Below are 137,879 nucleotides of genomic sequence, written 5' to 3' on the forward strand. Positions count from 1 at the left end.
AGCAGGGGGAGGGGCAGAGGCAGAGGGAGACCCCATGCTCCATGCTGAGCAGGGAGCCCAACACAGGGCTTGATCCTAGGACCCTGGATCATAGATCATGACCTGAGCAGAAGGCGGACAGTTAACGACGGAGCCCCGCAGGCACCCTAACTATATATACATAAGCAAGACAGACAGACACCCTCTTAGGCGTGAGCCTTGTGTAATCAGTCACTCGGCATGGCACGTGAGTGCCTACTGGGCGCCAGCACACAGAGATGAGGCCAACAGCGTCACCTGCTCACCCTCGGTGCCTCTGCGGGTGACTGTTGCCCACAGAACAGAGCCTAGCTCGGGCCACGTTACAGGCCCGCTCGGGTCCTGCCTCCCTCTCCAGCCTTATCTACTAGTCCTCCATGCACGCTGAACTGCATAGTTGTTGTTGTTTTTTTTAATATTTTTATTTATTTGAGACAAACAGTTGGGGTAGGGGCAGAGTAGAAGCAGACTTGCACAGAGCAGACAGCCCAAAACAAGACTTGATCCCAGGACCCCAAGATCATGGTCCGAGAGGAAGGCAGACAGACGCTCGATGGACTGAGCCACCCGGGTGCCCTAAACTGCACATTCTCGACTCTTCTCTGTCCCCCAGTGGCCATGTTGATCCTCTCTGCCTATGCGGCTGCCTGCAATGCCCTTCCCAACCATCTTCACCAACAAACTCCTCTTGTTCCTTCCCATACGGCTGATGTCTCCTCCAGGGAGCCCTCTCGGACTGCCCTCGCTCCAGCCCCACAGCCCCCAAGCACCTCCTTGACTGTTTTGTTCTGGCCTGTTCCCCCCAAAGATCTTGAAGGCCAGAGCCATGCCAGAGCCCTCTCAGGGCTGTTCCTGGGTTTGGTCTGAGGCTCCCGGCGGGGGTGCTCAAGGAGTTCGGAGCGGTCCATGCAGAGCTGAGGGACCAGCTCCAGATCCCCTTTCTCCGGGAGCATCAGTAAGATCGCTGGGCCCTTGGCCATCCCTGACATCTCCTAACCCAGGGGCCCTGGGCCAGTCGGCAGGAGCTGAAGCCAGTTCTGAAGGAACACAGCTTGGCCAAATGTTTACAGACCTAGAGGAGGACCTCGTTCTGGAAATGGGGCCCAGGAGGGAGCCTTGGCCCCAGACTCGCCTCCCGTCATGCCAGGCAGGGCCCAGAATGGGAGAACTCTCAGATGTTCCTGGCATCCTTTCTCCAAGGAAGCGGGCAGGCGGGGGAAGGCCGAGGGCCCAGACATGATCTTTGCCTCCCCCACGTTCCACGAAGGACCGTCCTTCCATCAGCCTGACGGCTGGGTCGGGGGACTGGACCTCGCTGAGCCTGCCCCACCCCCAGCCCTTACTGCCGCAGACAGAAACCAGTCAGGATCTTGCTGGCCAGAAATAACAGCCCCGTCCCGGAGAGAAGAGACCGAGGGGATGGGCGTGGGCGGGCAGAGGGAAGGGGGAAAGGCTGGTTCATCACCCTGCTGTGAGGCCACAAGGTGCCACCCTCACCACCCAGCCCTGCGGACCCCAGCCTATGCCCATCCTGGTGGAGGGTTTGGGGCTAAGAGGAATCGTCTTAATGCACGGGGCAGAGCAGGGAGCGTGAGGATCCCCTTTCCTGCCTCCTGGCCCCTGGGCCCTGGCCAGGGCTGTGTGCCTTGTTCCCTCTTCTGCAGAAATGGATGGGACCAGCCTCCTTGCGAGATTGTGGCGACTGCATGGGCCAGCCCCTGAGCTGTCCTGAGCCCCAGGCTACAGGCAGGAAGGAGGCAGGCTCCGGGAGCTAGAGAGGCTGCTTTTTTTTTTTTTTTTTTTTTTTTTTTTTTTTAATAGGGCTTTTCCTGTACGCCCTATGCAATATCCACAGACCAGGTACCCCTCCCCCACACAGACCCATGCACACACCCCTTCCTGGCTCCTCTGCCTCTCCCCAATTCCCTGGAGACCCTGGACTTGGTGCTGCCCCATCCCAAGCTTGCTTTGTTAGATGCTCTCTGGCAGCCTCGGGCTGTCCCCCTTCGTGGTAGGAACAGGAACATTTGCTGGGCAACGGAGTTCTCCAGAAAAGAGAAAGGAGGGGCCGGCTCCCATGGAACAGGAACATTTGCTGGGCAACGGAGTTCTCCAGAAAGAGAAAGGAGGGGCCGGCTCCCATGGAAGCCTGCCCTAGGGACAGTAATCAGATCCTAGCCGGTGGTGGGTGCGTTTGCAGATGCTCTTGCCTGGGAGTTGGGGAAGAAGATGAGGACCCATTCCTTCATGGGGGATCAGCAAGGGGTCCCCCAGGGCCTGAGGCAGATGTGTTGTCAGTAATTGAATGAATCTTCCCAGCTGACCAAGCACAGGCAAGGAAGCCGGTAGCCTGCCCAGCCGCGCTGGGGTGAGGGAATGCTTCCCTTGCCTCTGTAGCAATATTCAGCTTCTTGTTTAAATACTAAATTGGAATGCCCTCCATCTGAGGGCCTAACAGAGACGGAGGATGAGTGAGTAAAAAGTGTTCCTGAAAGTCTGGCTTCATGGTTCACCTACTCCGAGATCTCTTCTAGTCCTGAAAGGTTCCCCAGTAATGGGTCCGTGATTAAAGGAGCGAGACTGATACAAAGCGAAAGTCAAGCAAAGCTTTATTTTACGCCAAGCACCAAGAATCAAACCGACCCTTCGGGCCGTGCCTCTTACAGAGAGTGCGACCTCTCCCTACCTTACAGACTAGCTTTAAAGGGCAAAGGCGCTGTGGTTGGGCCTGGCCATGCATAGGTAGCCAATGAAATTGTAACAGAGAAAGCTGCACAGTCATGCTAGGTCATACACAGGTGGCCAATTGAATTACAATTTACCCTAGTAGATACTTGAACGAGCCTATCACCTTGGTCAGAATTGGCGTCCAAAAGGCGGGACCCACACTCCTTGGTAGCTAGGGAGACAGTATGTGCCCCCACTGATTGGATACCTCCACCTGGCCTGACCCACCCTTGTATTTGGGCTTTGTTACCTGGAACTGGTTTCCTGGGCTTGCTTTTAAGTAAGTCCCTGAGGGGGGGGCGGGCACAGTCAGTTTAAGTTTTACTGCATAGACCACAAAATCACTGTTGAACCCAAGATGGAATCCCTCTGGCTAAATAGGCCCTTACAGTCCCAACAGGGGCCAGCCCAGTGCAAGGCATGCTGGGAATTCGGCTGTATGGTGCGGGCTTGAGACTAGACACAGGTTTCGGGAACTGACAACCTGCCGTGGACTCAAGGGTGATCCAGGCTGTGGTGGAGGGAGCACACACTTTCCTGGGCCGGGGGCCATAGTAGGAAGAAACCAAAGTCATCACGTGTATTGGTGGGGGGGGGTCATAGCCTTGTGCCACCACCAACACAGATCAGAACCCAGCACCCCCCCCCCCCGCCCTACCAAGTTCTGAGGAGAGAAACAAGACCAGAAAGGGGGCCACCGGCTGCTAGAAACAACTCCGGGTGATTGAAACCACAAGGCATTTATCGCCCCATGTGATGCATTGGTTAAGAAACCCAGGAAGCTGTTACAATGATAAGATTCCAAAAGACAGTTGCATGCAGAAGGCAGAAGATGGTTCCTGCCTCAGGTCACAGTCCCCAGGTGAGTACTCCGCGGCCCTGGGGCCACCCAGCCCCACCCCCACCCCACTCCACCCCACCCACCGCCGCCCCAATCTGGGGCATAAAAGGGTGCAGCTGCTGCCATTTTCCCTCCAGCTGGAAGGAGGGAAGACAATGCCCAAGGCCAACGGCTCTAATCCCAAAATTTGCATACATCACTCCTGCTCGCATCCCATTGGCCAGGACTTAATCACTTGGCCACACCCAGCTGCCAAGGCTAGTCTGAAGCCCGGGAGCACACACCCAGCTAAAACTCAGCTCGTCCTACTCCTAAACAGATTGAGAGGGGGAGGGACAAAGAGAAACTGTCTGCAGTGTCTGTCACACACAAACAGCAGGCTGGTGGCACAGTGCTTCGACGGCTAGCCAAGTCAGCCCATCAATAGCTTAGTATCTTTGAGGATCTTGTGAATTGATTTTTGGTCTCGAGCTTGTCCCCTCATGGCTTCAAGATTGTTGCCACTGCTCCAAGCCTCACACCCTTAGGCGCTAATGCAAAAAGGCAGAGAAGAGAATGTTCCTCTCTTGTGTCCGTGAAAACTTTCTCAGAACCCCTCTCCTCCAGCTGATTTCCCCTAATTCTCATTGGCCACATAAGCAGTGTATGCCCATTCCTACCCCAGATACTAGCAAACGGAGTCCAAAGGCTCAGGACAGAGCAGGGGAGCATAAAGATCCCTCTTCCCTGCCTCCTGGCCCCTGTGCCCTGGCCGGGGCTGCGCCTTGTCACCTTTTTTGCAGAAATGGATGGGACCGAGGACTGGCTTAGACCCACTGACATTTACCCCCAAGGCCTGGGAAGGGTGCCCTACTTCCCTTCTGACACAAGGCCACCTGAGGGCCGAACAAAATCAGCGTTCCCTTTGCAAAAGAAGAGGGGGAGGTATGGCTGTCGGGAAAGAGTCTCTGCGGGAACTGGTACTTCCTGCCCACCCGCTCTGCGCCAAGCCCCACGGTAGACACCTTCCTGCACCCAATTTCATTCACCTCACCCCTGGGAGGAGGACACCAGCTGCAATTTATGTATGAGGGATGGAGACTCGGAGAGGTTACAGGACCTGCCTCAGGGCACACAGCCAGGCTGAGCTGCAGTTCCAGCCCCCGTGGGAGGATGAGCCAACCAGAGAAGCTCAGAGGAGACTTGAACATGTGGAACTCTAGATCCAGGCCCCTCCCAATGCCCGATAGCCCCGCAGAAGTCCGGTGACAGGGCCTTCTTAGTTCCAAGACCAGCAAAATTAGATCTCGCGAAATATTTTGTGGTGATGTAAACCCGGGGAGACTCCGGGTTTAATTCTACATTGTAACTGAATGAATGCACACTTCACAGTATCCTAAGGCTCTTTGCAAAATCGTTTTTTTGTATCTGTTTTATTAGGTGCCATGCACAGTTTTACTCTTTTGGTGTCTCACTCATTCCATGGCTGGTTGAGACCATTGGAAGATTCATTAATCATAAAGGAAATTAATCTGTTGGGGTCCATTTCCACAGTAAACAGTGACAACAAAGTAAATGTGGCTTAAATGGGTAAGAGGTTACTTTCTCGCTTGCAAAGAAACCCAAGGTGGGCAGTGCAGGGCTGGTGTGGCCACGCCACAGAGTCCATGAGCCAGGCTTGAGGTTCCACTACCCACAGCACATGGGTTCTGCCTTACAGCCCAAGATAAGTATTCCAGCTGGAAGGAATAAGGAAGATGGAAACTTCCATCTGCCCATTAGAGGGAGTCCCCCAGAATGGCAGGTGACATTTATACCCCATAGTATTTTCAAGAACTTAGTCCTAGGACAACTTAGCTGCAAAGGACAAGTTGTCCTACGATGCCATTCCTTTCCAGCCTTGGCACCCACGGGGCTGGGATGGCCCTGCAGGGTTGTCCTGAGTTGGGGTGAGGGGCCGGGTCTTCACAGCCCATGCTGATTAGTCATTGGAGGCAGGCTGGCTGCAGAAGACACGACCTTGGACAAGGCTACTTTTTTTTTTTTTTTTTTTTAGCCCAAAAAGGCTAAGAACTGAGGACCAAGTTTCAGCTGCTCTCCTAGCAGCTGCAGAATGAATTCTTCATTCCAGGAGGGGAACCAGGGCATCTCCTCACAACATCCATCCCAGTCCTATAAGATTCCACTATGGGATGCTCAGAGACAGGCGGAATAATCCATGGTGTTAGAAGTCAGGATTGTGGCGGCACTTGGAGGGGGTTTTGGGCTCTGGTTACTATTTCTTCATCGGGTGCTGGCTGCATGGGGGTGTCACTCTGTGACCCTCCAGGGATCGTACACTTACGATTTGTGTGCTTTCGTGAAATAGCAAGACAGGCTGGGGGGGAGGGGAGAGGGTTGCAGAGGCTGTTGCGCCACACAGTGCACCGGACAGCGTGAGGGGCTGGGGTGCCGCCTGGCTACAGGCTCCGGAAATGGGAAGATGAGCTGACAAGAAGCTCAGATGAGACTTGAACATGAGGGGCCCCTGGAGATGTGGCTCTGGCTCCACGACGGCCCAGACTGAGTCAATGCAAGGCCAGGGCCAGTGATGCCTTAGAAAGGATAAGCTGGCCCCAGGCGAGGGTGCCAAATAAGGAGCCTGGGGGGCAAAAGACCGGTTTTAGGGGGATGCCTACCCCCATAGAGTAGGTCCTGGAGAAGCAGCTGGAGGAGGTGGAGAGAGGACCGGAAGCCAGCAGAGTCCAAGAATTCAGCTTTGGGTGGGGAAGGGGGAGTCACTCTGGAGCTCACCGAGGCCCCCCCAGAGCTAATAGCTGGGGCTCTCCCACTCCCCCCCACCAGCATGCCCCGCACTCTCCCTTTGGGCACAGGCAGGGAGCTGGCTGCACCTGCCCATTTATGAAGAGGGTTGGCAGCAGTCAGGGAGGCCTTGCAGGAATCCCAGGCAGAGGAGGTGCTGGCGGACATGCTGGAGACTTGGCCGGGTCCCTGCCTGCCCAGCCCATGCTCTAAGAGCAGAGGACGGGCAGGGAGCCAAGGCGGGCCCGGCCAGATGCAGCCCGTGCCAGGCTGCGTGGTATGGAGGACGGAGCTGGGCCGAGGGGCAGCAGTGGGCTAGGCGCCCAGATCAGCCAGGAGCAGAAGGACTAGGCTGGCCCCTGGGATTTGGGGCCTGGGGGATATTCATCCCAAATAGTACCTTAAGAAGTTGAAAGAGTCCGTCGGGGGTGTGCAAATCATAGTGCATAGAGACCCCTTGGAAGGCTGCTTTGCAGGGCAGTAGAAACAATTATGTTCCTGGGCTGCAAACCTCCTATGAGACTTGAGAAAATCACATCCTCTATGAGCCTCAGTTTCTTCATCTGCAAAGTGGGGGCCAGAAACCGAGGAGCCTTTAAGCAGCTTCTGGCTCTAAAATCCCCAAACTGGGCGCCTGGGTGGCTCAGTGGGTTAAGCCTCTGCCTTCGGCTCAGGTCGTGATCTCAGGGTCCTGGAATCGAGTCCCGCGTCAGGCTCTCTGCTCAGCAGGGAGCCTGCTTCCTCCTCTCTCTGCCTGCCTCTCTGTCTACTTGTGATCTCTCTCTGTCAAACAAATAAATAAAATCTTTTAAAATAAATAAATAAATAAATAAATAAAAGAAAACAAAAATCCCCAAACCGATGAGAAACTTCAAGGGTTCTCAGGGGCTAGAGCTGGGATGTGGTTACAGGCCCCTGTTGAGACCTCTATGGGACAGGGGCCTCTGACCCAGCTGCCTAGATGCGGGGGTGGGATTGCCTGTATCAGTGCCTGGGAGGAAGTTTCTGGATCCAGCCTACAGAATCGTTATAGAGCTTCAATGCCAGGAGACCACATGCCTCAAAGCCTAGAGGCAGTGAAGTCCCGAGGGCTGTCCCCAGATGGCAGACAGAGTGCAAGGGAGTGTACTGAACGCTGCCCCACCCAGCTCTCGGGGATAGGATTGTGACTGTGATCTTGCCAAAGAGCAGACAGGTGCCCAAGAGGGTTGGTGTATTCCCAGTCACACAGCTGGCTCCTGCCCACCCCAGAACAGCTCAATCTTTTTAAAAAGATTTTATTTATTTTTCTTTGCAAGAGAGAGAGCATGAGCAGGGCAGAGGGACCAAGGGAGAAGCAGATTCCCTGCAGAGCGAGGAGCCAGATGCGGGATTCGATCCCAGGGCCCTGGGATCATGACCTGAGTCAAAGGCAGATGCTTAACCAACTGAGTCACCCAGGCACCCCTGGAACAGCTCAATCTTGAGTACAGCCTCCAGCCTGGCCCTATGCCCCCTCTCTGTCCCCCTGTGCACCCCAGCCCTTCGTGCACAGAGCACTTTCATCTTCCCTCCAGGCTACCAGAGCATCAAGGACAAAATCTTCTCCTTTTCATGGGTGCAGGATCTTACGTTTCACAAAGTGTCCACTCCTCCTGTTAGGCAAGGATTGTCCCCACTCTTACCGAGGAGACACCCATGCCCTGAGAAGGCCTCACCCAGAGTCCACAGCTAGTGGGAGGCAGGGCCAGGACCCAGTCTGGGTCTGTCCAATCCCGAGCCCGGGAATCATGCGGTTCTGACGTCCTCCAAGGAAACCCAAGAAGTTCCAACTCAATAATAGGGGGAATGCAGAAAGGGTTACAGGACCTGCAGCTACAGTCCACTGTCAGGTCAATCCCATCAGGTAAACCACAGGGCTTTCAGAGCCAAGAGATTGACCCTCTAAGGGGGAATGTAGGCGGAACTCGAAGCTCCCTCCCCTGTTGGCAAACATTGCCAGCACCCCACCCCCACCCCCGTTTGGCTTGAGCAGAATGCCTCGACAGCCCTCAGGGCACCGCAGCTGGGCTGCTGCACCTGCCGTCTGTCCCTACTCCTCCAGCAGCTCCCAGGGGTGCAGAGCCTCTGAGTCTCCCTTGGCCAGAGAGGGAGGAGGAGGCAGAAAGCACGAAAGTCACTTCTCCAAAGAACATACACAAACGGCCCACTAAGCACATGAAAAGATGCTCAACACCATTCAGGAAGGAAAGGTGAAAGCCATAGCAAGACCCCACTTCACATGCACTAGGATGGCCATTGTCAAAAAGACAAGTGTCGGGAAAGGAGTCAGAAATTGGACATCACTGGGGGCATCTAAGATGGTGCAGCCGCTTCAGAAAACAGCTAGAAAGTTCCTCCAAAAGTTAAACACGGAGTTATCACGTGACCCAGAAGTTGCCTTCGGCCGTGTATACCCGAGAGAACTGGAAGCGTGCAGCCACACGGAACCGTGACAGTGAACAACCAGAGCGCATCTGTTCATCACAGCCGAAAGGGGGGGACGACCCAAATGTCCATTAACTCATGATTGCTTTTTTTTTTCTTTCTAAGTTTATTTATTTATTTGACAGACAGATCACAAGTAGGCAGAGAGGCAGGCAGAGAGAGAGGGGGAAGCAGGCTCCCTGCCAAGCAGAGAGCCCGATGTGGGACTCTATCCCAGGACCCTGAGATCATGACCAGAGCCAAAGGCAGAGGCCTAACCCACTGAGCCACCCAGGCGCCCCCTCACGGCTGCTTTTATCCATACTACGGCTTCTTTTCTCAGGAACCAGGCACATCCTGTAGTGCCCATGAGCCTGGCGAACACGCTCCCTAAAAGAAGCCAGACACATACCACCTGATTCCATTGATAGGAAATGTCCAGGATAGGCAAACCCATGGAAACAGAAAATAGATGAGTGGCTGCCAGGGACTGGGGGGCGGGGGAGAAGCGGGACGAGGGAAAGGACTGCTCATAGGGTACAGTTTCTTTCTGGAATGACAAAAATGTTGGAAAATGGGTGAGGGACACCCAGTTCTGTGCGTATGCTAAAACAAAACCACGGGGCAAATGTTACAGTATCTCAATAATGTTGTTGTTGTTTTAAATAGGTAATACATGCTTTTTGGGGAGGGTTCAGAGGGTAGGAGCCCGGCCTGACTTGGCAGTCTGCCCTTCCAAAGTCAGTGGAAACACTGTTCTGCCCCACCCCCACCACCGTGGAAAAAATTCCCCATTCCAGGGTTCGGGGATGGGAATCAAAAATTCCATGAGCAATGATTGGGTGTGGTCGTGATGTCTGGTCATGATTATGGCACATGTCGGCCTGGGGGTCAGCGCATACGCTGTATCCACCGAGACAGGTCCCTAACTTCTAAGCGTTGCCTCCCACAGGCAGACAGAACTTGGCTTTTCAGCGGGCCCTGCCCCATTCTGATGGACCAGCTGTTTCTGGGTGGCAGGGCATCTCAGAGGCAATGGCTTCATGAAGACCTACCCCGCCCTTGGAGCGTCCCCCGCCCCCGCTCCCCGCCCCCATCCCGGTTGTGGATGGAGTCCACGCAGCCTTGCTCTCCAGGATAGCAGAGCAGGGCTGAGGCAGGCAGAGGCAGTTTTGACCCCAGCTTGATCTAAAGGCCCCACCGAGGTGGGATTCCCCCTCCGAGCCAGAAGACTCAGGTGGGATCCCCTTCTGAGCTAAGAGACTGGGGAAGAGGGCTTCTTCCTGGAACCTCAGAGCCTGGGGAAACAACAGGGCTGGACTCATAGCCCCAAGATGGGGCAAGATGGAATTCAAAATGAAGTTTAAATGATAATGAGCCAAAACTGTGTGAGTATGCCTGGCACAACTGAATGTGACACTTACCCAGAGTGTGAGAGGGTAAGACTTGTGCGTGTTTTATCGCAGTTAATTTTTTGCAGCGATAACCCACAGGAGATGGGAAGTGCGCAATGAGATCAGGAAGCCCTATGGCAAAGCCTTGAACTTGAACCCCATCCAACAGACCTGTGTCAATGCTGACTGTGCTTAAGAGACAGAAACCCCCAACCTAAAATTCTTCAAATCACAGCGAAACTGCAGTGCCTTTCTTACTTCGCCACCCACTGTTTTAATAGCAGCACGAAACTTTTTAAACGACAGACTTTCTTAGTCACAAAAGACCACTGCCGGCTCCGGCGAGTAACTATTTAAGAGGGAAAATCATGACAATGACGGCAGTGGCCACTCACACTTTCCGAGCACTTGTTCTCAACTTCGTTATCCTCACACTCACCCTTGGCAGAAGGGGCTTTTCTTTTCAGGCCCCTGGCACAGGGCCTGAACTCATAACACCAAAACTGAGACCAAAGCTAAGATCAAGAGTCAGATACTCAACCGACTGAGCCTCCCAGGGGCTCCTAAAGAAGAAGTGATATTGACTCCACTTTGCAAGATCTCCAAGCATCGTCCAACTCAAGATATGCCATGTGGGTCAATGTCATTTGGTTGTTGGCCTGTAATCAATTTTGTTTCTATGTTTGGCCAGTCTGACTCCTGGCTCCTCTGGCAAGACATCTCAGGCATAGCCCCTTGGATAGGGATATCCCATCTGAGAGAGGCCCCGGGCATGGGGGCTGTCCCCCTGGAACCAGCTACGGGGCTCCCTGCTCTGAGACCTGTGTCCTTGCCAAAGCTGCCCTGTCACCCTCTCCTCCTTCTGGGTTCTCCCTGAGCCTTGCCATGGCTGGGGCTCCAGACCCTCCTGCCTGGCAATGCTTCCTTCCTCTCAGTTCTGTTTTTGTCTCCCCCAACTCCTGAGTCTCCCCATCCTGATCCCTGTCCCAGGGAAGTCCCCACATGCCCCAAGAGGCTCAATCAAGTGAATATCTTTTCACCAGGAAACTCCACATCCTAGCCCTGATGGGGAAACAAAGCTTTTGTTTTTGTTCTTGTTTTTAATCAAAGTAAAAGGAAACACACACACACGCACACACACACAAAACCCCAAATGACTCCATGATGTTTCGTAGAGCAAAGAGCACACACACACACAGCACTTCACAAAATGATTTCTGGCTATTGGAAAATGATCATAAACTGTCCCAGCTTCCCAAAGAGACCAAAAGGAAAATTCATCTCAAACAGCTTCTTACTTTCCACTGGGCTTTCAATGTAGTCCAACTCCTCATTCAAATTGCAGAAGGCCAAAGTAAGATTGAGGGAAAATCGTTCACATGATGAAAAAAAGAAAAGATCAGCATCCAGTCCAGAGCCTAGAAACTACTGGAAGTCCTCAATGCAACCAACACTCTCCCGTCAGAAAGTCACAGAATTTCAGGACACTGAGGGACCACAGACCACAGGCCAGCTGCTTCAAACCCACACAAATAACTCACCTTTCCATCTGAAGACAGCCGGCGAGTTACGATACAATTCCAAATGCAGAAACGAACACTGAAATTAACAATGGCTTAAAGAAGGTAGAATTTTATTTCTCTCTCAGGCAAGAAGCCAAAGGTGGACAGTCAGTGCTTGAGGATTTAGCTGTCCCTCAAAGTCATCCAAACCCCCAGGCTCCTGTTACCTGCTCTGTCCCTGTCCCTCCACACTCAGCTTTCATCTCATGGTCCAAAGCAACTGCTCCAGCTCCTGCCATTGCACCCACACTCCACCAGCAGACTTAACCCAGGGATGGTGGCCATCCCTTCTGCTCTTATCCCACTGGCTAGACCTCACTGCCCATAGTTGCAAGGGGATCTGGAGAAAACAGTCGTTAGGTGGGGTGCCAGGTGCCCAACTAAAAAGTCTATTGCTATTTAAGACAGAAGAATAGTTATTTGGGAGAAACTGGCCATTTCTGCCACAGAGGGTTCCTGTGGGAAAATACAAACCATTCTATGGCACAGTTTTCCAGAATGCGCCATGCTAAAGCATGAAGAATGTTGAAGTTTGTTTTATTTGGAACTTGCTAACATCTTGGGCACAGTTCCACTTTATTGTTAATGCCAAATCCATGTCCCGGGATAAAAATATAATGGTTTTTGGACTTTGCTGCTGGTTCTAAGGCTGAGCTCTGGAGTTTGACTCTGGTTTGATTGCTCAGGTGTGACTCTGGACCCTCTTCCTTAAGCCACACTTAATTTGCTTTAGGCAAATTACTTACCTTCTTGCGATTCAATTTCCTGTCTGTAAAATGGGATTATAATTGTTCCTGCCTCATAAGATTGTTGTGGCATTGCACACGGGGAGGGTGGTACCCGCCACAGTACTAGGCACATAGGAAAAGCTCAAGAAATGCTGTGATTTCCTTTTCTTCTTTTTTCTTTTGTTTTAATAATTTATTTCAGAGAGAGCGAGCGAGCGAGCACAAGTATGAGCAGGGCTGGGGGGAGGTACAGAGGGAGAAGCAGTCTCCCCGATGACTAGGGAGCCCCAAACGGGGTTCAATCCCAGAACCCTGGGATCACGACTTGAGCCAAAGGCTTAACTGACTGAGCAACCAGGTGCCCCTAGCTGGGGCCTTATGCATCCATGGGAGCAGGAACTTGCCATTAGGCTATTTGAGGGTCTTCTGCTTTCACCGGAGGTTAACTCAGTACCCGATATTGGCTTTAATTTTAGTTTTTATGCCACAACACTTAGACCAGTTGTTGCATGGGGTGATAGAGAACCTAGAAAAGGTGTGTAAGGAAGGTGCAGATCCAGTTGAAGGCTGTCCAGGCAGAATGTTGAAAATGCCAGCTGTCTTCTTTTAGCTGCCTGTCATGAAATAGGAGAGGACCTAGGACCTAAAAAAGCAACTGTTTGGGTTTTGAGCAGAATGAAGAGGAAATTCACCAGAGGCAGGGCTTGTTAGTTTCAAACATTTAAGCTATTATGTAATTTCATTTTCTTTTTTTTTTTTTTAACCACAGGGTTGACTTCTTTTGTTATAAAATTAATCTCAGAATGAAAGTTAAAGAAACAAGACAGAACAAAACCTTGGCTCTCTTTGTGCCCAGGACAAACCTTGGAACAGTGCTTATCTGAATTAATCTTTGAACAAATGCAGTTCAGGGCCTCTGTCCTGCCACTGTCCTGCGCCAGATTTGACAAGTTCTTTACCTACAAACAATCTGTCTCCACCAAGAGCTTCATTAAGCAAATCAAGTGACCCCCGCCCCAAGCAGGGTGGGTTCCCCGGGAAGCTGCGAAGAAGGAAAGCTACTAAGAAGGTATTTTCCAGGCAAGTTAATTTTTTCCTGGTCCTACCTCAACAGCCACAGCATGGTTCCCCCGAGAAACTGGACTGCACCATGGTTCCTGCTCACTTTGTAGGATTCCTTGCCCAGTTTTCTTGTTTAATTCACAGAACCCACTTACTACGTTGTAACAAAGATTCTCATTTTTATTTATTTATTTATTTATTTGCCACAGAGAGAGAGCAAGAGAGCACAAGCATGGGGAGAAGCACAGAAGGGGGAGAAGCAGGTTCGCTGCCAAGCAGGGAGTCCCATGCCTGCCTCAATCCCAGGACTCTGAGATCATGACCTGAGCTGAAGGCAGACGCTTAACCAACTGAGCCACCCAGGCACCCCGAGATTCCCATTTTAGAGATGAGACTACTGAGGCCTCAGATAGGTGGTCACACAGAGAAGATGTGAACTATCTCTCTGAGGATAGAACTCATGCTCCTTCAACCACATCAGGGGGTCCTGAGCTTTCTCCCAAAGACCCTGCCCCGTACTACCCACGGGACCCATACAATCCCAGATCTCAGTCGGGGATGAAACTACGTGGCAAATCCCATCCTTTGCTTGTTACAGTGCAGAAACCTGCAGTGCTCATCCATGTCAGTGAGCAGGCTGCAGTGTGGACCCCGGGCCCCAGGCTGACTTAGGCGTGCCAGACCCTCTGTCCGAAGGGGACTTCTGCAGTGTCCACTCAACCACTGTTTATCGTGGGCTACCATACAGCAGCCTCTGCTGCTCCAGAGAGGGGCCTGCCAGGTGGGAATGCCCTGTTCGGATCACACTCAGTGGGCTGATGCCGGGGAGGGAGCCAGTGGCCTGTTTTCTCATCTGTAGAATGGTGGTAATACAACCTGTCTACCTCCGGACTGGTTGGGAGGAATGGGAGGTGTGCACACAGTGCCACAGAGAGCATCTAACAAGCAGCCTCCTTCCCTTACTGTTTGATGAATGGGTGGATGGATTTAATTGCAAAACTGTAAGGCAGACAGGAAAGGCTATAATTAGTTCCATTTTACAGATGAGAAAATTGAAGCTCGGGGGCACTAAAAAGTTTGCCAGAGACCAAATGGGTATAATTATTCTCACTTTATAGACTAAGAAACTGAGGCTCAGGGAGTTAAGTAATGGGCTCAAGGTCAAAGTCGGTGTCAAAGTCAGGTCAGGGGCCCGCCTCTGCGTTCAGTAACACCCAACACCCCCCCCCCGCCCCCCGCGTCTTTGGAATTCTGCAGGATTTCACAGAGGGCCCCGGCCTGCCTCACCACTGCCCAGTTGGGCCTGCAGTCGCCTCAGTGTCCGGCTGAATCCGCCCAGCGCAGGCTGTGCAGCAAGTCCCCTGGGAAATGCTGGCGCAGGAACACCCCTCCCCGCTCTCCAGCTGGGCTCAGCACCAGTGCCCTATCAGATGGAAGGAGATGGGTGTGCCCGGGAAGAAGCAGAGTCTGTTTTGGAAGGAGATAGGAGGAAAGGGACAGAACTTTCCAGAATGTGAAATTGGAGAAGTTAACTGGCACCTATGGGAGGTCTGCGGGGAGACAGCTATTACAAAGGACGAGCATTTATTAAGCACCTTCTTTGTGCCAAGCTCTGTCCTCAGCACTGAGCGCAGGACCTCCTTGAACCCGTCCTGTGGGGAAGTCTAAGGGCTGGGCCCTGCGCCCGCGGCCACGCAGATGCCTGTTGGCCTTCGTTCTAGCGCTTGGTCCCACCCAGGCCGGAAGCCCTGGGGCGCGGGCGAACTAGGTGCTGAGTGCGGCGGGGAGTAAGCCGCGGGCGGAGATGGCCTGGGGAGGGGCTGGGGCAGGAGGGAAAGGAATTTGTGGGGAGCGATGGAGACCGGCGGTTGCCGCCTCCAGGCTGCGCGGCCTCCCCGGGGGTCTGAGGGCGCCCTGGTCGGGAGCGCGGGGCTGGGGGCGCAGCTCTCCGCAGGGCGACCCCAGCCCCTCACCGGGGCCCTGGCCGGTCTCCCCAGCCCCGCCAGCTCTCCACCTCGCAGCCTTTGTTGGAGCCGCGCCTTGTCCACCCTCTGAGCCCCTGCTCGTCCTCCCCGCTGTCTCGGGCAGCCTCTCCGGGCCATCCACCCCTCCCCTGCGCAGAGTTTCTGCTTCGTCCTCCGGCTTCCCCCGCGCCCCACAGCGCGAGGGTCCTGCACCGCCCTCGCGGGGCGGCAGCCTCTCCTCTCCGTCGAGGAGTCTGTAGGGGGGGACAGACGTCGAATGACCAGGAACATCTCCTGGCGCGGTGGACACGCGCACACGCACACAGCGGAGATTCGGACATGCAGTGGAGATGCGCGCACCGACCCGCAGACACGCACGCCCACCCCCGCCGAGTGGCTCTTCGGGGTGGAAGAGACCGCAGGCGGGCAAAACGGCGCCCCCAGCCTTTTCCTGGCCCGGGGCGCCCCCTGGTGGCCGGGGTCTGCCAGCAGGTGCGCACCACGGCTCTGCGCCCCCCACCCTACAGCCGACCTCCGGCGGGGCGGCCTCCCCAAACCGCTAGCGGGGGTGTCCCCTGCTCTGCCCACCCCCCACCTCTCCCCAGATTCCTCGCGGGCTGGGAGGATCGGTGGGGAGTCTGTGAAGAGTGCGCACCTCCTCCAGGAACACCCGGGGCAAAGGAGGGAGAGGTGGGGGGGAGCCTACATTCGGCAGGTACTGAATCCACCACCAAGGCGATCTTTCCGTCCCGGATCCCCCCGCGCCCACACCGGATGGCACGCGCACACCGTGGGCACGCACGCACGTGCCGGGCGCATACTCGGCCCATCGCACGCCGGCAAGCACGCACTCACCTGTGCGCACGACAGTCGTGCGCTCACACACCTGCACGCGCGCACGCGCAGACACACTGCCCTTGCCATGTGCTGCACCCTTTGCTCACTCCACCCGGTTCATCACCAGGCTTGCTGGTGCCCACCCCCATCATCCAAGAAGGGGCACCTTCTGGGTCAGGCCCCTCAACTGCCAACTCACACATAGCCCCCTGGCGCGACAAGCCCTAGGGTAGCCCAGATGGGATAAGCACGCACTGCGGGAAGAGTGAGGTTGTTGAAGTCTGGTGTGGCCACACGGGAACCCAGCGTGAGTGACTGTGATGCTGGAATTTTAGGTCCAGTGACAGGCTGGGAGGAGGGGGAGGTCTCCGCAGACTCTCCCCACTCCACTTACTGAGTAATTCATCTCTCCCTTCCTAATTTGAATGCAACTTTTGTACCCGACTCTCGAATGTTCCATTGATGTCTGTTCTGCATTGGACAGACCCAGTTTTCCCCATATGGGAACAATAATAGGATTTTCTGTGGGGCTGGGAGCCCCTCCCCAGCTCTCTTTCTGTTTCGCTGCGTAGGGGAAACTTGCTCCCTACCTTGAGTACTCTCCTGGTTCTGGGGCTGGCCTGAGAATTAGCTGACACGAGACAGGTTAACAGGAGAGAAGCATACTGATCTGTGGCCTGTTTCTATGTGTACATAGGAATCTTCAGGAGAAAAATGACCCAGAGAAGCCACTGGGTCCAGAAGCTTATATATCTTTTTGCATAAAGAATGAGGTACCAGGTACCTGGGTGGCTCAGTCCTGAAGCATCTGCCTTAGGCTCAGGTCATGGTCGCAGAGTTCTGGGATCCAGCCCCACCTTGGGAGGGGGGGGGGGTCCCTGCTCAGCAGGGAGTCTGAGCAGAGAACCCCATGTGAGGCTGTCTCTCTCTCAAATAAATACATTAAAAAAAAAATCTAAGAATGAGTTACCTTGTAGGGACATGACCAAAGGAAGGGTTTGGGCTGGGGCAGGAAGTCGTGGGACAGGGACTGGGGAGTTTACAGGGAAACTCTGGAAGAGATGGCTTGTTTCAGCAGGTTTGTTCCTACACCTCGGATGTGGCATTGGCGCCCTTCCCCTGATCCCGACCCCCGACACCCCCCCCCCATAAGAATGTTCTCTTCTTGGCGCAGGGAGAGCACCTTCCTCTTAGGAAACGTGATGACCAGCTTTTAGGTAGAAACGGGGAGGGTGGAGAACCCTGGATGCCACCGCAGCTTCTCAAGTGCCTTCAATTCAAAATAACCAATGCGCCCAAGCCGCAGAGTCTGGGGTAGCACGTCCTGAGCTTCCTCATCCGGAAGGGATTTCCCCCAACACTTAGATCGCTGGCTCGGGAGAAGGAGCGAGGCCCACGGGATCGGTGAGTTGCGGCCAGGACCTAGATACTCGGCCAGCACCCATGCCCGCCCTCCTCGCCCCCGCCCCCGGGTCCCCAGAGAGGCTCCTCCCACTCCTCTGTTGGGGGGAGGGTCGGTGCTGAGAAGATTCCCAGCGGCTTGTGCTGCATGGGGAAAGTTTGTCCCTCTCTGGGTTGGTTCCTTTCCTTTTCTTTCTTTTTTCTTTTCTTTTCTTTCTTTCTTTCTTTTTTTTTTTTTTTTAAGATTTTCTTTATTTATTTGACAAAGAGAGAGCACAAGGAGGGGAAGGGGGCAGAGGGAGAGGGAGAAGCAGGTTCACCACAGAGCAAAGAGCCTGATGGAGGACTCTGTCCCAGGACCCTGAGCTCCTGACCTGAACCGAAGGCAGAGGCTTAACCCACTGAGTCACCCGGGCGCCCCTTCTCTTTCTTTTTTAATTAATAAGCTTTATTTTTTGGAGCAGCCTTAGATTTACAGAAAATTGAGTAGACCGTACAAAGTACCCACCTTTCCTGCCCACAGTTCCCCTATTAGAACTTTTAGTGACTATTAGTAGAACCGATACCAGTACATCGCTATGAACTTAAAGTTCGTGGTTCACGTTAGGGTCTGCTGTTTGTGGTGCACAGTTCTGTGGGTTTGGAAAAAACGCATGATGTGGTGTGTCCACAATTACGGTGTGGAGACGTTCTGCCCGGTATGACACTGGGGATACCAGTCACCGCCCTCAAGACCCCCCGCACTCCACCTGCTCATCCTCCTCCCCACTCCCCCAGACCCCGGGCAACCACCGTGCTCTGTGGTGTCTCTACAGTTTTGCCTTTGCCAGAATGCCCTGTAGTTGGCATCATAGCTGTGTAGCCTTCTCAGACTGGCCTCTGACTAAGCAATATGCATTTAAAGTTAGTCCATGCTTTCCCAAGGCTTAATAGCAAAAAAAATTTCTTTAGCACAGAATACTCTTCCACTGTGTGGCGATGCATTGCAATGCCTCTTTACCTCCTGAAGGACGTCTCAGTTGCTTTCGGTTTGGGGCAATTAGGAATAAATCTGCTACAAACATTGATGTGCAGGTTTTTGTGTGGACACTAAGTTTTCGAGTCAGTCAGGTGAATGCCAAGGCCCGTGGGTGCCGGATCAAATGATGAGGCTGTGTTTTGCTTTGTAAGAAACTACCCACATGTCTCCCAAAGTGGGTTGTGCCATCGTGCATTTCCACCAGCCCTGAGCGAGTTTCTCTTGCTGTACGTACGTGTTCACCAGCATCTGAGCTCATTTATTTGAGCTTGTTGGATCTGGGCCATTTTGATTTTAATAGTTGTGTGTGGTATCTCATTGTTGTTTTAATTTGCAGTTGACTAATACGTATGATCTTGGCCATCTTTTCTGATGCTTTTTTTGCCAGTCTGTTTATCTTCTTCTGGGAAGTGTCTGTTTTGATCTTTTGCCCATTTTTAAATGGGGTTGTTCATTTGCTTTCTCACTGTTGAGTGATAAGGTTCTTGGCCTATTTTGGATACATGTTCTTTATCAGATATGCATTTTACAAATAGGTTTTCCCAGTCTCTGACTTATCTTTTCAATCTCTTGATGGCATTCTGCTTTAAGAAGCTCATTGTTGGGGCACCTGGCTGGCTCTTGGTGGAGCATGTGACCCTCCGTCTGGGGACTGTGAGTTCAAGTCCCACACTGGGATAGAACTTACTTAAAAAAATAAAATAAAATAAAAATACAAACAAGCTCATTGTTGCCACCGCCTCTGCCTCACCCCCTGATCCAGCTTCTATAAGTAAGAAGGATTTGTCCTGACTTCCCTGTCTTTCTCTCAGTGGGCTTGAACTTGGGCACGGGGAAAAGGGTACATGTATTGAGCTCCTAAAGCCCTCATACCTATGACCTCAAGTGTTGGAATGAAGATCAAATGGTTTGGTCTTTACAAAGCCCTTGGAACAGAGCCAGAAGCATATTAAGTGCTCAATTAACTTAGATAATTATAATAACAAGTATTCCATCTTTTAATAGCTAATGGAGTCAGTCCTTCCTCATTACGCCTCCTTTACAGAATTTTTCCTAGCTATTTTCACACATTTGCTCTTCTAGAGGAATCATTTAATTAATTTTTAAAATATCCTGTTTGGATTTCATTAGATGCATAAGTAATTTAGGGGAAAAAAAAAAAGACGTTTTAATGATGCTGGGTTTCTCGGCGTGACTGGGTGGCACAGTCAGTTAAGCCTCACTCGAGACCGGCTCAGGGCATGATCTCAGGGTCATGGGATCAAGCCTCACATCGGGCTCGTGCTCAGCATGGAGTCTGCTTGAGATTCTCTCCCTATTCCTGTGTTCCTCCTGTAAATGGATGTATCTTTACATCCAGTAAATGGATGAATCTTAAAAAAAAAAAAAAAAAGATGTTGGGCTTCTCCAAGAATAAAGCTTGTCTTTTGATTCAGATCTTCCCTTTACGCCCCTTTTCTTCACATAGAAATTTACACAATCCTTGCTACCTTTATTTTCTTGTATTTTACTGGGTTTTTTTGTTTTTTGGGTTTTTTTTGTAAATGCTATTGTGAATCAGGTCTTTTCTACAGATACATATCTTCACCAATTACTATATATAGGCTATATATAGGCCATTGATTTTTTTAATAGCCTGTATTTTTTGGAGTACTTTTAGGTTCAAAGAAAAATTGAAGAGGAGATACAGAGATTTCCCATACATTGCCACCCCCCCCCAACATACACAGACTCCCCATCATCAACTTTCCCCACCAGAGTGGGACATTCTTTACAATTGATGAGCCTGCATTGACATGTCATTGTCACCCAGAATCCATCAGGGTTCCCTCTGGGTGTCGAACATTCTATGGGTTTGGACAAAATGCATAATCATGTATATCCACCATTATGGTATCACACAGACCCGTTGCTCTTGGTTTTTAAAGAGTAATTTTTTCAATGGACTCTCTTAGCTTTTCCAAGTAATAATCTAAAAATAGTGGAAATTGGCCTCTGCATTTCTAACAGCTATCCCTCTTATTTATGTGTCCTGTCTAATTGCATGGCTTACCCGCCCCCTCCCAGAGCAGCGGTAAAGTGCAGTGACAAGAAGTCCTTGCCTTGTTCCAGAAGTTAATGGGAACGCATCTCGTGTTTCACTAGAGAATAGAATGCTGGCTTTTGGTGTCATGTATTTATACATATTTTATCATGTTGAAGCATAAAACCCATTCCTATTTTAATAAAGTATTTCTCTAAATTTCGGAATGAATATTGGATTTTATGATGTCGGACCTCCTCGGCATCTATGGAGATGCTCGTTTGGGATTTCTCCTACAGTCAGTTCATTTGGTGAAAGACAGGATTCTCTACAATTCAGCAAACAAGGCTCAGAGAGGGCAAGTCGCTTGCCCAGGGTCACAGAGTGGGCAAGTGGCAGAGCTGGTGTCTCCTCTTGGAGCCCGTGCCCTTTATCCCTGTCCCTCACTGCTGCCTGTTCAGAATCCTTGTGACCTTGTAGCTCCTGGGACACCACCCTGCACCTGGTCTGCACCCTGGTTCCCTGGTTTGCGTAGCCTCTGTGGTCTCCACATCCCCGATCTCCTGCAGGAGCTGCAGGCCTGGCTCAGCAGCCGCCCACGTCTCACCCGTGAACCCAGGTCAACCCATGGGAGACAGGCCTAGGCTGGGCAGAGGTATGGAGCAGGGTCACAGAAGGTAGAAGAAAAAAGGTTTTCCACCAGTCCTGATAGAATGTGGCTGCCTCCTGGCGGAGGCACGGCTTGGCCGAGGTGGGTTTAAAGCAGGCACACTGGGACGCCTGGGTGGCTCGGGTCATGATCCCAGGACCCTGGGATCGAATGCCACATTGGGCTCCTTGCTCAGCCGGGAGCCTGCTTCTCCCTCTCCCCCAACCCATGCATGTTCCCTCTCACTAGCGTTGCTCTCTCTCTCAAATAAATTAAAAAAAAAATCTTTTTAAAAACAGTAGCTTACTGTAATTAAATCCTCAGAGTCATCTTAGCTGGAAGAAGACAGTCTTCTCAGTGCTGAGTGCTTTACAGACCATTCATCCCATTTTACAGATGAGGAAATTGAGGCTGAGGGAGGGAAAGCAGCTTACCCAGGGTTGCTGGGGCGGGGGTGGCGGGGTGGGGGAGGGGTGACAGGTCAAGCCAACCGCAGCATCCGTATTTCAGCGTCCTGCAGATTTTCTGAAACCTCTGAGTGCCCCTGCTACCAGCTGGCCTCACCAGAGCATACAAGTGGTTTGGGGGTGGGGAGGAACCTCCAAGTAGCCTGGGTCTCCTGGGACCGAACTCCATTTTACATACGATAAAACTGAGAATTCAGGCCTGGCCTGAGGTCCGAGAGCAAGGGAGCGGTGGGGGCTAGATTCAGATGGGTCTGCTCGAGGACGCTGCTTCTTGTGGCGACTTGTGCCCATCTGGGAAGGAAGGGCAACACCGGTTTTCTCGCTCTTTCTCCAGTGTTGCCGGCAACTCTCAGATTGTCCACCAGGGGGCGCTGGACAACAAAGCTGGGACCTGAGCTTCGCCCAGATCCCTTCCCCAGCTGCCCAGGACGTCTCCCCGGGGGCCCCAGGATTCCCTCCTGCTGCCTGCCCGCCTGCAGCTCCTCCCCACCCACCCACAAGCCTGGACAGACCTCCAGGTGTCATCTTTGGCTCACCCTCCCCCGTCCCGAGTGTGCGAGGCCACACCTGTGCTAATCAAGGTGGCATTTCTGGACCTGGGCATTATGGCTCTCCCACCTCGCGGGGCCTCCTACCTGGCCAGCTGGGCCCTTGGCCGTGTTCCTGCACCTCTTCCATTTCCAGAATTCCTCCTTTTCCTTCTTTGCTCTAAAACTAGGGCCCAGACAGGGCGAGGGGGCTGGGGGCTCACCCTCACTCAGGGGATCACGAGAGCTGCTCGGCCTTCCCTCCTCCCTGGTGCTCCCCCCATCTCTGACTCTGTAACCCCCTGTTTCTGGACCCAAGACCCCCAGACCTTCAGCTCCTTGAGCACAGCCCATGGAGGCCCCCGTACAGTGTGCTGAGTGCACGAATGGCGCAAGGTCTCCTTGTGGGTCGTGGTGTGGTCCAGACAGGACAGGGCCTCTGGGGGATGGGACCCCAGAGGACCTGTGGTTGGGTCCTCTGCTCCTGCCATTCCCGGGGGGGCTGGAAGTGGACTGTGGGATTTGGCTTTCTGCTAACCAGAGTCCAAAAAAGCTGACCAAGAACCCAGAGAAGCCAGGTCCTAATTCACACAGAGGGCTACCCGTGTGGTCTGGCCAGCCCAGGGGAGCCGCTGTGGGGTGTGGGGGGCCTTCGGCCACAAGCCCGACACTACTGTGTGCAAGGGAGTTGTGGGTTCACCAAGGAGGTCCTTTGCCACTCCCCTAAGTGCACACGCGTCCCACTGGGGTTGGGGGGGCCTGGGGCCGTTTAGTGCTATGTGAACATGGCAATGAACCAAACGGGACTCCCACGGAGAGGAAGTTCCTGCCTTTTCAAGTCTCTTCCCAGCCTTCTGATTAGGAGGATGGCCTTTCCTGGGGGAGTATCCTTTCCAGGGAAGACCAGGAACCCCGGTCCCACCACAGGCCTTGGGGCAACACTATCCAGCTGGAACTTAATCACATTATTTCCATTGTGCTTATCTTCATGGTTACTGACTATTTCTGATAAATGATACTTATTGTCTGCTTGGGATGACAGAGTCCTTTTAAAAGGAAAACAGTGAATCAATTCAAGGGTATGACAGAAGATGGGGCTCAGATCAAACAGACCTCTCGGAATGCTCTGGAAAGCATCGAGTTCAGGGAATGGAGAAGGCACTCCTCTGGCCCTCCCAACCACCCAGTCGCTGCCCTTAGCCGGGGGTATCGTCCCCTTTGCCCGGCTGAGGAGACACAGGTCCTGAGAGGGGAAGTGATCACGACAGAGAAAGGCCCTTGACTGGATGGGGACTCTGCCACTCCCCGCCATCCCCATGCCCCATGCCCACGCCTTGCTTCCTGGAGCCTGGGCTCCTTTACTGGGGCCAGGAATTCATGCCTCGGCTGACAGTGTGGTCCTTGAGAGCCAGCCAGGGTGGCAAAGTCCTTGAGTGTCAGGGATCTGGCCGCAGCTCTTTCTCCCAAGCCCTCACCACTGGTCCATGTGCTCCTTAACCCTGCGAGGTGCTCCCTCATGGAGGAGGGAGTGCGGCCCCACAGACAGGCTGCAGGGTGCATCATCATGTCTACACTGCAGGTGGGGAAACAGATTCCAGCCAAGGAACGCGCCTGAGGTTGTAGAGCCAGCTGGTGGGTAGGTGGTCTGGGCCTTGAACCCAACTCCATCCGAGCCTGGAACCTGTGCCCTTTCCTTTGCCTGCTTCCAACTGTGTCAAGAATCTGAATCCTCCTGGGGCGCCTGGGTGGCTCTGTGGGTTAAAGCCTCTGCCTTCATGGCTCAGGTCATGATCCCAGGGTCCTGGGATCGAGCCCTGCATCGGGCTCTCTGCTCACTGGGGAGCCTGCTTCCTCCTCTCTCTCTCTGCCTGCCTCTCTGCCTACTTGTGACCTCTCTCTGTCAAGTAAATAAATAAAATCTTAAAAAAAAAAAAAAAAAGAATCCGAATCCTCCTGAATCCTAGAGGCCAACTTCTTGGGAACCTCCCAAGAAGAGCCTTCCTCCTCTCCACGCAGGGGCTCCGTCTCCCTGCACCGTACCTGGAGCCCGGGACGCCGTCACATAGCCGAGCTCTCGTGACCTCCATAAGTAGGACCGTGGACGGTCAGTTACTGAGGAAGTTCTTTGAATTAGAGAGCCGCGAGTAACAAGAGGCAAACACGCCTTCAACAATTCGCTTGAGCAAGTGCAAGCCAGTGGACATCCCCTCCCGAGGACCTGGACCCTTCTGGAACCTGGGGCGGCTGCTGGAGATGGGACCGTGCTTCCTGCTGACCCACGCCCACCAGGCAGCACCTGCAACTTCCAGGCATGGCCCCCCCAAAGCAGAATGTGACCCACCAGGGACCCCATGAGCCACGTGCACACAGACTTCCTTCCTGAATGCAGCAGCCCGCTCCTTCACCTCCTTTTTTTAAGCCCCTGGCTTATGTCACACTCTCCTGTGGGGTTCAAGTTTATCTCACGGAAACCACAGCCCTTGTTCTGCTTCGCCCTCCAGTTTCAACAGCTTACATAACACTTAATTCCATCAGGACATAACAATCTCAAGGATAAACAGCCACAACCTGGTCTGGGGATGAACACCCTGGCTCTCGCTCGGGTCGGGTGGCCTTGAGAGAGGCCAAGTGGGGCCACTCCAGCCGCCGTGCGAGCAGGGACAGATGGGGTACCACGGCCGGGAGCAGGTTCTGGCTCTGTTCTGTGTCAGCTGTGGGGACTCTGGGAGCATCTTCATAGCTGGAGTGGGACGGAACCTTCCCTGCTTCCCCCAGGGTCTGTACATAAACAGGTACTCCTGGCAGTCCCCTCTGCTGGTGTCCAGTGCTGGCCCCCTCCCCTTCATACACAGGACACCCACCCACCCAGACTTAGGGCCCCTTAGCCTTCAGCCCCATTTTCTTATTTTTTTAATATTTTATTTATTTATTTGACACACACAGAGAGAGAGAGACATCACAAGTAGGCAGAGAGGCAGGCGGGGGCGGGGGAAGCAGGCTCCCCGCTGAGCAGAGAGCCCCATGCGGGGCTCAATCCCAGGACCCTGAGATCATGACCTGAGCCAAAGGCAGAGTCAGCCCCATTTTCCTCCTGCACCCGGTCACCAAACACCTCTGGGGTGCACGAGATGCCCCATTACGAAACTTCATGGACCCCCATTCTTTTCTTTCAGTCAAGGCTGGGCTTTGGGTGACATGAGAGAGGCACACTCCTCCAGCCCCTCATTGAGAGGGGTGCCCAAAAGCAGGAATCAGGCAAACCACCCCATTAAGAGTGGGCATAGGGTCTGAATGGACATTTCTTTGAAGAAGAGACACAAATGGCCAACAAGCACAAGAAAAGATGCTCAACACCGTTAACCATTGGGCAGGGGCGCCTGGGTGGCTCAGTCGTGAAGCATCTGCCTTTGGCTCAGGTCATGATCCCAGGGTCCTGGGATCAAGCCCTGTTTTGGGGGTCCCTGCTCTGCAGGAAGCCTGCTTCTTCCTGTCCCACTCTCCCTGTTTATGTTCCCCCTCTTGCTGTCTCTCTCTCTCTCTGTCAAACAAATAAATAAAATCTTGTAAAAAATAAAAAATCAGGAGGCAAATGTAAATCAAAACCACACCAAGATACCACCTCCCAGCTACTGGCTGGCTGCCCACAGACAAGCAGTGACAAGTGCTGGCAAGCACGTAGGGAGATTGGAGCCCCCCAATCTTGCTGGTCAGAGTGGGAGAAGGGGTGGCCACCTTGAAAAACAGTTTGGTAGTTCCTCAGTAAGGTAAACATAGAACTACACCACGGCCCAGCAATTCCGCCTCTAGGTCTATCCCCAAGAGAAATGAAAACATATATATACAAAAATCTGCACACAGTTGTGCATAGCAGCATTTTAAGAAAAAAAAAAAGCATTTTATTTATTTATTTGAGAGAGAGTGAGAGGGAACATGAGTGAGATGGAGGGGCAGAGGGAGAGGGACAAGCAGACTCCCTGCTGAGCAGGGAGCCTGATGCGGGACTCGATCCCAGGACCCCAAGAGCATGACCTGAACTGAAGACAGACGCCCAACTGACCAAGCCACCCAGATGCCCCACAGCATTATTCATAATAGCCCCAAAGGGCAAACAACCTAAGTGTCCATAAACAGAAGAATGGATAAACAAAGTGTATATCCATGCACTGGAATGTCGCTCAGCCAGACCTTGGTTTCTAATGCCACGCTCCAGTCAAAAGAGCGGTGGCTCCTCGGAGAAACGGCTGATTCTAGGACTAGAATGGGATCTCTACCAGGTGAGCCCGGAGCACCTTGTCCACGAACCGGGGATGTGCATAAACATACACATGCTGTGTGCTAACGGCGCACGGGCCAACGAAAACTTACTGGTGGCCAAAGACGAAACAATCCGAGTGAAAGAAAGAAAGAGGGAAGGATGATAACCTCAAGTAGGAAAATCCCCTTAAAAATGTAGCCATGAGGGGCGCCTGGGTGGCTCAGTGGGTTAAAGCGTCTGCCTTCAGCTCAGGTCATGGTCCCAGGGTCCTGGAATCGAGCCCCACATCGGGCTCTCTGCTCAGCAGGGATCCTGCTTCCTCCTCTCTCTCTGCCTGCCTCTCTGCCTACTTGTGATCTCTCTCTCTTTGTCAAATAAATAAATTTTAAAAATAGCCATGAGTCCATACTGATACAAATAAACGACTGACTACATAAATGAACGGGGAGAGGGGACAAATCTCCCAGGCAGGATAACTTCTTTCTTTCTTTCTTTTAAGATTGTATTTATTTGGGACGCCTGGGTGGCTCAGTTGGTTGGGCAGCTGCCTTCGGCTCAGGTCATGATCCCAGCGTCCTGGGATCGAGTCCCGCATCGGGCTCCCTGCTCTGCAGGGAAGCCTGCTTCTCCCTCTGACTCTGCCTTACACTCTGTCTGCCTGTACTCGCTCTCGCTCGCTCTCTCTCTGACAAATAAATAAATAAAATCTTTAAAAAAAAAAAAAAAAAAAAAAAAAAAGATTGTATTTATTTATTTGACAGAAATCACAAGTAGGCAGAGAGGCAGGCAGAGAGGGGGCGGGGAAGAAGGCTCCCTGCTGAACAGAGAGCCCGATGCGGGACTTGATCCCAGAACCCTGAGACTATGACCTGAGCTGAAGGCAGCAGCTTAACCCACTGAGCCACCCAGGCGCCCTAGGCATGGTTAATTTCAAATACGTTATGTAGATGCCCCACATTCAGGGAGGTGAGCGGAACTCCTGCTCAAGCTAGGCGGTGCCCAGAAGCCTCCTCCCACGGTTTAGCTGATCTAATTGAATCTCCCAAGAACTCCCTTAGGTGCACCCCATATTGTCTCCATTTTACAGCTGAGGAAACTGAGCCTCAGAGAGGCCAAGTTCTGATGACATGGCTAGTCAAGGGGAAGCTGCAACTCCCCGGGGGAGTCTTGGCCTGTTCCCCGTCTGGCCTATTCCCTACTGTGGGGCCTTGGACCTCACAGGGAATGAGGGGCATAACAGGACTCAGTAAAATTGTCAAAAGGGGGAAAGCGGGAGAGGACGGAAGTAGAGGCTGACCGATCGCATTAGTGACTGAGCAGCATTAGCCACCGCCATGGGGCTGTGTGACTCTGGGCAGCCCCGGGACCTCTCTGAGTCTGTTTCCAGGGTCCCCAGCTGTGAGACAAAGATAGGCTTTCCTGCCTCATCGGTTGATGTGAGGATAAGGTGAGGCCCCTGGTGTGCAGTGGATATGAACCTCGCGCCACACATGTGGGGGTACAAGAAACATTGATTTCTGTTTTCTAGGGACGCCTGGGTGGCTCAGTTGGTTAAGCAGCTGCCTTCAGCTCAGGTCATCATCCCAGCGTCATGGGATCGAGTCCCACATCAGGCTCCTTGTTCCGCAGGGAGCCTGCTTCTCCCTCTGATTTCTGTTTTCTAAAAGGCAGTGCCAGCGTCTAACACAAAGCTGGCAGAAAACACAAGCTTGGCCCTAAGAGTCTCAGGAGTTTCGGGCAGGGGGGACTGGGAAGGGCTGGTCCACAGGTTTTTGCCAGGACGCCCCTCTTCACAAATCAGCATCGACTGGCTGAAATTGGGCAGCTCCCAGAGCCTCCTCCACCCTTTGGGGCCCGGGGACTTTTCTACAGAGACTGCCTGGGTCTGGCTCTGGCAGTGTGGCCCACTCAGGAAGCAGATGCAGTTAGAATCGTCTTGGCCTGTCGTGCAAGAACTAAGCAGACGGGGCAGTGGAAACCCAGCTTGACACGGTGTGGGCACCCACTAAGCCCTGGATCCCAGTGTGGGACAGAGCAGGGAGATCTCCCAGAGGAAGCTCCTGTCTCTAACTCACACACGGCATCCCTATGGGCCTAGCAGGAGTGAGGAGGGTTGGGGGAGGACAGGCCTCTTGGCTCCAGGATCTCCACACCTCCCTTAGCATCCGACCACTTGTCCAGCCCTGAGTCCACCTCTTTGATCAGGGCTGGACACCTTTATCCCTCTGCGGGTTCTCAAGGAGCTCTGTCTGTGCTGGGAGTCCTCTCTCTGCTCCAGACAGGTTGCTGGAAGCAGAAGCCCTGCCTAGCCTTTCCACAGAGGCAGCAAGAACAGGGAAAAGAGAGGAGGAAAATACAGGGAAAACAGAGAGAGAACAGAGCCCAGATCAAGATCTCTGATCCTATCTCTCCACCAAGGCAAAGCGCCTGGCACCCGGGGGCTCCCTTCCTCCTCGGTCTGCATCCAACCACACACTCTAGCAGGTTTTCAGAGCACTTTCCCATCTTCTCCTCGCCCAAGTCACACACAAGTCAGGAATGGAGACTTTTCCAGCTCTAGGACCCAGGGGTGCCCCCCCCCCCAGGGTGACAGGCAGCTCAGTTCAACAGCCCAGTGGTCAGAGGCACTTGGACTGACCCCTCTCCTGGGGACCCTCCTGTGGGCACCTCTCTCCTGTCCTGTGATTCCAGGGGGAGTTACCAAACCCACCCCTCCCCGCTTGACTCCACCTCCCGCTTGACTCCACCCCTGCTTGACTCCACCTCCCGCTTGACTCCACCCCCACTGACTCCACCTCCCGCTTGACTCCACCCCCGCGTGACTCCACCCCCTCTTGACTCTACCTCCTGCTTGACTCCACTTCCCTCCCTAGAATGATTGGCTAAGCAGAGAGGCGCCTGACGCAAATTGAGCCAATCAGAGAGTGCCATCTCCCAAAGATGGACATTCGACAAAACGGACCAATCAGGGTCCTTCCCTGGGATTTCTTTCCTCAAACCAGCCGGGTTTGGGTGCATCCATGTGGGAAGGTGCCCAGGAGAGATGAGGCTCCCTGGAAGGGAGAGACAAAGATGTGCAGGAGAGAAGCCCTGGCCTTGGTCCTCCCCAGCCTTTCCCCAGGCTGTCCCTCCTATGCTCTGGTGACCTGCTCCTTTAGTGAATCCCTTCTGTCCAGCGGGTTTGAATCCCGATTCCGCCCCGCGGCCCATCACAGGCGCTAGAACCGGGAGTCCGAAGCCAGGCCCCACCCACTGGCTCTGTCACCTTTGGTGCGTCGATGAATAGCGCAGGACCTCAGTTTCCCCATCTGAGCCCACACTGGCTTACCGTGCGGGCTGAGTTGTAATAGCAGCCGGCACCCAGGAGGAGCTCAGAAACTCCAGCTTTTCCATCAGGAACGCTCTGGGCTCTACCCACCGAGACCCTCGGAGCCTCTCCCAGAGGTGCCCGTCTGGCATGTCCTTTAGGGCAGCCGCAGTATGGTTGACCTCCTCCTTGGGGAAGGCCGGACACTGACTCTCCTTAGTGACCAGGGCTGTCATAGTCAGGGCTCGGTGTTTTCACACACATGTTACAGCAAGATGGCCCAGTGCCTAAAGCTGGCCTTCCCTAGCAGGCAGTCCAGGACCCAGGGGTGGCTCAGATAGACTCAGAATTGTCTCTTCTCTTAGTGGCTAGCTTTGTTTCGGGGTGCAGCTCACCCCACTTGCACCCCGAGCCGTGCCTGAACCATGCTGGAAAGTGCTCAGGAAGGATGGGGGTTGTGCGCAGTGGCCCAGCTCCTCTTCTCAAGGGTAGCTTCCCTCCCAGGGGCTCCACCTCTCACGCAAACAGCTGTCAGCCAGACCTGTGTCACTGGGGTCAGACAGATCTGCCCAGATTAGCCTGACCTCCCCTGCACCCCGGGTGCCCACAGCTTGGACTGGAGCTGGGAATATCCTGTTTATCCTCAACAACTGGGCTGTGCCAAGGAGACAGTAAGGAACAGCTGTATGGTGGGTTGGTTGAACCATGTCCTCTAAAAAGATAGGTTTGCCCCTCAACCTGGAACCTCAAACTGTGACCTTATTTGGAAATGGGTCTTTGCAAATGTAATTGTTGAAAGATTTCAAGGTACAATCACCCCGGATTTCGGGGGGGCCCTAAATTGAATGACTGGAGAGGATGCAGACGCAGAGAAAGGCCGTGGAAGGTGGAGGCAGGGACCAGAGTGATGTTACCACAAGCCAAGAAACACCAAGGATTGCAGGCCCGGAGAGAGGGGGAGGGAACTTTCTTTCTCAGGGCCTCCAGAGAGAGCCACACCTGATTTCCAACTCCTGGCCCCCTGAACTCTGAAGAGAATGTCCTTCTGTTTAGGGAAGGCAGCCATCCTGCCGTCCTGTGTGACAACCGCCCTAGAAAAGGCCAACCGGCTCCCACAGCGTGCCCACCAGCCATTTGGCTGCGTTCCTAGGAAGCTTTGAACTTGGCTCTGTCTTTGCCCGGGCTATTGCGTGTCTAAGCACATCTCTTTTAGGAAATAACTGGGACAACACAAGGATATATATGCGAGCGTGTCCCCGCGCAGTTTTGTCCAAAGTGGTGAAAAATTAGGAAAGAGCTAGAAAAATTAGGAAAGAGCCGTGAACAGAGCCCGGTCAAATAAATGACCGTCCTCCCTAGCTCCCAGGCAGCTACACGTGGTCCCATGTTCAACATCCAAAGAGCTCATGTAGTCATAGATGGGGGGAAATGTTTCGAAACAGTCTATCTGCACAAAACAGATTCAGTGTAGGAAAAGATCGCTATATTGGACTTCGTTAAAATTAAGAAGTGCTGGTCATCAAAATACAACATTAAGAGGCTTGGGGCGCCTGGGTGGCTCAGTGGGTTAAGGCCTCTGCCTTCGGCTCAGGTCATGATCTCAGGGTCCTGGGATCGAGCCCCGCATCGGGCTCTCTGCTCAGCGGGGAGCCTGCTTCCCTCTCTCTCTGTCTGCCTCTCTGCCTACTTGTGATCTCTCTCTGTCAAATAAATAAATAAAATCTTAAAAAAAAAAAAAAACAACATTAAGAGGCTTATTTCCAAGGCCGGGTGTCCCACGGACGGCTGGGAGACCTTGGGCGAACTGGTTCCGCCTTCCTTGCCCGAGTTTCTCGTGTGCAGAATGAGGAGACTGTCTTCATGAGGTTCGTTCCAGGGAACTCTTCGTGTGGAACCAGCCCCTCCAAAACGTCGCGGTATAAAACAACAAGATTTGTCACTGGCTCACATGTGTGCAATTAGAACACAGCTTGCAGGCGGCGTCTCAGCTCTGCTCAACAGGGGGCGAGAGGATCTGCTTCCAAGATGGTGGGCTCACATGGCTGGCATGTTGGCACACTTGGGGAGGATCTTTGAATCAGCTTCCCCAGAGGCTGCAAATCCAGTAACTGAAGGGCCCCCAGCCCGGAAGCTGATCCGATGAGAGCCGTGGATTTGTTGCAAGAAGCCAGAGATCTTCTGTTGGCAATTAATTCAAATGATGCCAAAACCCAGAACAGATTCTTCCATGGGCTGGATGCCATCCTTGGCCAGCAGTTTGCAACCTTTGTTCCATCAAGATTCTGTCTAGATTCTAGAGGATCCTGTATTTTATAGGTGAGGAAACAGGCCCAGAGAAGGGAGTGATTTGCCCGGGGTCACATGGCAAGAGCCAGATTTTGAAAATCTCTGGTCTAAAGGAAGCAGTATTCTAGGGGGATCGACCCACAGTCCCCTCCCCCCCCCGGATTCACTCCCTGCCCTTCACTGCAAGGCAACCTGAGCCAACAAGGAAGAGGAAAAAACAGATGCCTGATTCCTGGCCCAGGCGGTCATGGGGAGAGCTCAGTTTCAGAAGCAAATAGCCCCAGGTTCAAACTCCAACCCAAACCCCCATCAGCTGTGTGGCAGGTGATCTCTGACAAAGTTCTTCCCTCTCTGAGCCACACCGCCCCCTCCCCATTTAAGATGGGGTATGCCCGGGTAAGGGATGACTTGCTCTCAAGCTTGGGTGGCCCCGTGGTCCACCCACTCCACTGGCTGCGTGGGTTTGGGGCTCCCCAGGCCAGGACTGTCCTTGAATACTCCTCACGGGCTTACCACACAGAGGACCGACCACACCAGCTCCTGTGTCATCATCCTTCCCGTTGCCTACATGAAGATTGTGCCAAAACTGGCGGCTTGGCTTCTAGAACAGGCCTGGTGACCCTGGAGCTGACCTCCTGTTGCCGCAACCCCCTCTACTCCGCCCCTCCCCCCACCCTGCCATCGAAGCACTGGAGCAGGTGACTAGATTCCACCAGTAACGCTTCTGGCCGGGAAGTCGCCCCAGTCCCTGCTGCTTCTCCCACTGCTCCAGAACCCCATAAGCTCTCTCTGTCTCCACATTGCAGATGCCCCAGGAGAGGAATACATGAGCTCCCAACAGATCATTCCAGGGCCTCTCCAGACACTCAGCTAGGGGTGGGGGGAGGCAGGTGATCTGGCAGCTTTGGACTCCCCCAGACCCTTTCCAGGGCCCTGCAGTCCAGCTAGCCCCTCCAAGGCAGGAATGAACTGGGGGACCTAATGTGGCCGGTGATGCCTCCCAGGCACTGCTGTGCAGACCCCCAGCGCGCCCTAGCCCTGTGTCCCTCCTTCCCTGTCCCAGGGCCACACTCTCCTCCTTGGGCCTGGCCCCTGCTGAACTACAGGTGCCCAACCCCATTGCCTCTCAGGCCTTCCCTGCCCCCTCCCACAGTGCCCCAAACTTACCCTCCCCCATGCCAGTCCAGAAGCGCTGCGCCACCTTCCTGAGCTGCTGGGCCTCAGGCCCCATAGGTCCTGCCACCTGAATGTTCTTTTCATCCCCTGACCATTGGCCCGAACCTCCTGACATGTCACTGGCCACCGCAACTGTCCCCGGATGGGTCCTTGACCTTTAGCTTTGCTCACCTCTGCCCAAGCTCCTGCTGCCCCATAGCCAGAGGGAGCTTTTTCTTTCTTTCTTTCTTTCTTTCTTTTTTTTATCTTTAAGTAAGCTCTACACCCAACATAGGGCTTGAACTCACGACCATGAGGTCAAGAATTGCATGCTCTACCAGCTGAGCCAGCCAGGCGCCCCCAGAGGGAGATTTCTAGAACTGTTTGGCCTTGACTCTCCAAACTTAAGCCCCTCCCCCAGGGCTGTCAAATACTTTCAGAAGGACAACACCTCCCGGGCCTGCAGGCCCCAACTTCACCGGCCTCACTTCTTGCATTGGATAACATCTGCCACACGTGTTTTAATTCCCTACCTCTGAGTTTGAAAATTATTGTTTCCCTGAAAACAATTAAAATTAAAATTGAACTGGGTGTCATGCTTTTTTTTTTTTTTTTTTTCCGATTTATTTATTTATTTATTTGACAGGCAGAGAGGCAGGCAGAGAGAGAGGAAGGGAAGCAGGCTCCCTGCCGAGCAGAGAGCCTGATTCAGGGCTCAATCCCAGGACCGCAGGATCATGACCTGAGCCGAAGGCAGAGACAACCCACTGAGCCACCCAGGTGCCCCAGGTGTCATGTATCTTAATTGGCAGACTTTGAGTCAGTTCAAACATCCCAGACATCATGAGGGTTTAGTATTATTTTTAGTGTGTGTTTTAAGTGCTTTATTTGGGACATTCTTATACTCAAATCATTATTCATGGTTTAGCTGAAATTCACATTTAATCAGGCATCCTGTATTTTTATTTGCTAAATCTGACAACCTAGGTCCTGCACAGGTCACAGGGACCAGGGTATTGTCGGGGGTCAGAGAGCCCCAACCTGGACCCTGAAATTCTGCCCCGCAGTCAACCTGAAAGCTTCGTTTCCAAACTCCTACCCTGGTCTGTGGAAGGCGCTGAAAACTGCTGCCCACTTCTCTCCTCATTGTGGGCCTCAGTTTCCTCTTCTATAAAATGAAACTAAAGTTTTCTCCACCCTGTCTCTCAGCCCCTCCCCAGGATCAAACACCTGAGTGGGGTAGGGAATCCTCAGGGACAGCGGACAGCGTGTGCCCAGAAGGCAAACCGGGCTGTGAGGAGTTTCTGTTCTTTGGCTCCTTGGATCTTAAAGAATGATTAGGACAAAGGTCTTTTTTTTTTTTTTCCTTTCTTTCCAAGGCAACTAGGAAACCGGTTAAACCGCCATGATGATCCTTGATTCAGGCAAGGAGCTTCGGCAGATGAGAAAACCAAGGTGGGGGATGAGGACCTTCGGATCGCACGGAAGTTACGGGATTGTCGGCGGACCCCGCAGCGCACACCAAGCGAACCGTCTGTCCCCTGCCCTCTGACCCAAAGGAGACTAAGAGATCTGCCGAGTAAACGCCACCCTGAACCTGGGATTAGAGCCTGAGCCAGAAAAAATAATAGCTGGAAAGGACATTATAGGGGCAGCTGGGGCAGTTGGACTGGGGTCTGGGGACGACGAGGTCACAGTGTTGGGTCCGTGTTCAGTTTCCTGAATTGGATCATGTCACCGTGGTCTGTAAAAGAATGGCGTTGTTCTCAGGAGAAATGCGGTCAAGTGTTCAGAGGTGGAAGGTCACGGATCGGTGACTATAACTCTCCAAGGTGCGGCAAAAGAAAACAGCTGGGCGGGGCGCCGGGGTGGCTCCGTGGGTTAAAGCCTCTGCCTTCAGCTCGGGTCATGATCTCAGGGTCCTGGAATCGAGTCCTGTATCAGGCGCTCTGCTCATCAGGGATCTTCTTCCTCCTCTCTCTCTGCCTACTTGTGATCTCTCTGTCAAATAAATAAATAAAATCTTAAAAAAAAAAAAAACAGCTGGGAAAGAAGGAGGGAGAAAGAGAGGGACAGAGAGGTCAAATGATGACCGTTGGTGACGCTGCTAGTTCATCCCACTGTTCTTTTTTTGGTAAAGATTTTATTTATTTGTGTGTGTGTGTGTGTGTGTGTGTGTTTATTTAGAGAGCATGAGCAGGGGCTGGGGCAGAGGGAGGAGAGAGAGAAAACCTCAGGCAGACTCCCTGAAGAGCAGAGAGCCTGACGCAGGGCTCGATCTCATGACCCCCACATCAGAACCTGAGCCAAAATCAAGAGTAAGCCACCCAGGCGTTCCCTCGTGGTACTATTCTTGCAATTTCTCTGAACACTGGGTATTTTTCCAAGTCTGAGGGCCCCCGAAAAAAAAAAATCAGAAGTAGAAGTGGTTTTGAGGCACTGTGCCCTCCCCGACACCCGCAGCCCAAGGTTTCTCAGAGGAGGACCCTGAAAGGGGAAGGCCTGAGCCTGTCACACCGTGAATGGCAGTTAAACCTACCATCTCGGTTTGAGTCTCAAGGGCAGGAGGGGGCCACCTAGTCAATGTCAACCCTGCTCTTTTCTGTGTGCCCCACATTCTCCCCAACACTATGGTTCCTCTTTAGACCTGCAGAGGTGAGCAGCTCCCACAGAGTCTATCCCTCTCTCTCCAAAGGAACAGAGCCACAGCTCCCTCAAACCGCATTGTCTACCACCCCTGAACGGACATCCCATCTCCCAAGATGCACGCAGGATCAGACAGGAGGGAGACGAGGGGAGCCCAGAGAAAAGGGGACAAGAGTCATAATGGTGGTCCCCTGGAAAGCAATAGGCACTCAGCCATTGTAAGCGTATCTAAAGGAAGGAACTCTTGGGAGTCGAGGCCCAGATTATTAAACTGGGCAAGACAGGTGCACCCGGACAGGTGCACCCAGTCCCTTTTCTGGGCTGGGGCAGCCGGAGGACAGGATTGCTAGGCCTGGGGCCCAAGCCAGCTGGATGGTGTGGCTACAAGGGGTCTCTGGGGATATTGGAGTTGGCACTACCTAGGGCTCAAACAAGTGTCCAGATCATATGGGTGTCCCAGGCAGACAAAAATCTGCCCCTAGTTTTGGCTTCAGCTTCAATTTTTGTCCACTCATGTACCAGGTCTGGCCTCCCCAAACTCATGTGTAGCCACGGACTGTGGTCTCACTGGCAAGCCGGAGCCAACACCCATGTGAGGCCGGGCCTGGCAGGTGAGTCGCTTTCCAGAGACACTTACAGATGTAACTAGGAGTGGAATCTCTTTTTGTGCTTTACATACTGACGTGTGTTACTGAGTTGAGGTGTAAACACAGACAGGATTTATTACAGTGAAAGCAAAACGCTTCAACGATTTGTGTTGATTATGAACACTGTTAATTTTATATACAGAAAAAATGAAGAGGTTCCGAGAGATAAATAAAGAGAAGTGGAGAGTTAATAAAATCCTACGAAAGGCGGTAATAACATGACGACTTCAGGAGGAAGGCTATTTCCTTCTTGAGTCTACAAAGACATCTAATAATTTAAATAATACTACAAGACAGAAAAATAGATTGTCTTAATTCTGATTTTGTGGGACTGTTTGCTGGACTAGCATTTATAGCCTTAGTCTAAATGGTACTTAAGTTTTGTTTGTGTATTGAATGCCAGTTAAGGGATGGATCTTTCGAGGAAAATCCCTGTGTGGGAATTCTTCCTAGCTTGTGAGGATGGCTGACCGAAAGGAGAAAGCCAAGTCAGTCACCTCCAGATTTCACAAGGAGAGCGACCTCCAACATCACATGTCCACATTTGTGATAATCATCGTCATTAAGGGATACGAAGAAAACCAGAAGTGACTGGGGAAAACAAGAGGTCAGGGGTCATCTGCTCCCGGGCCTCAGTGGAAGGCGTCTGTGGACAAGGGCGCTTATCCTAAGAAGGACCTACCCGTGGGAAGTTACTGGCTGCACACTCTGAAGACAAGCTTTCTGATTTGATTACTTCCTTCATAATATTAAAATTGTGTTCAGTAAGGGGGCACCGGCCTGGCTCAGTCAGGGGAGTATGCAACTTTTGATCTCAGGGTCCTGAGTTTGAGCCCCATGCTGGGCATAGATTACTAAAAAAAAAAAAAAAGAAAAAGAAAATTGAGATCAATAAGACAAATTATACCTGACTGATCTGCTGTGACATTCACCCTTAGATCTGTTTCTCTGTCCCTCCCTCCATGCTGTCCCGTTGCCTTTCAAAACCAGCCCTTCTCTCCCCCACATGCCTAAATCCTCCCCACATTTACCCCCGTCGCTGTGCCCTCCACCCAGGTCCCCACACTGCCTCATCCTGGCTTTACATAATCTCATTGTGCCCCCTGGTCCAGCTCCGGGCACAGTGAGCCTCTGGTGTTTGCGACCCGGTGTCTGTTCACCTTGCTTCTACCTCCAGGTTCTGTCCAGCTCCTTCTGCCTGGAAGGCCGAGTTCTTCTCTGCCTGGACAGCATCACATTGCAGGGACATGGGGCCGGCAGCCTGAGCAGTCAGACTAACAGAAGCTCACATCCCACAGAAGCTCACTTCTGAGTCCAAGGCCGTTCCAGGAGGCCAAGGCCAGAGAGCCTCCCTGGAGCCAGCATGGGCTGTTCAGCTCACTCTTCCAACAAGTATTTACTGAGCAGCCACTATACCCCTGGGGACTCCTGATTTTGGCTCAGGTCGTGATGGCAGGATTCTGGGATTGAGCCCCATCAGGCTGTGCGCTCAGCGTGGGGCGGGGCAGGCCAGAGGATCCCGCTTGAGAATTCTCTCCCTCTCCCTTTCTAATAAATAAATCTTAAAAAAAATAATAATAATAAGTCTTGCCCTCAGGGAGCCCACAGTCCCCTGGGATGCAGTGGGCCTGGGGACAGGCCACCCCAGGAGGGAACACAGTGGGATGACTTCAGCGGCAGGAAGAGCTATTTGGCCTGCGGCCAAACAGTGAGCGGGGGCGGCCCTAAGGCAGCTGGGGACAGTGTCCCGTTGAGAGGGAACAGCGGGATCAAAGGCCGGGAGGGGGACGCAGCGAAGCAGTGTCAGGACCGGGAAGGCCCGTGAGGCCCAGCGCCGCGCTAGGTGCCCCGGTCCGACTTTAGGCCAGGCGTGGCCTGGCCGCTTCCGGATTTTCTGTTCCGGATCCCGTCGAGGAGGGGCGCCACCTTCCCTCTTTCTGGTGACAAAAGGGACCCAGAGAAGGCCGACGTGCGACTCCAGGCCGCCCCGCGGGCCGGAGCCCGGCTGCGCGCTCGCACCGAGACCCCAACGCCGCCGCCGCCTGGGGCCGCGCGGCCCCGCCCCCCGCCGAGGTGACGCGACCGGGGGGCGGGGCCTGGGCGCGGCGGCCCGACTGTCTCGGCAGCGGCGGAGGAGCACCGTGCGGCGCCACGATGGGGGCCCAGCTGAGCACGGTAGGCGGGGAGGGGCGCGGGGGCCGCGGGGACGGGGCGCGGGGGGCCGCGGGGACGGGGGGCACGGGGACCCCACCCGGCCCACCCCGCCCCGCGCGTGTCCCGCGGGAGCCGCGACTCACGCCCCGGCCCTCCTCCGTCCCCGGGACCCAGCTCTCCTGACCCGGGTGGGGGGGCGTGCGGGCGGCGGGCTCCGGGGGCGGGCACCCGGCTGACGGACACTGGACGCCCCGCCCGCTCGCCCGCATCCCACCCCCCCCTCCATCCCGCCTGGTCCCGCCTGGTCCCGCCCGGTCCCGCCCTGTGCAGGGAGGAGCGGGCTGCGCCTGAGCCCTGCGAGCGAGTGCGGGTGGGAGAGGGTGTGGCAGGGAGAGTTGGAGTGTGACCGAGTGTGCCGGTGAGCGAGTGTGAGTGTGGATGGGAATGAGTTTGAGAGCGCACGTGTGTGGCTGAGTGTGAATAAATGACACGACGGGGTGACGTGTGGGTGTGCACGAGAGTGCGTGGCACTGTGAACGCACACGCGTTTGTGCGTGCAACTAGGCGGCTGGTTGAATATATGAAGTGACTGGGTGTGAAGTGTGAGTGTGCACGAGAGTGAGCGTGAATGGGCATGCGTTCGAGGGTGCAGAGGTGTGGCTGAGCGTGAATCCATGGGCCGGGCGTGGTGGCCAGTGTGCGTGTGGAGGTGTGTGGCCGAGCAGCCTGTGTGGCTGAGTGAGCAGGCGGGAGTGAATGTGTGTGAGAGCGTCTGAGAGCACGTGGGCGTGGGAGTGCCGTTGGTGTGCACTCTCTCTTGGTGGCTGGGTCTGTGGCTTCTTGGGGCCTCATTGACTCCGCGGCACCCTAGTCTGGCTGGAAGGGGCCCTGCGGGGCTGCCCGGCTGGGCTCGCCTCCGGCTCCCCGGGTAAGGCTAGAAGCTGACTGACTTGTGAGCGGCATTTCACAGATGAAGAAATGCAGCTCACACTTGGTCACCTGCCGATGCCTGGCAGGGCCTGGATTTGTGGGCTCCAAAGTCCACCATCCTGCTGTCCCTTTTGGACTGGCGCAGGGCCTCCCCAGCCCCCCACGCCTCTGCCCTTGGATTTCTCAAAAGCCCCCACGGTGGGGCTGGGGCCGTGTGCTCCTTGAGAAGGCTGTAGCCAGAGGGCAGCTGCCCAGATCCCTGCACACACTGTGGTCCCCGGTGCTGGCTGGACATGGGGAGCAGGCCACAGGCCACAGGGCTGGCACTAAGGACGAGGCGCAGGACCGCTTGCCTCCACCGCCGTCCCCACCCCAGGCGCCCAGGGTTTGGAGGGTGCCTGCCTCCTCCCTCTGTGAGGGCTCCTCCTCATGAGGCCAAAAGGCCTCTTGGCCTGAAGTTGTGGCCCAGCCCAGGACTCTGGGGGACATTCAGACCGTGCAGCAGCCTTGCCCGGGGCGAACCCATGGGCATTACTCAGCTGCAGAGGAACGTGCTCCTCGACCCCTGACCCCCACCCCGGCTGTTTACCTGCTGTGCTTCTCACCTTCTGGCTGCTGGTGGTAGGATTTGTCACTGCGTCCCCAGCGTCCCCAGCGTGTGGCTGCTCCATCCATTTTTGCTGAAGAGCCAAGGCTCCCTGGCAACCGCCTTGTGGGGGCAGAGCCCTGTCTGGGGATCAGGAGACTCAGTAACTCCTCGGCCTCCTCTGCCCAAGGAGCCCTCTGAGCACTGAGCTGTGCTGGGGACAGGGAGCCGCCATCCCGGATGGCAGGCCGGTCCCCCTACATGCCCCCCCCCCCCGTGGCTGGGCAGGGATGGCCCCTTCCTTGTTTGCCCTGCTCGGATTCCCGCTTAGCCCGAAATACCCACCGCAGACCCTAGCTAGGCCTCCTGGGCTCAGGCTCTACAGGGTCTGCAGGGGGCTGGCTCCAGCTCTGCCCAGCAGACTGCTCGGGGCGCCTTATCTGGGACATGCAGGCTCCGCAGGAAGCCTCCTCCCGTGCTCCAGCCCCCCCACCCCCGGTTCAGGGGTTGGCTCCAGAGTCTAGTCAGCCACCTGGGGGGAACACTGGGGGACTGGCCAGCCATCTAGGACTGTGGCTCCCCTGTCCCCAGCTCAGCCATTGAGTGCTCAGGGGGCCCTGACAGGCTGCCATCACAGGTAGAGTCCCAGGCTTTCCACTGCCCCCCCCCCCCAGCTCTCTGCCTAGTCTGTGGCCTTCATCCCTGGCCCCAGGAGAGCAGGGCTGTGTCTTCTCTGCTGAGAGCCCCATTGCTGTCCCCCTGCCCCTCCTCCCGCGTTCCCTTCCCCCACAGCTGCGAGCCAGGAGCCCCCCCTGCAGAACTTCCTCCACCCCCTCCCACTTCCTTCCACTTCCTGAGAAGGAGGCCAGGAGGGAGGTGGACACCCAGATCCCTGCAGGACAGCTGGTGGGCGACAAGGCAGGTAAGCCTCTAAGCCTTGGCACAGGGAGCTGGCGCCTGGGGAGGGCTCACCCTGCTCCCTCAGACCTAGCCCGGGTAGAGTGGATGGCATGTCTGGTCCCAGTAGGGAATTCCAGGGGCTGAGCAGCAGGGTGGGCTGCCCTGGGGAGGGTGGCGGAGTGGGGGGCTACCCAGCCCCTCAGCAGTGGTGGGTGTGCTGGGCGCTCCCTGGAGACATCCCGGGACTTTGGCTGCTCCTTCCCCTCTCCCCCTCCTGTGTCAGCAGAGGTGAGGAGAGGCAGGTGGAGGATTCCCTGAGGGGCAGAGCACAGCCCCGGAGGGGCATCAGGTCAAGGTCTGGGAGGCAGGCACCTGTCTCCCAGACCCCCCCCCCCGCCCCCCAGTGGCTGTGGTGACCTGGTTGTACGCGTGGGTACATGTGTGTGTCTGTGTATGAGCAGCTCGGCTGAGCGGGAGCTGGGGTGGGGCCTTGGGCTCAGCCATCTGCCTTCTGTTTCCTCTGGCCACTGCGTGCAGGGGTGGGAGCAGTGGCCTGCGCTGGGTGTGGGGGCGCCCGGCAGAGCACATTCTACTCCCAAGTTGCGGGAACAGAGCATCCCTACCCCTTGTGAATCTGGGAAAGCCTTCCATTTTTGGGAGCTGAAGTCTTTACCTTTCCACTGTACCCTTTCCCCTGGCTGTGTCTGTCTTCCCACTGGCTTGAGTTCCTCAGGGGCAGGGTCCCGTGGCTTGTGTCCCCCGAATCCGGCACAATTCTGGTGTGAGGTGTGCTTCCTGGGGTTTATGGCCTGAAGGACTGACAGCCCACAGCTGCCTCCCCGGATAGGAAGGTGTAGGCTTGCAAACCCACCTCTGCTCTCTCGGGGCCACACGGGGCCCACGGGCACAGAGACTGTTGTACAGTGACTCAGGGCGTGGACTTGAGTCAGATGCCTGGGTTCAAATGCTGGCCCTTGGGCCAGGTCTGTCGTCCCGGCCTCTGCTTCCTTGCCTGGTTGGGAGTGGTAATAGCTCCGGTCTCTGGGCTTACAGGGTTATGAGAGATAATTAGGTGCTCTATGTAGCCCCGTCACGGGGAGTGGGGACTAGAAGGAAGGCGGATGACATTTGTCTACTGCCCATGGGAGCAGCTCCTTCCGGGCCCAGGGCACTGATCCTTCCGGACCTCTGGAAGGCGGCTGTGCCCAGCAGGGTGGGAGCAAGGGTCCTAGCCACCTTGGCCTGTGCTCTGTGAAGGGCTGTGGGTTTTTCAAAGGGACAGGGTAAGCGGGTGCCCTGAGCTTGCCCAGGATGGACCTGGCCTCTTTCCCTGGTTCCTGAAACTTCCAGACAAAATAAAGGGAGTCAGAGAACGGCCTGGGGTGGGGGTGGGCCCTGGATTTTTTTCCACAAATATTTACCAAGTGTCTCTGGGGGGGGGGTGTGCCGTGGTGAGGAGACACCCAGATGTCTACCTCCTGGGGTTCCTGCTCTGGGGTCTGCTGTGGCACGTCAGCTGTGACCACACACGGGCCGTTGGAGCGCAGGCTGGCATCCGTGGTCCCCGAGGCTGGTACCTGGCCTCTGGAAGGGCTCTGCGGGGGCTGCAGCCTGTGTTCAGGACTTGCCTTCGGAGCTGTTGACCTGGGATCTTTGTCACAGCCAGTGTTTGTGGGCTTGGGGCAAGTGAGCGATAAGTGACAGAGAATTGGGGACCCAAGCCCAGACTCTACCCGGGCCTCGACGCCTCCGTTTCCTCATTTGTCACATGAATGCGGTGGGCCCGACTCTCACGGACTGCTGTGGGTCAGTGAGGAAATGCAAGGGAAGGCCTTTTGCCAATTGCAGAGCGAGCTGCAGGCCCAGGGGGTCTTGTGTTATCAAACTTGGCCAAGGTCTGGGGAGAATAAACCTCCAGGGAGCCCCAGACCCAACTCCAGCTGGCCGTTACGGTCATTTCAGTCCATCTGCAGGGCTCCTTCCAATGGGGATTTCCTGCTAATGTAAGTTCACTCCACTCTCTCCCTAAACAGTGCTCCCAAAAGATAGGGCTTCTCTGATTGACTGGGAGGGGCTTGCGGATTCTCCCCACCCCCACCGAGTTTGCAGAGGGGAGCAGGGGCTGTGGAAGTCCACTGAGGGCCAGATTAGCTAGGTAGGGCCAGTCAAGGAAGATTTGATCTTTGACCTGGGCTCGGAAGGATCAGTAGGAGTTTCCTGTCTGGATGAGGGAAGAAGAAGGGTGATTGGGGCAGAAGGAAGACTGTGCAAAGGCCCGAGGCAAGAAGGGCTTTTGGCCAGAGCTGTAGCCATACAGTAGGAATGTAGGCGGGGGGGGGGGGGGGGGGGGGGGGGGGGGGGGGGGGGGAGGGAGCCATCGCGGGTGTTTGAGGAGGGACTGGGGGCCCCATCGTTGGCTTGGCAGTTGGGGCCTCATTGTGGGAGGCAGGATATGGGACAGTGGTGGGTGGGATTCGGGCCTCGGGCTCTGTGGCCAGGGCACTGAGAGGGCACCTGTCCTGGCCTGGGAAGAGCTAGACGGGCCTGGTGCTGAGTCCTGGCTTCTCCCCTGACTTGCTGTAGGACCGACCACAGGGAAGTCACTTGAGGAATAGGGACAGTTATATCCCTTGTGAGTGTGGTTCTGAGAATTGGCTTTGGTGCAGTTGGGGCGAGATACGGCCCTTCTCTGGGTCTGTTTCCTTATCTGTGACCTGGTGATGAACACGGTGCCTGCGGCCTGAGGCCGAGAGGAGGAGTAGTACCGCAGGTTGCTCCTGTGTCGTTCACTGGGCAGTCCCAGCTTGGGATCGGTTGCCCCACCAGCCCTGCGTGAGGCCTTTTCCCATCATCCCCCCGCCCAGTCCCCCCTACCTCCCACCCTCCAGCCCCCCCCCCCCGCCCCCAGATAGGACGTCCTCTTGTACTTGAGGAGGGCAGGGCCTAGAAAGGCTGAGGTTCTCCCCCTGAGGTCCTGAGCTGGGGTTTCAGACCTGGGCCTCCTGACCCCCCAGTCCAGGGCTGCCCGCCAGGCCCCTTAATGAGTCCCAGGATGGGTGAAACACTGTGTGCTGTCTGGGATATGGTGGGGGCTGGGTAAATGGGCAGTGGCCAGAGACCCCTGCCTGGTGGCCCCAGCCCCTGCTGTGATGGGTGGGGTTGGAGAAGAGAGCCCTGGCTGGCTCTAGAGAGCCTTTCCTTCAGACCCATTAGTCACAGACCAGAGCCTCTGTGGGGTGGGGCCTAGGCTGTACCCAGCCTGGAGGCCCTGCCTGGGAGAGAGGCCCATTGTTCTAAGCCCAAACAAAGGGCCTGAAACCTTAGCAGCCACAAGGTAACTTGAAGCTGCTGGGCCGGTTCAGGGAACAGGGGCCATGGTGCTTCTGCCCTTCCTTCACCCGGGTATTCCATCTCCCTGCTGGCAGAGGCCCACTGAGGGCGGCAGGACAAAGTTCCTGTGTGTGCACCCACATTCCTCTGTAACCTGGACACCCCCATCTCAGCTCATATCCCGGCTCCCCCAGAAGGCGAACAGAGCAGTCAGTCAGTCTTTCTTCTACAGATGAGAACACTGAGTCTCCAAGAGGCCTCAGGTACTCAGCCAGAGCACCCTCCCTGGGTCCATAGAAAGTGGAGAATCCTGGATAGAAAGTGGAGAATCCTGGCAAGGCGTCTAGGAAGCCAGGGAGCAGCGGGGTGGGCCTTGGGAGGCGAGGTCCTCTCTCACCAGCCACTTCCAGGATGAGTCCCAGGATGGGTTATTACGCTCCACAGAATATGCTACCTCAAGAAGCTGTGTAATCGAAGGACTTGGCTTTGAGCTTCCTGGCAGTCAAGGCAAAAAGGGGAACTTGTATGGTGATGATAAGGAGAACACATGATCATTTGCTGAGAGAACTAAAGTTAGGGAGGTGTGTCCGTGATGGCTAGAGAACAAAAATGTGAGCCAGCTTTCTGGAGAAGCAGTGTGGACTTTTGGATCTCAGCCTCACTGTTCGAACCACCAGTGTGGGCTCCTCCCCACCCTACACCCACTTTTTATTTTGAAATAATTTCAAACTTACAGTAAAGTTGCAATAATGTGTGAATTCCTGTATACTTTTTGCTCAGACGGACCTTGTCCCTCATGTAGTTAACGATTACTGTATTTGCGTTATTGTGGGTGTGTGTATATTTCATTATTATTTAACTATTTAAGAGTAAGGTATAGGTACAAAGCCCCTTTGCCCCTAAATACTTGAGTGTGTATCTCCTAAGGACAAAGGCATTCTGTTGCCTTATTACAGGATAGTGATCGATTCAGGAAAGTGACATTGATGCAGTGCTCTTCTACCTTTTTTTTTTTTTTAAAGATTTAAGATTTTATTTATTTATTTGACAGAAGAGAGAGAGAACACGAGCACAAGCAGGGGGAGTGGCAGGCAGAGGGAAGGGGAGAAGCAGGCTCCCCACCTAGACCCCATCGTAGGACTGGATCCCAGGACTCTGGGATCATGACCTGAGCTGAAGGCAGATGCTTAACCGACTGAACCACTTAGGCGCCCCTGCAATGCCCTTATCTAATCCATGGGCCTTAATTCAGATTTCACCAGTTGTCTCAATATTGCCCTTTGTAGGGGCGCCTGGGTGGTTCCGTGGTCGAGCATCCCGATTCTTGATTTCAGCTCAGGTCATGGTCACGGAATGGGTCATGTCAGGCTCTGTGCTCTACGGGGAGCCTGCTTGAGATTCTCTCCCTCCCTCTCCGCCTCTCCCCTGCTTGTGCGCGCGCGCTCTTTCGTCTCTCTTTGCTTCAGATAATAAATAAATCTTAAAAAAAATATTGCCCTTTATAGTTGTTTTATTTCTGGCCCAAGATTATAATCCAAAGCCACGCATCACGTTCCAGTGCTCTGTCTCTTTGGCCTCTCTCTCGGCTTCCTAGAACTGTAAGAGTCACCGAAAACTGGCATAAGACAGCAGACATGATTCTCTCACACTTCCCGAGGCCAGAAGTCTGAAATCAGTGTGCTGGCAGGGCCCCTCTCTGGAAGTCTAGGGGAGGGTCCTTCTTGTCTCCCTACTTCCCGTGGTTGTCAACAACGTTTAGCTTCCTTGGCTGTTGGCCACCTCCCTCCAGTCTTTGTCTCTGTCTTCAAGTTCACTCTGAGTCTTCTTTCTCTTATATGAACACTTGTCATGGGGTTGGGGACCCACCGGGATAATCCCAGATACTTAGCCCCACATCCTTAGCTGGGTTGCATCAACAAAGGTCCATTATTGGTCAGGTTGCGTTCCCAGGATCCGCGTGGGTATGTCTTTGGGGGCCTCTGTTTAACCCACAAGAGCTTCCTTTAATGAGGACCAGTTCTCTGACCTTCCTTTGTTTTTTTTTTGTGCCATTTTTGAGTTATCCTGGGGAATGGCCCTTACTGTTTCCCTCGTGGTTAGAGGCAGATGAAATGATCCTATTTCACAGTTGGAGAAACAGCTCTGAGAGGCCGAGTGATTTGCCCTGGGACAAAACCAGCTAGAGAGGATGGGTGACCAGTTGTTAGCTTCTGTAAGGCTCTTCTCCCCAAGTAAACCGAAGTGCAGTGAGCTATCTGGCCAGGGAATTTGGGTTTTGTGTTTTTTAACCGGTGCTAGGTGGCACAGTCAGTTGAGTGTCCGACTCTTGGTTTTGGCTTGGGTCGTGATCTCGGGTTGTGGGATCGAGCCCCGTGTCGGGCTCTGTGCTCAGCATAGAGTCTGCTTGGACCTTACTCTCCCTCTCCCTCTGCTGCTCCACCGTGTGCTCAAGTCTCTCCCCATCATAAATAAATAAATCTTAAAAGTAAGTCTACTTAAAAGATAGATAAAAATCTAACCATCTTTTAGGGTGTTTGTGAGGTTGAGTTGTGGGGGGTAAGGGGCTGGCAAGGGGGAGCCTCTCAAGGTCACGTAGGAGAGGGAGCATGGGCCAGATGTTTAAGAGTGTGACTGGGGAAGCCAGTGGACTCAGGTTCACATTGTAGCTCCCCACCCGCCTGCTGTGGGACTCTGGGCAAGTTGGTTCACCTCTCTGAGCTGCTTGCTCATCTGTAAAGTGGTGCTGAACAACCATGTAGGGCTCATCACGGTTCTGGGCAGTAGACTCTCTGAGTTTCAGGGGTCCTTGCAAATCATCTGGTCCAATTCATTTCAGAGAGGGCAAGGGAATTAGCCAGGATCACACAGCCAACAAGGAGCAGAGCTCTCCATGCCCAGTTCAGTGCCTCAGCTGTCCCTCAAACCTGAAGGCAGAACTTCCGGGCTCAGGACGAGGGAGCAGAGAAGTTGACTAAAGGAAGGGAAAGAGGGAGGGAGCACAGATACTCAGTGCCCAAGATTAAGCACAATTACTTGAGAACTTTACTCTGAGCTTCCTGGCAGCCAAAGTGAAAAGGGACACATGCTCTGTTATGTAGCTTTCTTTGTCCTGGTTCCTCTGGGAAATGGAGCTTTGCCAGTGACTTAGAAATATAGCAATAGGTTTCATGTGCCTGGGTTTTGTAACTTCTCCCAGCCGGCACCAAAGTGGATGCCAGGGTTCCCTGGATGAGGGTGGTGGGGAGAGGGTGCTCCTGGCAGAAGGGACAGCATGAGCAGAGGCCTGGAGGTGTGAACCAACTGTTGTGTTTGCGGGAAGGGCAGGTGGCAGGCCAGCTGACCTCGTGGCTCTCTCCCTGTCATTTCAGTTGGGCCACGTGGTCCTGTCCCCAGTCTGGTTCCTCTACAACCTGCTCATGAAGCTGTTCCAGCGCTCAGCCCCGGCCATCACCCTTGAGAGCCCGGACATCAAGTACCCGCTGCGGCTCATTGACAAGGAGGTGAGGGCCTGACACCCCAGGCTTGCAGCATCCGGGCCACAGAGGCTCCTTGCCCTCCCTCTGGCCCCGCAGAGCTTCTTGGCGCCTGCCCTGTGCTCAGGGAACAAGTTCCTCTCCCCCCGAAATAGATCCTGTTGTCTGCCCATTTTTCAAATGGGGAAATTGAAGTGATGTCCCCTTCTAGGGCTACTACCAGTAAGCAGGCAGAGGGGCTCGAACTCAGGTCTCTGACCACAGAGCCTGCTCTGCAAACCACACTCTTTCCCACAGAAGTCCAGAGCAAGCGGACCCCTCAGGACTTTGGGATCTAAGCGCCCATTTAACAGGTGGGAAAACAGAGGGCAAGAGAGGAGTGGGGGGCATTGGAGGTCACACTGTGAGTTAGGGGTAGAATGAGGACTCAGGCCTGACCCTGCCTTGGTCCCAGGTGCTTCTCATCCCAGTGCCCCTTTCCTTAAAGCAAACGACTCCCCCCTGCCTCCAGGTCGCCTTCTCTGAGCCCTGCTTGTGGGACCCTGGTACTTTCTGCCTCTGTGCAGATTCGTGATCTTGTGGTCATCTGCCCCCTCTGGAAGGCTCACTCTTGCCCTCCTGTTTGACCCTTTCCCTTTTCAAAGATCTGATCATGATTTAAAACCATCCTCTCCTGCCTTTGCCCCGCCTCCCTACAGCAGCTGCTTTTCTCTCTCCTCTCCCTCACCAGAGCCCCTCCCTGGTGCTATTTCTGGCCACCGCAGCTGCCTCCAAAGGGTGTGACAGGGAGAACTGAGTCATGGAGTGGAGAAAGTCACCTGCCAGGCCCTGGGCCCTGCCCCGTCTCCACCCTGAGCTCCACACCAGTCTGAGGCCCCTTGAGGCTCAGAACCGGGAGGTCACAGACAAGTCAAAAGCCAAAGAGAGGAAAAAGAAAAAAAAAATCACCACTTCCCAGAAACTTGTATGAGGCTTTATCTTTTCAATATGTTTTATATATATTTTAACCATTTTAATTCCAGAAAGAACGTGTGGCTTATATGTGCCCACTATAAACATTCTTTGTTGAGTATTAACACCCCCTCCATGCCGCCTCCATACGGAGGGTCCCCTTCACGGGCCGTGCGAGCCTTTTCCTGGGCATCCCGTTCATACACGTGTGATGTGTGCAGTTTTAGGCGTGTGTATACTTACTGTCACTTTTTTAAGAATCTAATTTTTTTCACCCAGCCATACAACACGGACACCTTACCACGTCTCATCCAAATTATTTTTGACCACTGTCTAGCATTTCCCCATAGCGCAGTCACACAGTCGACCCGCCAGTCCCTTTTGATTGTCCGAAGCAGTTAAATCTGCTCCTTCCCCCGCTAGAGCCTAGTGGTGGCTTTTGGGGGTCAGCGGCCGGGTCCGCTTTTTTTTTTTTTTTTTAAAGATTTTATTTATTTATTTGACAGAAATCACAAGTAGACGGAGAGGCAGGCAGAGAGAGAAAGGAAGGGAAGCAGGCTCCCTGCTGAGCAGAGAGCCCGATGCGGGACTCGATCCCAGGACCCTGAGATCATGACCTGAGCCGAAGGCAGCGGCTTAACCCACTGAGCCACCCAGGTGCCCCCGGGTCCGCTTTTTGATATGTTCGCTAAGCTTCCCCAGTGGTGCAGGGAGGCCCCCTCCCCCACTGCTTGCCCTTCCTGGACCTGTTGACCTTCAAGGTCTCCCTGGAGCTCTGGGGGGTGGACGGGTCGGCTCACCCTGGCCAGCAGCCCCATGCTGAGCCCTGCACAGACGTTAGCCTCATGACTTTGCTGGGCCCCGCCTCTGTCATCCAGCCCAGGAATTATCAGTGTTTTTCCCTGTTCCTCTTCTTCCCAAAGTTGCCTGGCGTGTGGGCTTCTGACCTTGAGCCCAGGACCAGTTGATAATCCTGGACTCTGTTCCCAGGAGGCCTGGGGACTCAGTTTGCATGGAGCGCAAGGTTCACGGGGGAGGCCGCCTCGGGCTGGGGCTGGGGGTGCAGAGACCGCTGGAGCTGTCCTAGGGGGTGGCCAGGCTCTGGCTTTCTGCGATCCGGGCCTCCGGCCTCTGCTTGTCGGCTTCAGGGCCACTCAGAATGGTGCTCTGCTCCTTTGGAGTCTGCTGTCCTCCCTCCAAGTGATGACGCTGCCCATCAGTGGACCTTGCCACGTCGCCTAGCCTCGTGTGGGCGCAGACCCGTGCTGGATAGTGGCCGGGTGCAGGAGAGACCCCGCAGCGGCCTCAGGGGGCTGGGGCTCTGGGCTTATTCCCAGCTCTGACCACAGCTTACTGTGGGAGACTTGCCTCCCCGGCCTTGGTTTAAGTCTGCTTAATGGGGAATGGGGGGCTTTGGTTCTGGCTCCTTCCTTGGCCGAGCCTGGCTCTTAACCAGCCTCTGCCGCACTCTGGGGAGAAATGGCCATCGCCTGCCCATCCTGCGCAGGGTGGAGGCCTGGCTTAGCTGTGGCTGTGACCTCGTGGGCAGTGGGGCTGGTGCACTTCTGCCCTGTGCAGCCTGCTGCCGTCATGGCCGTCCCACTTCTCAGGGGACTTTTAGCATCATCTGGAGCCCTCTCTTGTGTCCCCGGCCCTCAGCACATGGGCCTTGTCTCAGCCCTGCCCTTAGTTTGCCAGCCCAGGGCCCGAGGTCTTCCTGCTTCCCCGGGACCCTCCCCAAGCTGATGGCAGGGTTGGATCCTCCCTCTTGCCCTCAGAATTTTCTGGGCCATCTGGCAGCCTCCTGTTGGGATCCTGAGTTCATTCCATACCCTAATCCCCTTGCTGGGGGGTCCTGGGTGGGTCCCTGCCCTTCTCTGGGCCAGTGAGAGCAGAGGCACACGTGGTGCGTGTTTGACTCCTTGCCTGTGCACACGTGTGTGCACACGTTGTACGTCCACATGTGACATCAGCATCCCTTCTGGAGGACGCGGGACGCGTCCAGAATGAGGGCAGGGGGCCGCTCTGCCGCAGGTGCTGACAGCTCAGGCCTCTTCACAGGTGATCAGCCACGACACCCGGCGGTTCCGCTTTGCCCTGCCGTCGCCCCAGCACATCTTGGGCCTCCCCGTCGGTGAGTGGAGCTGGGGCCTAGGTCAGAGAACTGGGAGCTTTGCCCTTGAACTAGGGAGAGTGGGGAAGTCTTCAAGGACCAAGGACAGCCACACGGGCCCTTCAATGAGTGTGCGAATGAGAGGGGACATCCATGGTGTCCCTGACAGTGTCTCTGGCGGGAGCAGAGCTGTGACAGCAGGAAGCTGGGACATGGGAAGCCCTGTGGGGGTGGGAAGGGGGCCTGGAGCTGAGGCCAGGCTGGCCTCTTGAGGACAGGGCAGGGTGCAGGCAATGACCTACTAGACCCAGCACACCCTGCAGAGGTAGTGCGTGGACCCTCCAGGACCAGAACCCCCCCATCTCGTCCTGCAGGCCAGCACATCTACCTCTCAGCTCGGATTGATGGCAACCTGGTCATTCGGCCCTACACGCCTGTCTCCAGTGATGACGACAAGGGCTTTGTGGACCTGGTCATCAAGGTGAGGTCGGGGCCGGGGCCTTGTGGGGGCCGGGGGGACCGCATCCCCTATAACCCGGTCTCTGAGGGCCCGGTGCTCCCTCGTGCTGGGTTCTAAATGAAAGTGAACTGGAGTTTCCCGGCACAGGCAGGGCCTGGAGTCCAGGAGGAGCAGCTTCAGGGAGGGTCATCTGCAGAAGAGAAACCGGGAAGGTTGACCAGCTTGTGCAGAGCTCACTTGCCTGCCCTTAGACCGCCGAGGCCTGCACCGGGTGTCCGGTTGTGGCCGCAGGGGGCCCACTCCGATGCGCTCAGTCACGTGGTGTCGGTGACCAGCTGGTCCCTTCCCAAGCACGTTTTCCTAAGAGACATCCCAAGCCCCCTCGGGAGTGGTGTGAGGAGCTCGGTCGTTGTCTGGGGAGCTTGGCTCCCTCACGGGCAGGGGTGGGTGCACACTGTAGGGGAGAGGCAGCCCTGAGACCAGAGACACAGCCAGCGAGGATCTGAAGAATCACCACACTGAGGGGCATCTGGGGGACTCGTCGGTCCAGCATCCGACTCTGGATTTCAGCTCAGGTTATGATCTCAGGATTGTGCGATCGAGCCCTGAGTCGGGCTCCACGCAGAACATGGGGTGTGCTTGGGATTTTCTCTCCCACTGCCCCTTCCCCACACTTGCACGTATGTGCTCTGTCTCTCACGTGCTCTCTTAAAAAAAAAAAATCACATTTGAGTGGAAAGAAAAATGACAATCGTAGCGCAGTACACTTCTGTGCAATTGGAAGCAGAAGCTCTGCGGAACGATCCGTGTTCCCAGACGGCCCGTCTGACACATGCGACCAGCCCAGGCCAGTGGGGGTGTGGAGTTGGAGACCTGCCAGGAGAGGCCCAAACCCCCATGGCCCCCCTGACCCCACAGTCCCGGGGGCCGGGCTTACTCCTAACTGCACTGTGCAGGCCCCTCACTGGGCCCATCAGGGGTGGACGGACAGAGCCGAGGCTCCTCCCGCTGGGCCACAGCTAAGGCCCTGGGTCTGTGAAGGCCGGAGGACAGCTGGGCCTGGGCCCTCCGTAGCTCCGTGTCATTTAGATGATACTGGAGGCCCAGGCCCAGGCTCGGGAGCCTGTCTTTGCCTGGAGAGAGGACACCCTTGCTCCTCTCACACAGGAGATCGGGCACCGGGCACGGCAGAGTGGGTCAGGTGGGGTGATGGGAGCTGCTCCCCTGGGCTGAGACGTGGAGGCCAAGGCCAGAGAGGAGGGAGGAGGACCTTCCCGGTGCCAAGGCCCTGAGGTCGGAAGGAGATGAAGATGCTTCATAGGACAAGAGGAGGGATGGCAGGGCGGTGGGGGGAGGGCAGTAGGGTTTGGGGGTTTGTCCAGAAGGAAGGGAAGCTGTTGAGGGTTCAAGCATCTGTTCTTGTTGGAATCATTCTAGCTGGATGTGGAGAAGGTATTCGGGAGTTGGGGGGTGGCATCCAGGTAGAGGACGGGAAACTCAGGAAGACCGGGCCCCTCTGGCTCAGAGACCTTGCTCCCTGCTCCCCACTGGCCCTGGACAAAAGCCAGAGGGCTGGCCCGCACGTGGCTCTGCCTCTCCCTCCCTGTCCCTGCGCTTCCCCATGCTGACACCCCCTGTGCCCCGGGGGCCCAGGCCTTTTGGGCTGCCGGTTCCTCCCCAGTCGTCCCCTCGAGGCCCGGCACCCCAGCCCTGGGCGGGGCGAGCTGTGCGCCTTCTCCCCATCTCTTTCTTGTAGAACTTCCTTTCTTTCAAAGGGGAAGTCCCACAGGGCACAGGGAGGGAAGTTGTTCCAGAAACACTGCTTTTATGACAGCACAGAATGGAACGAACAGAACACGCCAGGGAGGGGTGGGGCTAAGCCCGCTTCCCGGAGCCTTGTCTGTGCTAAACTCCCCGCGTGGGAATCTCCCATCGGGAGGGGGCACGGAGACCGTTCTTGGCAGGACATTAATACATCGAGCCCTCGGGTTGGGGGCCTTGTTCCCCAGGCGGACGCTTGGTGTTCAGGGCAGGTGTTAGGGAAAGGCAGACTCGGGGGGGCGGGCCTGCAGATGGGTGAGTTGAGATTGGTGGATGGCTCTCTCGTGAGAGAGGCACGTGCGGAGGCACGCGCGGGCCACAGAGATGCCTAGAAGCCTCCTCCCCCTGCAGCCCAGAGCCCGGCCCGGTGACCCTGAGAACAGGGCCCGAGGACTGTGGGTGTGTCTTGTAGGTTTACTTCAAAGACACCCATCCCAAATTCCCTGCTGGAGGGAAGATGTCCCAGTACCTGGAAAACATGAAGATTGGCGACACCATTGAGTTCCGGGGCCCGAACGGGCTGCTGGTCTACCAGGGCAAAGGTGATTTGGGTTGGAGTGCCCAGCCCCGGTGGGCTTGCTGAATGCCGGGTCTGCTGCTGTCTGGGTGGGGGACCCCTGTTGGGGGACCGGTTTCCTCGGCCATCTCGGAGGGGAATTGGTCACCCCGGGATTGCAGACTGGTAGCCCACAGATCGGTTTTGTTTGCCTGAAACCCAGTAAGTGGAAGCATCCAGCCAGAGCACTTCTGGGTCCCCAGGCCCACCTCCTACCCCTCCACCGTCTGCGGTGGGAGCGAAAGGCTCATCCTCCTGCTTCTCTCGGCTGGCTTTGCCCCCATCCTGTCCGGCCCCAGGCGTGGCATGTTTGAGAGCTGGGGTTTCCCCTTCTCCCTTCTCTCCGCAGGGAAGTTTGCCATCCGTCCAGACAAGAAGTCCAGCCCCGTCATCAAGACAGTGAAGTCGGTCGGCATGATCGCTGGCGGGACGGGTCTGTGGTCCCAGAGCCCCTTGCTGAGCCCCTGGCAGGCGATGTCATGGGTGGGAGTCAGGGTCAGGGTCAGACCATGGGATGAGGCACGGATTATAAGCAGTTGTGAGCTCCCCGAGGGCAGGCCCCCAGGCCCAGTTGTCCTGGCACTTCCCCTCCATGCCGCCCCCTGACTGTCTGGCATTAGCACTGGGCCTGGGGGTACGTATACAGCAGGTGCTCACTCAGTGCGTGGGGGGTGCTGCTGTTTTGTAGGCATCACCCCGATGCTGCAGGTGATCCGCGCCATCATGAAAGACCCACATGACCCCACCGTGTGCCACCTCCTGTTTGCCAACCAGGTCAGTGGGTGAGCCCGAGACGTGCAAGCCAGGCTCCCGTGGGGAGGGGGTGCCGCTCAGGGTGTCTGGGCGGCTCCGGGGCTGGACTGTGAGGGTGCTCTGAGCACCCGGTGCATGGGCAGCCTTCCTGCGGCCGGTGGGGGCCCGGAATTTTCAGTCTGGGGCCCAGTGTTTGACCTCCGTGGGGCTGCTTCAGGGGCCAAAGGCGCGAAGCACCCAGAGCCCTTCCCAAGCTGGGATTAGCTCCCTGGCTGCTTCCTCTGAACCTCAGCACTCGCTCCACAGGCAGAGTTAGGGGCCGGCAATAGAGTGGAAGAACGCCGGCCGGGATGGGGGTTGGCCTGGAGCCCAAGGGTCCGAGAGCACAGCCACAGGCAAGGCCCTGGGCTGGGGGTTTGGGGCTGGGTTTGGACCTGGTCTTTCTGACTCCCGAGCGCATGTCCTCCCCACGCCTGCCGGCTCTCTGCCCTGGCCTCTTGTGTGGCCTTGGATGGACCACTTGCCATTTCTGAGCTCCGCTCCCTCACTGTAGAATTAGCTGATGAAGCAGGGTCACCCCAGGAGTCTTCGTAGATTCAGTGTTTTATGACTGAATATGTGGGTTTTGCAAAGTGGTCCCTGTTGGAGGAATGCCAAGGTGAGACACCTGTCCCCCAACAGTGTGGGGGCCACACCCAGGCCCACGGTGCCTCTCAGATATGGTTCAGGTCAGCTTATCCTAGGGCACCTCAGGCCCAGGCTCTGTCCCGTCCATCTGTAAGGTCCTTGGACTCCCACAGCTGCAGTAAACCGCCCTGAGGCCAACCAAGGTGGCTTTGATCGAGGCGGGTGGTGCATGGGAAGGGCCATTAATTCCAAACTGGTGGGTGTGGGAGGACCGTGGTTCCACTTAGTGCTGCTGGACTAGTCTCCGGGGCCGTCAGCCCTGCGTTGCCCATACAGGGCATCCTGGGGCCCACTGGCCCACTAGCCAGGGTCTTGAAATTGCTCACTTTCTAGCTCAGATACCCAGAGAGGGACTTGACTGACCCGTCTCCCAGGAGGTAGTAGGACCAGGACTTGAGCCGGAGCACATTTTATGAAAAATCACTGTATTTTAGAAAATTCTGTCCCATTTTACATGTTTGCAAACCTTTCTAATGTTTGGCGTACTAGAAGCTGCTAGATTCCATACCTGTGTTTGCACTGGGTTGGGGTGATGTGGGAAGTCACATAGCCTTTGGAAGTTGCAGTGTGTGTCCGTGATTGCAGGAGAGTACCAAAAAGCAAAGAAGTTGTTAGTATTATGTGAGGACAAAGTGTCTGTGCACAGCAGAGAAAGTTTTGAAAAGAAAGAAGGAAGAATCCAGCTCACTGGATGGGGCTTAGTAAAGCATCAATACCGGGAACCGTGGTTCCGACCCCCACGTGACAGCCAGGCTTACTGGACCTAAAGCATTTCTGGTAACATATGGAGAGTCTGGACCGTGCTGGAACATGCTAGAACATGTAGGTATTTACATTTAAGTTAATGAGGATTAACTAAAATTTACAACTCGCTTTCCTGATCTTCATAGCCACGTTTCATGGGTTCTGTGGCTTGTGGTTACTGTGTGGGATAACAGATCTAGAACATTCCCATCCCCGTCACTGCAGGAAGTTCCACTGAACAGCACTGGCCTAGAAATAGGCCTCAGTACATGCAAGACTTCACAGGTGGCACGAGTGGCATTTCAGACCTGAGGGGAGAGATGAAAGGAATTTGGGGTTAGTTGCTATGAATTTGGGAAATGCGGAGTAGATCCCTGCTTTAAGGTTTAAGTTAAGGAATGTACACGTAGAAAAGTGAAGCTTCAGGGGTGCTGGGTGAGCATTTTTACGGGTATTGAGGGAATGAATGGGGACGGGCCGTCTAAGAGAGAGAGACGCGAAGGGAGAGCCCAGCTGCTTACAAGCGAGAAAAGCCCATTATGAGTAAGATCGGTGAACCGCTGGGGAAGGTCCACACTGCATCACCGTACGGAGTCTTTTCAGACTAATAAGATACAACTAGAGCCAGTGACAATCATATCTTTTAATTTTTTTAAAATTTATTTATTTATTTTAAAGATTTTACTTATTCATTTGACAAGGAGAGACACAGTGACAGAGGGAACACAAGCGGGAGGAGTGAGAGAGGGAGAGGCAGGCTAACCACTGAGCAGGGAGCCCAATGCGGTACTGGATCCCAGGACCCTGGGATCATGACCTGAGCCGAAGGCAGGGTCGTAACGACTGAGGCACCCAGGCACCCCTTATCTTTTTTTTTAAATAATAGAAAATACAGGTGCCTGGCTGGCTCCTTTGGAGAGCACGGGACTCTTGATGTTGGGGTCATGGGTTCGAGGTCCACATTGGGCGTGCAGATTACTTAAAAAAATGAATGAATGAATAAACTTTAAAATAAATGTGTAGTGGGGCGCCTGGGTGGCTCAGTGGGTTAAAGCCTCTTTCTTCGGCTCCGGTCGTGATCCTGGGGTCCTGGGATCAGGCCCCACATGGGGCTCTCTGCTCAGCCAGAAGCCTGCTTCCCTTCCTCTCTGTCTGCCTCTCTGCCTACTTGTGATCTCTCTCTGTCAAATAAATAAATAAAATCTTTAAAAAAATATATTTTTAAAAATAAATAAATAAAATAAATGTGTAGATAAATAAAACATGAGGGCTACTTCCCATCCATCCGGCTGGCCAATATTAAATGGTTATTACCCGGAGCCGGCGAAGGCATGGGCGGAGGGTCAGGCCTGGGCGCCCTGCTGCTGTGTGCGTTGCTGAAGCCTGCGTGTTCCAGTGCCTTACCCACGTGGAGTTTTCTGCCCAAACTCCACTTTCCAAGATGTATCTAAGGAATGGGTAGGGCAGGGAGGATGGGCAGAGAGACGTTGTTTATGAAGGAGGGTGTTCCAGATGATTAAATGCCCTTCGGCGGGGAACCGGCAGTCCCTTTGTCCAGTGGGGGCTGGGCCGCCGGGAAAGGAGGCGCGGGCGCTCAGAGGCTGATGCCACGTGGTGGGTCTGCAGAGTGTTCGGACCTTAGAAGAGCAGGCGGCAAGGCGGCATGCGTGCTCTGATCCCATTTTTGTTAAAAAGAAAGTATAGGTGCTTATTAGAAAGCGAAGTCTAAAAGATACACAGAAGATCCCAGCATTCGTTATCTCCGAAGGCCGTCCCAGGATTTTTCTTTACCTCCATATATTGGCATTCTTTACGCAGAGCTTGTCCAGCCTGAGCCCTGGCCCTGTCCTCACTCGATCAGGGCAGGAGGGCCCCACTGTCCCCCTGAGAAACGGGAGAAACGAGGGGCGCCTGGGTGGTTCAGTCGATGAAGAGTCTGACTCTTGATTTCAGCTCAGGTCTTGATCTTGGGGTTGTGAGCCCGGCATTGGGCTTCACACTGGCCGTAGAAAAATTTAAATTAAATTAAATATAAATAAATAAATAAAAAGGAAAAAAATAAGAAGAGAAAAGAAATGGAAAAAACAGTCAATATCCTCCTCCCTGGGACCCGCAGAGGCTCGTGCCTTCTGCCTACAGCCCATTTCTTGGAGGGGAACACTGAGGACCACGGTACTCAATGTACAGGTGTACCTTAAGCTGGGTTGGTCCTACCTGTCAGCAAGACCCCCTCCATGCAGCCTCAGGCTCAGGCAGTACTAATTGCTGTGGCTTCAAATTATCTGTCCTTTCCTGCCCGGTCCCTGCTGTGATCGGCGCCCCCAGTAGTCCCTTTTGCTGAGCACTTCACGGTGCTGTTGGTCGTGTGGGGCGGAGAAGATGCTTCCCCGGATCTCCCGTGGTCTGCCTCCCTGGGGAAGGCCCTTCTGCTCCAGCCCAGGGCCTCAGGAGTGGTTCGTGAGTGGACAGAGCCCTTTGGCGCCCAGTGTATAACAGTGCCTTGAGGTCAGTCAGGCCGACCCCCCCCCCCGGCCCTGAGGAGCCCCGTCTGTCTGGGAGTGACCTTGAGATGCACGAGGCAGAGAAGCCTGTGATCAGAGGGGCTGTGTGAGGAGTAGGTTGCTGATGCCCCTGGGGAGTCCAGGAAGGCTTCCTGGAGGAGGTGACACCAGGTTGAAGGACAGGGCCACATGGCACCAACTGGACGAAGCCAGTGGGAGCAGAGAGTGGGGTGCTGTAGGCCACAGTGTGGGCGAGGCTGTGGAAGGAGCAGGTGTGATTTGGGGAATAGTGGTCTGCATTTCCCGATTTAAGGCTGTGCAGCCTGAGACACCAGAACATAAGGAGACTTATCCAAAGGATGAGGGACCCGTCACCGCTATTTTAAGTGAGAGAGTCGTGGTGCAGGTTTTGGCTTGTTTCCTCCCGGTCCTTCCCTGTTCTGTATTTGACCGCACCTGTGTTCAGCTGTTTGCTTCCTCCACTCCCTGTTATATCAGGGCACATGTCCCCACAGCGGTAGGAAACATCTGGAATGAACATAGTCTGCAGCGTCTAGGTGGTCGGGCGAGATGAGGAGAACGGGGCGCGCATTTTGGGGAGTCTGGGTCGGCTCCGCCAGGCTGCCGTCCTGCAAGCTTTCCCACGCGTGTGGCCCACGGTGGGCGGGATGGTGAGCCATCCGGTGACAAGTGTCTCAGAGGCAGTCCTCCCTAACCTCCGGGCCCCGTTCCCCCCACCCCCAGACTGAGAAGGACATCCTGCTGCGGCCGGAGCTAGAGGAACTGAGGAACGAACATTCTGCTCGCTTCAAGCTCTGGTACACTGTGGACAAAGCCCCTGAAGGTGAGCGACGGAAGCCCTGGGTGGGCTGGGCTGGGTGGGGGGTGCCGGGCCTTCGATTCATCTGGTCTCCGGTGGTGCTCAGGGTGGCTTGGTGAGAGGGAGGTGGTGTGACCGCATCTCACAGATGAGGGACGGATCAGAGAGGGCAAGTAAGTGTCCCACGGCACCCAGCTAGAAATCACCGGCAGTGGGGCTTGAGCTCACATCCTCCCCCAGAGCCTGAGGCCTCTGCCCTTGGTGGGGGGCTTACTCTGGGGCAGGTCAGCAGGGTTACTGCAGTGGGTAGGGGCAACTGCTCCTGCTGTGACGTCTGTACCCTGTAAGGCATGTCACCATTTTCTCCCCAGGCCCTGGGGCGGGGGGTGGTCTGGGCCGGGCCGGTGTACAGTGACCCTCCTCCTGCCCCTCCGGGATGCCAAAGTCGCGTAGCTGCCTACGAAACCCAAAACAAGGCTGCCCCTGGAAGTTAAGTTCTGCTTCATTCTCTGGCTGTGGGTAGAGATGTGGGTACAGGAAATACCTCAATTTCGTTGCTGGGAGAAGAGTAGTATCTCAGGCTTCTTGGTCTGTGACGCTGGTGGTATTTGGCTCCAGGGTTGGGACACTGTAGGGAGTACTGTGACTGCAGCCCTGTAGGTCAGGTCCTTCTACTTTTCAAGAGAAGCAAGGACCTGCATCTGCACTGGAAACTTCTAGATGTTGGAAACTGGACATTTTTGTAGCCTCCTCATGGTGCCCCAGTGTGGGATCGGCCACCCTGCCCTTGCTTTGCCTCCCCCTTCCCCTGGGGCCCACGGTTCGCCGGGCTCAACTGTGGTGTGGGGACTGTCCCACCTCTGCTTCACCCAGAACCAAGCAGGTGGGCTCTAGGGGCAGGTGCCCATCTCTTGAGCTGGGTCATCTGGGTCCATCTTGGGAGAGAGGAGCCCTCCTGGGGTAATCAAGCCGGGTCCCGGGCCTCCTGGCCAAGAGCTAGGCGGAGGCGTGGATGGATTGAGGACCTGGCAGCAGTGCTCCCAGATCGGTTGCTGGCCGGCCAGCCTGGACCCACCCATCGGAACCAGGCTCCTTGTCCGCTCTGTTCCTGAAGCGGGCTTGGCCTGTGAGCTGATGTTCTAGCAGGGGAGGGCTAGGCAGCCAGGAAACAGATTTATTAGCCAAGTTACAGAGCCAAGTAGCAGCTGGTTAGTGAGACCGACAAAGTACTGTTGCCCTTGGGCAACACCAGAATTCGGGGCACTGACCCCCATGTGCCGTCGAAATTCCATATGGAACTTTGACTCTGCAAAAATGTAACCACCCATAGCAGCCTTACAAATCGCCAGTTAACGCCGATCTTGTTAGGTACGCGTGTTCTTACGGTACGCTGGCATAGAGAGAAGCAAATGTTAACAAGAAAATCATAAGGAAAATCTATCGATGGTACCGCACTAATGGCCAAAAGTGCATATGTGTGTGGACCGTGCAGGGGAGTGTGTGTGTGTGTGTGTGTGTGTGTGTGTCTGTTTCCCGCCCCTGCTGTTCACCGGTCAGCTGTAGGGTCAGGCAGGGACGTCTGGCCGGGGCACCTGGTCTTGGAGTTGCTTCTTTTCCTAAAAAAGGAACGTGTTTCTCTCCTATCAAGGGTGGGATGTTTCCTCCCTGCTCCTCCTGGGGTAGGCTAGGCTTAGCACTCCTGGTCACGGAGGAGGGGGCCAATGCTGACCCCTGGTGGTGACGCATGGCAGTGCCACCCCTTGAGTGCCCCCTGCTGGGGGCCATTGGAACAGTAACCCGTTAGCAGGTGGGCAGTCGAGTTACCGTTTATTACTACCGTGACCCACCGCTCAAGAGGAGCTGAGGTATGGCTACGGCGTTAGGTATCACAGTTCTGGGTGCTGAGAGAGGGCACAGTGGCCGGCGGGCTGGGCTGGCGTGGACATGAAGGAACAGGGAGTGGGGCGAGCTCACGTGGCAAATACAGCTGACCTGTGTTTTGTGTTTCCCCACGAAGCCACCTTCAGCATGCATATAAAGAAAAATATACTATTAAAAAAATCGTGGTAAAATTGAGCTAGCTTCTATACCTGCACATTTTATACACTTAGCAAGTAGAACTTCATCCCATGCAAGTTCTTAAAAACAGACTTAAACCTCCTCCACCTGATTCTTTCTTCCCCTACCCCTGCCTCTGGCAGCCAGCAAAATCTGTTCTCTGTATCTGTGAGCTTGGGGTTTCTTGCTTTTGGTGTTTTTTTTTCTTTGTCTTTGTTTTTATTTTTTTAGATTTTTGTTTTTGACAAAGGGAGACACACCAAGAGAGGGAACACAAGCAGGGGGAGTGGGAGAGGGGGAAACAGGCTTCCTTCTGAGCAGAGAGCCCGATCCGGAGCTCGATCCCAGGACCCTGGGATCATGACCTGAGCTGAAGGCAGATGATTAAAGACTGAGTCACCTAGGCTCCCCTTTATTTTTGTTTTTATTAATTATTTTTATTTTGTTTTTGTTTTTAAAAGAGTCCTCATATAAGTGAAATCATACAGTATTTTGTCTTTCTGTCGGACTCATTTCTCTCAGCATAATGCCCCCGAAATCATCAGTGTCACCACAAACAGCAAGTTGTTATTCTTTTCTATGGCTGAGTAATATTCCATCATATGGAAGGGCTTCAGGACAGCCTCCCCCCCAAATGTGTCACTTAGGCATGTGGATTATTTTGAGCCGAAGGCACTTGAGACCCTGCTGGTCTCGAGAGAAACTTTTATCCTTTCCATAACTGTACAGAAGAATCTAAATTGGGGGTCCTTCCCAGAATAAGGGCTGTTAATGGAGGTAGATTTTATCTGAGTGACCCGCCTGGTACCACAGACATGGGATCACTGGACATCTGCTCTTCTCACCCTGTGAAATGCATTCCTTCCCTCCGAAATCCCAGACCCTTACCCCATCTCCTTCGCTCACGATGACATGTGAACCTCATTGTACCTGCCTTTGGACTGTCCGTGTCTGTGTGGATTCCCTGTGTATATGCTGTTAAATTCGATTTTCTCCTGTTAATCTCTCTCCTGTCCACTTGGTTCTTAGCCCAGCTCAAAGGCCCTTTGCAGGGACAGGATTTCCTGCCCCTGACAGTATGTATTTATTTAGTTATTTATAGATTTTATTTATTCATTTGACAGACAGAGATCACAAGTAGGCAGAGCAGCAGGCAGAGAGAGGAGGAAGCAGGCTCCCCGTTGAGCAGAGAGCCCGACGCGGGGCTCGATCCCGGGACCCTGGGATCATGACCCGAGCCGAAGGTAGAGGCTTTAACCCACTGAGCCACCCAGGCACCCCGCTCACAGTATTTATAACACACTTTCTTTACCCCTGTATCCATTGATGGACATTTCGGCTGCCTCCGTATCTTGGGTGCCGTAAAGAGTGCTGCAGGGAAGCTGGGGTGCAGATGTCTGAGTTAGTTTTCATTTTCTTCAGATAAATATCCAGAAGTGGAACTGCTGGATCCTATGGTGATTTTAGTTTTAATTTTTTTTTTAAAGATTTTATTTATTTATTTCACAGACAGAGATCACAAGTAGACAGAGGCAGGTGGAGAGAGAGGAGGAAGCAGGCTCCCTGCCGAGCAGAGAGCCCGATGCGGGACTCGATCCCAGGACCCTGAGATCGTGACCCGAGCCGAAGGCAGCGGCCCAACCCACTGAGCCACCCAGGCACCCCTTTAGTTTTAATTTTTTGAGGGACCCTCTGCAGTGCTTTCTGCAGCAGCTGCACGGGTTTGCCTCCCCAAACCCACAGTGTGTGAGGGTTCGTTGTCCTCCACATCCTCGTCGACACTTGTTTCCTGTCTCCTTGCTGACGGCTTCTGACTGCCGGGAGGTGCGCACACAAGCAGGATATATGTGTGCTTTTGGATGGAATGTCCTAGAAGTGTCTTAGGTCCATCTGGTCTGACATGTTCTTTAAGGTCAGTGTTTCCTTATTGATTTTCTGTCTGGGTGATCTATCCATTGATAAAAGCGGGGTATTAAAATCCCTTGCTATTGGGGATTTTAGCCCAGCTCAGTCAGTTAAGCGTCCAACTCTAGATTTCAGCTCAGGTCATGATCTTGTGGTCTCTTGCAGTTGTGGGATCGAGCCCCACATCAGGCTCTGTGCTCAGGACAGAGTCTGCTTCAGATTCTCTCTCCCTCTCCCTCCTGCTCACTCACTCTCTCTCTCAGATATATAAGTAAATAAATAATATTTTTTTTTTAAAGATTTTATTTTTTATTTGACAGACAGAGATCACAAGTAGTCAGAGAGGCAGGCAGAGAGAGAGAGAGGAGGAAGCGGACTCCCTGCCGAGCAGAGAGCCCGATGCGGGACTCGATCCCAGGACCCTGAGATCATGACCTGAGCCAAAGGCAGCGGCTTAACCCACTGAGCCACCCAGGCGCCCTAAATAATATTTTTTTAAAATCCCTTATTATTGGGGCGCCTGGGTGGCTCAGTGGGTTAAGCCTCTGCCTTCAGCTCAGGTCATGATCTCAGGGTCCTGGGATCGAGTCCCGCATCAGGCTCTCTGCTCCGTGGGGAGCCTGCTGCCTCCTCTCTCTCTCTGCCTGCCTCTCTGCCTACTTGTGATCTCTGTCAAATAAATAAATAAAATCTTTTTAAAAAAATCCCTTACTGGGCGCCTGGGTGGCTCAGTGGGTTAAGCCTCTGCCTTCAGCTCAGGTCATGGTCTCAGGGTCCTAGGATCGAGCCCCGCATCGGGCTCTCTGCTCAGCGGGGAGCCTGCTTCCCCGCTCTCTCTGCCTGCCTCTCTGCCTACTTGCCATCTCTGTCTGTCAAATAAATAAATAAAAATCTAAAAAAGAAAAAAATCCCTTACCATTACTGTGTTGCTGTTTCTCCCTTTAGACCTATTAGCGTTCGCCTCGCGTAACCGCGCCCTTCCGCGTGTGCACCGGCGCTGACCGGTGGCCTGTCCTTGTCGGCTCGGTCTCTTCCTCCAGCATTCTTCGCCTTTCCGTGTGCACAGGGTGTTTTCCCGGCCCTTCACTCTCCGTCTGTGTGTGGCCTTACAACACCTAAAGCGCGGCCGATGGGTCTGGTTTTCCTCGCATCCCAGTGCCGCGTCTCCCCGGGTCGCTTGCAGGTGCGCGGGGAAGCGACTCCGCAGGTCCCGAGGGAACTTCTGCTCATGGATCCAGCACCTGCTGCTGGCCCATCCCCCACCCACTCCCTCTGATAAACGCCTCTTCCTTCTCCTCAGTCCCTTTTCTGGTTTGTCTGTTGCTGGGGTTTTTTTTTGTTTTTTGTTTTTGTTTTTGTTTTTGTTTTTCTGTTTGTTTTGTTCTGGAGTTCCATGTGTGAGCCACATCATCCGCCATTGGTCTTTCTCTCACTGACTTCACTTAGCAAATTCTCTAGATCCTTCCTCGTCGCAAGATCTCCTGGGTCTTACGGCCCACATTCCATTGTATGCACGTACCAGGTCGTCTTGACTCATTCAGCGGATGGACACCTGGGCTGCTTCCAGAATTTGGCTTTGTAAATAATGTGGCTATAAACACCAGGCTGCGTGTCTCCCTTTGAATGAGGGTTTTCGTATTCTCTGGGTAAATAACCAGTTGCGTGATTCTTGGCTCATTTTTTAATTTTTTGAGGCAGCTCCATACTGTTTTCCAGTGGCCGCCCCGTGTGCCTTCCCACGCGCAGCGGCGACGGTCCCTTTGTCTCCGCGTCCTCCCGATGCCTCGTTTCCTCGTTTTTGATTTTAGCGTTTGTGACAGGTGTGAGGTCGCATCTCATTGCAGTTCTGATTTGCATGTCCCCGATGAGGAGTGATGTGGGGCATCTTTTCACGTGTCTGTTGGCCATCTGGATGTCTCTGGAGATATGTCTGTTCATGTCTCCTGCCTATTTTTTAATTGGATTGTTTGGTTTTGGATGTTGAGTTGTATCAGTTCTTTATATATTTTGGATACTAACCCTCTGTCAGATAGGTCATTTGCAAGTATCTGCTCCCATTCTGTAGGCTGTCTTTTCGTTTGGTTGGCTGTTTCCTTTGCTGCGCAGGAGACTTCCATTTTGATGTAGTCCCAATAGTTTATTTTTGCTTTAATTTCCCGTGCCTCAGGTCCCCTGTCTAGAAAAGTGTTGCTGTGGCTGATGTCAGAGAAATTACTGCCTATGTTCTTTTTAGGGTTTTTATGGTTTCAGGTCTTACATTTAGATCCTTAACCCATTTTAAGGGTGTGTGTGTGTGTGTGTGTGTGTGTGTTGAACAGAAATGGTCTGGCTTCATCCTTTTGCATGTAGCTGTCTGGTTTTCCCAACACCATTGGTGGAAGACACTGTCCTTTTCCCCATTGGATATTCTTGCCACCTTTGGTGAAGGTTCACTGACCATATAACCTTGTGTCTATTTCTGGGCTTTCTGTTGTGTTCCATTGATTTATGTGTCTGTCTTTGTGTCTGTATAGACAGGTCTTGTTTCTTCTGCACTCTGCCACTTTTGATTGGAGAATTTAGCCCATTTACAGTTAAAGTAGATAGTGACACACATGCACTTGTTGCCATTTTGTTCATTGTTCACTGGCTGTTTTGTTCTGGGGGACCAGGCTGGGGCGGGGGGGCCCAGCACGAGCATTCGCTCTGGATCAGCCTCTTCATTCTTCAGTGTTTGTTGAAAGAAGGAAGAAATTCATAGCACACGAGACTGACGGTCACGGGGAGGGGACTTGGGGCAGGTGGGCAGTCATGGGTCAGTCACACGGCCACACTGGGACTCACCTGGTCTTCTGCCCGCAGCCTGGGACTACAGCCAGGGCTTCGTAAATGAAGAGATGATCCGGGACCACCTTCCTCCCCCGGAGGAGGAGCCGCTGATACTGATGTGCGGCCCCCCGCCCATGATCCAGTATGCCTGCCTGCCCAACCTGGACCGCGTGGGCCACCCCAAGGAGCGCTGCTTCGCCTTCTGAGGGCCGGGCCCTGGCTGCTTGCACGCCTGCCCCGCGTACTCACTGTGCCCTGTCCACACTCACTCCTCCTGCCACTGTTCTGTAACATCACTTCCTTCTCCCACATCTCATGCTGTGGCCCCGGGCTCGGCCTGGCCTGCCTGTGCTGGGCTGGGTATCCCGCTGAGCTCCCCCAGGGACCCCTTTGGGAGCAGGGTTTTCCTACACATGCGCCGCCGCTGGCCACCTTCTGGGGCGGGCTCCCGTCTGGCCCTCCTCGGTTCTCACCAGGGATGCTGGGCGGCCCGGCCCTCCCCTCCCTCCACCTCACCCACCCACACACTACTAGGCCCAGTCGCCAGCGCCATGCTCCGCCCACCCCTCCCAGGGCAGACCACAGTCTGCTAATAAACCCAAACGCACAGGCAGCCCAGAGCGGCAGGTGCCAGGGATGCCCCAGCCACTTACTCCGGACCCTCACCAGCCACCCCTCACTGCCTGCTCAGGGCCGTGGCCAGGCCTCAGCACCTGACCCTACATGACAGGTAACACCCAAAAGTCCTCTGGGCAGGGGACGTGCGTGGGGTTGGGAGTCTGCACCTCTACCCCAGGACCCAGGCAGGCCCCAGCCAGCAGGGAGCTGGTCCCCCCACCCCCCCACCCCCCCGCAGGATGGAGTAGGAGGCGGGGCCTGGCGGAGGGCTCCTCTGGTGGGCACACACGCCCTCTGGAAGCCTCCGCATCTTCCCCAAAGCACCAGAGCGAGCGTTCAGGCAGCTCTGGGCGTTCCCAGCTGTCAGTCTGGTGGCCCGCCTCGGGCTCTGGGCCGCCAGTGCTGATGGTGGAGCTAAGACAAGTGTATTTATTCCTCTGTCCCAGAGCCACGCCTCCTGCTGCCTGCACCCTGGCAGAGGGGAGGTCTCATCTGAGCAGCGTTCTCAGTGACCTCGATGTTGCCTTTAGACAAGGGTGGGGTTGCCTCTTGCATATGGGCTTTTTCAGAATCATTTATGAGCAGAAAAAAACGTTAAAATAAAACTTTGCTACTACTAACCCTTCTGCAGTTCCCTGAGGCTCTGTGATTTGTGTCATTGTTGGGGGGACAGCGGGAGAGGAGACAGGAAGGGGCCCGGCGCTTATTTCTAATGTGTGTTGGTGTTTGTCCTGTATGGTTTGGACTGTACAGAAAACTATGCACAGGAAGAAAATACTGGACATCCAGAGGCCGACGCCGGTTGCTCTGATGAAATCACATGGCCCATCGCGGCCTGCTGCTTCCCCCCTCATCAGATGGGCTTTTCCCTGGGTTCACGCATTCTCCATAAGCCCAGGTGGATCATGATTTATTTTTAGCAAATCCCCTACCCTTGGACATTAGGCTGTTTCCAGCGTGCGGACCCTGGGAGTCCAAGCTTGAGACCCTCCCTTTGTGCCCAGCGCCCTCAGGCCCAGCCTCATGCGCATCGTCTCAGCAGTGTGAAAAGCTCCCTCCAGCCCTGGGTGGTACAACTCTGTATGGCCTCCATTGCTTTGCCCTCTGGCCAGCCCTGAAAAGCAGGGAGAAATCACTGGCCTCCGTTTCTGCTGGAGAGGACGGCCTTCAGGTTGGAGGTGGGTCCCCAGGTAAGGCAGGTATCGGGGTCTCTGTGGGAGGCTGCAAGGGGGTCGCTAGCTTCCTTGTTCCTTCATGCACTGTTCCAAAGGCCAGAGACTCGGCTGCAGCTGCCCCCGCACGCCCTCTCCTACTCCTGGGGTGCCCGTGAGAAAGGTTTAAGACAGATGCTGGACGGTGTTGTGAGATGGTAAATGCCAAGACAGAAATCAGGCCACAGGGCAGCGTGGGAGTGAGGACTGCTCTCTTTTTAAAGAGACAAGGAAGCTGGCCCTGCGGGGGTAGGTGTTCAAAGTGGGGGGAACAGCAAGTGCAGACGCCTTGTGTTTGGAACAAGCTTGTGGCATTACCTTCCCCAGGGCTTGCTGCTCACTCCCCAGAAAGCAGGTCGCTGAGGGGACAGTGGAAATGAGGCTGGAACTGAAGCACACTAGATGTGCTCTAGAGGGAGGGACCAGCAAGTGCAAAGGCCCTGTGGCAGAGACCTGCTGGGCATCTCCAGGAACATCGAGAGGGCCAGCGTGGCTGGACTGGGGAAGAGAAGAGGAAGGGGAAGTGTGCAAGAAGCTGAGCCTCAGACCAGGGAGTCCCTTTCTCCTCTCCTCTTACCTTCCATTCTGGCCTGGGCCCCCGGAGCAGGGCTGGGACTCCTCACTGGGCAGGAAAGGGCTTGGCCTGGGAATCCCTTCACACCTACTGTGTGCTGAGGACTGCAGAATACTGGGCTCACATTAGGTCTCCTCATCTGGGTCCCCTCCTAGAGGATGACAAAACAGGCTTGCGTGTCTGGCTTTGAATGCACACCTGTCTAAGCGCACAAGGAGCTGTCCCTGAGCTTAGAAGGGCAGGGATTGGACCTGGTCCCTACCCTCTCTCCTAGTCTCATGACCTTCCACCCTTTCAGACCTGACATCCTTTTAAAATAATATTTATAACCGCCTCTTTAGGATCCTGAAGTGGATTCACAGGTAACATCGCCAGCCTACACAGAGAATTTAAAAATCAGGGCGCCTGAGTGGCACAGTTGGTTAAGCCCCTGATTCTTGGTTTTGGTTCAGGTCTGATCTCAGGGTTGTGAGATCGAGCCCCGAGTGTGGCTTCATGCTCAGGGCAGTCTGCTTGGGTTCCTCTCCCTCGGCCCCGCCCCCTGCTCTCTCTCTCTCTCTCTCTCAAATAAATAAATCTTTAAACAAAAAGTCAACACAAAACTCCAACTATATTATAAAAGAGCAGGAAAGCAAAGGAATTTATAAAATGATGCCCCTTGCAGGATGTAAATACTGCCCCAAATCCCCCAGAAGGGGGGCGGGTGGCTACAGATTTGCCCAGATGCCTAGTCCCTGGACCCTCAGCCCCAAATGCAGCCAGACGCCCAGTCTCTGGTGAAAGGCAGGTGGTTTTCCCAAGTGGGGCACGATTCTTGGTCTATTTCCAAAGAAAGCAGGCCCAGACCCTTCAGCTAGGGCGCAGCCGTGCTCCTGGCCATTCCATGTATGTTCACGCCCGGCAAAACGGCCCACGTGTCCATCCGAGAAACGAAGCCCCGCCTGGGAGAACTGTAACGGGTCTCTTTCCTCCTGGATCGTCCCGGGCCTGGAATGTCCCAGGCGCAGGCATTGGGAGGGCCCCTGCCCCCAGTCCCCCAACCTCCACCTGACCAGATTCCGGATCCCTGTCCCTGGGATAACCAGACACCGCCCTGCAAAACTTTACCCCCTCCGACATGCGTCCAGGGGAGGGCCACTCAGCTGGCCGCTGATGTCTGTTAACGACCTTAGTGAACTGGCTTTAAAAATAACCTTTCAGTCACTTAATTACAGTTCACTTAAGGCGCGACAGGAACGTAAATCCCGCGGTCCTCCGCCCCCTCCCTCGTTCCTCTGCACCTGCGCTCCTCGGTCTGCACCGGGAGGGTTGCGGAGGGTTGCGGAGGCCGAGCCGCGGCCTCCCTTCCTCGGGCCTCGTCCCCGCGTCGCTCCCATTCACTTCCAGGGAGAAAGTGAGGGCGGAGGGAGGGATTAGCGGTCCCCTGGTAGAGCTGGGAAGAGGAGGGCCAGCCAGCACCCGATCGCCGCGCAGGTGGGACCTGGCTTCCCTTCCTCCGTCTGGTGCCCAACCCCGACCCGCTGGCTTGACCAGCTCTTGCCCACAGAGCGCCCGATGCGATTGTTTTTTTAAAAGATTTTATTTATTTATTTGACAGAGAGATCACAAGCAGGCAGAGAGGCAGGCAGAGAGAGAGGGAAGCAGGCTCCCTTCTGAGCAGAGAGCCCGATGCGGGGCTTGATCCCAGGACCCTGAGATCATGACCTGAGCCGAAAGCAGAGGCCTCAACCCACTGAGCCACCCAGGCGCCCCCCGATGCGAGTTTTATGTGTGTTCTGACAACAGCACAGGAACGCCCCTGGCATCGGTGCACTTAGAAATTAATAGTAACAACTCGACAGAGGACAGTGTATGCTCTTTGTTGTTCTAAAGACGTTGCGTGTGTATATATATATATATTTTTTTTAACCGATTGATGCAGCAAACATGTATGGAACACCTACCTCGTGCCCTGCTTGGCGCTGGGGTCCTGGCTCTGCATCGTGGAAAAGGCTTCTGCGTCTGGAAGGTTTTAACGATCGGCCCGTTTCACCCTCGCAGCGACCTGTCCCTTGCCCCACTGTGTAGCTCGGGAAGACCGAAGCGCAGAGAGATGAGACGATTCGCTCGGGAAAGTGCTGCCGCCGAGGAGGGCCGCTCGTGGGACGGGACGTCTCACCTCATGAGCCACGAAGTGAGCACCTACTGGGTGCCGCGGGCCCCCGCAAATAAGCAGCTGGCCAGACACCAGGCAGAAGTTTCAGAGAACTGCGGGAAATGGCCAATCTAAGGTGCATGAGCCCGGCGCGAAAACGGATTTTGTCTGATCAAAAATAAAATACAGGGAGCCTGCTTCCCTTCCGCTCTCTCTGCCCACTTGTGATCTCTCTCTGTCAAACAAAACCTTTAAAATACATAAAAATAAAAAAAATAAGTTGAAAAGATCAAGGGTGCTGGGTGTTGGCACAAGACGGCACTGTGCACCACCTTGCGCCGCTAAAGTCCCCATAAAACTACAAGTTACTCGCCCTCAACTCTCTGCTTTTTCCATGTCAAGAAAGGGACGGGCAGATCGCGACACCCAGGCATCCCGCAAAGTAGGCGGGTCACCTTAGGGGCAACCTTTACCCGCTCAAAAATTCGTCTCACATTAGCAGTGAGGATTCGGGCGTCACCCCGAATCGTTATTTTCCTTACTCATAAGTTTAAGGCATAAAGGTACACACGTGTTCCTCGCTGGGTAACGAATTCCATTCTCATTAGCCTTACGGTGAGCCTCAGTGTGGCCCGTTGAACCCAGCTCCTTTCCAGTTTATCTTATTCATTTAGTTCATTGTTTCTGTCCCTTTCAATTTTATTTGTTCGCCGGGGAGAACCACAGCGGTAGGGTCTCCGACTACGGTATGCAGATAAGCAGCTGGCGTCGCAAAGGCTCACGGAAGTTCTCCGCCCCTTCCGGTTTTTGCCCGGTGTGAGGTGTCGCGAGAGTTCTTCCGCCGTACGCCGGAAGCAGCTCTTTGCTCCGTAGCAGCCGAAGGGGCGGGCTCGAGGGCCGAGGGAGTCTAAGCAGCTCGCGGGTCGCTCGGCGGTGCAAGATGGCGGACATCTCCCTGGACGAGCTCATCCGGAAGCGCGGGGCTGCGACGAAGGGGCGGTGAGTGGCCTTTTCTCCCTCCGGTGCTCAGGGCCAGTAGCCTAGCGGGGCTCGGGGCGGGGAGGGAGCGGCCCGGGAGCGACGCGGAGCGCCGTCTGCGCCCGCCCCCTGCCGCAGCCGCGCTCCTCATTGGCCCTGCCCGGCCGCCGCCGCGGGTCCGGCGGCTCGGCGGTCCACACTGGTTGGAAGCGCCGTCGCTCGGGGGAGAACAGCGAGGCCGCTGGCGGCGGCGGCGGCAAGGCCGGGGCTCCGCGTTCGTGGGAGCGGCCCGGGCGGGGGGAGGGGCTGGCCCCCGGGCGGAGGGCTCCAGAAGGTCTCCCCAGCGCCGCCCTCCCCCCTGCGAAGACTGAGGCGCTCGGGTCCCGCTGCTCCCCGATCTCCGCCGGACTTCGAGTTAGGACGAGTGAAGTTTAGCGGGGAAGTGACTTGCTCAGACTGTGTTACCGCCGAAGCTGGGACCCAGACCTTAACTTCAGACCCTGCGTGCGCTTCCCCGCCCCGCCGCCGCCTCTCAACAGTCGCCTCCTTTGCGCGGCGTTTCAAGTTCTCCAGGCGCTTTCACGTAGCTCCTGTTCCAGCTGCTCTTTTCCTAACCCTACCGGCCAGATACTGGTATCTTCCCCATTTTGCAGACGGAGAGCTTGAGGCTAGGAAAAGTAGAGTGACTTGCCCGAGGCCACCAAGTGCTGAGCGTGGGGGCTGAGTGCCGATTTGGAGCTGGCTGAGTTGGCCTCAGGCTGGGGCCGAACAAAACAAAACAAAACGGGCGGGGGTGGAGGTTAGAGGTCATTGATGGTTGTAGCTCCCCGTGGTCGGAGAAGACTCTTCTGGATCTGAGTGAGATGATTTGCGGTGATGTGCCCCAGATTTCCTCTGGACCTTTAAATATTATTTGTCATTTGCAGCCTTTATGAGCTCTGGTTCACGTGTATGCAGAGGTGGGAAGGCGGCCAGTAGTTCTCCAGCGCACGTTGCACTAGTTCAGGTGTCTCTGTAAGCAGGCTGTAGAGATGTTAGACAGTGTTTTCTCAGACCTCATTCACTTAGCAGATGTTGACTAATACATCCCCAGTGCGGGGGGGGAGGGGGCTAGAAAATAGATAGTATCTGTTGCTAACTGAAATGTATCCCCCCCCCCAGCCCCAGCCCCCAACCCCACATATCCACTGCACTTGACCGCTGGCGCATACTTCACCAGCCCCCGCTTCACCTGGTTTCTGGTTCATAACAGGCACACGGGAAGCATTAATTTGCTTATAGCCATTCTCCGTGAGTGGTTCTTTCCTAGGTTTTCCCTCTAATAACTGGTGTGCGGTTGGTGCTGCGTCTTCTGGCCACTTCTGAGTCTTTCTCGGTTTCATAGGTTTGCTGCACGGGGGCTGAATGAACCAGCTTCCCAGGACGTGCTCTTTCTGCTGTCACTCCCCTGGGTTCGCAGCTGCAGGCTGGCTGTACTGTCTGTTGGGTCTGTAGTTTCTTGGCTCCCGTGTGTCCAGAGTCTGGTGTTGGGCGTTGGGTGGGGATCTGTGGGATGAATGGGGACTCTGCAGCCAGGCAGACGTGGTGCCCTGGTGGGCCTGTTGGGTTCTGTGCCTCCCTGGCAATATGCCTTCTGAGCCGGGCCATTTCCTCATTTGCAGTAGTGGTTCCTGGCAGGTAGTTGAGGAGATGAAGTATGAGGATATAAAAATGTGTGTTTTATTTATTATTTTTAATCTTTTTTTAAGATTTTACTTATTTGACAGAGCACAGGTAGGCAGAGCGGCAAGCAGAGGGAGGGAGAAGCAGGCTCCCCGCTGAGCAGGGACCTCCCCTCCCCCACCTCTCAATGAGGGCCTCCATCCCAGGACCCTGGGGTCATGACCTGAGCCAAAGGCAGCTGCTTAACTGACTGAGCCACCCAGGTGCCCCAAAAATACATATTTTAAAGTTTGTACCAGGTAGTAAGTGTTAAGGGAATGATGGCAGTTATGGTGGATCTTTCCTTTAAAGGGGTAGAAGCCTAAGCCCCTCCCCTGATGGGGGCCAGTAGGTACCTAGCCCTAGAGAGTGAAACTATGAAGTTTTGATTTCCTTCTCTCGCTTTCCACGTTTTTGTTTTTGTTTTTTTTAAGATTTATTTGAGAGACCATGAAATTCGTTTGAGAGACACACAAGAGCGGGGAGGGTCGGAGGGCGACAGGCAGACACCCTGCTAAACTGGGAGCCCAATGTGCCCAGCTTGATCCCAGGACCCTGAGATCATGACCTGAGCGAAAGGCAAACGCTTAACTCACTGAGCCACCCAGGCGCTCCTCCACATGATCTTATGCAAATTATTTAACTATTCCCCACCATTCTCATTTATAAAATGTAGACCGTGTTTATTTTGTTAGCTGATTGTTAGGACTAAGTGAGTTAATATATCTAAAGAATTTCAGAAGTATCTGATGGTTCTAAGTGTCCAATAGTTGTTAGCTCTCATCATCATTATTGAAGGATTGTAAATAAGTGACATTTGAATTTTCTGTGAGAGTATGTGAGAATACTGCCTTGCTGTTACCTGGAGACCAGATTGGAGGAATGTGCGGAGACTCTGCGTGCTAGTTTGGCCTGTGCGCTGTGTTTGGATTAAACCTGGTGGAAACTTCATTTTTATTTTACTTGCACAGCCAGTGAAAACTACATCCAAGTCAAGAGCTGAAAGGTTGGGATGCCTGGGAGGCTCTGTTGTGAAGCGTCTGCCTCTGGCTCAGGTCATGATCCAGAGTCCTGGGATCAAGATCTGCATTGGGCTCCCTGCTCAGCAGGAAGCCTGCTTCTCCCTCCCCCCACTCCCCCCTGCTTGTGTTCCTTCTCTTGCTGTCTCCATCTCTTTCTGTCAAATGAATAAATATTCTTTTTTTTTTTAAAGATTTTATTTATTTGACAGAGATCTCAAGTAGGCAGAGAGAGAAAGGAGGAAACAGGCTCCCCACTGAGCAGAGGACTCTGGGATCATGACCCAGAAGGCAGAGGCTTTAACCCCCTGAGCCACCCAGCCCCCCATAAGTAAATAATCTTAAAAAACAAAACAGAACAAACAACTGAAAGGTCTAAGCTGATTTCAGTGAACAGCTTTCCTTTCCTACAATAAGCCTGTTTCCTCTTACATGCTTCCTGGAAGAACTTGCCCCTTCCTGGGAGCTGTGGAATGGCATGGTGTAGAGGTCCCATGAAGAACGTTGTGCTTGGTCATTTAAGTAGAACCAGCGATGATCTCCAAAAACTCTTCCTGTTCGGGAAAATAGCAGAAGAACCTGTGGCGGTGTGAGTAGCGCGTTTCCCCGCCGGTCTCGGAATTGCTTGTTCTCTAGGCAGCCGTTCTGTGTTCATCGCACCTTTTAAGTCAAGAAAGGGGTCGTTGTCATTATGATTACCTGGGGCCCCAGTTAATCGTCAGAAGATTTCTGTGATTAATGTGAAGACGGAGAAGCGGAGAGTTTTGAGTGATGCATCACTCAGCAGGTGAGACGCTGTCCTTCCCGGGGCCTAGCGTGGCTCTGGTGACTCTGTTGGTGCCCAAGACCCATGGATGAGTCTCCCCAGGACAGCATGGGGTACCATCTGCAGTGAGGGCCTGTTTTTTGTTTTGTTTTAAGATTTTTATTTATTCATTTATTTGAGAGAGAGCATGAGAGGGGAGAAGGTCAGAGGGAGAAGCAGACTCCGCATGGAGCTGGGAGCCCGATGTGGGACTCGATCCTGGGACTCCAGGATCATGACCTGAGCGGAAGGCAGTTGCTCAACCAACTGAGCCACCCAGGAGCCCTGTGGGCCTGCTCTTGTCGGTTTTTTTTTCCCTGAAGCTGCAAGTGTACTGCTGGTCAGGTTTGCAGAGTCGCCCAGTCTGGTTTGATTTGTTGAGCTCTTAGAAGATTGCTGTCTGTCCGTCCACTGCTGTCTCCTAGTTAGAGAAGGCTCATCTGAGGTGGCAGGCAGCCTTGATGGGAAGGTCGGACTTTGACTGTGATGGGGTTGAGCACCTCCGGCCCCACCGCCCTGTCTGGGGAGTCCTTGGAGCCGTGCGGAAGGGGGTTGGTCAGCTTTTCAGTTCAGGCCAGAGCTCTGGTCCTGGTACTCATTGCTTGTTTCCTTGTTGAAATAAAATAAAGGAAATGTAGACCCAAACTAAAAAGAAGGAAGATTAGTTGTTATGTAACTTGGAGGGGGAAGAAATAGAAATAGGATTTAAAACAAAATACCTGCACAAGACTCTCTTGGAGGGTTAGGGGATGGTGTCTTGTTTCTCTGTGTCTGTGAAGCACCTAATCTAGGATCAACTCTCCATAATCGAATTAAACTGTTTTCTCATTGTAAAGGTGACCTCAGCACACATAACTAACTCAGAGACCCCATGGATTAAAATCCACTTTATAATAATAATCCGGGGTCCCCCCCCCCCCCAAGGCCCTGACTCCTTCAGAGTACACAGCTGTCCAGGGCCAGCTCTGGGTGGAGTCTGGAGGAGAGGGCAGGTTCTGGTGGGGGCCCTGGCCCTCTCACCCACAGCGCTCTTCCCAGCACCCCAGGAACCCCTAGTGGGGCCCTGGAAGTGGGGCGGAGGTGCATCGTGTCCGTGTGGGGCAGTCAGAACCTCACTCCAAATCTCCCCCACTCCTCTCCCCGACATTGACTGAGTCCCCAAGTGCAGAATGTGTTCGGGAACATCAGATAGCGTGTGCAGTGGGAGGTGAAGCTGCAGGCAGAGGCTGGGGCCAGACCAGAGGCTCCGCTGAGGGGCCGGGCTTTGTTAGGGAGCCTCAGCAGTTCTTGGAGCAGGAGGGGAACACCACGAACTCTGTGTTTTGGAGACCCACTCCTAGCAGGAGTGTTTATTTGAAACATTCCTGATGACTAATGCCTGCCTTGTACCCAGCGCTGCTGCCCGCTGGGATGAATAGGCGTCTTTTCATGCAGGAGGAGGAGCAGTGATGATTAGAAGCCTGAGCACTGAAGCCCCTGAAGCTGGTCATGAAAGGAGCTGAAAGGGTTGGCGGAGCCAGCGAACTGAGTGGCTCACATTGCCGGGAAGTAGCTTCTCGCGCTCCTGCGTCCCCAGCCACGTCCCCTCCCTGCCCCAGATGGCCCTCTTGTGCCTCTCACAGAGAGAAAACAGACCAGCACAAGGCATCTGGGCCATGTTCTGGGACCTGAATGGGCATGCTGGGCCATCCTGGGTGTGTGCGCGCTCCCCCTCTGGTCCCTAGAGCTGTGCGGTGGCCCAGGAGTCCTAAGCTGTTCTTAGCCTGGGACAGCTGACCCCCTCTTTAACCCTTTAAGTTCTGGTCGTCACTTTTGCCCCATACTGCATTTATTGGTGCTCTGACTGGGTGCGGGCAAGCTTGGTTGGACCTCTCGTCTGTCGAATGTGTGCGTCAGCCTCATTCTCACGGCTGGGGATGAAAGGGGCGGGGCGGGGCGGGGCGGGGCGGCGCCGTAAGGTCCCAACACTTAGCGGGCGCTCAGGACCCGAAAGCTCTTTGAGCTTTTTTTCATCTGCCTGGCGCAGGGTTGCCCCAGGCAAGGAGATGCAGGGTGCCGCCACCCCCAAGAGGCCCCTCATCCTGCAGGAGATGTGGCCTTGGACACACATCCTTTAATTCCGCACAGTAAGGGTCTCCGCGGCAGTTGTGTCTTGGGTTCATCTGCCGAGGGAAGGCGCCCTGGACTGTGGAAGTGCCAAGGGAGAAGGTGGGGAACACTCTTGAGGGCAGGGGGCCCAGGGCGGGGGCGCCCACCAGGGCTCGAGAGCCAGGAGACTGCACGCCGTGGCCTGCGGTCTGTGGCATCATGCTTGGCTCTTCCCCCGCCCTCTCACAGCCGCCTGGTGCCTGGTTGTGTGGTGTCCCTGGAGACTTCGTTCCTTCCTCTCCTGGAGTAGGTGTCTTCCTGCCTCGCTCTTTTTGGTGACTTGATTTCCCAGCCCAAGGCCTCTGGCTTCAGGGTGGGAAGTGAAACAGTTTTATCCGGAGTACTTTACGCTAACCCTGATTTCGTCGGGATCTGGATAGTAAATGTTGATTAAAATCCTTTTCCCCATTTTCAGTAGTAGCTCCTGGTGTGAACTGAGAGCCTGTTGCATTTCTTTGATGGGCATCATCAGCGGTTGTAGGGAGTTGAAAGCATTTAAAAAAAAAACAAAAACCTGTGGGTTTAATTTATTTTTTTTATTTTATTAGTAAGTTCACGTGCCCTCTGCAAATTCCAGCGGCCCCTCAATAGCTGTAGGTTTCAGCGATGCTGAGAAGCATAGCCCCACTATTGTCAAGGCCTTGCAGACCATGAAACCGAGGCTGGGCCACTCCAGGGGCGGATGGGTGCTGTCTGCGCAAGCGCCGATTTCTTTCTCCCTATTTGTGCTTAGTGAACTCCCTAAACACCCCATTCCTTTTGGCCTTTTTTTTTTTTTTTTAAGATTTTATTTATTTATTTGACAGAGATCACAAGTAGGCAGAGAGGCAGGCAGAGAGAGAGGAGGAAGCAGGCTCCCCGCTGAGCAGAGAGCCCGATGCGGGACTCGATCCCAGGACCCTGAGATCATGACCTGAGCCGAAGGCAGCGGCTTAACCCACTGAGCCACCCAGGCGCCCCCATGGCCTTTTTTTTTTTTTTTAACCCACTCCTTTGCGGGAGAAAGCAGGACAGGGACCAGCAAGTAGGGCGGCCCCAGCCCCACCTTAAACCTAATCTGAACAATTCGGTGGATGACCCTTCCCTCCCTCTTCCGGCTGGTTCTCCTGTAGACGCCCTGGGAAGTATTTAAATCCTCAACTAATGTTCCATTTCTGAAAGAGAAATGGAATGTGCATCACTGCCTTAGGTGATCTGGCATACTGGAGGCAGCAGGTGTTTCCGCTGGTCAGAGGATAACAAGGTGAAGGGCCGGATTGCCTTCCCTGGTACCGTGGGTGTGCTCCTGCGGTTGGCCCCGGAGCTGGAGGACAGGCTCCCTCCGGTGGGGGAGGGGGGGCGGTGAGGTACTTGGAGCGCCCTCTGGGGGACCCCCGGACACAGATGTGGGAAACCGTATAGGAACTTGTTTGTTCAGTCGAGCTTTGCCTTCTGACACCAGGTCAGAGATTCTGAACGCTTCTGTCATCCATGATCACCTGTGGAGTCAAAATGCAGATGCCCACGCCTCAGCCCAGACTTGAGATTCAGCTGCAGGTGGGGTGCGGACAGCCGTGTTTTTAAGCAGTTCCACGGGAGTTTCCAATGCCCAGCCAGCGTTCAGCACCACTTACAAAGCACTGTGCCCGTTCTCCAAGTCCAGTGGAGGAGCAAACAAGCAGATGTAGTGATAGGCACAAAGGAGGCTTGTCTTAGAGGAATCAGGGAGGGAGGGTTTCCCTAAGAGGAGGTGTTGCCTTGGGAGCAGGAGTCCCCCAGGCAGGGCCCCCGCTGTGAGCAGTGGCGAGGCTGGGGTGGCGCTGGGGTGGTGCAGTGGCCAGGTGGGGTGAGGGAGCAGCCTGCGGACCCCAGGAGGGGCTCTCAGGATTTACCTGGAATGGTCTTTGCTTTCCTCGCAAGCTACTAAAGGACCAGCAGAGGAGCCCCACAAGCGGATGGGGCCTATTTAATGGAGTGGGGTTTTTTTCTGTTAAGGTTTTATTTATTTATTTGACAGATATCGCAAGTAGGCAGAGAGACAGGCAGAGAGAGAGAGGAGAAAGCCGGCAGGCTCCCTGCTGAGCAGAGAACCCAGGACTCAGATCCTGAGAGTCCTGACCAGAGTTGAAGGCAGAGGTTTTAACCCACTGAACCACCCAGGCACTTCTGTTTAATGGAGTTTAGTTCATTTCCAATCTTAACAGTTTCTGAATTTGACATTTTCTTGTTGGTAGTGTGCTAAATACAAAGGTGGTTTTATCCCTGATTCCTGGCACACTGTTCCTAAAACTTGTGGGAGTTTCCCGAGCGAGTGCACATGTAGTAAGAGCATCTTATGTTCTAATGAGGTGACGCCTGATGGGCCCCCGGGGATAGCCTCGCATGGGGGCTTGGTTGCCTGAAAGACCTTGGCATCATTAGCTGGAACTTGGAGCCCTACCCCACTCCCCAGCCCCCAACCACCGGGGAGGGGAGAGGGGCTGGAAATTGAGTCAGTCATCATTGGCCAGTGATTCAGTCAACTTTGCCTACATAAACCGCCCCCCCCCCATGGAATTGTGGGGAGCTTCTGGGTTGGTGAGCACAGCTGTGTGCTGGAGGGTGGTGCAGCCAGAGAGGATGCGGAAACTCACCCCGCCCCCCGCTCTCCCTGTGCCTTATGCCTCTCTTCCGTTTGACTCTGAATTGTAGCCTTTATAATAAACCGATAATAGTAAGTATCCTGTTTCAGCTGTATTCTGTTAGCCATTCTAGCAAATTCTTGAACTTGAGGAGGGGGTGTGTGTCCCCTCGATTTTAGCTAGTCTGTCAAAAGTATGGGAAGCCCAGGACTTGGAACTGGCACCTGAAGTGCGGGGACTCCCGCGGGGTAGCCTGTAGCCTGTGGGGTGTGTTCGGACTCTGGGTGGGTAGTGTCAGAACTGAATGGTAGGACACCCGGTTGGTGTCCAGAGAGTTCAAGAACAGTTGATGTGGGGGAAATACCTACATGTTTGGTGTTTGGGAACAATTGAGACAGTGACTGGTTTTCTTTGCTACCAAGTCCTTGTGTCTTCAGTCTGCCCGTGGGCTTGCTCCTGCTCCCAGCCCCTGGGCAGGGGGCGTCCGCTGGCACTGGAGGCCTGGGCTGCCGGGGGAGGCTGGGGAATCTGTCATTAATCAGTTCATCCCACCTCACAGGGCACTGATTGAGAGCACGGCTGGGGAAGAGCTTTGGAAACAGACGTTGCTCTTCAGGGGCATGGGGTTAGGATATTTGGGGGGGTGTGCTTTTTTTTTTTTTTTTTTTGACTAGCATGATTTGTAGGTTATTGTCCCTAATGGTGTCTCAGAATACTTGGTCTGGGGAGCAAAATTGTCTTTTTTTTTTTTTTTTTTTTAAGATTTTATTTATTTATTTGACAGAGAGATCACAAGTAGGCAGAGAAGCAGTCTGAGAGAGAGGAGGAAGTGGGCTCCCTGATGAGCAGAGAGCCCAGTGCGGGCCTCGATCCCAGGACCCTGGGACCATGACCTGAGCCGAAGGCAGAGGCTTTAACTCACTGAGCCCCCTAGGTGCCCAAAACCAGTTTTTGTTTGTTTGTTTTTTGTAATTTATTTGACAGACAGAGATCACAAGTAGGCAGAGAAGCAGGCAGAGAGAGAGGAGGAAGCAGGCTCCCCGCTGAGCAGAGAGCCCGATGCAGGCTCAATGCAGGCTCGATCCCAGTCCTGGGATCATGACCTGAGCCGAAGGCATAGGCTTTAACCCACTAAGCCACCCAGGAGGCCCAGAACCATCTTATCTAAGTGATAGAAACCACCAGGCCCTTCTTCCTAGTTTTCTTTGCAAGGCAAAGTCAAAGGCAATAAACCAGGAAAGAAGTTTCAGTATAGGTTTAAGAAGTTTCAGTATAGGTTTAATTGTTTCCTGAGACAGCGAGCAGATGTCTGGGTTCTCCAGGAACTGCCCCCTGCTCCCAGGATGACGACAGCCCTGCTTCCAGGGGCTGCTGGTGAGGACCCAGATCCGCTTCATACCCCCTCTGTTGCTTGCAGTCTGCATGCCAGGCCGGGAGTCGGAGGTGTCCGATCGCGTGTGGGGGTCCAGCAGAGCCTCCTCAGCCCGCCCGCCCGCTCCGCCACCTTCCAGCAGAGGTTTGACGCCCGGCAGAAGATTGGCCTCTCAGACGCCAGGCTCAAGCTGGGAGTCAAGGATGCCCGGGAAAAGCTTTTACAGAAAGACGCTCGGTTCCGGATCAAAGGGAAAGTACAGGATGCCAGAGAAATGCTGAACTCGCGCAAGCAGCAGAGCACGGCGCCCCCGAAGCCCCGCCAGGTGGCCGATGCTCGGGAGAAGATCAGCTTGAAGCGCAGCTCCCCAGCCACCTTCCTGAGCCCACCCATCGGGACGGTGACCCCCGCCCTGAAGCTCACCAAAACCATCCAGGTGGGTGCGGCTCTTGCCAGACATTCCTGGGGAGCCGGGAACAACTGTGGGTTCAGGCAGGGGGTGGGGGCCGAGTATTGGGGCCAAATGACAGTTCTCCCAGTGTTTGTACAGTAACTGTATGAGGGAGGCAAGGATTTAATCTCGTTTTGCAGTCACTGACTTTCTGCAGTGAGCTAGTGATGCAGGGAAGGACAGACGCTAGTGCGGCACGTGCTGTGTGGCGGGCATTTCACACAGAGGACCGAATTTCTCTCTCACCATGACTCTGGGACCATTCCCGCAGTTTTATAAACGGCTCTCCTTCTCAGGATGTGGGTCTTTGTGCCCAGAGTTAACACAGCTGTCCGTGGGGGCCCAAGGGAGGAGCCTAGGCAGACCCAGCCCCTGGTCCGTTGCACCGGCCGCTTGCACAGCTGCGGGCGGAATGGAAACAGTATTTAACGTTCACAGTGACTTTGGGAACAGGAACAGCAGCAGCTATGAACATTCACTGAGCCAGGCTCATGGAGCAAGACGACGCGGTGCCCTGCTTTGGCCACGAGGCTTGCTAGAGGTTACTGCGGGCCACAGCTGAGTGGCACCGTATTTCAAGTGCAGTGATTCCTTTCTCATGGAGAACTTGTGTGGCCCCCCGGGGATGAATCACGGTCTCTCTGTGTTTCTAGGTTCCCCAGCAGAAGGCCATGGCACCCCTCCACGCCCATCCTGCTGGAATGAGGATCAACGTTGTCAATAACCACCCGGCCAAACAGGTGGGAGAGCGAGAGTGTGTGTGCGTGGCCGTGAGCGTGCGCCGTGTGCGTGCGTGGGTGTGAGCGTGCGTGTGCCGCGTGCGTGCGTGGGTGTGCTTTGAGGAGCTCCGCTGAGTGGATTCGCTGCGGCCTGGCCCGAGGCTCCCAGTGCGAAGAGAGGGATTGCGTTTGGCTTTTGACAGTTTGAGTTTTACTTACTCTTATTTTTATTTTTTCAAAGATTTATTTATTACAGAGAATGTGTGCAAGGGATGGGGAGGGGCAGAAGGAGAGGGAGGAAGAGAACCCAAGCAGAGGCCCTGCCAGGCACGGAGCCCATGACCCTGAGATCACAACCTGAGCCGAAACCATGAGTCGGACGCTCAGCTGACCACACCCCCCGGAGTCCCTGCAGTTCATGAGTCGTTGTAGTTGTTTTTAAACTTCTTACAGTGGTGAGGCAGGTGGATATATAATGGGCAGAGAGGCAAATCGAAAGTCTTCTATTTTTTATTATTAAAGTAGCATGTGCAAAAAAATTAGTATGTACTTAATACATACTTAAAATAGAACATTTGCAAAATAGAGAAAGATTACACAGGAAGTAAGAGTTCTGGTGCTCCTGCTCTCCAGAGCCAACAGCTGTTGAAATTCTGCCCTGGCTCCTTCCTGTTTCTTGGGTTTTTTATTTTTAGGTGTCATTGCTCTCTAGTTACTGCCTAGCTGTGGTTGTGTGTTTGCTGTTACATTATTACCCAGCTTTGTGTCCTCCTGTTTTCACTTTACAACACAAGTACATCTGTGATTCACAGCACTCGAAACATTTTTAATAATTGCATAATCCATTGAGTTCGTCTTCCGGTTTACTTAAGCCGTCTTTCTCTAATTCTCACGGTTAGAAATCCTTCTGTGAGCATCTTTGTGGCTAAAGTTCTTTCTGGGGTTTGGATTTCTATCTGTAGGCCAGACTGCCAAGGATGGACTTTCTAGGTAATATTATCTATTCTATTATCTATTATCTAGGTAATAATATCTATTTCTAGATAATAAACACATGTTCTAGGTGGTTCTAGGTGTTGCCTGTTGTGGAAAGGTAATTCTCACGTACCTGGAGGTTGCAGCACTTTTGCTGGGCCCCGGTGGGTGGAGAGCCACCGTGAGGATTGGTGTGAGGATTAGACGCCCAGGCCAGTCTCCCCTGGGCCCCCCTGCGCCTGCTGCTCCCTCCAACCGGCTCCACATCTCTTCCTGTTCTTGCTCCAGATGTCATTTCAGGACCTGCAGGCCCCATTAGCTTTTCTTTCTTTCTTCTCAGAATTTATATGATTTGGAAGAAGATGATGACTCTGTAGCTCCCATTCCTAGTAAACAGATGAAATTTGCAGCCTCCGGCAGCTTTCTCCACCACGTGGTAAGGCATATCCGTTTTTCTTGCGCTCTCCGCGTGTTTGATCAGTGGATAGGAGTGGCAGTGGAGGATGTGGCCTTTCAGTTCAGAAATGTTGCTCCCTGCGGGTCTTGAGGTTTTCAGAGCTGATACAGTCCCTGGTTTACAGATGCAGAGAGCAGGGTGTCCAGTGCTGTGCTAGCGGCCCCACGGCTGGTGGGGTGCAGAGCTGCGGCATCCGCTTGCTGTTTCCCTGCAGGGGAAATGGGAGATCCCTGAGGATGGCATCGTGTTTTCCTGTGTGGCAGGACGTTCTGCATGTTCCCCTTCCCTCTGTGGTCAGCGCCTCTGGCCATGTTTTTTTGGTTTGTTCTACAATTTTGTTTGTTTGACAGAGCCACAGAGCATAAGTGGAGGGAGTGGCAGAGGGAGAAGCAGGCTCTGCACTGAGCAGGGAACCAACAGGGGCTTGATCTCAGGACCCTGGGATCATGACCTGAGCTGAAGGCAGAGGCTTAACCATGTGGGCCCCCCAGGCGCCCCTTTAGCCGAATTCTTTTTTTTTTTTTTTTTTTTTTTTTAAGATTTTATTTATTTATTTGACAGAGAGAGATCACAAGTAGGCAGAGAGGCAGGGGAAGCAGGCTCCCTGCTGAGCAGAGAGTCCGATGTGGGACTTGATCCCAGGACCCTGGGATCATGACCTGAGCTGAAGGCAGAGGCTTAACCCACAAGCAACCAAGTGCCTGTTCAGCCGCATTCTTGACACCAGGTTCCCTCAGTTGGTGTTGTTAGCAGGAATAAGCTGTACTTGGCCTGTGCACTCCACCGGGTGCAGCCTGCATGCGGGCGAGCTTGCTAGACTAGGCTGCTAGGCGGATCCCACATAGAGAAGGAATGAGAGCAGCATCTGGGACCATTAGGGTGGCCAGCAGCAGTGGGTATAGCCCATGTCAGGGACGGAAGCCTGGGGGCACCCAAGCCAAGCTTGGCCTTTGGCCTTCAGAGACCCGGAGACTCCATTTTTGCTGCTGCATTGAGAGTGTGGACCAATTTCGTGGTTGCCGCTGAAGTTCTTAGAGTGCTGTGCGAAGCTGAACCGTGCTGACTTGTCACTAGGGGCTGGGCCTTTGCACTGGTTGAACTGCTAAGGTCCGCTGCCCAGGGAGTGGTCAGCAGGCTTAGGTCCTGGCTCACCCTGCTTGGAAGAATGCAGTGTCTATGTTAACTAGGATTCCCCTTCCCTCCTGCCCAGTAAGGTGGGTGCTGTTATTAGTTCCATTTTACAGGCCCAGATCAGGGGCCAGAGAGATGAAAATATGTTCAGTATCATCCAGCGTATAAATAGTGGATCTAGGAGTCAAGCTTCTGCAGTTGGCCTCGCAGGTCGGGTGTGTCGTACTGTATTGGCCGTCGGTAATCAGAAAACAGCTTGAGGGGGCACCTGGGTGGCTCAGTGGGTTAAGCCTCTGCCTTCGGCTCAGGTCATGATCCCAGGGTCCTGGGATCGAGCCCCACGTCGGGCTCTCCACTCAGCGGGAAGCCTGCTTCCTCCTCTCTCTGCCTGCCTCTCTGCCTACTGCCTACTTGTGATCTCTCTCTCTCTGTCAAATAAATAAATAAAATCTTTAAAAAAAAAAAAAAAAAGAAAGCAGCTTGAGAAGTGTGGGGTCCAGCACAAAGAGGACATTTTTGTTTGATTCGGAGAAGCCAGTGAATCACCCCGGCCCCAGGCTCTGCCTCTGGCGGCTGCGTCCAGCCCTTCCTGAGCCTGTAGTTGGCGGCGCGGGCTTAAAGCAGCAGGGCCACCTGCCGCTTCTGCCTCATACATCTTTTTCTCAGACTCATTCCTAGCAAGGAGTTTCCTAGTTTATGTTTTCAAGGGACCACATCCCCGGTTAGGGGGAGCAGGGGAGGGAGGGAACAGTATCTGCTGATCTGCACGACTGACTGCCAGCGTGTCCCTCACGGTCTGGAAGCCGATCGGGCCGGGGCTGCCCATGGTGCCTCTGTGTATAGAAACAGGGACCGAGAAGTTGGGAGTCTGGATCTTCTGAAGAGTGGGTTCCTCTGCCAGGCCAGCTCAGAGCTGATGGTCGGCCAGTTTTGATAGGAGCGTATCTGGGAGCAAACTTGACTCTAAGCTTTTGGCCTTGTCATTCGCTCCAAATTGCAGAATTTCATAAAATTTCCATGGTCTGGGTAGGCCTGTGGCTGCATGGAAGGGTCTCACCAGGGGCTTCCTGCACTGGAGGGAGGCTTCTGTAAGCACGTGGGCAGACTGCGTTTCTCCCCTCCCGCCCCTTCCCTGGGGGAAGTCACTGGCAGCCTTTCTTGGCTCCAGATCTCTGATGGGGTTGGGGAGCTGGGAGCCCCTTGGGGGTGAGGGTTGTCAGCTCCGTAGTGCTTCTCTCTTGTCTCCTTCTCTAGCTTCTCAGATTCCTGTCTGCCCGTTTGTCTAGGCCGGACTGAGCAGTTCCAAGTTCTCCGTGTCCAAGGCCCTCCCTCTCACCAAAGTGGTCCAGAATGACGCGTACACAGCTCCGGCCCTCCCCTCCTCTGTTCGAACAAAAGCCTTGACCAGCATGTCCCGAACACTCGTGAACAAGGAGGAGCCCCCAAAGGAGCTGCCGCCCACCGAGGTGAGGGAAAGGCGAGGAGAGGGAGCGAGTGCACCCGTTGGGAGGCAGCCTGTGCTGGGGGCGCCGCGTGGCATGCGTACCTGTCGAGCCCGCACAGCACCTCCGTGAGGTGGGCATTGCCACCTCCATTTTACAAAAGAGCAAAGCAAGCCTCAGTGAGCCCTCCCCTCGGCGTGCTTGCGGGCAGCTGGGGGAAACGGAGCTGCACACGGAGCAGCCGTTGTGTTAGAACAGAGGCCTGCCCGGAGGAGAGCTGCTGGGAGCACTGGGGAGAGAGCATCTGACTATGCAGGGCTGGTCAGAAAGGCTCTGAGGAGGAAGGGTCACCTGAGCTGGGTGGGTCGTGACACATGACTAGCGCGTCCTGAGTGTCGTGGTGGGGACGTGACTGTGACAGGCTCTCTGGGGGTCTTTCCTCTGGGCCTTCCTGGTCACTTGCCGGGCGGATGTGCCGCTGCTGAGCACACAGCCGTTGTCTGATTCTGGTCACTGTCTTGTCTGGCAGCCTGTCCTCAGCCCCTTGGAAGGCACCAAGATGACCGTCAACAATCTGCACCCTCGAGTCACTGAGGAAGACATTGTGGTGAGTACTGCGTCCCGCCGAGGCTCTAGCTCTCAAACCACGTCTGTGTCCAGGGCCCCCAAGACCACCGCCAGTTCACTAATGCCCCGAGACTCACAGGACTTCTCAGAGAGTGCTGTCAGGGCTAAGGTTTATTCCAGGATACAGAGCAAATTCAGCAAAGGGGAAGGTTCACGGTGCGGAGGCCGGGGGAATCCAGGTGCAAGTTTCTGGATTCCTCCCCGAGTGGAGTCAAACAGAATGCACTTTATTTCTCCAGCAACGAACTGTGATGCGTGAAACCAGGGAACTCAGTACAGACTCAGCGCCCAGGGTCTTTACCCGCAGCTAGTTGTGTAGGCTCGCTCTGCTCCTGCACGCCAGCATTCCGGACTCCCAGGGCGAAAGCAGGTGTTCAGCGTAAACCATATTGTTTGCATAGATTAAGCTCAGTGAGTCACTCTTATCAGTTAGGGTGGTGGGAACCCTCCGCAATTCCAAGCTGCCCGACACCAACCAAGATTCGGCCTTGGAAGCAGGGCTTTCAAAAGCGAGCAGCTGGGCTGCCCTTGGGAACTCTGCGCTTCACAGCGTCGGCACCAGGGCTGGCGCAGGGTGCTGGGTGGGCACTGAATGGGATCCTCTAATCCTCTAGTTCACAGCCTTCTGGTTATTTTTCTGTGAGTCTTTGGAACTCGTGCCTCCTCTAGGGGTTTACATGATGATTCCAGAGTAAAAGGGATGAGGTAGATTGGGGTTATGTGGTGGTTGGCCCCCCTGGATTGCCCTGATCTGTCCTGTCCTGTCCCGCCCTTAGTCATGGGCAGAGCCTAAACCTGGCAAGGAGAGGGCCTGATGCAGCCAGGACTTCTCTTCCCGCTTCTTTTCTTTTAGGCACCAAAAAAAAAACCCCACTATTCGAAAGTCCAGTTGCCCTTTGAACTCTGAATTGTCAGGTCCTAGGAGGAAGCACGCGGACTCCGGGCTCTCTGCAGCGGAGTTTCAAGTGCTGTAACAGCCTGTAATGGCCACCACGTTTGACAGGGGTTTTGAGTGTGAAACACGAGTGCCGTGTGATAGCTTTGAGAAGTGAGCAGGCTCACCAGCAAATGACAAGTTAACAGAGAGTTGAAACAGATCTTCTTCCTGGTTTTAAAAGTAGTGATAGCTGCTGTTTATTGAGCATAAGTTATGTGGCAGGTACTTTGTGGGCAGGATCTTTGAAAATACGGAGTAGTGGGACCTGCCGGCGTGTGGGGGTCGCCGCCCCGCGTGAATGGAGCAACAGCCGCCCTCCCTTCTTTGCCCACACGGGTGATGTTTGGAGAACAACAGTAGTGGAATTGGGATCGCACTTAGTATTCGGTTTTCTTCTCTTAGTTTTGGTATTTGACATTTTCCACTTTATCGTGAAAAAACAGATCATTTCAGAAAGCTTCAGAAAGCTTTTCTGCCCTCATGACAGCATTGAGAAGGGAGTCGCAGGCGAAGCCGTGGCCTGGGTGCCGGCTGGCCTCCGCGGTCTGTCTCCACGTTGTCTTCCTTCTCTGCACCCCCCACGCCCCCTGTAAGAGGAGGCGGAGGCGTCAGGGGACATGATGGCGGTAGTGACACCTGCTTACAGAGCACTACCCTAAACGTTCCTGCATTTGAGCTTTCAGCAGCCCTGGCGAGAGGGCGAGCCCATTCCTTTTCTTTTTTTTCCCGAAGAGAAGATGTCAGTGAAGTTAGATAACTTGCAGGCTCCGTGGTGACCTGTTTACCACGGCTTCTGATGAGCCTGCACGTTCCTTTTCAGGACGGGGCCCTCAGAGAAATTCTGTAACTCCTGTCTCTGTTGAGAATGTAGGTGCTGCAGCAGGAAGAAATTGGGGTGCCTTCCTGCAGGACGCAGGGATTCTAGGGCTTGTAAGCCCAGACCTGTTTGTGGCTGCCCGCTCTGCTCATCCTCTCATCTGGTCCCGTGTCGGGAGGCCTGCTGATGTCTCAGGGACACCACCTGAAAGGTGCCTCCCGACGTCCTGGGCGCCGGGCGGATCCGGCTGGAGCGCGGCCGGCCGCCGTCTCCCCCAGAGCTCTGGAGCGGGTGACTGACAGGCAGGACGGCCCTGGATTCTCTGCAACCCTGACCCTCCTGTTGTTTGCAGGAGCTTTTCTGTGTATGTGGAGCCCTCAAAAGGGCTCGCCTGGTGCATCCCGGGGTAGCAGAGGTGGTCTTCGTGAAGAAGGACGACGCCGTCGCCGCGTACAAGAAGTACAACAACAGGTGTTTGGACGGTAAGTCGGGGGGGGGCGGCCACCCACCTTCCTGCCGCTCACTGCTCCCTCTCGGGCAGCAGCCTTCAGAGCGAGCCTTCCTCTGGGATGGCTGGGAGGACTCCGGCGCGCTCAGCCCTCTGGACAGAAGGTTTCCCGGGCATTAAGAACACACAGGGCCCTGGGTTTGCCCGCAACCCTAGGACTTCGGTCCAGTGAGCATAGGAACGCCATTTCTCCGTGGATGCTTCTCTTTACGAGGTCTTGCTGGGGAAGCCAGAAGTCCAAGCCTCCTCTTCCAGATGTTGGTCTGATGACTGCTAGGACACAGCTTCCTCAGACGCCGGCAGCCTTGTGTCAGCGGTTAACTCCTGGGTGAGCACTGCTCCTAGGGGCAGGCTCCTGGTTTTCCTGGGCCCACAGTCCCGTTGTTTATCTCAGGTCGGCCTGTGGAGCGAAACTGCCTGCCATGGCCCTGTTGTCCGCTGACTACTTCTTTCTGTGTTTACCAAGTACCCTTGTGGACCAGGGACATGTGCTCAAGAGGCACACGCTGGTGGGCCACGGCGGTTGTATTTCCCTGTTGGTGAATGATGTTGGGTGTCTCTGCTTGTGCGGAGTCGCCATTTTATCTCTTGGAGAAGTGTCTTTTCGGACTCTTCAGTGGAGTTTAAATGAATTCCTTAAAAAAAGAAAAAAAGGATTCTTTATATATGACTTCTTCTCCTACCAGATAACTGATTTGCCAGTATTTTCTCCCATCCTGTAGGTTGTCTCCCCCTCTTCTTGCTCTGTGCATTTACAGCTCTGTACTGTTGTCTAAGCAGTGCCTTAGCTGTGTCCCATAAATTTTGGTGTACTGGGTCTTTATTTTCATTCATCTCAAAGTATTGTCTGAATTCCCTTGTGATTCTTCTTTGACCCATTCGTTACTTAGAATTGTTTTAATTTCCATGTATTTGTGACTTTGCCGGATTTCCTTCTGTCCCATGAGTGTTGAAGGAGAATCTGCATGTATTTTGCTGCTGGTAGATGTCTGGTAGGTCTAGTCAGTTTGTAATGTTACTGGAATCTTCTCTCTCCTTCTTGGTCTTCTGCCTGGTTCTGGCCGTTCCTGAAAGTGAAGGGTTACCAGCTATGATCGTCTGCTTCTTCCAGTTGTGTTTTGCTTTGTGTACTTGAGGGTCTGATGTTAGCCATATACATGTTTGTGTATGGTAGTTGTAGATAAGTTTGTCAGCGCTTTCTTTCCTGGTGCATTGACCCTTTGATCATTTCAGAATGACCTTTTTTGTCTCGGGGCACTGGGGTGGCTCAGTCAGTTAAGCCTCCGACTTTTGTTTTCAGCTCAAGTCATGATCTCAGGCCCTGGGATCAAGCTCGCTGAGCTCCAGGCTCTGTGTGGAGTCTGCTTTTTTTTTTTTTTTTTTTTTTTTTTTTTTTTTTAAGATTTTATTTATTTACTTGAGAGAGAGACAGTGAGAGAGAGCATGAACGAGGAGAAGGTCAGAGGGAGAAGCAGACTCCCCATGGAGCTGGGAGTCCGATGCGGGACTCGATCCCGGGACTCCAGGATCATGACCTGAGCCGAAGGCAGTCGTCCAACCAGCTGAGCCACCCAGGCGTCCCTGGAGTCTGCTTTTGATTCTGACTCCCTCTCCCTCCTGCCCCTTTCTGCTCACTTGTGTGAATATTTCTAATGTGACCATTTAGGTCCTTTAAAGACTTTTTCACCGTATATATGTGTGTATGTATATATATTTTTAAAGATTTTATGTACTTGAAAGAGGGAGAGAGTATGAGAGACAGAGCACGAGGTGGGGGAGGGTCAGAAGGAGCCGCAGGCCCCCCACTGAGCAGGGAGCCCGATGAGGGGCTCAGTCCCAGGACTCTGGCATCATGACCTGAGCCAGAAGCAGACGCTTAACTGATTGAGCCACCCACACCCCCCGTTTTTCACTATATTTTTTAGTTGCCACGTTAAACAGTTGCCCAAGAATTCACAGTATATGTTGTAGCTTACCAGAATCTATTTCAGATAAATATTAATTCCAGTGAGATGTTGGAAATGTTACCCTATATGGCTCTGTTCCCTCTCCCCAATTTGTGGCGCTGGGATGGCCACACGTCTCTCATAGTGTGTAGAGGAGCCGCACCGGCAGAGCCTGGGGCCGTCAGTCCTTCATGGACCAAGGAGAAGCCCGCATGTTCACTTTGCAGTTCTTTTTCCACTCAGTTTCATTGCATAAACCTTTTCCTCCACTACCTGACGAACAAGCTTCGCCAGAGTCACCTGCGTTCGGGCTCTCCCGTCCCGCAGCTCTGCTCTGCTGCTCGAGGGGGGAAGGGAGGTCTGTTTCCACTTTGCTGTTCGGTGCGGTCCTTGCTGAAGTTTCGTGGACCTCACACCTGCGGTTCCCCGTCGCTCATCGTGGAGCCAGAGCTGCCAGCAGCGGGGGCCCCGGTGAGGGAGGGGGACCCTTGTCCTTTTGTCCGGAGCCGAAGTCTCATCACAGAGCCTTTTCCTTTCTGGTTTCTCAGGGCAACCCATGAAGTGCAACCTTCACATGAATGGGAACGTCATCACCTCAGACCAGCCCATCCTGCTGTAAGTCCCACGGGCAGCGGGGCTGGGGCGGGTGGAGCTTTCCTCCTGGTTTACTCTGTGCGAGTCTCCTCCTGCTGCGGAGTGAACCTGCCCGCGTCCGCGCTTTGTCTCTCCTCCGCGGGCTCTGCGCCGACGGCAGCTGGGCCGTCGGGGTGCGGGTCGGTGGAAGAGTGACCGTACCGCAGGGCTGCTGCACGGGCCTGCCCCTCGGGGGCTGGTGTTCTCAGCTTTAGAATTTAGAAAGGCCTGAGAAGAGAGGGGAGAGCGGGCCAGTGGCGTCTTTGTCCCACTGTGAGTTCCATCCAAGTGACTGGAAAATGCCGCCGCCTCGCCCCAGACTCTGATGGAGACAGAACCCACTGGTGGCCCTTGTTTTGTGCCTTTTTTGGAGCCTGACACGCATGAACTGTAGATTGGCAGGACATCTTTTATAGATGAGAGGACAAAACCTCAGGAAGATAGCAGATTTGCCAAGGTCGGTGGTGCAGACAGACTTAGAAATTTAGAAAGACCAGAATTTGAACTTCAGATAATGACTTGTGTGACTTGGACAAGTGTTTTAAGCTGCACTCCAGGAATAAGTTGTATTCTGGAAAATGTGGATTTTATGACCTAGTAAGTTTGGGAGCCATTAGGCTAATAAACAAGAGTGAAGTCGATTTCTTGACTTCCAGACTTCTCCAAATATGTACTAAGCTGGTGTGGGTGTCCGTCTCTGGAGGGCATACAGCATGTCCTGAAGTTAAAGCCTCAGATCCCCAGGGGCTGCAGTTCAGTTTTGTCATCTGTAAATTTAAAAATGATAGATTTGCTATAAAATGTCGTGAGATCAGGGGGTACAGAAAGCAGTGTGTTCAGCACCTAGCTTTCCTACCAGACTTCGTGTAAATGGCGGGTTCCCTCCCCATCTGAGGGAAAACTGACAAGGGTTTTGACTGCTCTCCGCAGACGGCTGAGCGATAGCCCCTCGGCGAAGAAGGAGAGCGAGCTGCCTCGCAGGGTGAATTCTGCCGCCTCCTCTAACCCTCCAGCCGAAGTGGACCCGGACACCATCCTGAAAGCGCTCTTCAAGTCTTCGGGGGCCTCTGTGACTACACAGCCCACAGAATTCAAAATCAAACTTTGAGCGAGGGCGTGGGGGGGTAGGGGGTGGGGGCGGGCAGCCAGAAGCAGGGGCAGAGGAGAGTGGCTGTTTTCTAAAGCAAAGCCTGTGACCAATGGGCCGTCGGACTGGAGGCCCCTGAGCGTGGGACGGGTCGCCGGGGTAGAGCGCTTCCTCACCGGACGGGACCCACTTTTCTGTGTTGTGTTCTCCCCCGCGCCCTTCTGTACGTTAACGTTTGCCGTAGTCGGTTTCTTCTCCCTCCACCTCCTCACTGAGGTAGGCCCGTGTTGCCCGGCATCCCTGTCCCTTGTCTCTGCCCCACACTGATGGATCTGGAAATGGTACCGTGAGCTGTCTGGAAGGCTTTCTGGTGGCCCCGTGGAGGGCAGCGCCGGGGCCTCTCTGAAGGACACATTTTTCTCCAGGAGGCGACGAGTTGCCTCCCCTTTCTCTTTTTTAAGCTTTCAAAGTGGAGAGTGGGAGCCCCTGCCCCCCGCAGGGCAGCCAGGTCCGCTTGAGAGCTGTGAGCTGTGCCACTCGCCTGCCTGGTCATTGTGTGTGGCCTGGGCGGGGATCAGGCCGTAGCCCTCTGGTTCTCTCTCCACGATTGGCCTGGAGAGGGCCTTGTGTCGGGGCGGGTGAGCCTGCTGCTCTGCCGGGAAGAGCATCCCCGGCCCTTGCTGTGCTGTCTCCGGTGCCTCCAGTGGCTCAGGGGCCCCTCTCCCTGCCTCCTGCCTTGTGCCTCATCCCCACTCTCCTGGGGTCTCATGGCCAGGAGGAGAGGGCCTCGTCGGCCTCCCAGTTCTCTCCTGACATGGTGCTTGCCGCACCTGGTTTGGATGCAGAGGTCAGCTCTCTGCTAGGTGGTTTCTCTCTCTCTCTCTCTCTCTCTCTCTCTCTCTTTTTTTTTTTTTAAGATCCACCTCTTGTTCTTTGACACTGAGGGTCTGAGGGATTGTTTGAATGGGAGATACTGGCTTGCTCCTGGCCTCGCTTCTGGCCTCAGATTCCCACAGGACGGTAGGGATGCTGAGAGAGGCACACATCCAGCTGCCACGTAGGGGCACCGCTCCCAGTGTTGTGACCGGCCCAGCCTTCCATGACCAGAGGGGTCTTTCCCTGCGTTCCAGTGAAGGGCAGGGGGGATGCTGGGTGGTCGGGAGGGTGTAGGGAGACCAGAGCAGCCCTTCCAGGTGTGTGCACCTGGACAGCGGGGCTCCACGGGCCTCCTCCATCTCCTGCTGCTTTGTGGGGACCACAGAGGGAATGGGGCGGCAGAGCCGGAGCGAGTTGGGCAGCAGCTGCAGAATCCGTAGCAAGCAAGCGCTGCAAAAGGCACGCGCCTAGGAAGCAGAGGGGACCTGAGACACTAAAAGCTCTCCGTGGCCTGCTTGGGAACAGCCCAGTGAAGAAAAATCTGGAAACTCCTGTTTCCAGAGTTCTGTCTGTAAGTGGGAAGGAGGACCTAGGCTCTGAACAGCACTCCGTCCTCCCGCTCTAAGGCTGCTCAGGCCTTGCGAGTCCATGGAAAGTACCTGATGGTGCTTCACCCTCTGGTCCAGAGAGAATGCTACTTTTGTCCCCATGTTCCCTTTTCCCCTTTTGAGCGGGTGCAAACTTCGTTCTCAGCAGCTGGAAGACATTCCTCCTCCACTTTCCCCTTCCTGATCCTTGAGAGCGCCTACAAGGCCGTGGGACCAGGTTTCTCAGGTCCTGGGGACAGTTGGATCACTGCTTGGACTCGGCTTCAAGTAGGGATGGTAAATATCCTGCCTGCATGGCATTACCCCCCTCCCCTTCTCCCCCACCCCCCAGTCCCGTGCCAGGCTGCCCTGGCTGTCACAGAGTTGATGGCGTCCAGCTGCAGCGCCCTGGCCCTCTGGACCCTGTCCTGGGTAGCTGTGTGGTTCACGGCCGGGCGGAGCTCGCTTGCCTCCCCGGCTCTACGGGTGTCGTCATGGGAAATGGAAGAGACGGTGGTGGGCCAGTCCTTGTGTCCCCCTCCACCTGCCGCCCCTCCACATTCCTTGTGTGTATCTCTTGTTCAAAAGGAGAGGAAGAGACATTAAGGGATGGAGGAGACTCTATGTTACTTACCCATTTCTGAATAAATATTTGTTATTCCTACCTTTGAGCTGTTCTTTCTTTAAGGATTCTAAGTGGCCTTGGGGGACTTGGCACTAGAAAACAGGAGTTTGCCTCTGCTTTCCTACTCACCAGCTACGATCCTGGGGCCGTTCCTCCCAGGACTTGCTGAACGATCCTGGGGCAGTTCCTCCCAGGACTTGCTGAACCCGTCTCCATCATGGAGGGTGTGAGTATTAGCAACCGTGAAGCATGGTCAGCTCCGACACAGAATTAGGTCTGTTCATAGGGAACAGGAGAGCCTGCCTTTTGCCTTGGTTTGAAGACCTCAGATGCGTGAGTGAAATTTCTCTTAGCTCAATTAAGCATTAGAAAAAAATAAATTTTTTTAAAGAGTTCATTTATTCATTTGACAGAGATCACAAGAAGAGAGAGAGGAGGAAGCAGGATCCCCGCAGAGCAGAGAGTCCAATGTGGGGCTTGATCCCAGGACTGAGATCATGACTTGAGCCAAAGGCAGAGGCTTTAACCCGCTGAGCCACCCGGGCACCCCTAGAAAAAAATTTGTTGATTGGTTTTGTGTGTGTGGTAAAACACACATGAAATTTACCATCTTTGTACATTCCGGTGGCATTACATACAGTCCTGGTGTGCAGCCCACCACCAGCCATCCCTAGAACCCTTCATCTTGTAGAACTGAAACACTATTTCCGCTCAACAGTAACTGCCATTTTACCCTCCTCCAGACCCTGGCAACCAGCATTATGTGTTCTAAGATTTTGATGACTCATTCAAGATTTGTACAGCATTTGTGTTTCTTTGGCTTGCTTCATTCAGCATCATGTCCTCAAGCTTTTTCCATGTAGCATATATGAGAATTTTTTTTTTTTTTTAAGATTTTATTTATTTATTTGACAGGGAGAGCACAAGCAGGAAGAGTGGCAGGCAGAGGGAGAGGGAGAAGCAGGCTGCCTGAAGAGCAAGGAACCTGATGCAGGACTTGATCCTGGCACCCTGGGATCATGACCTGAGCCAAAGGCTTCATGACTAAGCCACCCAGGCATCCCATGAGAATTTTTTTTTTTTTAAAGATTTTATTTATTTATTTGACAGAGATCACAGGCAGGCAGAGAGAGAGAGAGAGAGGAGGAAGCAGGCTCCCTGCTGAGCAGAGAGCCAGATGCGGGACTCGATCCCAGGACCCTGAGATCATGACCTGAGCCGAAGGCAGCGGCTTAACCCACTGAGCCACCCAGGCGCCCATCCCATGAGAATTTTTAAAGTTGAACACTATGTTGTATGTGTCTGTATACCACATTTTGCTTATTTATCTGTGGCAGTTGGATCGTTTCCATGTTTTAGCTGTTGTGAATAATGCTGATGTGAACACGGCTGTATAGATCTCTTTCTAAGATCCTGCTTTCAGGGGCGCCTGGGTGGCTCAGTGGGTTAAAACCTCTGCCTTCAGCTCAGGTCATGGTCCCAGGGTCCTGGGATCAAGCCCCATGTCGGGCTCTCTGCTCATCGGGGAGCCTGCTTCCTCCTCTCTCTCTCTCTGCCTGCCTCTCCCCCTACTTGAGATCTCTGTCTGTCAAATAAATAAATAAAATCTTAAAAAAAAACAAAAAAACCCTGCTTTCAGGGGCACCAGGATGGCTCCGTCGGTTAAGCATCCCACTCTTGATTTCAGCTGAGGTTGTGCTCTCAGTTGTGAGATCAAGCCCAACATCAAGTTCCACGCTGGGCATGGAGCCCGTTGAAGATCTGCACCCCCACCACCACCTCTACCTCTCTCTAAAAAAGAAGGACCTTGCTTTCGATTTTTGAGGATCCATACCCAGAAGTGGAACTGCTAAATCCTATGGCAATTCGATTATTAATTTGAGGAGTTGCTATCCAGTCTGCACAGTGGCTGTACCATTTTATATCTTCATATTGGTTTTATTGTGGTGTAAGTGGAACAGCCCCTCTCACGGGAAAGTAGGATGGAAGTATCTCATCCCTGTCCTTTCCACTAAATGGAGCCCTGGAGACTTCATAGAAAACAAACATAAGCCTGAAAGGTGGAGAGAAAGACTAACTGAGGACCTTGGGACCCAAGGAATCAACTGGCACTGTTTTTTCCTTCACATCTCAAAACAGTTCTGAAAAAGCAGACAACACCCCCCCCAAAAATAAGCTTCACAAGACTACAGCCTCACCCCAGAAGAAACCACCCTGACGCTACCAACAGAGCCAACTTGGGATCTTAAGCTTCCAGCCTCACTAGGCTGTACTGGGGGCACCTCCAAATTCCCGTTGGGGCGGTACAGAGAAGGCCTGGCGAGGCGCTGGAACTTGAAATTGGTGTTGGTGGAGGCCCTGTGAGGAGAAATGAGGCCCCTTGACCCCTCCCAACCAGGGTGTTCTAAGTAGAAGTGGAACAGGATGATGGAACTGACCCCTGCAAGGCAGTAACTAGGAGGCACTCCCCACCCCTGGGTGTCAGACACCAATCAAGGAACCTGAGCTCCAGCCACATGGGGCATTGATTAAGTGGTGCCTTTCCATCCGCCTCAGAGGAGGTGTTCGTGCTGTAACAGAAAATCTAAAGATAACAGTGTTTGTGACGACCCCAAATGTCCATGTTTCAGTCAAAAATAGACTGAAGAGGCCAGGGAAACAGAAAAGGAGTAGGGAGACAACACTGAGATAAAAGATGTTAGAATTACCTGCCAAGGATTTAAAAGCAGCCATCATAAAAGTGTAACAAAAAATTAACACACTTGCAACAAGTGAAAAAAATACAAAGTCTCAGCAAAGAATATAAAGAATTATTTAGAGCTGAAAAACGCAATTACCAAAAAAGCAAGGAAGAATCCTTGAAGGTAAAGCAATAGAAATTAACAAATTGAACAGAAAGGAAATTAAAAAAAAGAAAAAAAAGGACCTCGGGGACCTATGACAAAAAAACTAAAATTAAAAAATCATCAGAGTACTAGAAGGAGAGAAAAAAATTGAGGCTGAAATAGTTGAAGTAATAGCCATATACTTCCCAGAAATGGTGAAAGATCTAAACCTATAGATTCAAGAGGCTCTAAGAATCCCAAACAAATCCGAAGAAACTAACACCAAGACACGTCACAGCCAAACTTAAGAAAACTAGACAAACATTTTAAAAGCAAAAGAAGGGCGCCTGGGTGGCTCAGTGGATTAAAGCCTCTGCCTTCTGCTCAGGTCATGATCCCAGGGTCATGGGATGGAGCTCCACATGGGGCTCTCTGCTCAGCAGGGAGCCTGCCTCTGCCTACTTGTGATCGCTGTCTGTCAAATAAAATAAAATAAAATAGTTAAAAAAATAATAAAAGCAAAAGAAAAAGTGACATCTTTTAAGGGAAAAGCAATATGACAGGTCCCTCATCAGAAACCAAGAGGCCAAAAGGAAGTGGCACACTTTTAACATAAGGTTGGGTGAGAATTCTACATCCAGCAAAAAATATCTTTCAGGGATCAAGATTATTTCAGACAAGGGCGCCTGGTGGGTCAGTGGGTTAAGGCCTCTGCCTTCGGCTCTGGTCATGATCCCAGGGTCCTGGGATCAAGCCCCACATCTGGCTCTCTGCTTAGCAGGGAGCCTGCTTCCTCTTCTCTCTCTCTCTGCCTGTCACTCTGCCTACTTGTGATCTCTATCTGTCAAATAAATAAAATCTTAAATAAAAGATTTTTTTAAAAGATTTTATTTATTTATTTGACAGACAGAGATCACAAGTAGGCAGAGAGGCAGGCAGATAGGAGGAAGCAGGCTCCCCGCAGAGCAGAGAGCCTGATGTGGGGCTCGATCCCAGGACCCTGAGATCATGACCTGAGCCGAAGGCAGCGGCGTAACCCACTGAGCCACCCAGGCGCCCCTTAAATAAAAGATTTTTTAAAAAGATTATTTCAGACATTCTCAGATAAAAGAAAATTAGAAATGCGTTGTCTGAAATAAAGGCTAAAAAAGCTCCCTAACCCTGAAGGAAAAAATAAAAGAAGGAAACTGTGTATCAGAAAGGAAGGTAAGACAGTAGAAATAGGGGTGCCTGGGTGGCTCAGTGAGTTAAAGCCTCTGCCTTTGGCTCAGGTCATGATCCTGAGGTCCTAAGATTGGGCCCCGTGTCTGGCTCTCTGCTCGGTGGGGGACCTGCTGTCCCCTCTCTGCCTGCCTCTCTGCCTACTTGTGATCTCTGTCAAATAAATAAATAATTTTTTTTTTTAAAAAGTAAAACTATAGTTAAAATACTTCTCTTGAATTTTCTAAATTGTTAATGGTTGAAACCAAAATTATAACACTGATGTGGTTCTCAATGTACATAGAAGAAATATTTAAAACAATTACTTTATAAATAGGAGAGGACAAAGGGAAATAGAGGGAAGTTTTCTACATTTCACCCAAACTGGTAGATGTCAGCAGGGCTGTACGGTAGTAACAAGTATATATGATGAGACTCTTAGAGCAATCACTAAAAAAGATAACACAACCCGAAACACTACAGAAAAATAAAAATGAATCTGAAAAAAAAAATGTTCAGGTAACTCACAGGATGGCAGAAAAAAAAATTTTTTTTTAAAAGATTCATTTATTTGACAGAGATCACAAGTAGGCAGAGAGAGGGAAGCAGGCTCCCCGTTGAGCAGAGAGCCCAATGCGGGGCTGGATCCCAGGACCCCGGGACCATGACCTGAGCCAAAGGCAGAGGCTCAACCCACTGAGCCACCCAGGCACTCCGGAAAAAACAAAATTAATAAAATGTGAGATTAAACTATATCACTAAGATCACTGTATCAAATATAAATGGTCTATATATACATCCACTGAAAGATTGGCAAAGTGAGTGAAAAAACATGCCCTTACATGCTCTCTGCAAGAGACACATCAAATATGACAATATAAGGCTGAAAGCAAAATGATTGAAAAAAATATATATCATGCCAACAATCCCCCCAAAGTAGCTATGTTAGTATCGGATATATTAGACTTCAGAGCAAAGAAAGTTACCAGAGATAGAGGAACATTGTATAATGGAAAAAAAAGGGACGCCTGGGTGGCTCAGTTGGTTAAGCAGCTGCCTTCGGCTCGGGTCATGATCCCAGCGTCCTGGGATCGAGTCCCACATCGGGCTCCTTGCTTGGCAGGGAGCCTGCTTCTGCCTCTGCCTGCCTCTCTGTCTGCCTGTGCTTGCTCGCTCTCTCTCCATCACTGACAAATAAATAAATAAATAATCTTAAAAAAAAAAAAAATTTAAAAAGAAAAAAAAAAAAAAGGTTGATCCACCAAGAAGATAGAATCCTAAATATATATTGCCAAGTAACAGAGCTACAAATCATGTGATGCAAAACCTGATAGAATTGGAATAGCAAATCCACACTTAACGCTCGAAGACTTCAACATCCCTTGCAACAATAGGTAGAACTAGACAGAACATCAAGGATGTAGAACTTACCACCACCAACCAACAGGATGCAATCAACAAAAAATTCCACCCAACAACAGAAGACACATTCTTTTCAAATACCATGGGACATGCTTTTACCACTTGTGTTCAACAGTGAATTGGAGGCTCTAGCCAAGGGGTTTCGGTTTGGGAAGGAGTCGGGGAGTTGCAGAGAAAAGCATGCAGATTGGAAAGAAAAAAGTAAAATTATTTCTATTTGTAGATGACATGGTCTTTATACAGAAAATGCTAAGGAATCCACTGAAAGACTACCAGAACTAACGTACACAGCACAATTGCAGAATGCAAGGTCAATCGATACAATGAGTAATCTAAAAGTCCTACTAGAAAACAATTCTGAAACTCAGCATAGAGTCAAACAATAAAATAGGATAAAATTAATACTTAAGTGTACTTAAAATAAGCGTAAAACTTATATCCTGAAAACTACAAAACATTGTTGAAAGAATTTAAAGGGGTCCTGCGTAGCCAAAACCATCTTGAAAAAGAAGAGAGTTGAAGAACTCACACTTCCAGATTTCAAAACTTAAGTAAAACGCTACAGTAATCAAGACAGTGTGATACTGGCATAAGGACAGACATACAGACCAGTGGAATAGAAGGGAGAGTCCAAAACTAAAGCCTCGTGTATCTGGTCCATTAATTTTCAGCAAAGGTATCAAGACAATTAATTCAGTGGGGGGAAAGAATAGTCTAACAAATGGTGCAGACAACTAGATACCCTCAAAAAGTAAATTTAACTTCAAAAATTTAAAAACTTTTGTACCTTTAAGAAAGTGAAAGGACAACCCACAGATTAGGAGAGAGTTTGGGAAATCACGTATTTGATGAGGGAATGGCACCCAGGAAAGATGAAGAACTCTTACAGCGCAACAATAAAAGTAAAAATAACCCAACAGAACATGAGCAGACTCTGAGTCAACATTTCTCAAAAAACAAAAGCCCACACGAATGGCCAATGAGCACATGAAAAGATGCTCAGCATCACTCATAATCAGGGAAATGCAAATCAAAACCCAAGCAAGGAGCTATCACTATATGATCATTAGGATGGCTATAGCCAAAATATTAGATATAAATAATGGTGAGGATGTGGACAATTTTAGACCCTCAAACTTTACTGGTGAGACATTAAAATGATGCAGCCACTTTGGAAAACAGGCAGTTCTCAAAAAGTGAAACACAGTTACTATAATGATCAAGAAATTCTCCTAGAGGGGCACCTGGGTGGCTCAGTGGGTTAAAGCCTCTGCCTTTGGCTCAGGTTATGATCTCAGGGTCCTGGGATCGAGTCCCACCTGGGCTCTCTGCTCAGCAGTGAGCCTGCTTCCTCCTCTCTCTCTGCCTGCCTCTCTGCCTACTTGTGATTTCTGTCTGTCAAATAAATACATAAAATCTTAAAAAAAAATTCTCCTAGATATGTATCCGAGAGATCAAAACATGTCTGCCCAAAAGTTGTAGACAATATTTATAGCAACGTTATTCACAATAGCCAAAAGTGGAAACAACCTAAATGTCTACAGACATGGATAAGCAAAATGTGATCTGTACCTAAGTGAAATATTACTCAGCTCTAAAAAGGAAGGAAATTCTGAGACCTGCTGCTACGTGGATTAACACGAACACACGCAAAGTGGAATAAGCCAGACACAGGACACATATTGTATGATTGCATTGTATGCGGTATCTAGAGGAGTCAGATTCACAGGAACGAAGTAAAACGGTGGTTACCAGGGGCTGGGGGAAGGGGAAACAAGTACAGAGTTTCAGCTCGGGAGGATGAAACATTCTGGAGATGGGCAAGGAGGTTGGTCGCAGAATACTGAGAAAACACTTAATGCCACTGAATTGTGCACTCAGAAATGGCTGGAATGGTCAGCTTCAGTGAGGTCTTCGCTGCTATTTGCGCACTGGAAGACTGGAAGGCTGAGTTCCCTCCACGCCGACAGGTACCCACACAGACGCCGGCTGACGACTCAGAGCAAACGAAGCCTGTGCGGTGAAGGTACCCGGGCGCGGGGGCGGGGCTGGAACCGAGAAGGCGGGCCCCACGCCGCCCCGCCGTCGTCATGGAAACGCGCACGCTCCCAGCGCCGACTGCAACTCCCAGCGGCCCCCGCGGCTTCCGGCTGGCAAGATGGTGGCGCGCAGGAGGAAACGTGGGTCGCGGGACCCGGAGCAGGGGATTCCGAGCCCGCCGGGTTACTCAGGTGAGGGGCCGCGGGGTCGGGGCGGTCAGGCTTCCCCGGGAGGCGGCTCGGGCGGCGGCGCTGGCTCGGGGACCCCCGCGCGATTGGGTATGAGGCCTGGTGGCCCGGAAGCCCCCAAGACGCCCTGCTCGCGTCTGGCGGCACTTTTCCGGGACGAGCCCATTTTGGCCACCGCTTCCCTTGGGGAAACCCGTCTCTGTCCACACTCTAACCCCGGACGAGGGAGCCCACCCGCTTCTTATCACCTCTGGCACCCCTCGTCTGGCCCGTATCGCCCCTAACCCGGCTGTGCCTTCCCAACTGGCTCGCCTGCCCCTGCTTTCTGTTCGCCCGGGTGCCGGAATGTGCTTTCCAAAGTCAGATTTAAATCAGATTTTGCCTCACAGCCTGCCTGTATAGCCCCATACCCACTGAATTCCCTCCCGAGGCTTGACAAGTTAGCACCTAAAACGAAAGCCAAACTTACTGACTTGTGTGGCCCCACATGTTCTGCCTCAGCCGCCCTGGAGCGCTCTCTGTTCCTCTGGAGCAACAAGCTCTTTACACCCTCAGGGTTTTTGCACTTGAGGTGCCCTTTTCACACAGCTGTGCCTTATGACTTTGATACTGCTTCCTCAAAGAGGCCCTTCAGATACCCATCTAAAGACCCCCGCCTTGCAACCACCCCCAGTTTCCCCCTTTCTTTCATATTTGATAGGAACTTGTTATGTGCTGCCTTGTTCATTGTCTTGTGCTACTCTTGTGGGAACTTCCTGAGCACAGGTGCTGCAGCGGTATCCCCACGGTGCTCTGAAGGAGGCCGGGAGAAACAGAAAAGAGCCCCTAGCATTACGGGAATGTCAGACATTATCCCCAAATGATTACGCAGATAGAGACTTAGAGACATGGAGAGACATTGTCAAGGCACAGAGCAGGTGGCTCTGACTTGGCATGTAAGGCTCTCAGAGGAAGTAGAGTTAAACCTGAAGAGTGGGTGGAAGGAAGAAGGTTGGTGTTTCAGGTAAAGGAAACATGTGAGCTTGAGTGAGGCCTGGACTTACTGGAGGGATAGAGAGAAGGCAGAGTGGCAGGCCCGCACAGTGGTGGGGGGCAGACTCTGCAAAAGGATGTGAAAGGTGGGCAGGGTCTGGCAAGGCCTCCAGCCGATGTCAGGATTTTGGTGTTGACCTCAAGAGCAGTGGGGTTTGGGCTGCCGTCTCACTGTGCTCCCACCTGTCGTAATTGCCCGTTTACATTCTCTCCCCCACCTGCTTGGGCGTCCCTCCTAGGCAGGTTCTCTGTTCCTTCAGTCTCGCAGCCTGCACAGTACTCCGCACAGGCCTTGCCTAGGGGAAGGGCTCAGTGATGGAACGGACAGACAGATGGCCAGAAAGGGACAGCCTGAGCTTGATGTTCACGCTGTCCCTCCCTGCCCCCATTTCCTGTCCAGCCATCCCGATCAAGTTCTCGGAAAAGCAGCAGGCTTCTCACTACCTCTATGTGAGAGAGCACAGAGTTCGAGAAGGCACCAAGTCTTCCTGGCCTCAGAAGCGGACGCTTTTTGTCCTCAATGTGCCCCCATACTGCACAGAGGTGAGCGGGTGTCGGGGAGGGAACCTCTAGGGCGGGCCAGGAGCTACGGGTAGGGTTGGGTTTCCGCTGGCCTCCTTCCGCTGGTCCTTGCTGGTTAGGTGGAAGCATCCAACTGAAGCCCCAAGGGAGGGGATCTAGAAGGCTGCTGCGTCTGTCTCTTGTGAAAGGAAATAGCTTATTATTATTATTTATTTTTTTTTAAAGATTTTATTTACTCATTTTTTTTTTTAAAGATTTTTTTATTTTTTATTTATTTGACAGACAGAGACCACAAGTAGGCAGGGAGGCAGGCAGAGAGGAGGAAGCAGACTCCCTGCCGAGCAGAGAGCCCGATGCGGGGCTCGATCCCAGGACACTGGGATCATGACCTGAGCTGAAGGCAGAGGCCTCAACCCACTGAGCCACCCAGGTGCCCCTTATTTACTCATTTGACAGAGATCACAAGCAGGCATAGAGGCAGGCAGAGAAAGAGAGAAGGAGGAAGCAGGCTCCCTGCAGAGCAGAGAGCCCGATGTGGGGCTCGATCCCAGGACCCTGGGATCATGACCTGAGCCGAAGGCAGAGGCTTTAACTCACTGAGCCACCCAGGTGCCCCAGAAATGTCTTTTTAAAGATAGATTTATTTTTTTATTTGAGAGAGAGAGAGAGAGAGAAATAGCATGAGCACGCACAAGGTGGGGGGCAGAGGCTGAGAGGGAGAATCTCAAGTAGCCTCCACACCCAGCACAGAGCCAGACACAGGGTTTGATCCCATGACCTGAGCCGAAAGCAAGCATCAGACACTTAACCGATTAAGCCACCCAGGCACCTTGGAAATGATTACTTATTTATTTGCTTATTTATTTTTAATTTTAATTTAATATTATTTTTTTTGGAAATGTTTTTTTAAGCTGTGCTTTGAAAAGTGAAGTTCTGGGGCCCCTGGGTGGCTCAGTCGGTTAAGATCTGCCTCTGGGACTGGTTCCCACATCAGGCTCCCTGCTCAGTAGGGGGCCCTCTTCACCCTTCCCTCTCCCTCTGCCTGCCACTCCCCCTCTTTGTGCTCTCTCTCTCTCTCAAATAAAATCTTTAAAAAATAAAAAAATATAAAGTGCAGTTCTAAGAAGCTCAAAGCTTTTTTTTTTTCTTTTTAAAGATTTTATTTATTTATTGACAGAGAGAAATCACAAGTAGATGGAGAGGCAGGCAGAGAGAGAGAGAGAGGGAAGCAGGCTCCCTGCTGAGCAGAGAGCCCGACGCGGGACTCGATCCCGGGACCCCGAGATCATGACCTGAGCCAAAGGCAGCGGCTTAACCCACTGAGCCACCCAGGCGCCCCAAAGTTCAAAGCTTTTTATTATTTCCCAGAATTCTTTGAATTACATGTTTTCTCTGAATTTAAAAGTGATACATCTCCATAGGTAAAAATAGAAGATACAGGGTGCCTGGGTGGCTCAGTCGTTAAGCGTCTGCCTTCAGCTCAGGTCATGATCCCAGGGTTTTGGGATCGAGCCCCACATCAAGCTCCCTGCTCGGTGGGGAGCCTGCTTCACCCTCTCCCTCTCCCCTGCTTTGTTTCCTCTCTCGCTGTCGAATAAATAAGTATTATTATTATTTTTTTTAAATAGAAGATAAGCTTATCCTCTAAATCTGTCCAGACATTAATGTATTTTCACAAAAATGGTTGTTTTGCTGGGGCGCCTGGGTGCTCAGTGGGTTAAGCCACTGCCTTCGGCTCAGGTCATGATCCCTAGGGTCCTGGGATCAAGTCCCACATCGGGCTCTCTGCTCGGCAGGGAGCCTGCTTCTTCCTCTCTGTCTTTCAGCCTGCCTCTCTGCCTACTTGTGATCTCTGTCAAATAAATAAATAAAATCTTTAAAAAAAAAAAATTTAAAAAAATGGTTGTTTTGCATTACATAAAGTCACAGAACAGAAACTAAGGGTGTTGCTGGGTTTTAGATGAGTTGTTTTTCAAAAAAGGAGTATTAATTTCTAAAGGTATGTTTATTTTAGGGAGAGTGAGTGGGGGCAGGACAGAGGCAGAGGGAGAGAATCCTCAAGATAGGAGCTAATTTCAAAAAACACTTTTCTGCAGTCAGAGAAAAGCAGAAGAGAGGCTGTCATGTTTTACGTTTCCTGAAGCGTGGTGTGTGTGCAGAGAAAGGCCTGGCCACAGGGTATAGCTTGCTGCGTTTCACAGACTGAACAGGCCTGCATACTCAGCCCCCAGAACCAGAACATGACCCGAGCCCAAGAAATCCTTCCACGGCCCTCCCCTCCCAAGGATCACCGCCAGCCTAAGTCCCAAAAACACAGAGTTGACGCCAGGTTTAAATGGCTGCTGCAGGGAGGAAAACTTAGTTGTTTGGCTCCTGAAATCCAGAATCCTCTGCATAACCCCGGAAACATCCACACCTAGTCTCCTGATAGAACCTAATCCTCCTCCAGGGATCGTTCACCCAGAGAAAGGGGCAGCGACGGACGACTGACCTTTCAAAGCGAGAAATCCCTTTCCGGGGACCAAGCAAATAACCTGGGCACATGTTTCAAGCAGTTTCCTGTCATAAAGTCAAAAAGTTTATACCTGAATTCTGTCTCACGCCGTGTCTGGTCCCTCCCATGTCCCATGGCCAGTGGAGGTGTGGGTTTTTCTACTCAACAGTTTTGAACTTGGAAATTCACAGGCTCGCGGGCTTGGGCTGTGGGAGGGCAGGACGGCGACGGTACAGAGGAGGATGTGGCTGGCTCTCGGCTCGTGTGTGTGCCCTGCGGGTGGGCAGACACGGGCTCCGAGACCTTTGGGGGCCCTGGTCCCCTGGCGGTGCCACCCTGGGCGGAGGGAGGCTCCCCGAGGCCCCGCAGCCCCTCATGCTGTGCTTTCTGCGGCAGGAGTGCCTGTCCCGCCTCTTCTCCCCCTGCGGCCCCGTCCAGTCCGTGCAGTTACAGGAGAAGCCAGACCTCGCTGACAGCGCAGAGGAGCCAAAGTCCAAGTTTTTTCACCCCACGCCCGTTCCGGTAAGCGTCCAAGTGCTGCCATCTGCTCACCTGGGGGCGCAGGGGGCGGCCAGGGTGGCACTGGTAGGCCAGTCCCTGCCACATGTGGCCGAGGACGCCGGCCAGTAAGCAGCGCCTCTGCTCCTTTCCCTGGATCTGTCACGTCCTTTAGCTTCTTGTCCGGCTCTCTCCATTGTCCTGGGTGGGGGCTCAGAGACCATCTTGCTCGCTGCCCCGAAGGGCCTCCCGGAGCTCTCCTCCTGCTCCCCAGCCGAAGTCCCTTCTTCCTGAGGCCCCCCGGCCTGGCCTCCTCTCCCCGTCCTGAGCCCACACCTCCCCCTGGCGTGGCGCGGTCTGACCTAGTGCGTGCTCTGTCCGCTCCCAGGACGCGGCGAGCTGGTTTGTGTCACTGTGTCCCTCCCATGACCAGAAGGGAAGTCCCGAGTGTCTCACCTCACCTGGGTTGCTTCTAGCAGGAGTTGGAAAACCAGGAGCGTGGCTGTCCCTCCCCAGGATAACAGAGAACTTTCTGGTTATCTCCCTGGTTCAGGAACATACGAGCATGTGTCCCCTAGCCCAGCGAGGAGTCTGGGAGCCCTGGGAGCCAGTTGCTGGGACGGTGGGACGGGTGCTGGCCTTCTGACACCTCTCCTTCCCCCAGGGCTTCCAGGTGGCCTACGTGGTGTTCCAGAAGGCAGGCGGGGTGTCTGCTGCCTTAGTCCTCAAGGGCCCTTTACTGGCCTCGACAGAGAGTCACCCTGTGAAGAGCGGCATTCACAGTCCGTACCATGGCAGCATCGCGCCCCCACCCCCCTTCCTGGGCCCTGGGTTGGCGGGGGGAGCACTGTGGGCAGTGCCTGCTGTGTCCACGCACCCCCAGAGCAGCAGGGCGGGCGGAGGGGAGGGCCCAGCTTGCTGCCCCTAGAACCTTCCTTGGGCCGCAAGTCTCCATCCTGGTGGCCTGCGTGAGAAGATCCTGCCCGGCTGGGCACTCAGGGCCCTGAGGATTAGGCCTGAGGAGGTCCCGTTTCCCTGCCCCCTTTCTCCTCAGAGTGGATCAGTGGCTACGCAGACTCGGTGCCAGACCCTGAGGCCTTGAGGGCCGAAGTGGACACGTTCATGGAGATGTATGACAAGAGGATAGCTGAGGTGGGGCTTCCATGCGGACAGGATCACAGGTGTTGGGTCGCTCTGGAGGGGGGTGAGGGTTGGCTCCCTGTCCTGGTCACTGTGTAGAGTTCGGGCTCCCTTTTTCCCTGTGAGTCCTGTGTCCCCTACCTGGGTGACTCCTGGTCTGGTCTCTAAGTGGCCTGTGGGAAACAGTGTGAGGGACGAGGAGGCAGTGTCAGTACCGCTGTGCCCCCTGCTCCCCCAATACTTAGCTCCTGGGAGGGAGAGGGCGCAGCAGGTGGCGGTGGGTGCGGGGAGGTGGCAAGAAGGTTCTGGGCGCCGGAGAGAGAGCTTCGAAGGTGGGGGGGGCACCCCAGGCTGCAGGGCGGGTCCCGGGGTCCGCCGGGCACAGCGTCCTCTCCTTGCAGGAGGAGGCCAAGGCCAAGGAGGAGGAAGGGGTTCCGGACGAGGAGGGCTGGGTGAAGGTGACCCGTCGGGGCCGGCGGCCCGTGCTGCCGCGGACGGAGGCGGCCAGCCTGCGGGTGCTGGACAGGGAGAGGCGGAAGCGCGCCCGCAAGGAGCTGCTCAACTTTTACGCCTGGCAGCACCGAGAGACCAAGATGGAGCGTAAGGGAGGGGCCCAGAGTGTCGTGCTTCAGCCCCGTCCGGAGCGCAGGGCTCCCACGGGCGGCACTGGGACGTGGGTGTGGAGTGGCGGCCGGGGGGTGGGGGGGTTCCTGGACACAGGCGTCCCAACGGGCTCTGGAATCAGGGTCCCAACCTGCAGCATCCCCTGCGGCGGTGCCCCTGTTGCTCCCTGTGACAACTGTGGGGGCCCTGGGTTGTTGAGACGCTCGGGACACACCCGGGACGTCAGACCACCCCGAGCAGTTGGCGCTGGAACCTGTCCGGCTGCAGCAGGGGCGGCCGGGTCACAGAGGGCAGATCTTAGGGAGCCGCCGCTGCTGTGTGAGTGTGTGTGCGTGTGACGGTGTGTGTGACAGTGTGTGTGACAGTGTGTGTGAGTGACTACAGGGCGGGCGCCCTCGCACGGAGCGTGTCGACACGAGTGCCCACTCGCCCCTGGCTCACTCCTGCTCCTGATGGCGCGGAGCGTGTGCCGCAGGCCATTCCTTGTTTGCGGGGTGGCTTCCCCGTGGGCAGAGGGTGCTGGCCCTGGCCTTGGCAGGGGGACAGGCTGAGCAGTGGATGGTGACCTGCCACCCAGGCCTGTCACTCTCTTGCCTGTCTTGCTGCTGCTTCCTACTCTGGCGTCTCTCTTTGGACACCGTAGCTCCTGCTCGTCTCTGTAGAACCGCTGACAGCACGTCTACATCGGCTCTCCCTCTGGGCCTACCCCTCTGTATTCCTGACTTGGTCACCTGGTGACCGGAGCCGCCATCCGAATTTTGCAGCGGTCCGAGGCCCAAGTCCCTTTACTCCCTGACGTTCTCCCCAGTCTGGCTGCTGCAGTGGGGAAGGGGAGGACAGGTGCCCCTGGGGGGGCTCCCCGTACCCGCCTGCCTTCACCCCGGATGTGTGTGGGGGGGTGGTAAGGGAGCGGGCATCTTGCTTTCGCTGCGCTCGCTCTTCTGCTGAGTCCTCCCGGAAAGCTCAGGCGTGCGGCCACCCTGGCTCCCGCACCCTGCCCTCGGGGCCTGCAGGCTCATCTCCCTGCAGCGTCTGGACAGTATCAGAGAGGAGGGCGGACGGGGGCAGTCCCCACAGGGTACCCTGACCCTTTTCCCATCCCCTTCCCCAGATCTAGCCCAGTTGCGGAAGAAGTTCGAGGAGGACAAGCAGAGGATCGAGCTGATGCGGGCACAGCGCAAGTTCCGACCCTACTGAGCTGAGCTGGTCCCGGGGCCCCACGGAGAGGGGCAGTGAGCGGTGGCAGCGTGTGGCCAGGGAGGACGGGAAGGCCTGGAACACTCGTCCCAGCCTGCGCAGGCCCAGGCGCTGCCACATCAAACCACCCCCCTCCCCGCCCCCGCCAGATCTGAGCACACAGGGACAGGACCCTCCCCGTGGTTCTGAGGCCGCAGCGGGGGGGTGGGGTGGGGGGGCAGTGCTGGTGAGGCCTGCCTGGCAGAGGGGGGCCCACAGGCCGCAGGGAGCCACCAGCCCAGGCCATGGCTGCTTCCTTCTCCTGGTTTGTCTGTTCCCAGTCTGCCCCGGGCCTTTGGTCTCCCGAGTGTCCACTGTATTCTCCCTTCCCCTCCGTGGAAGAGCCCCCACGCAGACAGGACAGCCTCAGAAGCACACAAGAACGTTTTATTTTTCGTCTGGCTGGGCGGCTACCTGGCTGTTCCTTCCCCTCCCCCGCTACCCACAGACCGCCAGCCACAGAACAGTGCCCCCAGATCCAAACAGGGTCTCCCCCTTGAAGTCACAGATGTTGAAAGAATCTTGCCCCGTGTCCCCCCAAACTCCCCAGGATTCTCCACCTCGTTCAAAACCAGTGAGGCCAGTCCCCACCACACCGCGCTGGCTGGAGGGCCTGGAACTAGGAATCCGGGTGGTGAGTGGTGGGCATCGGGTCTCCAAAGGCCTGGGCCCGGGCTACATACGGTGTGGTATCGTCTCCTTGCTCTGCAGAAAGGCACTGATGATACCAGCCACGGTCTCGGGTTGGTTCAAGTGGACGTAGTGGGAGCCCGGGACTTCGATGTACTGGTACCGCTGGTTGGGGCGGGAATGGTTGGTGAGTGTGGCCCCTCTGCTGTGCTGGGGCCTTCCCAGGGTCTGCTACCTCCCAGGGGTTCCAAAGGGTCCCCCATGGTGAACCACGGGGCAGGGACTGACCCACAGCTCTCCAGTCACATGCTGATTAAGTCAGAGCCTGACTCAGAGTCAGAAAGGCCTGATTTGGAAATGGGGGGGATGTCCGGATTTCTGGGTCATTCTGGCCTGTGAAGTTGTAGAGCTAGGCTAGGGAGGACCCAGGAGTCAAGGGTGACCCTCCCTGGGAGACGGGAGGGCACTGGGGGCGGGCCACACAGGCTCGCCTTCGGTGGTGGTGCTGAGGTCACCCGAGCTGAGCTCATGCCCCCACCTCCTTTAGGATCGATTTCAGCGTGTCTGTCACAAAAGTTATGATGCTCTTGTTGGTGTCATCCTCCCTTCTCACGTTAAAATATCCTTGCATTGCTCTGGAAAGTGAGAGGAAAATCAAGATTCACCCTGGGGACACCTTGTGGTGCCTCCCCCCAGCCCGCTTCCAGGCTGAGCAGAGACTAGCCTAGGCTTGCCTCTGATTTTCCTGCAGTTCGGGGCTCACTGTGGCCAAGGTGCTGCGGGGTTCACCTCGGCAGGGTCATGGGACCCGCCCGCGGCCAGGGCCTCTGCATGGCGCAGCCCGGAGGGGACGGGCCGAGTCTCTGCTCGCTCTCCACGTCTTTCCCGAGATTTTGCGCATTTCACCTGTATACTTAAGAGTTCTGTACCTGTGACTACAGTCGATTGGAGGACACTGTCATCGTCTCAGAAAACCCCAAACCGGAGCCTCTAGTTCTCACCCAGCTCCTGGGTTTACACCAACACTGACCGCAGAGACTCTGCGCTCCGCACTGGTGTGTGGGTCGAACCACAGAACGCATGGTCTCGGGACTGGCTTCTTTCACTTTCTGTCCTGTTCTCCTGAGTCATCTGTGTAGCTTACACCAGTTTGTTCCCTTCTGGCTGAAATGTAGCCCCCCGCGTGGACATGCCGCATTCGGCCTGTCTGCTGGTGGTCACCTGGGTGGCCTCCGCTTCTGGGCTGTTGTGATGAGCACCGCTCTGGACGGTCCCGCACGAGCTGCCATGTGGACCTAGGTCGGGCCTGTAGATCCCTGTGGTAACTCAGTGGCTCCAGAAACTGCCAGACTGTTCCAAGTGACTGTGCCGCTTTACAGCCCAACAGTGGGAAACTCTGGTTTCTCCACATCCTTGCTAGTGCCTGTCCCCTGCCATGTAGGGTCCTGCCGTCCCCAGGTGTGGGGGGTTGCAGCGTATCTCACTGGGGTTTGGATCTGCAACTCCAGTCCGTGCTTCCTAGACCCCTGTGCTCAGCACCAGAGACACACATGTCCCTAGAAGTCACAGCTGTGGCCACAGGCAGTGGCTTGGGGACTGCAGCTGGCAGGTGGGGGCAGTTGGAAGGCCGGGGAGCAGCAAAGGGCCAGGGGACCTGGCAGGGGACAGTCGGCCGGTGTCTGCCCGGCCTTGCAAGAGGGGCAGCTGGCTCAGCTCCTGGCCCTGCTGCCTGTGCCCTCCATGCCCTGGTGCCAGGGGCAGCCCGGCCTCAAGCAGAAGAACCCAGAACCTCACACGAGGGAGACCTGGGGGTTCCTGGCAGCCGAGGGTCTTTGGAGGCACGAGGCTCGCGCTTACTTGATGAGCAGGACGTGGGCCCGCAGCTGCTTGGTGAAGTTCACAAACTGCTCCCTGCTGACGAAATCCATGCAATGCACCGGCTGCGAGGGGACAGACCACGGTGAGTTTGCTATAAAAGGCAATAGGTGTTGCTGCCGGTGTGAGGCCTCTGTCCTGGGGTGGAGGGGGGCTTGTGGGGCCACTGTGGCCATGGACCCCGGGACCAGGTCCAGCTTCCAACCACATCACCCCCAAAGGCCTCTAACCTGCAGGCCAGAGGCTTGATTCCTCCCTTAATCTGTTCTCCCTCTTCCTGGGCTCACGGCTGTCCCTCCAGACACTGTGCAGGTCCCTTTACATCCTGCTGTGGTTGTATAGCTAAATGCTAGGAAGTGACCTGGGTGGCTTCTGGGTCTAGATTAAGGACGAGACATGAGCCCTCGTCCTGAACTTCCTTCCCCCACCTGCAGGCTGCCCTGCAGCGTGGCCCAGGCAGCCCAGGCTCCAGACTCCACCACGAGCAGCCTTCCGACCTGCACCGACCGTCCTCGTCTGCTTAAGCCACTGTGCAGAGTGAGGATGCCTTGACACTCCCACAGCCCCGCTGGCCTCCATCAGGGCCAGGGCCACCCTGTTTTAGGACCACGTAGCCACCACACGTGGCTACCAAGTGCTTGATATGGGGCTAGTCCAAGTGGTGCTGTGGGGGAAACTGCACAGTGGATGTCGAAGACTTAACAGAAAGAATGCCAGATGCCTCACATTTTTATACTGGTTACATCTTGAATATATGCAGTTAAAAATAATAAATTTGGGGTGCTTGGGTGGCTCAATCATTAAACATCTGCCTTTGGCTTGGGGGGGGTCCCTACTCAGTGGGGAGCCTGCTTCTCCCAACGCTGCCCCTGCTTGTGTTCCCTCTCTTGCTCGCTCTCTGTCAAATAAATGAAATCTTAAAAAAAAAAATTTTTTTTTAAAGTATTAAGTTTGGGGGCATCTGGGTGGCTCAATGGGTTAAGCCTCTGCCTTCAGCTCAGGTCATGATCTCAGGGTCCTGGGATGGAGCCCCGGCGTTGGCGTTGGCATTGGCATTGGCATCGGGATCTCTGCTCAGCAGGGGGCCTGCTTCCTCCTCTCTGCCTACTTGTGATCTCTAGTCAAATAAAATCTTAAAAAAAAAAAGAATACTCTCATCTTTAAAAAAAAAAAAATACTAAGTTTGATTTCCTCTATTTCTTTTTACTCTCGTAACATGGCTACTACAGGGGCGCCTGGGTGGCTCAGTGGGTTAAAGCCTCTGCCTTCAGCTCAGGTCATGATCCCAGGGTCTGGGATGGAGCCCCACATCCGGCGCTCTGCTCTTTGGGGAACCTGCTTCCTCCAATCTCTCTCTCTCTGGCCTGCTTCTCTGCCTACTTGTGATCTCTGTCAAATAAATAAATAAAATCTTTAAAAAAAAACAAAAACAAAAACATGGCTGCTACAAGATGTAGATCTGCACGTGACTCACGTTCTACCAGACGGGGCTGGAGCCCCAGAACTCCAGGTGGGTTGGGAGAAGCTTGATAAATGTGTGTGGAGTGGATTAATTCAGGGAAGCTCCCATGAGGACTGACTTGTGCTCAACACTCCTCCACCATTGTGATAAATCTAAAATTCTTATGAAACACACGTGTATACACACACACCTGGTCACAGCCTCCAGAGCACACTGCCCTTGATCTGCCCTGACCTCCTCCCGGCCATTTCCTGCTCCTTGGGCGAAAATGATCGGGGGTGCTTTTCCAGAAATAGACCTTTCCAGATCACCCACAAGGCCCAATGAATGAAGATCTACCGAAAACCCAGACACACTTTCACGTTAGCTCCTGCTGGCAGGGTGCCCAGCTTAAGGAAGAGCGGGGAGCTGGTTCATGCCTGCACAGGGGCTCCCCTGACCGGTGTCAACACGCACACTGAAACAGGCCTCTACGGAGGATCACAAAGGCGCAAGTCGCACAAGGGTGAACAGGAGATGGCGCCAGGACTGGGCTCACGAGTCTGCCCCCTCCCCCAGCCTGTGCTCCTCTGGCCAGGGCAGGGGGGGGGGGTTGTTTCAGGCTTGGGGGCCCCATCAGGGGCCCAAGGCAGAGACTGAGGGATGTGACCCCTACTCTGGTCTCCAGATATGAAAATGTAAGTCGGGTTTTGCAGCACTTTCCTCTCAGGCCACACAGTTTGAGGACATCTCTCCAAGAAAGCCGTTAAGAACAAAGGCTGCTGGGTACGCGCTGCCTCTTTTGTCTTTGCTTCTACCCCCCCCCCCCCAACCTGCTTTCCCTAGCCCACTTTCAGTCCCTGGTCTATGTTCTTCTTCTGCACGTCTAGTGTAACTTACAGTAAAGTCCCTCGATCTGCGTGGCAGCTCGTGATGGCCTTTCACCAATACATGCTCCGTGCCACCCAGCTCGAAGCCTTGACCACCAGCAGCCGCAGGCTCCCTCCCAGGGTAATCTCCGAGGACACCACTATTCAGACCGCTAGCCCCATAGATCAATTTGCCTCTTTTTGAACTTTGGGTTAAGTGGAATCATGCAGAGTGCTCTCTGTTTCTGGTTTCTTTTGGTCTGTAGGTATGTTTGTTTTTTTCCCCTGTGCGGTGCTCCAGTGTATGAATACATAACGATGTACGCATTCTGTCGTTGGAGCACATGTGGGGGACTTTCCGGCTTGGGACTATTATGAACGAAGCTGCTACAAATGTCCTCGTACACGTCTTCTGTGCACACGGCACACATATTTGCTAGGTACACAACTAGGAGTGGAAGAACTGGCTCACAGGATCTGACTGTGTTTTGCTTAAGCAGTTTCTGCCAAACCATTTTCCAAAGTGTTTGTGTCAATTATGCTTCCTCCTGCAGGACATCAGAGTTCTGGTCTATGTCCCCATAAGACTTGGTGTTGTCAGGTCTTTCAATTCTGACACCAATTTCTACCTGTCTGGTGGAGGTGGGAGGTGTATTTCATTGACTGCCCTAATTTCTGATGATAATGATCACCTTTCATGGGCTGACTGGGCACTTGGATAGCCTCTTTCATGAAGTGCCTGTTAAAATCTTTTGCCTGTTTTTAGAAATGAGAGTGTTATATTTTATCTTATTGATTTGTAGGAGCTCTTTACATATGCTGGATAGGACTCCTTTAGCAGGCCTATGCCTTTAAGTATCTTCTTTAAGTCTGTGGCTGGACTCTTCTCTCTCTTAATTTGTCTTTTGATGAACAGAAATTCTAAATTTTAATTAAGCTCTATTTATCAATATTTTCACTGATTCATGTGTGTGTTCTATTTTAAAATATATTGTCAGGCACCTGGGTGGCTCAGTGGGTTAAGCCTCTGCCTTCGGCTCAGGTCATGATCTCAGGGTCTTGGAATCGAATCCCGCATCTGGCTCTCTGCTCGGCAGTGAGCCTGCTTCCTCCTCTCTCTCTCTCTCTGCCTGCCTCTCTGCCTACTTGTGATCTCTCTCTGTCAAATAAATAAAATCTTAAAAAATATACATATTGTCTACTTCAAGGTCATAAGTCTATTCCCTGTTTTCATTAGAAACTTTCCTGTTTTACCTTTCATATTTTGATCTATGATCCATCTTGAATTAATTTTTGTGTATTGGGTGAGGCAAGGGTCTAGGATCATACTTTTCCCTAAACCCATTACCTGGCTCGACTTTATTGTAAAGCAGGTAGTACCCGTTCATAATGTTAACAGTTACTAAATTCCCAAAGTATTCTGCAAATTCAATGTCCTCTCAATATATATATTTTTTTAAAATAAGCTCTGCCCCATGTGGGGTTTGAACTCAACAACCCCAAGGTCAAAAGTTGCATACTCTACCAAGGAAGCCAGTCAGGCTCCCCAACCCAATGTAATTTTTTAAAAAAGGTTTATTTATTTGAGAGAGTGAGAGAGATCTGGCAATAAGCTCCCAGCCTGAGGACCAGCACACAGAAGACAGACCACGGTGAGTGAGCCTTGGTGGCTAGGAGCCTCCCCTCCAATAACTGGCAATGGACCAAACTGGCTGTTCATCTGGGGAAAAAGTGAAAATGGATCCCTACCTCACACCATCCTTGAGAACAGATCCCAGCTGGATCAAAATCAAGACTCAAACATTCCCATCCCCTTGGCCGATGCCCCGGTCCGGGCCTCATGTCCACACCTGGGCCTGGGCAACAGCTCTCGGTGGTGTCCCTGAGGCCAGAGCTTCCCACGTCTAACTACAGCATCTCACATGTGCGAAGCATCTTACCCTCTTGAACCAGCTCATTAAGAGCACCCCCTGAGAGCCCCTAACCTGAGAGCAGCTCGCTACGGCACTCGACCCATGGACCTTCGCTAGTCTTCGCAGCAACCCCACAAAGACGGGCATGGGGGCTGGTACCTCCTGGCTGCTCATTAGCCAACTTCAGGGATGAACAAAGGAACGTTCTTCCTTCCTTTCTGCACGTAAGACAACCTGAGTGAGGCACAGAGCGGGTAAGCGGCTAGCCCCAGGTCACACAGCCTCTGGGGCTGAGTTTCTGCAAGAGCTCACACAGCTCCACACTGGTCCCTCTCTCCCCTTCTGGTCTTCAGACCCTCCATCAGGAACCCCAACTCAGCACCTGCACTGAGCCGGCCAAGCCTCTGTGCAGCCGCACAGACCCAGAAAGTCTTTCTCTTCTCCACCCACATCGACCCCAGCACCGGGCTCCTCCCACCTCCTCCAGGCAAGTCCGCTGGCCACACCCATCCCTCCCGCCCGCCTGCCGCTGGCCGGCCTTCCCGGCGCTCCCCTGCAGGTAACCCAGGTAAGGGAAACAAGTGCAGTCCTTTCCTTGAGAACCTAAACAAACACCAAGACCCAAGAGCCCTAAAATACGCTGGTGTCTTCCTACCCCGTTGTGCAAACACACAGATGGGCAAGTCTGCCCTTGGCAGTGGGCCTCGGCGCTCACCATGGGCTCAGTGGGCAGCTGTGTGTCGGTAATGGTGTGTGTGCTCGGTTGTTTGTGGGTGGGAAGCCCCCACCGACGGTGCTGCTTGACTGTGGGTGGGTCGCTCGGCTGACTTGGTTTCCCAGCCTGGGAAGTGTGGGTGGCAGCAGTTCCCTCCTCCAGGCCTGCAGTGGCAATGACTCCCACACCCACGGGTGAGGCACGGGGAAGAATGAGAAGCAGGATGAGCGCCCCCTGCTGGCAATAACCTCCCCCAACCAGGTGCAGGGCAGACCCAAGCAAACCCCTCAGGCCTGCCAGCCCTGCAGGGGAGACATCTTCCCCTCAGGACTCCCCGGGGCGGGGGACCCTCTCCCTTGCCCTCAGCCCTTGCCCTGCAGAGACCCATGACTGGAAAGCAGATGCACACCACCTCACACCCACGAGGGTGGCTAAAATTTCAAAAACTAGAAAACACAAGTGTTGGTGAGGAGATGCAGAAACTGGAACCCTGTGCATTGCCGGGAGTGACAGCGATGCTGCGGCCGTGCGGAAACAGTCTGGCCGTTTCTCAAGAGGTTCAGCGTAGGATCCTCATGTGATCCAGCAATTCCGCTCCTAGGTGTGTGTCCAGAAACACTGAAAGCCAGGACTCGAACTGATACTCATCACTCATGTTCACAGCAGGATTCACAATAACCAAAAGGCGGAAACAACCCAAGGGTCTTTTTCTATGGACGGATGGACAGATCCACGCAAATGGAATATTATTCAGTCGTAAAAGGAGGGAAGTTCGGGCACCCCGCTGAGACTTGGATGAGCCTTGAAAACCTTCTCTAAGTGATATGAAGTCCCTGGAGCAGCCAAGCTCACAGACAGAAGACAGAACGGTGGCCACCAGGGGCTGCGGGAGGATGGGGACCTGGTGTTCAGTGGGTCCGCGGTTTTTATGGAGGACGACACGTGGGGGCAGCGACGGTTGCACAACACTGCGAATGGACTGAGTCACTGACGTGGACACTAACACTGCGAATGGACTGAGTCACTGACGTGGACACTAACACTGCGAATGGACTGAGTCACTGACGTGGACACTAACACTGCGAATGGACTGAGTCACTGAAGTGGACACTTAACAAATGATTTTTAAAATGGTAACTATTATGCTATGTATAAGGTCCCACAACAACAAAAGCAGCAGCAGCACTCACCAAAGCTATCCTCCGGTCTCTGTTCAGCGTTAGGCCTGGAACGGAAGCACAAAGATGGGGCCTCAGAGCTGCCTGTCAGGACAAGGGACCCCGCAGGGCTTCCCTGAGGACCTGGGGCCCTTCTGGCCAGAGTTCCCTTCTTCAGCCTGGAATGACCTCTTCTTGGGGCCGAGCTGGAGCAGCAGAGCTCGGCCACTGGTGCCTGGCCACGGACTGGTGTGGCCCACACAGGTGCCTCCCGCCACCTGAGAGAACAGTGCAGGAGGTCGGCGGTTTCCCTGTCTGGCAGAGCAGCTGTCGTGTCTGAGAACCTTAATGTGGTCACATACACGTACTCTTCAGGCCCAAGGAAGCATCCCATGGCTAAACCGTGGGAAACACCTGCTCTGCAGGAGAGCAGAGAAACACCTTCCCCCTTATGGGCACCAAGGCGTTTTCTGTGCCCTGCTTTTGTTTCCAACTCCTGACTCCAGCCCCACCTGGCCTCCTGTCCCCCTTCCAGAACCTTTGCAACCTTCGCCTTCACCACCTGCTGCTCAGCGTGCCCATGGGGTCATTCCCCCCAGGCCCCCTCACAGCTCCCACTCGGGCTGCCACCACCCTGCCACCCTCCTGTCTCGGGCCTCGGAGCCATGTTGGGTCCAGAATGACCTTCTCCACCCTGTAACCGCCCCACCCCAGCCTCCACCTTCCCGCACTGCCCCAGGCTGGGCGCTCACCAACCGGTGTGCTTCGATGCCGATGCTGCAGAATGATCACACAGGAGACAATTATGGGCTTTCTAGAAATTAGCCCTCCCTCTTTTTACAATGAGGATATTTGCCCCTCAGGCTAAGAACCCTCAGGAAGAAGATGAGGATGCCCCTTGGACTTAAGGAGCTGCCAGACAGTCCCCTCTCTGCTCCCAGTGGGGGAAAAACCAAATGCCAAACACTGTTGGCATTTTCCCAAAGGAACACGTACTTTTCGGGCCTCCCCCGCTGCAGTCCTGTCCTACCATGTCCTGGTGGCCCCTTCAAAACCTTCGGCCAATAGCAGCAAGAGAGAAAAAAGCCAAACAGCACGTGCCCTTGGCCCCCTGACCCTGGCCTGGACCCGGGACCCACCCTGCAGCCAGTGCCACCTTAGAAATGCAGATTCCAGAAGTTCGGAACCCCCTCCTTCCTCTCCAGGTAAACCCTGCAAGAGCGTCCCTTTGGTTGAAAAGAAAACAATGATGAAGGAACTTTTCAACTTTGAATGTTCATCCACATCCCCCACCCCCACCCTGGGTTCCCAGGGAAGCTCTACTTCTTTCCACCAAGGTCAAAATGACTACCACCAAGGTCAAAATGACTTCAAAGCATGGGCTCTCTTTCCACCCTGAGCATGCACTGTACACCTGCTTTCTTAGCAAATGACCTCAAAGAAAAGTCTATGTTTGTTCATTTTGTGTCAACAGTTCTTGGCAGTGTAGGCGGGATCTCAGAGCCACTAGTGGAGAACAGCTGGGGGTCACCTCTGTGGTCGGTACCAGCTCGGGTCCTCCAAGCCCCACCGTCTGTCTGGTGAGTTCTCCTGATGATGTCCAGACCTCCTCGATTTGGGTTGGCCGCCCTTTTATTTACGAGCTGTTAAAAGTTACTGGTTATGTTCTCAAGGTGGGAATTGAGAAGCTTAGGGAATAAAATTATGACCCTTATACACCTAACTGCTATTTCTGCTTCTGTACCTTTGCTTGCTAACCCATGAGGAGATGGAAAAATACCAGCAGACTACATCCCCCGCCCAGAATTGAACCTGACAGAATGGCCGCTCCCGGACCCCACACCCAGCTCTGGGTGCAAGAGATAATAGCCATCTGGCGCCCCGCGGCTTGACAGGGAGACCCCGGCCAATCCAGAGGTGACACACACCCTAGCGGCGCCAAATAAGCAGTTTGAAGAATGACAGCCCTTTGACCTAACCAATAATCTGTTCCCAGCCTTTTCCCGCTCTGTAGCGCGCCAGTCATATTATAGAGTTGCTTTTTGATTTTTCCGTGCTATGTGGCGCTTTGTTACAAGATACTATGATGTATGCTAAGTCCCTGCCTCCCCAAAAATAGTGTATAAAAGATGTTGTGGTCCTGAGCACAGGACCTCTTAGTGTCACCAGTAATGAGTGCGCGGAGGTCCGGGTTTGAATTCGTAATAAACAACCCTTGCTGTATGGCTTTGACTCCGGACTCCGGTGGTCGTCTTTGGGGGTCTCGGAATTCGGGCATTTCAGAATCACTTAGAGGAGGGGACGGACAGGCTGGTGGTCTTAATTTGGCATTATGCTAACCCATGTTATTGATATAAGGCTTGAGTCAGTTTTCTGGCTAGAAATACGGGACTGAATTGCTCGGCTCCGAAGAGAAGGGACACTGGCTCCTTCTGGCCAAACATCACTTTCAGGTGACCGAAAGGCCAGTGGAAGCGGCTGAGGCTCTTTCTCAAGACCTGTAGTGGTCCCGTTGGCATTGCCATGTCCTAAGGTCATGAGTGATCGGCTTGTCTGGGGCTGCACACCGGGAAGGCACACGGAAGGACCAACCACTGGTGCTCCGAGCTCCCTCGGTGGTCTCAGACCTCGCTGGGAGAAACTGAGATGCATAAGAGGGTGTCCCATGGCTGTTTCTGGAAGGGATCCTTTGTAAGTAGCATCCTCCTGGTCCGCCACACTTACTGTCCTTAGATCTTATCTAAGCCTTAGTCTAAAACCGAAGCTGAAACTAAAAGGACTGGGGACCCGGGCTTCAAAGGAGGGCATGGTCCCCCCAAACCAGTAAGCACCGAGAGAAAGCTCTGGGAGATCATGTGTAAGGGACACGTGCGAGGCCTTACCTAACGGGGGAAACCTAAGGATAACCAGAGTCTCAGGTGACCGAATAGGGGCCCTAACAGGTCTGAATTAGTTTGTCCTGCGCACAGTTAGGGGAAGTGGGCTAGGAGACCAAGCAACCAGAAACCAGGGAGCACTCCCAACCCCTGCCCCCGCCTCTGGGAGGAACCAGCGCCACCTAGAGGTACTCTGGGCCTCTCCCGGTTTCTTCGTTGTAGGTTTGGTATCTGCACAAAACTGGCCCTGCCCTAACCGGAACTCACTCACTCAAGGAATCATAATCAATTACGAGGCTGTGTTACAATTAGATTCGTTTCAATAAAAGGGGGTATCTGGAAGTTGGGTCTTTAATGTCTTCTGCATAAATATTGGTGAAACAAAGACTAAATCCCGTCGGCACCCTGTTCCTGTACACGCATCCACCTGTGACATACAGGTGAGAGCTTCTCTCCCCCGCCGGGTGGTACTGCTAAAACTAATTTGTAGGGGAGCTCTGTTTAACTGGTTTAGAGGCAAGCGCTTATAGAAACTGGGCATTCTAGGGGCGCCAGGGTGGCTCAGTCGGTTAAGCCTCTGCCTTCGGCTCAGGTCATGGTTTCAGGGTCCTGGGATCAAGTTCCTCATCTGGCTCTCTGCTCAGCAGGAAGCCTGCTTCCTCCTCTCTCTCTGCCTGCTGCCCTGCCTCCTTGTGATTCTCTCTCGCCATCAAATAAATAAAATCTTTTTTAAAAAGGGGGACTGGGGGCGCCTGGGTGGCTCAGTGGGTTGAGCCGCTGCCTTCGGCTCAGGTCATGATCCCAGGGTCCTGGGGATCGAGCCCCACGTCAGTCTCTCTGCTCAGCAGGGAGCCTGCTTCCTCCTCTCTCTCTGCCTGCCTCTCTGCCTGCTTGTCATCTCTCTCTCTGTCAAATAAATAAAAAATCTTAAAAAAAAAATAAAAAATAAAAAAATAAAAAGGGGGACTGGGGGCGCCTGGGTGGCTCAGTGGGTTAAACCCTCTGCCTTCAGCTCAGGTCATGATCCCAGGGTCCTGGGGATAGAGCCCCACGTCGGTCTCTCTGCTCAGCAGGGAGCCTGCTTCCCCCTCTCTCTCTGCCTACCTGTGATCTATCTCTCTCTCTGTCAAATAAATAAAATCTTAAAAAAAAAAGGAAATGGGGCATTCTAAAGCTCAAAAAGTGAAAAACAAACTCAACTATTGTTTCAAGTTCATTTGATGGGCAGTGACCGGCCCTACCTTCCGACTTCCGTGTTACTCCCTAACGAAGACGCCTCACAGGAAGGGACGCAGTGGATGGTCCAAAGAGATGAAGATGAACACAAATTTAAGACACCTGACCCCCCTCCCTAACAGAATAATGAGACAAAGGGGGAGGAAGACAGGCAGACACCAGCCCTCCTGCAGTTCCCACAGGTCTCCAAGCCCAGCCCCGGTGCCCAGCCTATTCCCCACTTCTCCGCATCCTCCAGAAGGCTGGAAAGCACCCAGAGAAAATGCCTGATTTGCAAGAGGAAAAGCCAGGAGACAGAAAAAAAAAGCCCACAACTTCCAATCTGCCTTTGGCCTTGCCCGCCGTACCTCTGCGGCCTGAGCCGCCGGCGCCTGCTCCTCCCACCCTCACTATCAAGGGGCCCAGAAGCGCCCCAGGCTGTGGGGCAAACTGCTTATGAGGGTCACGTGGAAGCACGTCTCACATCATGTGCAGGGGCCCACGGGCTCCCTGGACTCAAACCGCCCGCTTCAGATGTCCCCCCGGGAGCCCCACATACAGCTGACAGTGGGGGACAAACTGATTAGCTTTCAGTGGACACAGGTGCAACATACAGTGAAGCTAATTCAAAGTTGTTGGTTTAATTCAAATAAGCACTTCTTTGGAGATATCGATATTAAACAGAAATCTTTTACTCTACCAACATGTACCAGGGGTCAAAAGAGCTGTTATCTCTGCTGCAATATCTCGGCAAAGAGGACTTGATGGGTGCTTCTGTCCGCCTCAGGACGTATTCATGGGTAATTATTCTTTTTTCAAAGACTGATTGGTTGATTGATTTTAGAGACCTTGACAGTGCACCAGGGATTGATTGTTTGATTGATTGATTTTAGAGACAGAGAGAGAGCGAGCACCTGCCAGAGGGAACGGAGGAGGGGCAGAGGGAGTGGGAGAGAAGCAGACTCCCTGCCAAGCCCGGGGCCGGATGACCCAAGGCTTGGCTCAGTCTCATGACCCTGAGATCAGGACCTGAGCCAAACTCAAGAGCTGGAAGCTCAACGGACTGAACCATCCAGGTGCTCCCTCGTGGGTAATTATTCCGAACAAGCTGGCTAAGGCGCGCCTGGGCGGCTCAGTGGGTTAAAGCCTCTGCCTTTGGCTCAGGTCATGATTCCAGGGTCCTGGGATTGAGCCCCGCATTGGGCTCCCTGCTCAGCGGGGAGCCTGCTTCTCCCTCTCCCTCTGCCTGCTGCTCCCCCTGCTTGGACACTCTCTCTCTGTCGAATAAATACATATATAAAATCTTTTTAAAAAATCTTCTCACTGGCAGCACCAGGGACTCAGAATTTGCTCTGACCATTGACCTGTGTTTTCTTTCCTTTCTGTAGAAATGTCTCTGATTCCCTGACAGCTTGCTAACTAAGGCAGAGTCTATGATGGCCGACATCACTTACGACACCTGTATTAACTCATCCTCGGAAATATGATCCCGTATCGATAAAATCAGGCAGAAAGCCACTGGGCTCCAAGAAGCCCTTGACCTCCACATCCCCCTTTCCAAGGTGGCTGGGACTGACTGACTGACCTATTCTCTTGGAAACCCATCGATGTCAGATCAGCTTTAGAGGGAATGACGGGTTTGACTAGATACTGTTACTTTTCCATAGAGTATACTTGGGGTGAAGATTCATGATAGCATGTGGTCCCAACATATGTCGGAAAATATCCAAGTTCTCAGAGAAGGAACCATGTGACGGTTCCCCTCCATCAGCACAAGGGACCAAAAGTTGTGTCTTGGACCAAGTCAAATCCTTCCATTCCAAAGCTCCCCTACTGCCCCTCCCCCGGATTCAGCCTGAAGCAGTTACAGAAGAGGCACCTCCCGCCATGTTCCATAGAAATGGAATGTCAAGACAACTGGAAATTAAGGCAGGAAAAATCTCAGCACGTCTGACTCCACGTTACTTCTACCTCCCTTGCTGCAGTGACCTGTAAAGTGAAACCTTCTGCTTAGTCTCGCCCCTAGACAGGCTGAGATTTGCAAAAACTGCTCTTTACCCAAAACCTACCTCGCCCAAGGAGATAAAGAAGTAGCCAGAGGGGTCACCATTTCAATTCTTCGAGATGGAAAAATGACTGTGACTCCAGGGGTGGGGTGGGGGGTGGGGGCCTGAAACCGGGCCCTAAAACTAGCAAAAAGCTTAAAATGTGTTTTTCAGGCAATGGTTACCCCCAATCAGCGATTGCGTCTTTTCTGACCCCATTAACAAACGCACTAGGAGTCTCTGCAGAAGCCTGGACTCCAGATCCGCTGATAGGGTTCAAGCCTTCCTTACTGGAGACCAGGAGCCTAAGACCCCATGTTGGAGCACGCCCACAGCCCCTCCCATAACCTCCTGGTGTCACGGACTGAATTTCGTCACCCGCCTCCTTCCCAGGTGACGTCTCCGCCCCACACCCCCACGGGACACACGTTTTATGTATATGTTTGCTCAATGTACAGGTTCCTTCTTTCCTGGTAAATCATCAATTTCCCTACCCTTTTATCAAGACCCTTTTATCCCTAACCTTTTATCAAGTGAAGGATTCACTGGATTTTTTTTTCTTCGGAGTCTAGCCCAGCATCAATTGGTTCCTCGGAACTGTACTTCCTGGAATTCTCTAGCTGTCCTTGTGTCTTTAGGATAAATGTGGCATCAGATGGAAAACCAGACAATCTAAGCCAAGCACATGTACCATGTTTGCTCATCAACTGAACTTAATAGAGAATATATATCACTTTTAAGTTTCCCACCATTTGCACTACAGCAAGTTCCCCCAATGAGGAACTCTAGGTACACACACCCACACCCACACACACACACACCCACACACACATACACACAGGGGACTTGGATCCAGAGGAGACAAACCAGTCACCCTAGCACTGAGGGACATAAAATCAGGGTTGAACATCAAGGCTGAGGGAAGATTGGTGATCCAAAGGCAGAAATGATAAAGGAACTTTCCAGCTCTGAATGTTCGTGAGCCCTGCTCCTGGGCTCTCAGGAGCTATAACTTTAATTTTTACCAAGCTCAGAGTGACCTTATCAAACTCCAAAGCGTGGGTTCTATTTCTGCCCTGATCACACACTGTCCATCAGCTTCGTTAGCAAATAGCCCAAGAGAAACATTTTGAGTAAAAATAAGAGTAAAAATCTAAGTCTGTCTCCATACCTCTGAAGCCTGCAACCTTGTGTTCCTCTCTCTCTCTTTTTTTTTAAGAAATCCTAAAGAGTTTGTTTGTTTTGTGTTGACAGTGACAAGCCCAAGATGGAGTCACTTCCGTTAAGGGCGCCCATCCGCCAACCAAGACTTAACACCTGACAGGGCAGTTTCAGCCCTGGTGGGGGAGGTAGCCTCTGACCAGGAAACATGGGACCTCCTGGTCATCACCAGCAAGTTTACTGACCGATCCTTTCTGCACCCCTTATGAGGGCGACCTCATCCGAAAGAATGCATTCTTTGCAAGTAATTTCCTTCCTCCACTCTCCCTCTGCCTTTAAAATCCTTTTCTTTTCTACAGCTTAAGGAGTGCATTAAGCTTTCTCTTTGGGCTGCTGCCCAATCCATGAGTCATTTATTTTATTTTAAAGATTTTATTTATTGGGGCACCTGGGTGGCTCAGTTGTTGAGCGTCTGCCTTCAGCTCAGGTAATGATCCCAGGGTCCTGGGATCAAGCCCCACATCGGGTTCCCTGCTAAGCAGGAACTCTGCTTCTCCCTCTCCCACTCCCCCGCCTGTGTTCCCTCTCTCACTGTGTCTCTGTCAAATAAAAAAGCAAAATCTTTAAAAAAAAAAAAAGGTTTTATTTATTTATTTGACAAAGATCACAAGTAGGCAGAGGCAGGCAGAAAGAGAGGGGGAAGCAAGCTCCCTGCCGAGCAGAGAGCCCGATGCGGGACTCGATCCCAGGACCCTGGGATCATGACCCGAGCCGAAGGCAGAGGCTTAACCCACTGAGCCGCCCAGGCGCCCCTCCATGAGTCATTTAATAAAACCAATTAGATCTTCAGATTTCCTCAACTTAATTTTTGTGATTTAACACTGTGTTCTTGGAATAAACACCACTGCCAGCCGTCAACCAGTAGTTAGCATCCTGGAGCCATCCTATCCCGTCCGGTAGCCAATTCCCCCATCCCCCACGGCAGCCGTTCTGCCCCTCTTTCAATGCTCTTGGCATTCTGACGGGGTCCCAGGACCTGGAGGCACTCCCTCCTGCCGTGGGCAAGGCCTCTGCTCATGGTACCCCCAGGTCTGGAATGTTCACTGCCTCATCCTTTTCACCTTTCTGGGCACTATCCTCAGTCTTCATGACCCTTAAGTCTCCTGGGCAGGAGTCCTATAGGTGCAGCTCCCCTTCCCTGGATGGGTAACCTCCGTGGGGAGTGACATCTGTCCCCTGACCCCTGCTCTCTACTATAGGACTACAGGGCAGGGCTTCTGCTTGTATCCCCAGCTAAGTACACACCCGGTTGACCTACTGAAGTGCTGAGTGATCTGAAATGGTGGATGGTATCAGCCCTGGGATGGGCATAGGAAATGGGGCGAATGCCCTGAGTCCTCCCTCTCCGGCCTTAGTTTCCTCATCTGCAAACAAAGGGGCCCTGAACCCTGAGAGTCCTAACTGCAACCCTTGGGACAACAGAGCCAGGTGGATAGGGTAGGGGGGAGGGTGCAGGGGGAGGGCGCGCGGGACCTCGGCCCAGCTGGCTGGGGGGCCTGAGCCCGGGGCTTTCCCAGGACCACAGAGGAAGCCGATGCCCAGCACCCAATATACAAAGGTTAAGAGTCAGCTCACAAACACTTTCAACCCATTCCCTCCCCCTTCCTGTGCTGGGACCCACCAGCAGAGGCCGGGCTGAGTGTGGACAGGGCCCGTGGACACAGCAGCCCTGGGAGCCTGTTCTGACAGTGGTCATTGCTTGTGGGGCACGGAATGTGCTTCCAGCTCTTCTGCTTTGCTTTGCTTTCCTGCCTTCCTTCCTTCCTTTCTTTCTTTTTTTTTTAAGATTTTGTTTAGCTGAGAGGGGGGTGTGTAAGAGCCTGCTGGCTCCAGAGCAGGGGGAGAGGCAGAGAGGGAGAATCTCAAGCAGACTCTGGGCGGAGCATGAACTGAGCCACTCAGGCGCCCCTCCTCCCACTTTTCCAAAAGAAACGGGAAATTTTCAGGGCCCCTGGGTGTCTCAGTGGTTAAGCGTCTGCTTTTGGCTCAGGTCATGATCCCACGGTTCTGGGATCAGGTCCCGCATCGGGTTCCCTGCTCAGTGGGGAGTCTTTCTCCCTCTGCCAGCTGCTCCCCCTGCTTGTGTGCTCTCTCTCTGACAAATACATACATAAAATCTTAAAAAAAAAAAAAAAAAAAAAAAGGAACTGGAAATCTTCATTTTTACATAAAAGTTTCTATTTGAAATATGAGCACATATTCAAAATCCCCCTCATGAGATATTTCTGTCATCGACTGTACAAATCAAAAAAATCAGGCCAAGTGGCCCCGATAGCAGGCCGGATGTGGGGGCCAGACAGTGACAGAGGACTGTGCTTTGTCATTAGGGAACCCCAACCAGTGCTGGGCTCACCCTCCCTCAGGCCAACACCTCGAGCTTGTCTCACGACCTAAGCCGGTATTATGACAGGAACATAGTGAAGACGGTGGATGAGGACCTGGCCCTCTCCCAGCCCTGGCTTACTGCTTCCTGCTTTCTCCCAGAAGCCAGGTTGAGCTCGTACATGCCACCCCCAAATGTATCTCCGGCATATTTTAGGCTGATACATATATATATATTTTTAAGATGTACTTATTTGACAGAGAGAGGGAGATCACAAGTAGACAGAGAGGCAGGCAGAGAGAGAGGGGGAAGCAGGCTCCCCGCTGAGCAGAGAGCCCCATGTGGGGATTGATCCCAGGACCCTGAGATCATGACCTGAGCCAAAGGCAGAGGCTTAACCCACTGAACCACCCAGGCACCCCTGGGCTGATTATCTGATTATTTTTAAGAATCAGAAGATTCAAGAAGTTTTTCTTTTTGACCTTCCCTGTAACTGCCTAAAAGGATTCAGATACAGTTCCTGCTCCAGGAAGAAGCACTCACCATAGATCACTATGTCATACTCCAAACTGGGTGCGGTAGAGAGGGAGGAACTTAGGAATTTGAAAATTCCTCTTTATGTCTCATTGTTCCCGATGGCTCAGCAAACACTTGCTTACCGAACATTTACTCTTTCCACTCCTTCTGTGAATTGCCTTCCTTCCCTTTGGAGCCTCAGACCCCTTACCCCCTTCTCCTTAGTCCAGAGTGGCCTGTATACCTCATTTTACCTGTCTTTGGAATCTCTCATGTTTGTGTGGACTCCCTGCATGTACGGAATTAGATGTTATTTTCTCCTGTTAACTTACCAATTTAATTCTTAGACCAGCTGGAAGAAACTTGAAGGATGGGGTAAAATTTTTTCTCCCCAACACCTCAAAGCCTTTCCTGGCAGCTCCCCTGCCCCTGCTCATCTTCTTCCGGGATTATCTGTGTGACGCGAGCTCCCTCACCTGTGTCGCTTTTGCTCAAAAGTAACTTCTCCATGAGGCCAACCCAGACTATTCTATTTTTTTTTTATTTTATTTATTTAATTGACACAGAGAGAGATCACAAGTAGGTAGAGAGGCAGGCAGAGAGAGAGAGAGAGGAGGAAGCAGGCTCCCTGCTGAGCAGAGAGCCCGATGTGGGGCTCGATCCCAGGACCCTGAGATCATGACCTGAGCCGAAGGCAGGGGCTTAACCCACTGAGCCACCCAGGCGCCCCAGACTATTCTATTTAGAAGAGCAAACTGCAAGTTCTGCTGCACGTCCTGATCCCATCACACTCCTCTGCCTCTCCCCGCACACTCTCCCCAACACACACCGGGAAGGGCAGGGAGAATGCCACGTGCAAACCAAGGGATGCCTGAGGCTACCAGATCTAGAAGAGACATATACAGAGGCTGCCGATACTCTGACTCTAGCTCCAAACTGTGAGACAGTAAATAAATATTTATCCAGCCATCCAGTCTGGGGAAACTTTGTAATGGCAACTCCAGGAAACGAATACAGATTTTGGAGGGTATTTTTTTTTTTTAAGATTTTATTTATTTATTTGACAGAGATCACAAGTAGGCAGAGTCAAGCAGAGAGAAAGAGGAGGAAGCAGGCTCCCTGCCGAGCCGAGAGCCCGATGTGGGACTCGATCCAAGGATCCTGGGATCATGACTCGAGCCGAAGGCAGAGGCTTTAACCCACTGAGCCACCCAGGCGCCCCTTGGAGGGTATTTTTGAGGACCTCCAGAAGAGAGGAATTCACCCAAATCTATTGGTATTGACGTGAATCTGACTGCAATTATTTGGCCTGGCTTCTTAGCCTCAAGAGGCTTCTAAAAGTTCAATCTAAATTATTATTATTATTCTTAAAGATTTTATTTATTTGTCAGACAGAGATAACAAGTAGACAGAGAGAGAAGGGGAAGCAGGCTCCCTGCCGAGCAGAGAGCCCGATGCGGGGCTCAATCCCAGGACCCCGAGATCACGACCCGAGCCAAAGGCAGAGAGGTTCAACCCACTGAGCCACCCAGGCGCCCCTCAATCTGAAATTATATGAAAAGTTCCAGCAAAGCACATTTTTTAAGAAACCTATACGGACATCACTCTTTTCTCTGCACTTGAGTATACAATCAGGCCAAGCTAGTTAAAACTGGACTCATTTTACAAATGAGTTAATCTCAACTTGGCTATCTTTGAGGCAAATAAGGGTGATTTTTGTGAGAAAGATTATGTTTCAATAACACACCTTTGTGGATGTTAGATTCTAGTTCTTATGAATTATCTCTGAGTATCCGTTGTTTGCCTAAAAAACTGGGCTCAATCCTGAAATTTTCTGGTTTCTTCAAATACCTGGTTCTGACTCTTCAGAGCTAAAGTTTCCCATTTCCTCCCATACGTCAACGTGAAACCACTGAGAGTTAAAACCATCTTTTTAATTTTTTAAATTTAATTTAAATTTAATTTTTTTCACGAAGCCTTGAAGACCGAAGCTAGATAGCTTGAGAGAAGTAAACTTCCAAGAAATTGCCCTAACAGCTCATTTTTTTTTTTAAGATTTTATTTATTTATTTGACAGAGATCACAGGTAGGCAGAAAGAAAGAGAGAGGATGAGACAGGCTTCGCACTGAGCAGAGAGCCCAATGTGGGGCTTGATCCCTTGATCCCAGAACCCTGGGATCATGACCCAAGCTAAAGGCAGAGGCTTTAACCCACTGAGCCACCCAGGTGCCCCTCAACAGCTCATGTTTAAACAATCTTCATGTCTGTTGCTGGGGGGCCTGCTCAGGAAGATAACAGAGACATGCAAACTGTAGGCCAGGGTGAGGTGTCAGCCCTCACTCCATCTGAACATGCCTCAAGCCCAACAGCTAGAAATCTCGCCAAGGACACTCAGGACTCAAGACACTGGGTTTACAACTTGAGCTAACCATTAACCTGTTTTTGTTTCCACAAAATCCCTCTCGTTGATTACTTGATGGCTTTGCACAATACAGATCTAACTTTGAGAGCCCGCCTGCAGTGCCTCCTGAAATGAGAGGACTGATTAACCAAAGTAACCTATTTTCAAGACTAAGACTGGTTCACTGAATCTGGAGCAAACTTGTTACAACAAAACAACAGAGTAGTTAGACTTCAGCCAAGAGGAAACAATGTTGATCTGTGATGTTTTTCTAAGGAAAAAAAAAAAAAAGACAAACACAAAGGCGGAAAATATTAATTCATCACCACACCTTGGGACTTTCCCTATGGAAAAGTACTTTTCCTAGTACTTGCTCATGAGGCTGCTTGGAAGGAAAGGAGGCTCTGACCTTGGAGAAAGAAGACCAAAACCAAAGAAAACAAAACAAAACAAAACAAAAATACCATCACCACCACCACCAACAAAAATAACACAAAAAACACACAAGAGTCAGGATCCCCCAAAGCTTGGAAGATGGCACACCCCCAGAGCACAGACTTCACCCCACTGCTTTTGGAGAAGGAATCTGCTAACTGTTCTTGTGAGCCCGTGACGGACCTCAAGGTATTACTCAGGAGACAGACACACTAGCAGAGGAGTAGGACTCCTTGGGGTTGTTGGTTTCGCTCCATATCCCCACCTCTTTTTCTTGGAAAGATAATCCCATGGTCAGAATTTCATAAACTTCAGCGTCTTCAGGTGACATGTCTGACTGCTGAATATGGTACCTGAAGCCCTTCCCCATACATGACCACGCCGACCCCACAGCTATGCCCACCACCTTTCTCTAATGAGCCCAACTTCATGGTAACTTATGGAAAAGCAACTATAGTTGCAACATACCAGATGAAAATTACTTATCAGAAAGTATTTCTCACTGGAGGACTCTATGTACCCTGCTTCTTTTTAACACCCTCAACAGTGTCCCCTGTAATGACCTCTGGAAGCTCATGGAAGGACGCGAGAACATAAGGTCATAAAAACCAAATACTCGCTAACAGAAAGACTGTGACTACTTGTTTCACGTAACCCATGTTCTGGGCCACCATCTCCTCGTTTTAGTTCAGCAAAGATGGATTAATCAGTCTTCAGGTTACACTACCTCCTGCTACGTACAAATCAAAGGTCACAAAATAGTGCGTACCTTAAGGAAATCTCTTCCCCTTTCTAGGCATGTAATATGAATTTCAGTGGAGGGACACTTGGGTGGCTCAGTGGGTTAAGCCTCTGCCTTCGGCTCAGGTCATGATCTCAGGGTCCTGGGATCGAGCCCCGCATCAGGCTCTCTGCTCAGCGGGGAGCCTGCTTCCCCCTCTCTCTCTGCCTGCCTCTCTGCCTACTTGTGATCTCTGTCTGTCAAATAAATAAATAAAATCTTTATTTTTTTAAAACATTTTATTTATTTGACACAGAGAGAGAGACAGCAAGAGAGGGAATGCAAGCAGGGGGAGTGGGAGAGGAAAAAGCACTAAAGCTAAACTAAGCACTGCTCTGGGTTAGACCTCAGTGGAACAGGGATGCGTCTGTACAGTACATTCATCAGGCTGCACACATATTCATACTTGCTGCACACACATTAACGCTCCCTCTGAAACGGATGTTCCCCTTGACAAAATAAAGACAATAAGCTACTTGGTTGCAACAAATCTCTAAAGTCCCAGACTCCGATTTGGACGGTTTTCGCAGATGATTTTCTTGGATTTCCCAAGGATTTAGGTCCATTTGACTCAGAACATTTCCTCAAATGTGGAATTTTCTGTATTCCTAATTCTTCTGTGCTCCTTAATCACAACACGTGGTATAAAACATTGTACAGAAACTATTAACCGAAGCACAAAAATTCTAGTCATGCAGAGTGTAGGGTTTTAAGCCGGAACTGAGGACTGTCTATGATTAAGCACAAAAAGGATCCCTTCCTCTCCCCCCTCCCCCCATCTCTGCCCCACTGCAGCCAGGAAGTAGCCAGAGCAATCATCAGCCCCTTGCACTCAAGAATGAGGGATGATCAAAGGCCCAGGGGACCAAAGCTAGTAACCAGCAAGTAACAGGGCCACTGAGGCTGCTGTAGGGTCCTTACCCAAACTTGCTTGGTCTGGAAACGCTGCCTGCCGCCCTGTTTCTGCGAGACAATACTCAAGCCCAATGCCAGGATAACCAAGTGTTAATTCGTTTTGCAGAGACGCAAGGAGTCAGCCAGAACTGCTCAGACCACTGACCTCCCCGTAGACCCTCCCCTACTTTACTAACCTCCTTTATCTGGTTTTAAGTCTCAGAGCTCTTCTCCCCTTTACCAGACCCCTTCCCATTTGCCTTAAAAAAAAAAAAAAAAAAACCAAACACCAAAAAACAAAACCCCTTGCGTTCCCCCACAGGGAGGTCTTCCCCGTTCTCCTCGCCTCCTGAGTGTCTGGCTCTGCTGTGCATCGGGCAGATGAACTTGGGTTCAGGTATAGGATCGGGCTGGGCTCGTGGAGCGGTCCCTGCTCTCTGCTGCCCCAGAGTGGACTGGGGACCGTCAGAGGCTCTGGGACCTGAGGACAAGGACTCCCGAACAGCCTGGAACACCGGCTCTCCCGGTGTCCCAACCCCCGATGGGGGCTCAGAGCCTGCTCGGTCTTGTTTTGGGTTAAGCTCCGGCCCCAAAGGGCCATGGCTGCTGCACAGGGGCTGGGCCTGACAAAGCGACCCGGCTGCCTTACCCAGCCCCCTCCCTTCTCTCCTCACCCTCCCTGACGACTGCGTCAGTGTCCGTGCTCACCCCTTCATGGGACCCGGGCTTGGCCTAATCAGCTTCCCCTGCCTGCCTGGGAACATGTCTTATTCCAGATTAGCCCACTTCTGTGCTGGGCCATCTGTGGGGGCCCACTGGGAAGCCCGGGCCCATGGGCCTCTGCCTTGACCTCCCCTCTCCATGGCAGATTTGCCAAGGTTCAGAGATGATAACAGACATTCCTTCACAACAAGTCACAGACCGGAAACCCAAGGCCACAACATCCCTTAAGCATATTCTACACACCTCATGGTGTGTTGGCAACTTCTGGCAACTTCTGCAACTTCTGGCCACACAGCAGATCACTGGCTTCTTGGGAGCAACTAGAAATTCCAGCCACACAAGGCCCAGAGTTCCCAGTGATAACCACTGGCCAGGACCACAGTCCCCGCCACTCTGTGCTGACTCCCAGTGGCCCAGTTAATGCCACAACTTGGTCAAATCTGGCAAGCCCTTGGGGTTTTGACCCCTGCCACCTTTGCTACTTTATGAGCTGAAGCCACATTCACCTCCCTGCTTGATCCTCTCAGAACATTAGCACGAAGATCCTAAGACATTATCTATCACCCAAGAAAAAGGGGGGGGGGATGTCTAAATGGGGAAAGGGAACTTGCCCAAGATCTCTGAGCTAGCAGAGCCAGGAATCAGCCCAAGGCTTTGGACCAAATTTAATGCCTGGTCCATTTTACCACACTGTCTCCCCTGGGCTTCACCTCTGGGAGCCGCCTCCAGGACCCCCTCTGTAGGGTTTCTTCCAGAACACCTTCTGTTTCTTTTACTACACTTATAAGAAAATGTCTCTTGCTTGTCTGTTCTCCTCCTAGAATGGACTCCCCTGACCTGGCCTCATCCCGGCTCAACCCCTGGCAGAGTCAGTTCCAGGCAGGGCCCTTGGGAAGGGCACCGTCGGGTCGTGCCAGCTGGCAGGACCGGCCCACCCGGAAAGGGGCAGTGTCTGCTGCTACTCACCGCGGCTCCGTGGCCACACGTGGGGCTGGCACTGACCGGGACCTTGGTAAAGTTTTCCCGAATGGACATAGCAGAAAACAAAGTGCAGAAAACACGGGCCCGAGGCTGCCCTGAAACCAAGGTGCCTCCTGTGCTATGTCTCCCATTTCAAAAAACCCCCTTCAAGTCACCCTGCCCCATCGGACGGCCTCAAACCCTAGCCTGGGACACCGGCACCCACCGCACAGGGTCAGCAGATCACGGCTGGGACGCTCCCCAACATTCACCCCCGACACACCTGACGGGGCTCTCCATAGGCCTTTCTGGGAGGCGCAGCAGCGCTCTGACCTGGTATGCGTCCCTTGGTCTAGCAGAGCCTCAGTTTCCCCTGCCGTGCACGGAGTGAGAATAGGGCACGAGACACTGTTTGCTGAGCACTCGGTGCTATGCTGGTCCGGAGAGCAATGAGCCACGAGACTTCGCGGGTATCGCTCCTCAGTAAGAGCAGGGCCGGTCAGCCACGGCCAGAGCCGGCGAGTCCCTACCTGTGGCCACCTTGGTGGTTCCTCTCTGCAGGAGGAGTCGCGCGCTCTCCTCACTCACGTGACTGTTGTTCTTCATGAACCTGGGGAGGAGAGAGGGACGCTGGATGACTGGGGGCAGGGGAGGCCCGAGGGAAAGAAGAGGAGGCCCCACAAGGGACACAGGCATGTGGCAGTGGGGACATTCACATCGGCAGCGTGTGTGTGTGTGTGTGTGTGTGTGCGTGCACGTGTGCCCACTTACAGGGAGAGGAAGAGGGGTAGAGAGTAGGTGGAAAGGCGTCTTGGGAGACGAAGGGCGTGGCTACAGAGCCGGGAGGACCCGAGGCAGGGGAGTCCCGGCTGCCCCAGCTGCGGTGTCTGGAGAGAGCCGGGAAGCCTGACACCTGCGGTGAGCGCAGAGAGAAACAGGCTCCGTGTGATCTGTGTGATCTGTGTGATCTGTGTGTAGGAGCCTGAGGCTTCCTCGGTGCCCCAGAGACGTCCTCTCTTGGTATCCCACTGCTTGCCCAGGTCTTTTGCACCAGCCGGCCCCTCCTGCCGCCCCCCCCCCCAGCACTCACCTCTGCAGCATCTCCTCTGGGCTGGCCACCTGCCGAGGCTTCTGGGAGGCCTCCACCTGCAGCACGTACTCGATGGCTCCCCGCCGGTAGGTCGGCACGCGCTCTATTCCCTGGGACAGGAGGGCTCTGCTGGGTGGCGGGAGTCTGGCTGCAGACAGAAGGGCTCGGCCCCCGTCCCCACCCTCGGGCCTCCCCAGGCCCTCAGCCTGGACCCCTTCTGACCCAGCGAAGGGCAGCACCAGATCAGCCCCTGAAGGTTAGCCCCGTGATCTGTCAGCCCAGTCAGCCCCGCCTGGGGTCCAGACGGCTGGAGGCGTCAGGATGGATGATGGAGGGGAAAGGAAATCGCTGCCAACGGCCAGTGCTTTGCAAGGGTTCAGTATTCTGTCCTTAAAACCCGGGCCACCCAGGCTTGGAGTTTCAGCTGGCTTAGCGCATGCGGGACTCCGGCTGGTAGAGAGGAGACGGCAGAAGGCATACAGCCCAGGCGCTCCCGGCTCCCCCACCCCGTTGTATGCCTGTTTCCACGCCTGGCTCCCTCCCACAGCCCAGCCCTGGCCACAGGCCGCTGCCGAGAGAAACAGCAGCAGGAAGGGACACGACCATGCAGGCCCCCCCACCTGCCCCGAGAGTACGCGACAGGGATGACCAAACACCGAGATTCTCTGTGGGAGAGGCTGGGGCACCGCGCTGGGTAACTCAGTGGCCGAGACAAATCGAGGGAGAGTAGCCCAGAGTCTCACCGGAGCCTCACAGTCACCCACAGAGCTCTCCATTCATGAGACCAGCACTTACTGGGCGCTTACTGTGTGCTGGGGATTGGACAGGTGGTGGGAAAAAGACAGCCTGCTTTGCGCCCTTTTGGCATTCGTGGTCATTTTACAGAGAAGAAACCCAAACTGGTGATGAAGTGGTGTCATAATTGAGAGGCTGAGCTCCTGGGAACCAAGTGACAGAATGTGGCAGCGGGCAGGCAACTCCAAGGTCACCTAGTCCAACCTCCTGGTTTTACAGGTGAGGAAACTGAGGCCCAGGTAGGCCAAGTGACTGGCCCAGGGTCACCCAGCAGATCAGTGGCAGAAGCCAGGACTCCTGCAGGAACAGCACTGTCTGTTGTTACTGGTGGTGGTGGCGGCGGCAGGAGAGATCCACACGTTCCCATCTGTCCACCCTCAGGGCTGCTGTGTGCTGTTGTGCGATGTGCACACAGCACAAAGGCACACAACTGAACGTGGGGGGGTGGGGCTCCTCATGCAGTGTGCTCCCAGAGCTTCCTCAATCCCCTGTCCTGACCCTCTCCCACCCCTGC

General features: G+C 53.6%; 4 protein-coding genes, 2 long non-coding RNA genes and 1 other non-coding gene across 20 annotated transcripts in view; 3 read left to right on the forward strand and 4 right to left on the reverse strand.

Moving 5' to 3' along the window:
- Positions 1 to 34,173: 34,173 nt before the first annotated feature.
- LOC106003657 lies at positions 34,174 to 38,562 on the reverse strand. Its single transcript, XR_006607790.1, has 3 exons — positions 37,901 to 38,562; positions 37,423 to 37,594; positions 34,174 to 35,448 (listed from the first exon to the last, which is right to left on the reverse strand). It is a non-coding gene; the product is annotated as an uncharacterized LOC106003657 (long non-coding RNA).
- A 208-nt stretch (positions 38,563 to 38,770) lies between these two features.
- On the forward strand, positions 38,771 to 67,528 carry LOC101693176 (NADH-cytochrome b5 reductase 3). Of its 2 annotated transcripts, none has more exons than XM_045083759.1 (9): positions 38,771 to 38,915; positions 48,009 to 48,140; positions 51,126 to 51,198; positions 51,552 to 51,658; positions 53,871 to 54,000; positions 54,364 to 54,447; positions 54,703 to 54,788; positions 59,444 to 59,543; positions 66,324 to 67,528. In XM_045083759.1, the coding sequence occupies exons 1-9, from the start codon at positions 38,895 to 38,897 to the stop codon at positions 66,494 to 66,496; spliced, it is 906 nt and encodes a 301-aa protein (XP_044939694.1). In that variant the 5' UTR covers positions 38,771 to 38,894; the 3' UTR covers positions 66,497 to 67,528. The 2 variants fall into 2 exon arrangements, with proteins under 2 accessions (XP_044939694.1, XP_004771250.1); XM_004771193.3 differs by lacking the exon at positions 38,771 to 38,915 and adding an exon at positions 41,218 to 41,332.
- LOC106003658 lies at positions 55,882 to 71,680 on the reverse strand. Its single transcript, XR_001176268.2, has 3 exons — positions 70,637 to 71,680; positions 68,697 to 68,844; positions 55,882 to 56,506 (listed from the first exon to the last, which is right to left on the reverse strand). It is a non-coding gene; the product is annotated as an uncharacterized LOC106003658 (long non-coding RNA).
- Positions 71,237 to 71,386, reverse strand: LOC123393104. Its single transcript, XR_006607838.1, has one exon. It is a non-coding gene; the product is annotated as a U12 minor spliceosomal RNA (small nuclear RNA).
- Positions 71,671 to 95,307, forward strand: POLDIP3 (DNA polymerase delta interacting protein 3). Of its 3 annotated transcripts, none has more exons than XM_004771194.3 (9): positions 71,672 to 71,826; positions 81,496 to 81,886; positions 82,555 to 82,641; positions 83,936 to 84,031; positions 86,470 to 86,649; positions 87,155 to 87,232; positions 89,359 to 89,488; positions 92,009 to 92,075; positions 93,024 to 95,307. In XM_004771194.3, exons 1-9 carry the CDS (start codon positions 71,768 to 71,770, stop codon positions 93,199 to 93,201), a joined length of 1,266 nt encoding a protein of 421 aa, XP_004771251.1. In that variant the 5' UTR covers positions 71,672 to 71,767; the 3' UTR covers positions 93,202 to 95,307. The 3 variants fall into 3 exon arrangements, with proteins under 3 accessions (XP_004771252.1, XP_004771251.1, XP_012900585.1); XM_013045131.2 differs by lacking the exon at positions 71,672 to 71,826 and adding an exon at positions 72,302 to 72,438; XM_004771195.3 differs by lacking the exon at positions 83,936 to 84,031 and having other exon boundaries at positions 71,671 to 71,826.
- A 7,517-nt stretch (positions 95,308 to 102,824) lies between these two features.
- Positions 102,825 to 112,894, forward strand: RRP7A (ribosomal RNA processing 7 homolog A). Of its 2 annotated transcripts, XR_006607795.1 has the most exons (8): positions 102,825 to 102,946; positions 104,376 to 104,518; positions 107,388 to 107,513; positions 108,154 to 108,271; positions 108,544 to 108,641; positions 109,031 to 109,229; positions 110,365 to 111,306; positions 111,667 to 112,894. XR_006607795.1 is itself a non-coding variant. In XM_004771199.3 (7 exons), the coding sequence occupies exons 1-7, from the start codon at positions 102,874 to 102,876 to the stop codon at positions 110,448 to 110,450; spliced, it is 843 nt and encodes a 280-aa protein (XP_004771256.1). In that variant the 5' UTR covers positions 102,825 to 102,873; the 3' UTR covers positions 110,451 to 112,894. The 2 variants fall into 2 exon arrangements, 1 of the variants encoding a protein (XP_004771256.1); XM_004771199.3 differs by having other exon boundaries at positions 110,365 to 112,894.
- SERHL2 (serine hydrolase like 2) overlaps positions 110,860 to 137,879 on the reverse strand; it is a 29,945-nt gene continuing 2,925 nt past the window's right edge. For 2 of the 10 annotated variants that reach the window (XM_045083760.1, XM_045083764.1), the window contains 3 exons: positions 136,571 to 136,680; positions 136,011 to 136,090; positions 110,860 to 113,059 (listed from right to left, as the gene is read on the reverse strand). In XM_045083760.1, the coding sequence (XP_044939695.1) occupies positions 112,683 to 113,059; positions 136,011 to 136,090; positions 136,571 to 136,680 (567 nt within the window). In that variant the 3' untranslated portion in view covers positions 110,860 to 112,682. Of the gene's footprint in view, positions 113,060 to 116,859; positions 118,816 to 119,122; positions 119,158 to 136,010; positions 136,091 to 136,570; positions 136,681 to 137,879 lie in introns of those variants that run through there. The other 8 variants (XM_045083762.1, XR_006607794.1, XM_045083765.1 and 5 more) reach the window with 8 other exon arrangements.

Source organism: Mustela putorius, unplaced genomic scaffold, assembly GCF_011764305.1.
Source record: "Mustela putorius furo isolate JIRA1106 unplaced genomic scaffold, ASM1176430v1.1 tig00000738_pilon_pilon_pilon, whole genome shotgun sequence".
Classification (NCBI taxonomy): Eukaryota; Metazoa; Chordata; class Mammalia; order Carnivora; family Mustelidae; genus Mustela; species Mustela putorius.

What these genes read in the sequence shown, in the direction of transcription:
- LOC101693176 (XM_045083759.1), top strand. Translation starts at nt 38,895, where the DNA reads ATGGGGGCCCAGCTGAGCACG. An exon ending in CATCTTGGGCCTCCCCGTCG is followed by an intron (nt 51,199 to 51,551) that starts GTGAGTGGAGCT and finishes CTCGTCCTGCAG; the next exon opens with GCCAGCACATCTACCTCTCA. An exon ending in TGTGGACAAAGCCCCTGAAG is followed by an intron (nt 59,544 to 66,323) that starts GTGAGCGACGGA and finishes TTCTGCCCGCAG; the next exon opens with CCTGGGACTACAGCCAGGGC.
- POLDIP3 (XM_004771194.3), top strand. Translation starts at nt 71,768, where the DNA reads ATGGCGGACATCTCCCTGGACGAGCTCATCCGGAAGCGCGGGGCTGCG. An exon ending in GCAGCTTTCTCCACCACGTG is followed by an intron (nt 84,032 to 86,469) that starts GTAAGGCATATC and finishes CCGTTTGTCTAG; the next exon opens with GCCGGACTGAGCAGTTCCAA. An exon ending in TCACTGAGGAAGACATTGTG is followed by an intron (nt 87,233 to 89,358) that starts GTGAGTACTGCG and finishes TGTTGTTTGCAG; the next exon opens with GAGCTTTTCTGTGTATGTGG.
- RRP7A (XM_004771199.3), top strand. Translation starts at nt 102,874, where the DNA reads ATGGTGGCGCGCAGGAGGAAACGTGGGTCGCGGGACCCGGAGCAGGGG. An exon ending in GAGCCCGCCGGGTTACTCAG is followed by an intron (nt 102,947 to 104,375) that starts GTGAGGGGCCGC and finishes TTTCCTGTCCAG; the next exon opens with CCATCCCGATCAAGTTCTCG. An exon ending in CCGAGAGACCAAGATGGAGC is followed by an intron (nt 109,230 to 110,364) that starts GTAAGGGAGGGG and finishes CCCCTTCCCCAG; the next exon opens with ATCTAGCCCAGTTGCGGAAG.